Here is a 144179-nt window from a genome sequence, read left to right as displayed (position 1 = left end):
AAAATCATCCTTTAGGAAAATGTCAAAGCTGCTTTCGGTGTTTTCTACACCGGTTACTTCACATGTTTTCTTCTGTTTCTGAAGGACAAAAGAGTTGTTATCCATCCTGGCTTTTGTTTCGTTCTCTTCTACGTCTGTATCTTCATATATCTTGTAGTGGTTATCTTTTTCAATCTTTTTAATCCACTGAAAGTAGGCTAACGTGGAATATATTTCTTTTATTTTGAGAGAAAGAAAAAGGTCGCTGCTAATAACCTCAGGATGGTCATATGCAGTAACAATAATTTTTTCTCCTATTGCGAGGAATGGATTTTATGTATCTTCTTCGATGATCTTTTTGATATATTCCAAAGACATGAACTTCATCCAGGGAATACTAAAATTTGGTTGGCCATTGTATCTAACACATGCCGGGTGAAGATATTTTCCTTGAATGATTCTCACATAATGGTATGGAGAAATATAATCAGTCTCGCCATTTTTCTTTTGAATCCAGTCTGGTGGAGTAGATTTGAACTTTAATCTGAGGATGCAGTCATTTTTTCTAACATTCTTGACTGTGTTGACTATGATGGGCGGTAGTCCCTTAAGATCATCATTGGTTTTAGTCCAGTGGTTATGGAAAAAACCATTTTCAACAAACCAAACCTTGTGTTCTTGAGTATGTTTACTTTGAACATTGACTACATATCTTCCAACATAAGATCTGGGGACAATGAAGAGAGTTGGAGGAAGACATGAGTCAGAATTATGACTTCCAATAGGGTTATGGAAGTCAAACCAATCTATTCTTTTAGTGCTAAAACAAGAACTTTAGCACTTTCAGGATCTTCAAGATACTGAATTTTTTCATTCTGGACAGCACTGTGCTGTGTATTTTCATAAACTTTTTCAAACTGTGGTATGACATTTTCATGGAATTCTTCCGCTAGGACAAACAAAGCTGGGAACATGACACCACTGTTTCTTTCCTGAAAAGCATATAAAAGGTTATCTAAAATAGCTTTCTGGTGATATGCTAATCTTCTGTCAATTCTGAACACAGGTTCATCGAAAAATTTTAATTCATAATTGAAAACATTTATAACTCCAAATGGAATTATTTTCCTTTTTGGCAAAGCAACAGCCTTAAGCGGTCTTGATGAGCCTTTACCGTCTTCCGTTTGAGACGAGCTAGCCAATCCTTTACCCTGGGTTTGATCAGTTGTGGCTAATCCTTTACCGTCCTCAACATTTTCAGGCTCTTTTCCTGTTCTTCTGTTTCTGGTATTGCGACCTTCATCGCCTTCTCTTCGACTGAAAGTCTCCATTTCTCTGGTTAGGGCGTTTGAAAGATAATTCTTGTTTCCTGCAATTAGTTCAACATTATAATCATATTGGTCAAGAAATAATTGCCAATTTGCTAATCTTCCTCTATCAACAGCTTTATCAAGTTTAAAATTTTTAAAATTTTTTATTTTAGCACAATCGGTGCGTACAGTAAAGGGTTTTCCTAGAAAAGCTGGAGAATTTAAAATTGTTTTCTTGACAGCCATGATTTCTTTTTCTCATGTAGGATAATTTTGTTCTGCAAGGCTGAACTTGCCACTACAAAATTTACAAATCTTTTCAATGTTAGTTCCAGGTGTTTTTTCCAGAACAACACCGGACTAGTAATTATCACTAACATCAGTTTGGAGTATGATTTCATCATTCTCTTCTGGTTGTTGTAAAGGAAGGAGATTCTTGCAGAGGCCGTTTATTTGCTTTACGATTTTTTCATCATCTTCTGTGAAGCTCCATTTTCTTTTTGAACTTGTTTTAGGAGATAACATTGTTGTTAGTCCTGAGATTTTGGGAATGGAATCTCTTCCATAGTTGATGACTCCTAAGAATCTTTCTAGACTCTTAGCATCAGGAATTTTATCTGGGTATTTCCAGATTTTTTGAAGGATATGGGGTTGGAGTTTTATCACTCCATTTTTTATATTTATACCAAGAAAATCAACTTCATCTTGGATAAAAAAGACTTTCTTTTCTCCTTGGATGATCCCATGTCGAATTATCAGCTTAACAACCTCGTAAAAATGTTTCATGTGTTCTTCTCTATTTTTGGAGAACACAAGAATGTCATCGATATAGACGACACATAATTCAGCAGCATGTTTGAAGATGTCATCCATTTTTCTTTGGAAGATTGAACGGGCTTGTTTTAGGCCAAAGGGCCGGGCATTACTAACCATTCGTAATGATCTTGTGGTTTTCCAAATGTAGTGAGAGGAACACTATCTGGATGCATCTTGACTTGCCAAAAACCTGACTTTGCATCTAATTTTGAAAAGACTTTATCTCCTTTGAGCTGATTGATCAAGACTCTCGCTTGAGCTATTTGATAATCATCTTTAACGATCTTCTTATTGACATCTCTGTAGTCAATCACCATTCTATCTTTTCCTCTAACATTTTCTGCATGGTTTCTCACGTAGAAAGCTAGAGCATAATGAGGGCTAGTAGAAAGTCGAATTAATCTCTTGTTCAGGAGATCTTCTATATCTTTTCTGAATTCTTTTTTATCTTCCTCCTTATATTGAGGAATAGTTTTGACATGACATGTGACATTCATATCATGTAATCTTAATTCATAGACCTGGGTCTTTTTCCCAAAATTTCTGAGGGTCGACATCTATATTCTGTTGGAACATTTTCTTGATTTTATCAAGTATAGGGATTTTCTGAGATTCAAGCTTATTTTGGAAATGCTTGAGATTATGCTCATGGATGAAACTAGCTCCTTCATCTTCGCTAGTTCCTTCTTCTTCTTCTTCTTCTTCTTCTTCTTTTTCAGAAGAATCTTCGGTAAGCAATTCTTTTTGTTACTTAATTTGAAGCACAGGTTCAAATCTGGGCGTATAGGTCTTATGATCATCACTATTTCGTTGCGATCTTTGATATTGAGTAGTAAAGTTTGGCCTACTACACTTTTTGCTTGGGTCAGTCTATTGGCTCAAAACATTCTGTCTCATTTTCTGAAGCCCATAGCTTCTTCATCTTGAACAAATCTCTGTTGGATAAGAAAATCATTTCCCAACAAGAAATTTGATCCTTGGCCTTCTGATTGCCAGAGTGTGTTGATGATAGATGTTCCTCCACCAATGGTGATGTGAACATCTTTAGCTACCTTTTTCATGTTTAGGTGGCTTCATCAAATTGCACGCCAGTAGCTATTCTTTTATTGTCTTCTTTCTAGAGTTCTTCTGGAATTGAAAATCTATTTGTAACTGTGAATCCTGATCCATTATCTGCAAATGCATGTAGATGATATTTTCTATGATCAGGGAATTTTAATCCAATCTCTATGTAGTTGCTATATTGACTAGTAGAAATGACTTTTAATTGTTGAAGCTCGTTTTGAGCTTGTTCTTGTGGTACAAATGGTTTACATTCTTCTGGAATGTTTTCTGGTTCAACCAGTTCTATATTTTCATCGCTCTTTTCTTTCTTTATTTTTGAGGAAGATTCAGTAATTTCTTGGAACAAAATTTCTATCTTTCATTCTTTGTGATAAGTCTTTTCGATTCTTCACAGAACATAGGAGTCCATTCTTTTCATGACATAGGCAGTAGTCACAAAATAAATGTAGCAGGGTTAACCTGATATGAAGACATTATTGCTTTTGTCTTACTTTCTTCCCAGTTTTTTACTTTAAGAATACTCATCTGTCTAGAATCTAATTCAGATGAGGATGAGGATTCTTCTTCACACCAGGCATAATATATTGTCCTGTCATTGTCTTCATCATCAGAATAAGCTATTTCATAGCATTTCATGTTTGTTGTTTCTACTATAGGCTCATATTCTTCAAATAGAGCTTTTGTAGATCTTTTTTTTTTTGGACATTCATTAACATAATGCCCTTCAGTTTTGCATAACTAGCATCTGCAAGCTTTCTTGCCTGATTGTTTATTCTGATGGTTGGTTTGATGATTCTTCTTTTTCTTGAAGAATTTCTTCTTTGGATCTCCTTCTGGTTTTTTGAAGTTGGAGCTTTTCTTAAACTTCCTATCCTTTTTATTTTCATTCTTTTTGAACCGTTCTGAGTATTTTTCTTTTATTTTCTTGCAAAACTTGGATTCATGATAACCCCAATTGGTAGGCATTTCCAGTATTCCGTAATAGAACTTTTCCACTCCTTTGAGCTGTTTCTTGGCCATTTTGGCTCTAAGATATGCTTTACATTGTTCTTTTAGTAATTGCCTAATTCTGTCGGTAATTCCTCCAACTGAAATCTTTCAATTGGTTTTTCAGCTATGCTTTGTCTCACAGCTGTTCTCCGTGGTTCAAGTAGTTTCCTATGTAACAGGTTTACCAGATTAGTGTTTTCTAGTTCACCTATTGTATAGTAATATTCTTGGAATTCATTTAGATATTCTTCAAAATATCTCATGTCACAAATTTTGAGAGCATATATATTTGATTTGACCGATTCTTTAGTCTTTTCACTCTAATTTGAGAGATCTCCACAAAATTGATCGTATAGGGGTATTGCAAAATCATACGGAGATTTTTAATTTTTTATTTCTTCCAACTACTCTCTTCCTCTGGAAGTCTCTTTGAAAGACAAATAGTATTTTTTTGTCTACTCCAGTAAGAGTAGTTTCATAGTATACCTGAAGATTTGGTGCTTCAAACTTTCCAAGGGTAAGAGCAGAAGCCATCATGAGGCAATCTACCAATTGGTCAATAGCTTTTCTTTTATCTAGAGCTTTGTCTAGATTTAGCCATATACCAGAATTTGTGATTGGCACCCTAGGCATATTGTCCTCTGGGACAAATGTTTGAGAATTTCTTTCTTCTTTTTTGCCTGTAAGGGCTTTCTGTATAGGGAGTTTCAGTTTTCCCTTTTCTTTGATGATGAAAGTTTTGGAATGAGGGCTTTCTCCGTCTTCCATTTCTATATCTTGATAAGGAAGGATTTTTCTCACCTTTCCTATTTTGAAAATTTTCATTTATTCGATTAGTTGTTCTAATCGTTCAGTATTTTTGCAAGATTCTGCTTCGTCATAGAGTTCATAGAGTTTTTTTCTCTAAGGATACTTACTGGTTTATTTAGATAAGCTTCTAGTTCTTATTCAGTAATAGGATCTGTTGGTTCTTCTATAACAAATTTGGTGCCACTAGTACTTGCATCTCTAGTACTTTTGCATCTTCTGAAATTTTTGTTTATTCTGATATTCTCATGACGGACATCACTTTTTCTGTGATCATAAAATTTTAGACTGATATCTCTAGTCTTTCTACTTTCATAGAATGCTGCTTTAGCACTTTCTGGTGGTTTCTTTGGACCATATAATTCCCATTCAATGGGGAAAGTTACTTCATTCCAAGTAACCTTGTGAATTTGTTGTGAATGGATTTTCTGACTGGTGAGAAATCCAATAGTAAGACTTGAGATATTTGATATCTTTGTCTTTGGTTCTACTGTGGTACTCATCAGTTTATAGTATATTCTGTATACCATTGCAAGTTCTTGCATATTTTCTTCATTGATATGCCATCTGTCTTGACTCTCAATCTCAGACAGTGAGCAGCAACTTTCAAGCTTGTTGAGAAGTTTGGAAAACAGTTGGAATATGCTACTTGATTGCACAAAGATGCTTCAAGTGTTCCCAACGGATATAGCTTGAAAATCTGTTAGTCTATTGTCTTGTAAGACACATAGAACTAAACAGTTTATGCTTTCTCGGGCAAGAGGTTTTATGCCTACTTAGACTGCTCCAATGTGCATAAATTGATAATTCTTTGCCTTTGCTCTAGCAACTTCTTGGTGAGTGATCATTAACAGATCAGTTGTAGAAGGAGTTGTGAATTCCAATAATTTCAAATGATGGCTGTCCATCAATTCAAACTTTCCACTTTTATAGATTTGTTTGAAATCAAATTTTGGAATTGTGGAGTTTTTTACCTCCTATTCTATTTCATTGTATTCGAATTCTTCTGCATTTAGGAGTTGTACTCCTTTCTTTTGTCCAAATATGCTCATCATTTTGACATCTCTTGCTACCAAGTGTTTTGGCTTTTCATATTTGATACTAGTCAGACTAGTAGAAGGTTATAGAAAAATCATGTTTGGAACAGGATTCTTCTCAAGTTTTTCTAATGGTTTGAATCCATTATCTTTCTTTGATTTTACTGAAGGCTTTTTCTTATCATTCAGTATATTTTTCAGAGAATCTAGCATTTCTCGTTGTTAATTGATTTTTCTACTAACACTTGTTAGATGTTCTTCTTCCCGGTTAGTAAGTTCTTTGATATAATCTATTTTATTTTCTAATTTTTCTAATTGGTAGATTATATCTGATAGTTTTTCTAGATGATCTTGACATCTAGATACTTCTTGTATTAGATTCTGATGTTTCTCATCAGAAGATTTTAGTAGAGAATTTAACTTCTCTAATATCAATTCAGACATTGTCCCCATTGGGAATTCCCTTTTGAGCTTTTTCAACAAGCTCTGATACCAGTTAATTGCGGATCTAACCAATGCTCAAATAATCAAGAGATTTTTGTTCTTCTCGGAGAGTATATATTTGAGATCTCCGATAGTTTTCTCAAATTTGTAAATTCTTTTTTGGACTATGAAGACAATATCCCAATAATCAGGAGTTTCTCTTTTAAGCATTGACTTGTAATCTTTTAACTTTCTCAACTTTTCTTTTCTTCAGCTAACTCTTTACTAGTTATTTTGCAAATAGCAATTAATTCTAATCTGGAGATGATCAAAATTATGAATAGTGAAAATTAACTGTTTACCTTTGAATATAGAGGATGAATTCTAACTGTAGTTATTATTTAAACAAATAACTTCAAGATGGGCCCACCACATTTCATCAAAAGGGAAGAAAAATATTGTTCATAGTAATAGTAAAATTGCAAAGGTCGGAGAAAGAAAGGGAAAAAGAGTACTAATGGTATAAAAGTAGGTAAGATGGGTAGGTGAGAAGAAAAAGGGAAAAGTTTTGTGTAAAATAGAATAAAAATAAGTTGATAGGGTGTATGAGAAGTATATTGGTGGATTAGGTAGGGCTGGCAAATCCAACCGAGACAAACCAACCAACCGTATCCGTCCCGAACCAAGTTTGTTGGTAGCCGACATTTTCGGTAACCGAAGTATTGGTACGGTAGTACCGAACCGAGAAGTAGTACACGGTACGGTATTGGTATTGATTTTTGGAGAAATACGGTATACCGTACCGTACCATATATTTGATATTATATATATTTATCTAAATTTTTCTTATATTTATCAATCTCAGCCATTGATTATCAATTGTTTTATGTGAGATTAAATCAGAACCGTTAGATTAACAAACCCTACAGGAATCAAAGAGACAATCGAAATCGATTTCATTTCCCTCAGTCTCTCTCAAACCGAGCCCAGCCTCTCTCAAAATCTCTCAGCAATCCATGAGCCATATCCATCTTGTTCCAATTTCCGAACCCTGTTATTTAACTTGTGTAAACCAGAACACTTGGTTGGCACCCAGATCACGCATTTCATCTAAAAGTCGACTGCTTCTTTCATCTGTTCCTTCAAAAAATCAAACCATTCGATCATTTGCTTTCTTCAGCTTCCTTTATTCGAGGGTTTCGATCAGAGTCAAACACTTTCTTACATTCCTATTCTTCTGGCATCTCTATCTTAGGCAATTAACATGCAATCATCAGAATTTCATATAATCATCATTTTATGTAATATATTTTTGCAGATTGCAGAGCTCGGTTGACAGATTCAAATACCCAGATAGCTAAAGATCAACACTTTGATTGAAATTGAAAGACCCAGAAATGAAAAGTACCTGATTTAGTGAGATTGAAAACTTGGGTTGGTGAAAGAGGGACTCGACCGCATAGGGCAGCCATGGGCGTCTCAGTCTCTCTTTTGATTTTTGGGTTGTGGGTTTCAGAGGATCATTAAGGATCTGTGGGCAAAGAAACAAGAAAGGGGAGGAGATCAAACGAATTTGAGCCACTAACAGCAGAGAGGTTGCAGATCTGAGGCTGCTTCTTCCTTCACCACAATCACTCTTCCATCACTCGGTTACAAGCCCAACCGTACCGAACCAACCAATTAAATCGGTATACCGACTTCTTGGTATACCGAATTTTGTGGCCGGTAGTGGTATGATTTTTTGCATACCAATATAAGTTGGTACGGTACATGGTATTGGCCCATAGACTCCGGTACCGAACCGAACCCAGCCCTAGGATTAGGAGTGTATGAGCATTTCCCCTAAATACATATTAATTAGATTGGTTCTAGTTGAACCTTTAAAGTTAATATTTGGACTTTTATGTATTTTTAATTATTAATAGATCAACTCATATAAAAATATAAATAAGTACAAAAAGACAGAGAGGAAAAAAAAAAAGACATATATGATCCCCCACTCACGATCCCCAGTTCCCCACGATATGAATTGCATCTCACTTCAAATAACTCGGTGTTGTGTGCTCACTTAGGTCAAATAAAATCGATTTCTTGTTAAAATTAAGGTTTCTGTCACCGACAGTGTCTAAAGTTTTGGGGGACTCCCTGATTGATACCTGAATTCAAAAAGTTATTAACGTGATACTTGAACTCATAATTTCATATCAACATGATACTTCTATTAGTTTACTGTCACAAAGAAATCAAACAAACAAACTTGTCGACACAAACATGAGGGTATCCCAACTAGGCCAGATTAATCCCCCCTTGCAGGCGCACGCCAATGCCTCTCAAACCTGTTGGTTACAAACTAGTGGGAGCTGAGACTTGAACGCTAGACATAGAGGTTTCATGGCAGACTGCTCGATCAACCTTACCACACCAGGTGGTTATATAATGACGTATGTTAATAATGTTTTGAAGTCTTCGGTTTTAATAAATTGTCATCTTCTCATGAAAAAATACTGTAATATAATTGCATAAACACTTCCCAAGGATACAACCATAATTCATTGCCTTAAAAAATTTTAGGAAAATTTGATTGCGTATATACTTCATTGGCTTCTGATTCTAAAGAGTCGACTGAGCTTTTGAACTCTTGTTCTTGTGTACTCTATTACTACAATGGCAATTCCGGCAAGGGTGTTGGAGGTGGCGGGGTGGGTGATGCTCAGTTTTGGCAGGACGAAGTGGCACGTCGGATGGGTTATGGTGGTCGGATCCGAGGTGGCGCTTTGCTGTCTGGTTGCACGAGGATGGTGGATGCGAGTTTATCCGCTTTGGTTTGGGGATGAGAGTTTCCAGTTCCGATTGGGGCATGGTGGCTGGTAGATCAGCGTCTTGGGACAAATGGTTTGGAGAAGCGGTGGCTGGCGGCGATCTGTTATAGGTTTCTATTCGATTCGGTGGATACTCTAATGCTGGTAGAGGACCATTGCAGGTGGTGGCCGGACGCAAGGGAGGGTCCGATGTAAGCGGGTACAATCCATTTCTGGCGGTAGCGACCTGGTTTAGGTGGCAGCAGCCCAATACTTGTGCTGGAACAGAATTGGGTTGGGCCCTAAACTGTGGCTGTGATATCCTTGCCTCTTGGGTTTGTGCTTGGGTTTGGGCCCACTGTTTGGGTTTGACCCAGGCTATTTTATTTTTTAAAATATTTATTTTTTTAAGTTGTCTAGGTTGGATGCGCTTTATACGAGCAATAAAACCCTACATTTGTTGTATGGGACTACTCGGGCTATGTGTCTGTGTATGCACTCTACGTGCCCTCTGCTCTAGGTCAGAGGCGAGTTATTTGGTTCGTCAAATGGGCGCTGCCGCCTAGTGATAAGGTGAGACTAAATGTCATCGGAGTAGGAAAGCTGTGCTTATGGTAATTATGCTATATTGTAATCGGGTTACATATAGAGTTTTCTTTTCACTATGTCAAACAAATAGAGTAGCTAATTGTGCACTTTTTGTTAGCTGATGCTTGTTAGAATATATGTCTCCTGTAGAGATTTCTGAAATTATTTCAGAAAATACTCTAGATGCTTATTGTAATCAGGGGTTTAGGCTCAATGTCCCCTCCTTGTATTCGACAGTTTCATTAATTAGGGCTTGAGGGCAGCCGCACTAGCCATTTATTCAAAAAATAATATTAAATTTATGTTTTATACGTGAGCGAACCCGCTCTAATAACATGATAACCAAAATTATATGGTGATGATTGAAGAAGCCCAAACTTTTATAAACAAATTGCAAGGTGCCTATTTTTCAATATGGAACAAACACCACATTTTCATACTCTCTTTCCCCCCGTATTCTAGGTAAACCTTGAGGGTGCATTTGGATAAGAAAATTATAAAATCTGTCAGAATTTATAAATGATGGAATCTTTAACTCCATCAATCTAAAATTCCATTAATTGCAATTTCTATTAGGGGTGTAAATGAGCCGAGCTGGAGTGAATACCAAGGTGATCATGTTCGGCTCATTAATTTTTTTATCAAGCTCAAGTCGGGCTAAAGTTTGAATTTTTTTTCCATGCTCAAGCTCGGCTTGGCTTGAATATTTTTCTTAAGCTCGAGCTAGGCTCGGCTCGGCTCAATTTATTGGACGAGCTCAAGTTTGAACAAGCTTGTCTTGGCTCATTTGACTTTAAATTTAAAAAATAAAAATAAAAAAGGAAGAAAATAAATTTAAAATAATAATCCAAATTTGTTGACTAATCATCACACAAATCCCTTTTGACTTTATTGTAATATGTTATGCTTAAATGCTCAGATTCTTTTCCAATTGAAAAGGAAGATAATAAAAAGAAATTAAAGATTGGAGATTAGAAAATTATATTTGTTTAAGTAAATCTCTATTCTATGTCTGACCCAAACTCTAGGTTACTTGACTTAGTGGTAATAGGGTTACATTAGAATGATCTAGATTCCTATTCAATGTATGATTACTTTTCTATACATTGTAATCTTCTATATAAAGAGGTTCCTATTAATCAATGAGAACATATACAGCAATTATCTCTCAAATATCGTTTCTCCAAAACACGTTATCAGCACGAGCCCTAACCCTAACCCTAACCCTAGCCTTAGAAACCAAAACCCCGGAAATTGATCGAGCTTCACCGAATTAGCGTCGCCTGCGTTACTACTGCTCACGCAGCCCCTGCGTCTCAACCCAACGCTAACCCTACCAGGTTAGCCCTGCTTGCCTTCTGCCCTCACGACCGCAACTTCACAGTCCCATGATACCGCAACCCCAGCGACCCTACCACCTTGCTACTCCGCGACCTAGCGGCCTCACGACTCAGACACCCCGCGACCTCACTACTCTGCGATCCTGCAACCTCGCCACTCCGCGATCCTGCGACCTTGCGACTCAGCGACCCAGCGATCCCGCGACCTCGTGCCCTCGGGACTCCGCGATTCCGCGACCCCCTCGTCTCTGCGACCACAATGAAATCCTACAAGTCTGCTTGCTTGCACTAGGACTGAAGCTCGTCTCCAATCCTACGACAAGGACCATATACGTTCTGCAATCTTAAGAGGTAAACTTATCTAAAAGTTTCCGTTTTTGAAGTTTTTATTCTTTTTCTCTTCTTTTCTCAGGAACTTGCAACCTCCCTTCTTCTACCCCCATTTCTTCTTCATAGGGGAGACCAATAGCCGAACTGTGGGGGTTCGTCCTCACTCCAAGCTTGGAGCTTGTTGAGATCTCCAAACTTAGAGTTTTTAGAGAATTTATGATCGACCACTTACATCATTGTTTCGATCTAATCCAATTCCTCTTGGAATCGGATTTCTTGTAACTGACTACGCTCAGAAATCCCTAAATTTTTTTTTTGGAAGTGACTACACTCAGAAATTTCTATTGTTTTCGTGGTAACCTTTTTCATTCCGAAACTAACCATAATCTTGTGTTGTTTTTCAGGATGAGTTACCTAAACAAGTTGAACTTTGTTCCACTGGAGACAATTGGCGCAGGATACCATAGGTGAGTCCGAGATGTGCGCCAACATCTTAAAGCTGATGGACTTCTGGAAACCATCCAAGAGCCTAGTTAGAACGTGCTCTCCATTGAGCAAGCTACTGCTTTTGAAGCAAATCAAGCTAAAGCCATAATCCTCATGACAAGGCACATGAATGACGCGCTCCAAAGTGAATACCTCAATGAGCACTACTACAATAACCACATTTTAGGACACCCTATAAGGACACAGTTTTATGGAGGCGTCCTAATAACCCTAAGAGGACACGCTAAAGAAAACAGGAGCAGCCCCGCCCGTTTTTTTGCCAAAAGTTAAAAATTTCCCACACTTATTTTAGTTGACCGCCCTATCACTCTCGCAATGTCTCTTCCTCTTCGAATAAACCAAACCAAACCAAATTGGAGCTAAGATTTTTCACTCTCTCTCATCTGTCTCTTACTTTTTCTTCTGGCCAGATCTGTGTGCTTTGGTTGATGATTAGAAATGAAATGCCCTATTTCTCTCAAACCCTCGTTTTCTCCCAAAGCCCGGCCCTCTTTTCCTTTCTCACCGATCTCAATGTCACCCACCAAATTGAGTTTCGAAGAACTTGGTGGCCACTGGGTTGACCTGGATTGAGGGATTATTCTCTTTGGGTATCTCAATTTAGTCTTGCCTCTTATCGAACCCAGTGGGTTTCTTGTGTCGGGCTCATCCGAGCGGCGTGTGGAAGCAGCAGTAGCTTTAAATTCTACAGGTACAGATGATGCAACCGTGGCCTCCATTCTCTCGAAGAAGCAAAAGCAGAAGCAGAAAACCACCAGGCTCTTCGACCTCCGAACCTCCAGAACCCACATCAACAACCTTCCTAAGCTCCTCTCTTACGTCACACCAACCTCGCCGCCTCAGTACGTCATCAAATCAAACTACCGATTACACCCATCGTCATCTCACCTACATCTACCCAAAACTCAATCACTTTCTCACCCATCCTTGCTGAGAACAGAGAAGTCAGACATGGCCACGGGAGAGAAGCCATTGATATTCTCATCTCCATTCTAGTATCAAAAATCAAAGGTTTGGGCTTTGGAGTCTAGATTGGGATCAGTTCCCCGCTACGGTAAGCTCTTATGCTATGCAGTTGGTATTTTCGAATTGATCTAAAGGTTGGGGGAAATTTATAAATGTTTTTGAATCAAGGTATGGAATTGAGGAGAGATGAGGAGTGGAGCTGGATTTTGATAGAAAAACTCTGGCAAGTGAAAGGTTGGAGTTGTTCAGTACGTTAGGTGAAGGAGATTGATTTTGGGTGAAGGCTCCTTGACTGGGTATTGATCAAATTCAGGTAATTATGCCTTCTTATTATGAATTCAGTTTCTATTTGGATTCAATTGGAGTTATTAAAGGGAATTGGTGTTGTGGTAGAGTTGTCCGGAACGTTTGAATTCATAATCATGTTTTGAGTTCATCAATTGATTTAATTATAGTTGGTTTGTTGATTGAGAGTTGGAGTTGGAATAAGTTGAGTTCTATGAACATTGGAGAATTGTTACTGAAGGCTTAATTAACTTAGTTGGGATTGTTTTGATACTTGAATGAGATTGCTGTGTGGTGATTGTAGATTACGTTGGAAAGCTTGTATGAAGATGTTGCTAGGTCTTTATTTCTTGTTGAGATGATGACGTTCTGTTTGGACTTCATTGTCATCTGTTTGGACTTCATGAGACAAATGAGCTCAATTGTTCAATTGTTTGTTAATAATTAAAGTGAGACAAGTTGGCTGGTTTTAACAATTAGAGTGTTATGTGCTCTTTGTTGGAGTATGGGTATAAGCTTTATTAAAGGTTGCCTGGAGGTAGGGTCATTCAATTGTAAATTTGCTTTGGTGTTCTTGTAATTCTGGAATGAATAAGGGATACATATATGTATAATTGTCTATGGTTGAATCTGTATGTGAGTTTGAACTCTATGGTTGAATTTCATTATGACTTTATACTCTCTTTTTTTTTCTTTTTTTTTTTCTGTCTTCAATACTAGTTCTTTAATGGTCTTGTTATTAACACTTGTTTTTATTTTTATTTTTCTACCAAAAGCCTTTCTAATGTACGATGCTGCTACACTTTCTCTAGTGTTAGCTTTGGTTCTGCATTTTGAACCTCGCTATGGGCTAACAAACAACTAATCTACTTGGGAATCTGTTCTTTGATGGATTGACTTGCGGTAAACATCCTTCTCTTGTTCCTTTATGTCTCATGTGTTGTGGTTTTAAATGATAAAATCGTGCTTCAGCTTTATCTTTGTTGATTTCATTTACTTGTTTTTAATATACTCTATATATGCAGATTCTTCAAACTCTCGAGTGGGCAATTGGTGTTGAGTCTGAAATTGGTACAAACCCATCCTTTCAAATTCTTCTCTACCAATTTATTCTATTTGATCATACCACTGCTTCATGAATTAATTTTGTTTCCATTTATGTTTGCAGTTTAGCAAACCAGAATTTCCATGCTTCACATTAAATTCTAATTGAGATTAAGAGAGTACCTAAACACAACAGTGCACACGCAGTGTTAGCATATAGTCCTGTACATGGTTGTTTACTTTTATGTATGTTTGAGCATAGATAATCTCTTTTTTCTTTTGTTTTTCCTTCTGATCATCCGTTTTCAATGATAGTCTTTTTTTTTTTTTGTTATTTTGTTTGTCTTAGAACTCACAACTTCATGACCAGCAGCTGGATTTTAGTGTCCTGACTAAATAACATGTTGGTTTTTGAAGCTTGTGGTTTTCTGGTATCTTGTGTTGTTGTCCTTTGCTAACACTATATGCAATATTAGTTGTCGGAGAGAAATATTGAATGCACAAGCCTATTTTCGTCACACCATATGCAACATCCTAATCTGCTGTAGATTACTTAATTCTAATGCTAAATGTTCTATCTTACATTCTCTTCTTATTAATGATTTGCAGATCTATTACCTGGTTTGAAGGAAGGGCGTGAGAAAATGTCAAAGAAGATTCCTGATTCTGCCATATTCATGATGAGGTATATTGCTACTGAAGTGTCAAGCTCTTCATATGAATTTGATCTTTGAGATGACTGAATCTCTCTTAGGCTAAATTAAACAGGAAGATAGAGGAAGCTTTACAATATTGTATGCATCTAGCAATATTGGGGGTGGGTAATGAAGTGTTTTTTTTTTTTTTGGGGGGGTGGGGTAATGCTATTCTTGTGGCTCTGGATGCATAGGGCATCTTGAAACTGATGTGTTGAACTTGCAAAGCAAACATTAGAATAGTAACTGTATGGTTTTAAGTCTATAAAGGTTTGTAGATTAATTTTCATTTGTTTTCATTGTCATGATTCATTTTTCTTTATAGAATGTGTCTAAATGTTACTTATCCTTCTCCTTGTCTATTTTTCTAGATAATGTGAATGATAGAATTCTTCATAGATTCTTTGGATTCATCAAGTAGCTTTTAACATTGGTTCAGTGCAGAAGCACTAGTCAGAGTAGCTGACTATGGCCCTTGCTTTACAATGTTATCCTTCTCAGTTTCAGTCAATTTTTTTTTCTCTTCCCCCTTTCCTTTAAACAAAAGTGGGTCTTATATCTACGTCATTCCCCATATTTCCCTTTTCAAAAGTGTACTTGAAATAGGCAGTTGCTCTTCATGGCTTGGATGTTTTGTCTAGTTAGTTTCAGGTGCGTATATCAGCAATATGTAATTAATTTCCTATTTCTCTTTTAATATAAATGTTCATTGCTTTGTTCCTCTTCTGCCTGTAGAGAACAAAAGTTTCTGGTGATTGTGAGCAATATCTTGGACTGGAGCATGACCAAGACTCTCGTTACAGAACTGACTGTAATGATGTAAGATGCACCTTTTATTTACCGAGTTCCAGACAATTTCTTTATGAATTTAGGTTTCAATAGTGCAATAGAGCAGCATTAATTAGTGCATTAGCTATCAGATTATATAAGACGTGCAAGGTATTTTTGGATGTGCTTAATTGTTGATATCACATGCAACACTTCTCACTGTTGATCCAATCAATTATATGTTTTGGCTATCAGAATTCTTGAATGCAGCATTTGAGGTGCCTTGCACAATACTGTACAATGAAGCATTACCTGCAAGAGAGGATAGTATAGCTACAGCCAATCTAAGCAGCACAACATGGTTTTTCTATCTGAACCCTTCACTTTCAAGAAATCAAATATACTATAAACAATTAGAATGCTATTGTAGTCTATCCCAAATACTCAATATCTTGAATTACCCTCATTTGTAATTGAGTATAGCTGGAAGATTTGAGATTGTATTGAACTGAATATTGCTAGTTTGAAGATCGTTTTGGTTGGCAAAGTCATATGTATTGTGATATGAACTTGAATTGGAGTATAGATCATACTTTTAGTATATTTTTTTTGGACAATTTTTTAGTTTTAAGGACACAGTTTATGCGTCCTCTATTGTATTTAAGGACACCTATTTTCAGATGTAAGGACACAACTCAAGTGTCCTCTTATACATATAAGGACACTGTTTTTGATAATATAAGGACACAAATCAAGTGTCCTCTTATAGTTACAAGGACACTGTTTTTGATGATATAAGGACACAATTCAAGTGTCCTCTTATAGATACAAGGACACTGATTTTTTGCTTTTAAGGACACATTTTCGGTGTCCTAGTAGGGAAAAGAGGACTCTTTTCCAGTGTCCTTGTATATGACTTACAATGACTGCTGGATAGAGGACTCTTTTTTAGAGTGTCCTTAAATGTATTAGAGGACTCTGTTCCAGTGTCCTTATAAGCAGTTTTTGTAGTAGTGGAGGAAGACCCAAGAAAGCTATGGGAAGAACTTGAGCAGCGATTTGGCAACGTTCGTGACTCCCTGCTTCCTGATTTAGAAGTGCGATGGCATTGCCTCCGCTTTTGTGATTTCAAGTCTGTGCTTGATTATAACTCAGAAGCTCTTCGTATCAAGTCTCTGATGGAGTTTTGTGGCCAAGCCATAACTAATACGATGTTGATCGAGAAGACTCTATCTACCTTCCCCATCTCTGCCCTAATGATCGATTTCATAGAATTATCAGATTGATGTTACTGCAAGACGGATCACAAGGTTTCATGAGATCATTGGAGCTATGAATGTCGCTGAAAGGCATGACAACATCCTTGTGAAGAACTATAATTCAAGATCCGTGGAAAAAGAGCATAATCTGGAATCCAATTATAGTCGCGCCCCTAAGAAAGGGAGCCAAGAGCGAAACCCTAATCTTAGGGGTACTTCTGGACGCGCTGGTCCATATAATCACTCTACTTGGGAAGGTAACCCTCAAGATAGGCGAATACGGAACCGAAGAGGTCAACGTGGAAAGAGAGAGGGAGGCAATGCCTCTGGCCATGTTGGTGGTGCCACCAACACTAAGAGCCATCTAAATGACGCTTTCAAAGCGCCTCAATCAATGGAGTCTGAGCAAAGAGATGTATGTTCTCGATGTGGAGTATCCAGTCATTGGGCACACATTTGTAAAGCTCGTGAAGAAATTATCACCGCCTACAAAGCATATTGTGAAGTAAGAAAAGCTCACTATGTGGAACAAGAAGACCAAGGAGATAATCTAGAGTGAAGGGTTGAAGACTACAAATCTGGCTGGGATCTATAGATCGCCAATTATGTTTAAGTCTTTATTTTCCAAGAGATATAATAGGCAATTGTCATATATATTTTTGTAATAAATGCCAATGGTTTAGTCTTTCTTCAAAGTAGGCTCACCCAAAGTAAGTGTGAAGTCTAGGAAGGTTCTGAGATTAGTGGCACTTAAGTGAGGTTTGCTCCACCAACATCTCTCTACTCACCTGGTCACATTTATTTTGGACTTACTGAAAGAAGCTAGACGACTACCATTGTTTTGCATTAACTAGTATTTTGGATTAGATTTTCTCTTGTCAAAGAGACAATGATGTAACTCCGTTGGCTTATGAATAAAATTTTGAGTTTTTTTTTCATTATGACTCCATTTTGATTCTGAGCATTGACTTTGTGACTACTATGGCTAGGCCACCAGTATTAATTCAGGGACATGGAATAGCCCAAGTTCCCCTTGCCAAATGGCACCTTGATTACTATCACAGTAACTCTCTACGCTCCTTAGGTAAATCACACCTATGAATAGCCAACGGATTCCATGCGAAACGCATTTAGAGAACAAAAATAAGTTCCTTTGCAATGCCTCTAACGATTGCGAACAAAGGCGTATCTTAGAGAAGTTTATGTGTCTCTCTAGTGGACTCTATGTCACTATTCGAGCTATTAAATCCAATAAAGTTATGAGAGAAGATCTCTTGGATTTAGACACATATTGGCTTTGTCACAACATAATAGATCATCCTAGTCATGATATGATGATCCGCCTACTAAAGACTTCACACGGACATCCATTCTTTTGAGCGAAACGAAGCAAGAATCGAAAATTGATTCCCGGACTTAGTGTGACCGCCGCATTTGGCGCTGCCACTGTCCTTAGCCGCCATAGGACCGCGAAAGTCCTTTGTGACAACGCCATAAATGGCGCCAACCATGGCCATGCCGCCATGGAATGCCACTTTCCATGGTTCCAACACCATGATGAGTGATATAGTCACACATTTTGCTTCTAATAGCGCAACAGACGCTCATGCCCAACCAAACTCCTCATTGGTTGCTTCTAAGGCACCACGCTCATTTTGCAAAGCCCATTCCTTAAGGGAAGTTAGGACTGAGACCGTCTTATGCAAAGAATATGACAATACTCATTCTGTTCTTACATAGAATCTGTGGGAATGCTGTGGACTGATTCAACCGACTTGCGGACGTTTAAATATCTCATGATGTTGGTTGACATGCAAACACGTTGGTCACGTGTTGTGCCATTGTCCACTTGTAATGCTTCTTATGCTACACTCCTAGCACATATCATATGACAACGAGCTCACTCCCTGAATCATCCTATTCAGTCAATTGGATTTGACTATGCTAGAGAGTTTACATCGAAGACTTTCGATGGTTATTGCAATGGGACAGATGTTGGATATCACATTCCCATGTACACACCCAAATGATCTCGCGGAAACGACTACGATGGTAGTCCGAACATTGGTAATGCGCACCAATTTCCTTATATTCGCTTGGGATGATGCAATATTGCATGCAGATATGCTAATTCATCTCCGATCCACCACCACTCAATGTATCTCTGTGTTACAGCTAGTGACTGGGTACAAGTATTTTGTACTTACGCACATTTGAGTGAGCCATTTATGTATTGTGCCGCCACAGCGCACTATGATAGGTCCTTACAGACGAACGGGCAACTCAGTTGGATTTTAGACTCCAACAATCGTTCGCCACTTAATGCCTTTTCAAGGCGATCTCCTTATCGCCAGATTTGCGGATGTCATTCTTCCATTCGATAGGGAGAGATAAGAAAACGAATGTTCAGCAGGAACGACAGGAATTGTCGTGCTCTGTGCCCACTATGTCTCATCTCGATCCTTATTAAAGTGATGAGATCACACATCTACTGCAAATATGCCTGCAAGGAAGGATGTCCCTACGAGAGGACGTAGCGCCACCCTATATGGTGGTAGGCATGGCGCCAACGCCAAAGAGAGTGGCACTCTGGCATTATAGGCCATGGCCCCAGCTAAGATACATGGGAAGCCTGTGGGTTCGAATGATACGTTGGCACAACCTAATCCTTTGATCATCAAGACTCAAAATCCGTCTCATGAGAATCTTCCCAGTTATGGTTATCGTTAGGGGACGCCTCGACGTCAGAACCTATTCCTGAGAATATAGAGCTCTTTGAAAATTACACTAGTGTACATGAGACGTGGGATAGAAACTCCATCATAATTGATGATGTAGTCACGCATTTCGTTGCGCATGAGTTTGTTGAGTCTGATGATATCGAACCATGCTCCATTGATGAATGAATGCCAACGTAGAGAAATTTGGCCTAAATGGAAAGATGCGATCCAGGTTAAGATGAATTCTCTAACGAAGAGGAAGGTTTGTTGAGTCAGTGATGCCAAAACCTCCTATCATAAAACATGTTGACTAATGGGTATTCGTTAGAAAGCGTAATGAAAGAAATAAGATTGTAAGGTACAAAGCTAGCCTTGTGGCGTAAGACTTCTCACAACGCCCTGGAATCGATTACGAGGAGACTTATTCTCCCGTAATGGACGTCATTAAGTTCCGCTACCTTGTCAGTTTGGTAGTTTATGAAAAACTAAACTTGCAGCTTATGGATGTGGTTACTGCGTATCTATATGGGGATCTAGATACAGAGATATACATGAAGATTTCATATGGAATTCAGTTACCCAAGTCAAGTGGCTCTAAACCATGGAGCGCATTTGCGATTAGATTGAAACGCTCACTATATGGATTGAAACAATCTGGATGGATGTGGTATAACCGTCTAAGTGATTACTTGATTGGAAAAAGATATGTCAACAATGAACTATGCCCATGTGTGTTCATAAAAAGGACAAGTTCCGGATTTGCAATAGTAGTGGTTTATGTCGATGACATGAATATAATTGGTACCCTTAAAGAGTTAAGGGAAACCGCTGAACACTTGAAATCCGAGTTTGAGATGAAAGATCTTGGGAAAACACGGTTTTGCCTCAGTTTGGAACTTGAGCACCGAGAGATGGTATCATGATTCATCAATCAACTTATACCCAAAAAATGCTTAGGCATTTCAACACTGACAAGATTAAGCCTTGAAGCACCCCAATGGTCGTCCGTAGTCTTGATCTAAAGAAGGATCCATTTCGTCCAAAGGATGACAATGAAGAAGTGCTAGAGGCAGAAGTGCCCTACCTAAGTGCAATAGACGCATTATTGTACTTAGCACAATGCACAAGACCAGATATCTCATTCGCTGTGAACTTGCTAGCTAGATATAGCTATGCGCCAACATGACGCCATTGGACTGGTGGTAAATATATCTTTCGATACCTAAGTGGTACGATTGATATGAGCTAGTTCTATCCCTACAGAGAGACGATGGATTCGGACCCATCAAGTGCCTGGGACGCCACACATGGTGGATTGCGTTCCCTCTCCCCATCCCAAAATGATATAAGTGTTTTGGAAGGTTTTGCTAATACTGGGTATCTCTCTGACCCACACAAAAGTCGTTCCCAAACTGGTTTTTCAGTATGGGAAAGACCGCGATATCTTAGAGGTCTACAAAGCAGACCTTAGTCGCTACCTCTTCGAATCATGTAGAGATTATTGCTCTTCATGAAGCAGTTCGTGAATGTATATGGCTTCGATCCATAGTTACGCATGTTCGAAGTAATTGTGGTCTGAAGTCTACCACAGATGAGCTAACAAGCATTTATGAGGATAATGCTGCTTGCATTGAACAAATGAAGCAAGGCTACATCAAAGGCGACAACACCAATCACATATCGCCCAAATTCTTCTACTATCAGCAATAACAGAATCTCCTCAAGATCAAGGTGAACTAGGTTCGATCTGAGGACAGTATGACAGACTTGCTCACTAAGTCATTGCCTAAATTCCATTTTCGAGAAACATGTTGGTAGCATCGTTTGTGGAAGTTATCCGAACTCCCATGACCGTAGTCATCGGGGGGAGATGCAGACATCAGGGGGAGATGTCTACATGTATGGTCTCGAAACGTGAAGGGTGTGTTATGCTCTTTTTCCCCTTCGACTGAGATTATTTTTATCCCACTGCCCACTGGGTTTTTGTTACTCGGCAAGGTTTTTAGCGAGGTAACGAGAGAAGCACCGCGTTTAGGCGACACGAGGGGGAGTGTTTAAGTAAATCTCTATTCTGTGTCTGGCCCAAACTCTAGGTTACTTGACCTAGTGGTAATAGGGTTACATTAGAAGGATCTAGATTCCTATTCAATGTATGATTACTTTCCTTGTATGATTTGGATTTTATGCATTGTAATCCTCTATATAAAGAGGCCCCTATTATCAATGAGAACATATACAACAATTCTCTCTCAAATATGGTTTCTCTAAAACAATATTTTTATTTATATTATAAATTTTCATGAGTCGAGTTTTAATACACGTTGAGTTTTAACAAACTTGAGCTACTCACGAGTTAGACAAGTTGAATATATTATTGTTCAAGCTCGGCTCATTATTTTGTCAAGATTTTGAGCTCAATAAGCTTAGCTCATTTATGTTACGAACACGAGCCGAACAAGCTACAATCGAGCCGAATACGAGTCAAACACGAGCTGTATCGAGCTTATTTACAGCCCTAATTTCTATTGTTTGGTTGTATCAATTTAGGATTTGAAATGTGTAATAAATTAAGAAAGTTTAAAATAAATAAAAAATAAAATAGAAAAAAGACTTGTTTTGAAAATAAAAATTGAATACTGCAAATAAATTCGTAAATGACACATATTTTGGTGGAAATTGAAGTGGAGAATTTAAATAATGAATTCCTTCGTTGTTTTTCAAATAGAAATTTAAAATTTTCAATTTGATAATACCAAACGAGGGAATTGACTTTTAGGAATTATGAAATCCTTATTTTCAATTAAATTCCATCATTTTTTCTCTCATCTAAACACACTTTGAGAGAAATGAATACTTGTTTGAAGGTATCAAAAAGCAAAAGCCATTTTTAGCAACTCGATCAAATACTCTAATATATACTCCATGCATAAAAAAAAAGTGAAATTTTCATTTACTACTAAATCACGATCCGTTATCGGTGATGCCATGACAGAATCTAAATGAGGAAAGCTCCCATCGGTATTCAAAAGCTAATCAAAAATCAAGATATTTGTTCAAATGAAATTTTACAATGGGCAATTGCAGCCTGAATTGAGGTTTCTCTTGCAAATACTTTACTCTGATCACCTGCAAATTCTTTATGAATTGGAGAGGACTTGATAGAACTTGGGCAGCTCCTCGTTCTTCTTTCTTTGCGGTTAACGCCTGTGCTCATACTACTTCCTATAGCTTCTAAAACCCCTCTAACTGAGTTCAAGTTTTTCTCCAACACTCTTGATTTCTCACCGCCTCCTACCTCTCGTGAAGAGTCCATCTTGACACCCTTTCCCTGCTGCTTCTTTTGTACAAAGAATTTGTCTAAGGGCTTCTGATTCTGAAGAGTCGACTGAGCTTTTGATTTCTTGTTCTTGCGTACTCCGTTACTAAAATGGCAGTACTCTTGATCAGGAGGACAAACAACTTTTCGGGGTTTCACAAATGAAGCTACCAGAGTTCCAAGATTCATAGCTCGAAACTTGAAAAGCAACTTCATGATGCCGCCATTGACTGTGGTTTTTATGTTTGATACTTTCCTAATCATATGCAACCAAACAAATGATTCAATCTCCATTTGAAGCTAAATGCTTTATTCAGTGTATCACACTGTACTTTATCGTTTGTACAACATACATTTTTAGTGATAGATAATATAATTGTTTTTTTTTTAGATAATATAATAGTTAATTGAGATTCTCAAAATTTATGTATTAAAAATGAAATTCTGATATTTATAATTTTACATGCTAGTAAAGTAGTGATCTTAAACCGCCGATGAAAATTCTTATAAAAATAATGAAGCTAATGTACATTTCATCAAAAACCTCATTGGAAACATGATAACATAATATACCTAAAGGTATGGGTATACCAATAAATGCAGTAGTATAGTTAAATTGGTAGTAGTAAGTGTCTTTATTAGGTTATTATTTGAAATTTTTACTATACATACATATGTATAACTTACACACCGTCAAATTATGTGCACTCATAAAACTTTCCTATGATTTAACCTAAAAATAATCAAGAAATTTGTTTTGGCATACCTGTTCTGTACGAAGTCATCGTTGTCCACGTGCAATTGGGGATGACTAATATTATAATGGTCCTGAGCACCACTAACTTTCTTGGCGGTGGCGTCCGACGATGACCAAAGACTAAAGAACAACGTATTGACTAGGCGGTTGACTGCCGGCAATTTCGACCTTTTGGATCTAACATCATGATCAGAGCCTCTAAAGTCTTCCATTGAGGTGGACAACGCTGATATTGACGTCATTGATGAAGATGATGCTGCCTGCTTTACTGCTCCAGCTGGGTCAGTAGTCGTCGTCTCGGAGACGATGTTCCTGTCGTCTTGAGTATTAGGGTTGGTGGTGTGGTTGGAGAAGTCTGGGAAGGGAAAGCTTGACGAAAACGATATGCGCAAGTAATTGACATGGTCTAACCGGTCTCCATCACCATCATCATGGCTTGCTTTAGGATGGTGTTGATCCAGTGCTATTTCGATGTATGATTCTTCATCGTCGACGTCACTATCATCATCCTCTTCAACAACATCATCACCGACATCGTCGGTGAAATGGGAGAGGGCAGAGGAGAAGTTTAAGTCGGAGTCGGAGCAGCTGAAGGAGAAGCTTCCTCCACAGCCCAGATCTCGCAGAGTACTACAACTCATTCTTTCCATCTCTCTATTGTAGCTATGATATAAGATTTATATAATTATAATTATTATATGTATTGGCAACAGATCATATGGAGAAGAATAAGATCAGAAAGAGATAGAGATCGAATAGCTAGAGATATAGATGGAGATGCTTGCATGTGCATGGAGTAGGGCTAAGCCATTGTTAATTAGACGAAGGAGGTTGGAGAGTCCTAGTCCCAAACTACAAGTAAAGGGGGGTTGGTCCAAGCAAGCTAGCCGGTCACATTTTATATATATAGGTCATCAATTTGGACCTTCTATGTTAATTAGTACTTTAATAAATAATAACATTGTTTTCAAACTTGAATCCACAAATTAGCTCCAAGTGGTCCAAAGTTGGGAGCTTAATTGAGGGCTAAGTGATCAAAATTAAGATAATTATTGAACGAATCGAATCCCACGAGCTCATATATATTGAAAGATATGATTTGGTTTAGTTTATTTTTGCTGGCCCTTGAATTCCTCCAGAAAACTTTAATGTTGTTGCTCAAGAGTGAGCATGGAAACAAATGACCTCAGGTAGTGGTTAGTCAAACAAGTGACACAACAAGAAGCTAATTGGCAATATGAGGACACCCCTCATAGTTTTCAGATGTTATATCAATTCTGAGAGATTAATTGGTTAACATCACCCAAGCATTTTTGCCCATCTTTGGTTTGTGTAATCCGTAATTTGAGCCAACCCATTGGCCTCAACCCTAACCCCAAAACGATAACATCGTATTTTACTGTAAAAATATAAACCTTGCTTACGTACCTGGCCTATATATGTTCCAATTAATCTGAGAACTCAGGGGTCTTGTCCCTTAGTTTTGAACAGCATCAATAAGTGAACAACGTAAGGTAAGTGAACAAATAGATGGGACATTCTGTCTCCGATTCAAGTATGCAAAATCTTTGGGGCTTATGCGTAAAAGGTGCACTGAACCTGGGATTTTTGATGGATAACTGAGCAGATATTACCTGGCAAATGCGTATTGTGACTAAGTAATGATGTAACGTTCTTTTGAAATTGATATGGCATGGACCCAACAATTTTCAATCTTAAGCTAAATTTCACCTAATCCAACAACTTGATAATATGAATCGAACGATCAACTCCTTAATTATGAGGATTTCTAATACTAAAATCGATGATACTTAAATTTTAGAAAATGATCAACTAGGTACGTACCTAGACATAAAACAATGTATCAGTTAAATAGTTCTGTCACATTTCCTAACTTCCATCCAACTTCTGTTAAAAAGGGGGAATGATTTAGGCCCTTCATTTTTCTACTTGTACCTCACTTTTAAATAGTGATAAAATATATAGCGGTGATCCAAGCTGCTAGCCGCATTGCTACGGGCTGCATGGATAATTCAATTTAAGATCTCAGAATTTTAAAATATTTTATGTGACATGTCGGTTGTGTTGTGCTCTACGAATTATAGAAGTAAATTGGCATCATTCTTCTTTAGGGTGGATCAAGATTAATTCTGATGGAGCTTGAAAGCATGAATCGGGTCATGTTGGTTATGGTGCTATTTTTTGGGATTATATTGGTCTTAATCTTGGTGTTTTTGCCTGTAATTTGGACATACCTAACTTAGTTGCGGTAGAGGTAATGGCGGTGATCAAAGATATTAAACTAGCTTGGGTTAGAGAGTGGAAGCATGTTTGGCTAGAAGTTGACTCTTCTATTATACTTTACTTGCTTCATACTCTTTCTTTAGTGTCTTGGTAACTTTGGTTTCAAACTTTCAATGGAATAATACTCAAATGCATTTTCGCTCTTCTCATGATATGTTTTATGAATGGAATCATGTTGCTGAAGTTAAATATTGAGATGGAAAAGAGATAATATTTGTGAGTGAGAATGCTTAGATAATATTCACAGTTGTGTAAGGGGTATATATATATATAGTCCTACTGTACTACACTACTAGTTGCAATACATGTGTAGTACGTTAGTACAATCCAATATAGGAAACTAATCCTATAAGGTAACTGCTGAATACAAATATTCTCATAATGACTCACACGTCAACACTCCCCTTTATTAGTTGGGGCATAAACATCTTGAAGACCCAACTTGCCTAGTGAGTCATATAACAACTTGCTAGATACAGCTTTGGTAAGTATATCTGCTAATTGTTCCTTAGTGGGAAGAAAGAAAATGTAATCAACCTTGCATCCAGCTTCTCCTTAATGATGTGTCTATCAACTTCCACATGCTTTGTTCGATCATGTTGCATTGGATTATGAGAGATTTCAATCGCAGCTTTGTTGTCACAATATAGCTACATAGCGAACTTTAGCTTAAAGCCCAAATCTCGGAGAAGATTATGTATCTATAGAAGTTCACACACTCCATGTGCCATACCTTGATATTCAGCTTTAGCACTTGACCTTACAACAACCTTATGTTTTTTGCTCCTTCAAATAACAAGATTTCCTCTCACAAAGGTAAAGTAGCTAGATATAGACTTTCTATATGTGATGCAACTAGCCCAATCTACATTTGTATACCCACTAGCCATTTACCTAGCGTAGACTTCAAATACCTCAAGATCCTTACTACAGCCTCCATGTGTCTTTCACTTGAGTTGTGCATAAACTAGCTTACAACACTAACTGCCCAGGCTATATCAGGTCTAGTGTGTGATAAGTAAATTAGAGGTCCCATTAACCTTTGGTACCTAGGTTTATCAGTTGAAACTTGATCACGGTATTCTACCTGTTTATGGCTTTGCTCAATTGGGCAATAATCCAACAAGCATGTTTCTGCCAAGAGGTCCAGCATATACTTTCTCTGACATAGGAAGATACCATCTCTCCCCCTGACCATCTCAATCCCCAAGAAGTACTTTAAGTCACCCAGATTCTTCATCTCAAATTCGGATGACAACTTCTCCTCAAGGCGCTCAATTTCTGATAGATCATTCCCTGTAATCACCATATCACTCACATATATGATGAGCACACACTACTAAAAAAAAAATTGCATTCGCTTCGGAAACTTACGACGGAAAACTTTTCGGTCACAAAAAGTCAACTTTGCGACGGCATGTACTACGGTTATTTTTCCGTAGTATATTTGCTAGTTTCTACGAAGGATACGATGTTGTCGTTGTATAATTTTAAACCAATTGCAACGGTTTGGCCATGCCGTCGCATAAATTGTTAAGGAAAAAAAAAACTTTTCTAGATCTAGACGTGTGGCCACACTCTTCTCCTCCTCCTCCTCCTCCTCTCTCTCTCTCTAGCTCTCTGCTCTTTTCGATCTTCTCTTCGATTGCCACCCCGAGTCCCTGACCTCAACCACCTCTCTTATTTCCTCTGTTAATCACTTTATAACGATATGGTGGTGGTGGAATCACTGGGATGGCTGACGGAGTCGACCATCGACCATAATGCCAAGAAGCACCGCGTCGGAGCCTCTTTGATCATGGAGCTCAAAGCCTAGCTTTACCAGTCTCAAGAAGATTCTAAGAAGTCCAAAGACCTCGCAGACCCAGATGCCGAGTTCCACCTCGCTAAGTAGAAGATCACCGCACACGATGTCTTCTCCGCCAAGAACTCCGGCGTCAACGCCCGGGCCCACAAGTACTCAACTATCTATCTTATTGTCCAAATTTTGATATGGGTTTTACTCTAATTTCCTTTATGCCCTGTTTAGGTGAAATTTGGATCGTTCTAGGTTAGGGTTTTGGGATCAGATTAGGATTAAATTTTGAATTGAGTTTTTAGGGTACTGCTCAGTAATAAAGATGAAGTTTTTGAGCTCTCTATGTTGGGAACCATGACTCATATCACAGTTAATCAATTTTTGGTCTTAGGGCTTTGAACATATAACAGTGGGTTAGCAATGGCATCCCCACACTCATTCACCAGTCTCAAGGAATTGAGACTTGGTCCGTTTTGGAATGAGATGGATTCATTCCCTGCTTTTTCAGGTTCTACCACAACTTAAATCTTGTGGGAATACCAAAGTTGATAGGCGCCACTAAATCTGGTGGAAATCATGTTGAGTTTGTAAGCGTTGATAGGTGTAAGGTACATGCTTGCATACTTAATATGTGCTCTGAAGTCATTTCTTTGGTTTTAAGATGTTTTTCGGTAGATAAAGAGTACAGTTTCTTAGCAAGAAGAAATCGTGTTTTCATTCTAATAGTTAGAGCAATGATTACATCTTATAGGAGGAGAACGGAGGCCTTTACAAGGCATCAATTCCATTGATTCAGGCCACAAGCCCAGAAGCAGATGTTTTACTTGCTTATGAGATGAATGGAGAGGTAAGTTGAATCCTACAATTATGCATAAGTATTTGGTTGTGTACTTGGTACATGTTGGTCGGACTTGTAATTTTTTACTTTGTCTCCTTTTCATTTCTGCCCAGTAGATCCTCTAGTGATCAATTTTTTGGCACATGGCATCAGGATATCAGTCTCACATTGGTTTTGTTTTATATTTTCTTATCAGGTGAAGACCCTAAATAGGGATCATGGGTATCCATTGCGTGTGGTTGTACCTGGTGTTATTGGCACCCATTCTGTTAAATGGCTTGATTCTATTAATGTCATTGCAGAGGAATGTAAGGTTGGATTCTTCAGTCTATTATTCATAGCAATCCTTTTATTATGAATAATAGACTGAAGAATCCACAAGCCCATAATGAAAATAGAAGTTCAACATTAGAAGTTCTATTGAGATCCGCTAGAGAGATTAAATGCTTTCACTAGTGGAGTTATCATAATCGACTAAGGGTTTAGAAAATTAGTCAGTCTAGGTAATTGAATTTTGTCAACAATATTCTTGCTGTGAGTTAAGTCACTTCTTCTTGTTGTTTATCGTTGATCGAATTATAGCTTCACTTAGTGTGATTTTACTTTGTGATCTTTGGACTAATGCACAATTATTCCAAACAAACATTAACATGAGTCATTGTATTTTAACATGAGTCATTTACATGCACGCCATTTTCTGTTTTCTTTCCTTTTCTTTTTAGGGATGGGAGATCAAACTAGAACATGGGTATGGCCAGTGCCCTTGCAATGGGCCATTCTTTGATTGGATATACCTAATTAAGTGAAATTGCATCCTTCCTGCCAGGTTGATTGAATACCTAAATAGTACTGACCAAGACGTATGGAACAACATACCTAAAAACCTTGCAGGGCTTCTTTATGCAAAAAGACTACAAAATGTTTCCACCTTTAGTAAACTGGGATAACATTAATTGGTCCACCAAGAGGCTACAAATGGATTTTCCTGTCCAGGTATGGAAAGCCGATCTTACCTTTTGCGGAATTGCCATGAGTTTTCTCAATTACAGTCTATTCTATTTGGCTGACATAGGATATTGCTGTTTGACAGTGTGGAATTTGTTCTTCAGATGATGTGAATGCTGTAAAGCCTGGAAAGGTTAGTTCTATTTGCAAACTGCAATATTTTCCTTCTCTTTATGCAATTGAATATATCTATTGTTTACTTCACATTATGGCATGCACAAAGACCTGAATTGCTGCTGTTTTAGCTCTAAATTCCAATTCTATAAGTCTCTTTCAGCATGCATGGTGAAGGTCAAAGCTCTCTAGTGTTTTTACCTTCTCATAGCATACAACTCTTATTTCATGTGCGTGATTTGGCTGGTGCAAATCCCATAATATTAGTCATTACTAAGGTATTAAGCAGCTCATTGGTACTTATGTAACGTCACATTGGGTTGTGGAGGCCACTATAAAGAAGCTTAAACAAGATTTGTTTCCTTATCTATGATTTTACTTATGCATATAGTACCAATTTCCTTGGTAGTGTTATGAGTGTTCATTTGATGAGTTCAAAGTCTTTGGTTGGAGTAGCTGGAGTTGCATAAGAGATTCAAAAGAAGAAGGTATTTACTTCTCAGTTTTATGAATGTGTGCATGTGTGAAATTTGTTAACCTGACTAAAGTCATTGATATCAGTTAGTTAATTATAGCCAACAGAATAAATAGGATTACATATTGTCATTTTGTACTTTTTGTTCAATGAAATGGAATATGAATTTCTGTCATTTATATGCTTCAAACTGAGTTCTTTAGCTGTTTTTTGGTGAAGGGGCGGGACATGTATGTTATGGTGAGCTACTTGATGGGAATTCTAGAAGTTTACTTAGTACTGACTATGTAGTTTTGTCAAGTAAATTTAACACTTTTCAGAACCTGAAGAATTTTTACTTAATGCCCCTGCTTTTGATAGTGTTGATAGTTTGCCCATTTTCTTCGACTTCTGATGAAGGTGCTGTAGTGTTCGCATTGATTGCTTTTGCTAATCTTTGTTTTTAAACAACTCTTGGCTGGTCTTAGGATTGTGATTATTGGTTGGTTATAGATGATAGGTTTCATAATATTTTTCAATTTATGATATTTACTGCAGATGGTATTAGCTTTGGTGTGCAATTAACACCATTTTTTTATTTTTTTATTTTTTTATAAATGAAATATTCTTTTGCGATGGCAAAGTATCCGTCACAACCAATTGACCCCCATTTTTAAAAAAAAATGAAATATCTTTTTACGATAGCAAAGTACTCGTCGCAAATAGTTTAGTCATTACGACAGCAAGAGTTTTCCATCAAAAATACTTTTTGCAACGTCGCAAATAGATCTTGTGACGCCACCTATTGCAACGCTAACTTTTCCGTCGCAAAAGGCTCAATTTGCTGTCGCAAAAAGTTTTTGCCGTCGCAAAAGCAATTGTTTTTAGTAGTGACAGCTAGCTTCTCCGTTTGGTGTTTCAGGAACAACGTGTGATCAGAGTTGCTTTATTTATATCCAAAAAATCTCATGGATTGAGTAAACCTACCAAACCATGCTCGAGGTGAATGTTTCAGTCCATAAAGAGACTTCTTCAATCTGCACACAATATCACTTAGTGCATCGATCAAGTACATAATCAAGAGGTAAGTTTATGTCTACTTCTTCAATTAGCTCTCTATGAAGGAAAGCATTTTAACATTAAACTGATGGAGTGGCGAGCTCAGGTTTGCTGCTCGTAAGAGTAACATTCGAACAATATTCATCCTGGCTATTGAAGCGAAAGTCTCATCATAGTCAATCTCGTACGTCTGGGTAAACCTCTTAGCCACCAACCTTGCCTTATATTTGCTTATTGTGCCATATGCATTAAGTTTCACAGTGAAGATCCACCTACATCCAACTGGCTTTTTACCTTGTGGTAGTGGTACAAGTTTTCAAGTGTGATTCTTCTCTAATGCCTCCATTTCCTTGGCCCACTTCGGGTCTCTTATAGCCTCCTGCACTTTTTTAGGTACAGATATAGAGGATATTTGATTTACAAATGATGCATAAGGTTTAGACAACCTACTGTGTAACACAAAATTAGCAACTAGATATTTTGTTGTAGTAGTTACGAAAGGTTCATACCTTTTTGCTTGCTGACCATATCGAGCTCTTCTCTTTTGGGAATTGATTGGTCAACTCCCCATGTCAACTGGTCGGATCTAGAATTTCAACAATGCAATATGGAGTTCACATCTAAAACCATTAAGCAATGGATGGAGTGACCTAAATCCTTATAAACTCATATGCAAGGTTCCTATTTTCCTATATGGGATCTATATTCTCAACACGCCATTGCACGTGTGGCGAATTTTCAAGCCATATACATGGACAAATTATATTGGGTGACGTGAAACGCGTGTGTCTGCTAGACATTTACACATGGGATAACCTGTCTCTTATACCATGATAAAGAAACCTGATGTTCATATCCAAAATCAATTAGTAATGGATGGAGTGGCCCAAATTCTTATAAACTCATATGCAAGGTCCCGATTTTCCCAGGCCATGTGGGATATATATTCTTAACAACTGATGCATTGGATAACTATGGTATGTCAACTACTGATTTTGTGTGGTGGAATATAACTCATCCTTTCATTGTTTCGCTTTGTAATGAGGATTGTATAGGTCTTTTGAATTTTTTTTTATAGTTGGTTTCTATTTAGTTTCTTTGGTTTTAGGGAGTCCCTTGTAATTTTTCTTCTTCATTAATAAATTTTGGGTGCTAAGGAATTCTTCCCTCATCCCGATTCAGCCAAAAAAAAAAGTGATAAAATATATGGCAAAGTGGAGTGTCAAAATTATCATCCTAAAAAAAAAAAAACTAGACATAACCTTATATGTTACAAGAGAAATGTACTCAATATATGTATAAGTTATGCTTTCGAGTTCCAAGTTTTGACCCTTACCCTTCCATGCAATATAGTATTATAAAGTATATAGAAAAAATGTGAAAATGAAGGAAATCTTTTTCTTTTTTTTAAGAGGACTTCACGCCTTTAATATGACCAAATATAGGTAGTTGCGCAACATGACTTACCCGAGGTGGCCATGTCAATATCAAGTCATGCAAGGCTACCCTGAAGCAACATAAATTAGTAATTAGTAATAACACCCAGAACCAAGACAATGTTAGGGAAAAAGAAAACAAAACAAAACGCCATAACTTATTCTACGAGCCTGGGACCACTCTACGCAAAGGAGGCATCCCCGGGTTCAAGTAAAACTAGAGCATACTAATAATAGGAAGGGCCTGAGACTTAAAGACAAGCCCAAGATCCAAAAGAACCAGCCACCACTCTAAGCCACTAGCCTTCATACTCAGTAAGGCCCACACATTAGACCCAAAGCTCAAGATCGCCTCAGTCTTGATGAAAACCGATGCTGACTCCATAGTCAGGCCCAGACCCAAGCCCCAATACCTCCAAAGTCTAAACACTGTGCCAGACTTCTATTCGAAAGCACAGAGGCATTAGCCCAACAAACCGCCACCAGCATCTCTCCTCCTCAGCTACCACCACCACCACACCAGGCTAGCAATCCCGACCACCAACCACTATCGGCAGCTCCCAAAGAACCAAAATTAAGAATAAGGACGCCCAAGTCTCCCAAAGCCAAAGGATTCCAACGCTTACCGCTAGTACCACTGCCATCCAGATCCATAGAGGAAGAAAAACTTCCTTCATGATTGGCAAAACCAAACCGCCGCCAAAAAAACACTAAGGAAGAGGCCGAGAGAGAAAGCATTTTTTACTATTGAAGAGATTGTTTGAAAATGGAGGAAATGTTATTGATATTCTAAACTTTTTTTAGTTTTTATTTTCAGAATGTTTTAGCTAAAATTATATTTTTCTTATTTTCTCTCCCTTTTTTTTTCTTTTTTCATTTTTGGAAATATTTTTCTTCTTCTTTCTAACTATAACTAACTATAACATATGGAGACCATATTTGTAATTCAACTCAAGCCTTTAAAATTTCAGGTTCGAGCCTGATTACCTCTAAGCGGGATTGCTAGATTGAATTACCCTCGCATAGTGCATATACATCATTTTTCTTTATCGACTTTGCTAAATTAATTACGTTGTTTATGTAGAAATTTGATCAGGGAATAGGTCCCGGGAGAATCCTGCCACGAGACTCGGTACTCCCTAAGTGAGTGAATGATTGCGGTTTCCTGCAAGAACCAACGGGCGTCAGTGGGTAGACCGGGTGGACCGGTCTATAACCCTCCGGTGCCTAAATCAGTATATAGTAAGATGTTGACAATTAGGGGAATGAGATAGTGGTGACTTACTAGTTATGGAAGTGGGGGTGTCTTATGTAGCCTGTTTTGGGATTGGAGTCATGTTCACTATCGGTGTGGGAGAATGTGCGCCTTTGAAAGTGGCGAATGTGTTTTGCGCATTTTAGGATATTGGAACAAGAGTGTAGGAGTGGGCCTGTGCCCTGTGCGTTTGGCCTTTGGCGACATCCCGAGGTGGCTTGGCATCCCATTTTGGGTGTTCAGATCCTCCCCTTTTGGGGGTTAATGAGCCTTATCTCCTGGTATTTACAGTTGGGAGGAAGGTGGTATGAACATACGTTAATGTAACATAATTGTCTGTTGCCATTCTAGTGATGGATCCTTTTTTTCCGGTCATTTTAAGGTATCGCTTATTAAACCAACTTTTTAGTCACATATCGGCATCTCAACCGTTCAGTTTTTAGGTATCCATAAGTAAATCACTTATGTAAGTTTTCAACTAAATTGATAATCTTTAAGGTACCGAACTGTATCAAATCAATAGACGAACCGAATTTGTCCAACTTGAACTATTTATGTTCATAATGGTAAATCACGATTTTGCTTACCTTAATAATCATCAATTTGGTTGAAAATTTGCAGATTTGATTTATATAGAGACTTAAAAACTGAATAGTTAAGATGTTAATATGTAATCGAAAAGGGGGTCTCACAAGAGATCTCGTAAAATAGGCAAAAAAAAGGGAACTGTCAATAAAAGGGCCCTACACACACGCACATAGACACGTGGTGGTCTGGGTTGATGTTATTGGCTTATATGACTTGCAGTTATTTCTGATTGGTCGGTTAATTTAATTTTTTTTCACCCTCTTGCGTAGTCAATCCCCACCAAATTTAAGTGATATTATTAGCTTGGAGCCTTGGACCACCACATGGCAGCGCCACGCGATAGAACCATAGAATAATTTCTCATCCACACTATGTTTCATTTTTTAGTAATTTCAATTTTATCTTTTATAAGAATTACAACAAAAAAAGAAAACAAGGAGTGTAGATTTCACTCCTATATATATCTGTGTGTGTGTGTGTGAAATCTACACTGATTATGGCCACACACTTTGATCCGGGTTGAAGGAAGGGCAGAACGTACTGCAGAAGAACACTCCCACTGATTATTGATCACCAGGAAGTGTATATGTAAATGTTTTGGGCGTCTATTAAAATCCCCTTCACTAGAAAAGTAAAAGGCATGCAAGGGAGTCAATATATCAAGGCAAATTTACCTGGAAATTTCCCTGGCCAGTTTAATATTCAAAGACAAAATCACGAATTGAAATGCCAACTAATTAATGTGTTGGCCAATTCCTCAAAAAAAAAAAAAAAAAAAAACTATGACTTGTTGGCCAGAAACAAGGAGAGGCCATACGAAAATACAAGTTTATTAAATAACCACCAATAATTCACTGTAATAAACCCTAAGTTAGTTTAAAGATTCATCAACGGCCTGTAGGGATTTTGCAAACATGCATGCTTGTTGAGGACACATGAATGTATTTCTTAACTTGAAATATAACAAAACGTATTTTCGGTCATATAAAGAAATGTATTTCTTAACTTGAAATATAACAAAACGTATTTTCAGTCACATAACGAAATGTATTTGACTTGAAATATAAACTCATACCCAAATTCCAATTAGTGCTATAGGAATGTGGAGCTAGCTAGGTTTAGCTGTCATGCATATATGAATATACAATTATCTCCATACTAGCTTGTATGTTTGAGACCCTAGCTAGCCAAAGATCAATGGAGAAACAAATGTTCACATTACTTATTTCCATTACAAATTGACAATTAAATACACACTGTCACTAACAAAAAGATCGAAAAATGACATGCATATATAATATATAGATCGATCAATCAGTATGGATCGGAATGGATGTGATTAAGAAGTTAGCAGCTAGAATCAAGAGGAAGGAACAAGAAGGGTACTGCGCATCATGTGCTTAAATTCGAACAAGTCAACGAGGCCGTCGTGGTTCCGGTCAACGGAAGTAATCATCTTCTCCACTCTATCAATCTCATTCCCTTCCGGAAACCCTAGCTTCCCAAGCACCGTCTGCAGCTCCTTTGCCGATATGTACCCATCTCCATCTTCATCAAACACCTTGAACGCCTCCCTTAGATCCGATTCCTCCTGCAACTTCTTTGCCTCCTCCTCATCCCGCGCTGCCACCACCGCGGCCGCCGCCTCTTCCACAGCATTTCCAATGTCATCACCGTCGAAGAAGAATGTATCGTAAAGGGACTGGTGGAGCCCTACGAAATCCTCGAACTTGAGGCCTTCGTTTCCGGGCTGGATGAAGGTCCGGATGGTGCGCTCCAGCTCGGAAACTTCGACGTCCAGGCCGAGGAGTCCTAGGGCCTGGCTGATCTCTTCGACGCTGACCATGCCGTCGCGGTTCTTGTCGAAAACATCAAAGATGCGGAGGAGGCGGAGAGAATTAAGACTCGGGCTGCGGAGGCGAAAGGAGGAAGAGACTGAGGGCCTTCGGGTAAGGGTGCGTTCACTGGTTCCGGCTGAAGAAGGTGCTGCTGCTTCCATGGTGATTAGGCTAGGGTTAAGGGATGCAGCAGCGGGTTTCAGAGAGAAGAAAACAAATCATGAATCTATCAGAGAACGAATATGGCTGCTATAATATAAGGGATTGGGCGCGTTTGGCGGGCGATGGGAGTCTTAATTAATTTTACTGTTAAAGTTTGTTTCGACTGTTTCCTGTTTTTTCTTTTTCGATTGAGACTGTTTCTTGTTATTCCAGATGCCTATAACAACTTGACATATAATTAACATGCGTGTTAAAATATACAACAAATATGTCGTTAGTCGTTAAAAAAAAAAATTGGAATAACTACTAGTCGTTGGTTGTTGACTTTAGAAAAATATGAGATCTAGAATAGCCAGACTAAGTTGAATCGATCGTGGAGTGCTACACACTTTCTTTATGATATGTGTGGTCTGAGTTTCTTGTATTGGCCCATGTGATCAGTTGTCCCTAAATCGATTCAAAGTACCATTGGCTGCATTTCACGCGTTCTTTCTTCCCATTTAATTCCGGCAAGTATATCATATGTGGTGCGATATTGAATTCGTCTCGGAGCCAAAAAAAAAATGAAAAGCATTGTTAGTGACTTTTGGTATCTGCTTTATTCATTTTATTTTGCAAAGACAGTTGTGAAGGCATAATGCCTCATTTTTAATTAGACTATTATTTGGTCTTAAAGTTTATTTTCAATCATGGATTGATGAATAAGATTTCTGAACAAGACCTTGATTTGATTATCGTTGGCTTATTAATAAATTTCAAATTTTATTCTGAAGCACTGAATTTATTCAAATTTATTTTCTATACACATATTTACATGGTTCGACATAGCACTATAAAGATGTAAAGCAATACATCTAGAGAAAAATTATTAGAATGAAAAGAATATCATTCTACGCAAATAGAAATACTCTAAAGAATATGAGTTATATTTTCTAAATACCTCCCATTTATTTGTAGGAATGAATGGAGGAGAACTTGAGTGCTTAGATGATAGTGAGACTACCCACACAATATTAAGAAATAGGCAATTATTCATTGAACCAATAGCCTATAATTCCTCTGTGACTACAGTGATTGAATTATCAAAACTAATAAAATGGCGAGGAACTGCCAAATTTTTGTTGCCTAATGGCGCAACATTTCAAGTCACAGACGCTCTATATGCACAAAGAGCTAATCGAACCTTGTTAATGTTTCAAAGCTATTTGTGCCAACGATTATCCAGTAAAAACACACCGTGAGAATGGAACTGAATACCTTGATATTACATCTAATGACTGTGGAAGGAAACACATCTTAGAGAAACTTATGAGTCAATCTAGTGGACTGTACCTCACTACGATTCGGATCATTGAATCCTATATTGTCACCAACAATGAAATGTGAGACACTAACTCATACAGGCTTTTGCATGACCGCCTATGGCACCGAGGTCGTGACATGATGATCCATATTTTTCAAGAACTCACACGGACTTCCCTTCTTTCGAGTGAAAAATGGGAGAAAAATCCGCCACACTGTAAGGTGTCGGTTCTAGTATTGCCCAAATGCAGTCATTGCCTTCTGAAGTATCAGATGCACTACCTCCCTCACATTATGCCTCATTGACTATTTCAAAGGCACATCACTCATTTTGCAAAGCCTGCTCTTTAGCAAAAACAGGTTCGAGACCTTCCTATATATGCTAAAGATACAAAACAAAACATTCCATTCTTACAAAAGATACAAAGAGATGTCTGTGGACCTATCCATCCAGAATGCGGACCATTTAAGTACTTTATGGTTCTGGTGGATACTTTGACAATCTAGTCACATGTCGTTTTATTGTCCACAAGAAATGCTGCAATACTCCTAGCACAGATTATACGTTTACGGGCTCACCACCCTGATCACCATATCAAGTCTATAAGGCTTGATAATGCTGGAGAGTTTACATCAGAAACATTTGATGATTATTGCATATCTATTTGGATCGATGTAGAGCATCCTGTACCCCATGTGCATACACAAAATGGTCTCGCAGAAGCCACCATCAAAAGGCTACAGATGGTGGCTAGGGCATTGGTTATGCGCACCAACCTGCCTATATCTGCATGGGGTTATGCAATATTGCACGCAGCTTTACTTATTCGTTTAAGACCCACAGCTAGCCAACCAATTTCTGCGCACCAGTTGGTAACTGGATATGAGCCTGACACTTCACACTCACGCATATTTGGTTGAGCAGTATATGTGTCTATTGCGCCCCCACAGCGCACCAAAATGGGTCCTCAAAGACGATTAAGTATTTATGTTGGATACGAATCCCCAACAATTATACGCTATTTGGAAACCTTGACAGGCAATCTCTCTACCGCTAAATTTGCTGATTGTCACTTTGATGAGACAGTCTTCCCGTCGTTAGGGGAAGATAGGAAAAAGGATTTTCCAAGGGAACGAGAGGAATTGTCGTGGTTTGTCCCCACTCTGTCTCATCTTAATCCCCGCACTTCATAAAGTGAAAGCGAAGTGAAAAGAATAATCGATCTTCAGAACGTAGCAAATTCGATGCCTGATGCGTTTACTGATATCGTAAAAGTGACGAGATCACATATACCAGCTGTAAATGTGCCTGCAAGGTTAGAAGTCCCCAACAAGGGGCACGATGCCGCAGATAGAGGCACTGCAACCGCACTTAGTGGAGGTGTGGTTGAGGCCGTAGCTCCCCAAGGAAGAGGGGGAGGTCACTTGGTTCGATTGACACTCACCCAAGGAATTAGAAGAGGGTGAGTAAGGCACAAACCAATCATCAATGTATAGAATCCCTCTCATGAGATTGTCTCTGATTATAGTTATGTCCATGAATCAATACTGGAGGACGCTCCGATGTTTGAAATGATTACAGAGAACAAAGAAATCTCAAAGGATTACGAGAGTACGTATGAGTTGATAGAAAGATCTTCCATACACATTGATGATATATACTGTTGCTCAAGGAATCATAGAGCACGATGATATCGAACCACGCTCTGTTGAAAAATGTCAACAAAGAGCGGATTGGCCTAAATGGAATGAATCAATCCAGGTAGAATTAGATTCTCTAACAAAGAGACAGGTATTTGGTCTGGTAGTGCTAACCCCACCAAGTGTAAAGCCTGTAGGACATAAATGAGTCTTTGTCAGAAAGCGTAATGAGAAGAATGAAGTCCTAAGGTACAAGGCTCGCCTTGTGGCGCAAGGTTTCTCACAACGTCCTGGAATTGACTACGAGGAGACATTCTCTCCCAAAATGGACGTTATAACGTTCCGCTACTTAGTTAGCTTAGTAGTTTCCAAAGGACTGGAAATGCAGCTCATAGATGTGGTTACTGCATATCTCTATGGGGATCTAGATTCAGAGATATATAAGAAAGTGCTTGATGGCCTTACATTACCCAAGTCAAGTGACTCTAAACCACAGAGTGCGTTTGCAATTAAGTTGAAACTCTCACTTTACGGATTGAAACAATCCAGACGGATGTGGTATACCCGTCTAAGTGACTACTTGATTGGGAAGGGATATAAGAATGATGAATTATGCCCCTGCGTATTCATAAAGAAAACAAGTTCCGGATTTGCAAATTGTAGTAGTATATGTCATAACTGGTACTCTTGATGAAATAAGAGAAACCGCGAGCTACTTGAAATCCGAATTTGAGATGAAGGATCTTGGGAAAACTCGATTCTATCTAGGTCTTGAACTAGAACACCGAGTTTGTGGAATGTTAATCCACCAGTCTGCATATGTCCAAAAGTCAGGCGATATAACATGGACAAAGCACATCCTGCTAGCACTCCCATGATCGGTCGAAGTTTGGATGCAAGGAAAGATCCATTTCGTCCAAAAGAAAATGACGAACAAGTATTGGGAGCTGAAATTCCCTATCTAAGTGCAATAGGCGCATTATTGTACTTAGTCCAATTTACTCGACCAGACATTGCATTCTCAATGAACTTGTTAGCTAGATTTAGCTCAGCGCCAACGCAACGTCACTGGAATGGTATCAAGAACATTTTCGATACCTAAAAGGAACCATTGGCTTGGGACTGTTCTTTCCCTGCAGAGAGACAAGAGGGACCGCAGATGGAACTGCAATCCCTAAAGGAAATGTTGATGGTGAAAACGCCACTCACTACACTAAAACTCCAAATGACGTTTTGGTCGGTTTTTGCTGATGCTGGATACATATCTGATCCACATATCGTTCCCAAACTGGTTATGTATTTACCAATGGGAACACAGCGATATCTTGGAGATCAACCAAGCAAACCTTTGTGGCTACCTCCTCGAACCACTTAGAGATCATTGTTCTACATGAGGCGGTTCTTGAGTGTGTATGGTTAAGAACTATCATTGCACATATTTGAGGGACTAGTGGTTTGAGTTCTACCACTGAAGAGCCTACTTGCATTTACGAACACAATGCAGCTTGCATCGAACAGATGAAACTAGGTTATATTAAGGGTGATAACACAAAACACATATCACCAAAGTTGTCCTACAATCAGCAACAACAGACTCTCCTCAAGATTCAAATGAATCAAGTAAGGTCTGAGGAGAATGTGGCAGATTTGTTCACCAAATCATTGCCTAAGGACACATTTGAGAAACATGTGAAAAGCATAGGAATGTGAAGACTTTCCAAGCTCCCTAGATTAATGTAAGTATCAGGGGGAGGTGTAGACGTCAGGGGGAGTCTAACACACACATGTCATACTCAAATGTAAAAGGTGCGTTGTGCTCTTTTCCTTCGACCAAGGTGTATTTTTGTCCCACAGGGTTTTTATTGTTACTTGGCAAGGTTTTTAGTGAGGCAACAACTCATGCACCATTTCGTCTTTGACTTGGCACAAGGGGGAGTGTTAAAGGAAAAACATATTGTGTGCCTTCGTCAAAGTGATTGACGGAGAGTGAATCAAGAAATTACCGATTAACATCAATCAGCATGGATTACGAACCAATTAATCAGTAGTTAATGTCATCATTGTAATTGTTCTTTCCATTGTAATTCTCTCCCTATATAAAGGGGTTATGAAATGAAATGAGTAGATATTTCCAATCTCCATTTTACTTTTACATTAATAGAAATATTTTAAATTAATAAAAATAATAGAGAACCTCATCTCGCATTGAATTGAGAGGGGGGAGTGGTTTAATTAATTAAATTGAAACAGTTGGGTGGGGTTGCTATGCTATGGGCTTTAGCATAAAGATAGACCCAGAGCTAGGAAGGTGCAGAAGAACAGATGGTAAAAATGGAGGTGTTCAAAGGAAGTACATTCAAATTCTAAGTACTGTGAAAGACATATGCACAGAGGCATAAACCGTTCAAGAAAGTATCCCCAATCAAAACTACATATCCATCGAAACTACAAGATTAAATCTCAGTACCCATCAAAACTTAGTAAACTTTAAAGGCTCTACAAATAAAACTACAAATCCATAAAAAACTAGAAGAATAAATCTCATTACCCATCAAAACTCTGTAATTGCTTTACTAAATATCATATCCCTAATCTTCATTAAGCTCACCTAGTCAATCAAGAAACACCTAGTCTGATCTAATCCCTGATTTTCATTGCAATCTGAATCTCCGATCAAATCCCAGACTTTTCGATGCAACTTTAGTCTCTGATGACACTAGGCAACCTCACTCTCCGATCTAATTTCCAACAGGGTAAGAATAAATAGAGGGATAAGAAAGATTGAAGGCATGGCATGGATGGCTCTGGTCTAGGTAGAACGAAACTACGAAAGTGAGAAAAGAAGGAAAGAGGGAGAGAGAAACAATAAAAAAAGAAAATGACAATGACTTGAGGCTATTAAATTTAACAGATGAAACAAGAACTGTCTTCCACTGTAGAATTGAAGGATGGGTTGGAGAGGCATTGAACTGTCATTTATATATGTTGGAGCTCCACGATAGATTTTGACACCACAGTTGGAGATGCTATTAGAATACCACATGTTTAAGCTTGCACCAATAAGGTGCATACGGTCAACAACAATAAAAAAAGGCAAATTGGATTAATGATCAACAACAAAGTAAAGCCACGTTGCTCAATCATTTGTTCATATCACTTGTTACGTGGTACTATAGAACTATCTAATAACCAGTCACATATCCGTGTGATGCACGTGTGAGATTTGAAATATAAAAAAACTGATCATTTCCTTTTCACCCACTATTCCAATTTTTTTTTTTAATCGGGACTATTCCAATTTTTTCATATCTATATTTTTCCGCTTTCTGTTATTTTATTATAATAACATTTAGATAATTTATCATGACTTTTTATGGTTTTTGTCTGAAGGGTACTAAAGACATACCATTTGATGAAGTTTTTTACACCAAATTTCAAGCCTTTATTTTTTTTTAAGAAAGGGCTGGTGCAGCGGCTCTCATGCTAATAGTGGTGGAGAAAAACAAAAGGCGACAGCAAAATCCTTAATTTTAATACTCATATTAGTTTTAAATGTGCAAAAGTCAAGATTTTAACCGCTAAAGTTTAATCTTGAGGACCAACTATTTTCATATGCAAAATTACAAATTGAAGCATTGAAGATTGGTATGATCGAGATTGTCTGCAATGTTTTGGTGCAAAACTTTTAGTCAACTAAATTAGATTTATCACCTAAAATATATATTTTTGATGTTCTAAACAATAAATATCTCTTTTTCTAAACAGATTTGGATAGATGAGTCTCCTGTGATTATCAGGAATGTACTCTACGAGGATTTATGTACTAAGGCTAAAGGTCAAGGTTTTATGTCCCCCTCTATGCACTCTTATAATCTTAATATAATAAGTCAGGTGTGGGGATGAGCCTTCCAGCTTGGTTGGGTTCCAAAACTTTTTCTTTTCTTTTTTGATAAAAAAAAAAAAAACAAATTTGGATTCCAAAATTTTGGCATTTAATTTTAGGGGAAATGATAATTTACCCAATTTCAGCTTAAAATTTGCCCACTTGCTCCACTAACAGTTTTTTAACCCCATTTACCCAAAACACTCTAAGAGATTATTTCTCCTTTACCCAATTAATTCTTTTTTTTTTTTTATTTTTTTTTATTTTTGGGACTTTTTTGCTCTCTCCTTCTTTCTCACTTAGAGAGAGAAGTCATCCTCCACCTTACTGTGCTCCGGTGACCAGTGGCCTGCCGCTGACTTCAGCGACCGGTGACAGGAATCCGGCCACCGGACTGTTAACCGGATTCTGGCGTCCGAATTTATTGCCCCCTAATAATACCCAGTAACCATATTATTACCCCCCCAGTAATCATATTATTGCCCCCCAGTAACCATATTACTGCCCTCCAATACTCATATTATTGCCTCCCAATCATCATATTATTGCCTCAAATAATCATATTATTGCTCTCCAGTGAATTGCATAAACTCCCAAAACCAAAATGAATACACTACAGACACAATTGATCAATTTATATGCATATTATTGCCCCCCAATACTCATATTATTGCCTCCCAATAATCTTATTATTGCCCCGCAATAGACATGTATAACTACTCAATAAAACCTTTTTTTTTTCATTCTTCTGCCAAATTTATCAAAAAAAAAAAAAAAAAAAAGAACGACTTCGTCCTCCTCAATCAACAAATTGCTCGGCTTCAAATCCAGATGCACGATCATATTCCAATGACACGCGTCAATCCCAGACAGCATCTGTAGCATCCACCTTTTGACCTCGCCGTAGCCAATCTAGCCCTCCTTCTTCTTCGCCGCTTTGATCAGTCTCCAGGTCACTGGCGAGAAACTCGAGCACGAGCACGGCGTCCTCGTCGTCGAACCGGAAGTACTAGTACAAAACGACGACGTTTGGGCAGCCGTGGAGCGTCTGGAGGGCCTCGATTTCGCGGAAGGCCGACTAGTAGTCGTGGACCTCCTTGAGACCGACGCTAAGGTTGTCGGCGAGACGGCGGGCACGGTAGATGTCGGATCTGACCCACTCGAGGATCTGGTACTTGGCGATTATCTCGGGTCGGGTGTGGATGCTCCAGCTCTTCGCCGGTGGAGATCGATCAGTTTCAGTTGAGAGAGAGAGAGAGAGAGAGAGAGAGAGAGGAGAGATTGAGCAGTTTCAATTTAATTAATATGGGTAAAATTGTCAGTAGATGTTAGATTGGGTAAATGAGGTTAAAAAACTCTTAATGGAGTAAGTGGACAATTTTTAAGTTGAAATTGAGTAAGTGGTCACGGCCCCTTAATTTTACTTTTGATGTTGATGGGCTAGGCAATAAGAAGCCGTAATTTTACTTTTCATGTTGAGGCCATTGACAAAGGGGAGGGGGAGATTTAAAACAACAGCCCAGAGAGAAGGTTGAGGTTGATTAAGCAGGCAGAAGCAGCATGTTATTTAGTGTACACATATCTGAAGCCCAAGCCCCAGAACTTCAATTGTATAATAATCTAGATAAGAACAAACTAAATGGTATCCAAGATAAGGTCTAATAATCTAATTTTGGTAAAGATTAATCGCCTGCAAGAACTACAAATCATGGCCTTGTACATATATTTCACATTTAATCTAGAAACAATCCTCATATGGAAAATGCTTAAAATTTTTTCCATACAGGAATAATATTCGATATTGGCGGGTAATATAAGGAGGGAAACAAGTTTTGGAGGGAATTAATTCTTCCGCCATATTTTCCCACCAAAATCAATAATGTTCATATATGGTAAATTCTTATATGTTCCAACTCAAATTCTCATGTTACATCTTTGCACGTACATAATGAGTTATGAGCAGGATAGCATAGAGAACAGAATCTTAATCAATACATGACATATTATAAGAAAGAAATTAAACGAAAAATAGCAAATCATGAATTTTGCTCGAAATTTGGCTAATGTTCTATTATTTATTATTCATTTATTTTAGGTTTATTAAAATTAGGGGAGTGACTCGAGTGAGTTGCCTAGGTAGTGGGCCCGGAATCCGGATCTTGATTGGTCGAGGTGGTATAAATAAGTTATTTGTTTTTGTCTTCTGGTTCAATGGAGGTGTGAAAGTTGCAGAGAGCACACGAGGGCCGGAGCAAACTGGAAAGCAAGTACACAGTGAGTTCTGCGTTGTTTGGTTTTCTAGTTCAACAAGAACCCAGCTTTCACTTTCAGATTTCACAGTTAACAAACGCGTTTTTTTGTACCTTTTTGCAGTTTTAAGTCTTCAGCTTTGGCTGCTTCGATTGCTTGGACTGTTCTTGTTCTTCTGCCACTCTGCTTTCTCACTCGGGTAATTCGTTTTTCTCTGTTTCAGCTTTGTTTCATTCATATATGTTCAGAAATGGAGATGCGTGGTGGGCTAAGAATCGGGCTTTGTGGTTGTGGGAATTTTCTTTCTCATTTATATTTCAGATTGATTTTTCCTTATTTATTGTTCCATTTCTAGGTTTATTTTTTCTTTCTATGCCATTTGGCTAAGAAAAATCTTAAATATTTATGTGGGTTTAATTCAAAGGTTGAATCTTTTATTGTAATTTTGGATTCAATATATGGATTTTATCTTCAGGGCTATGGCTTCTCTGTTTGGGTTTCTTTCATTCATTACTTCTATGTTTACCTTTATCCCCAAATTTTAATGTAAGTTGAACTAATTAACATGGGTGTTATCTGGATTGTATTTCTGTTTTGAATTTAGATAAGAGAATGATTTTGCTGCCAAATTTCAATGTTACTGATAAAAAGTTTCAATTTTTAGCTGCTGTGATAACCCTTTATTGAATTGATGGGTTCTGGAGGTTGTACCAATGATATTTTGGAATTCCAAGAACAATCTCCAAAATCTTGTGAAGATTTGGACAAGGCTAAGGTTGGGGAGCCACAAAAGGATGGTGAGCCACAAGCTGAATTAGGGCCTATTACTCCTGAAGCTGACCGAGAGAATGGGGAATCCCAACCAACATTTTTGAAGAAACCGCCAGTTTTAACTGTCAAGTCCAATAGAGATGGGGATGACCCTTTTGGTCTTTCTGATGATAGCAGCGGCAGCCCCAGGACACCTGAGGATGGAGTTTTTGATCCCTTTGCCCCTGGTCCGGAGAAGCTGGCAATGGCGCCTATGTGTAAGAAGTTTGTCAGCAAGTCGAGGAGTGTGGTTGCTCGTCAGCTGAGTTTTGATTCTCCGGTACAAATTTCAGAAGATGAGATTTCTACCAATGGTGTGGAGTCCCTTTCGGATGAAGAAATATTTGAAGCTGTGTATGAAAATTTATTGGAAGCTATTGTATCTGATCTGACTCTCAGTGTTCTTGGTGAACGTGCAAGGAAGGATTGGGACTGTGGTGATGACTGTACAACACCTCCTGGAACTCGGCTAAGTGGAATTGCTGAAACCTGTCCCGGTGCTCCCTCGAGGCCCTCTGGGAAATCAAGGAAGATTGATTTGGGCTTAATCAGAAAGCTCGAATTTTAATTGACTCATGTGGTTACATCTGAAGTACTGGTACTTCCTTCCTACAGCTGCATCTTTTGCTAATCTCTCTCTGTCTCTCTCTGCCCCTCTCTCTGACCAAGATCATACAGTAGTGCTAGCATTGTATAGTAGTTGATGAAATTATTGTGCTTCAGCTAAGAAAAGTAGGCATTATTTAAATTTCAGCATTGGCAGCTACTCTAGCGCTTGTATCTCTTCTTATGAATAATATTTATAATTGGTTGCTGCCAGTATTGATGTTGTTGGTTTCTCCATGTTTTTCTTAGAGTTTGACATCCTGGAGCAACTAGCAAGTTTTTTCAGATGAAATGGAAACCGATTAGTTAATTTCAAGAGTAGTGGATGATATCAAATTGATTTGCGAATTTATTTTCCTTCTGCTTTTCTGATTTCAATAGTGAAAATGACTGTAGTTTATGTTCAGCACCGGCAATTCCTTTGACTCTGTGCTCGTTTTGTTTTGATGCATGGTTTGAATATGTTTGTATCTAAACCTCAGAATTATGTGGATTATGGTAGTGAAACTGAAATGTAGAAGCTGATTACTTTCAATCCCTTCATCACGCTGCCTTTCTGGTTTATAAGGCTATAAGCAAATACACAGCTCTTGCATAAACTTCTCGGGTTGTGAGTAAAAATGTTTGTGGGTGTTGATGCATGTTGTCATGTACCTTGTGATATAAACGAAAGGAAAAATACTCTGGAGAAGAAGAAATGAAAGTAAAGATTTTGTGTGCCACCCAAAAAACTTCCCTCACCATCATACCCTAGTGGTAGCCAACTGCTAGATAGTAAAATGAAGAAGAGGAATGGTTCACTAGGTAAGAAGAAAGATAGGTCTGATCTGATCTTGAGTACCAAATGGTAGTCGTGAAAACAATCTGGGTGGTTGATGGATGGATAGATCAAGACTTATGATTGGCAAACAATTGATCAACTACTTAGTCTCCCATGCAATCCTCTCCAAAAGATTTTCCTCAGAAAAGCATATTTTTTGTCAAGATTTTGTGAGGCTTGCTTACGTGGAGTTACATTGCTAGATTACTGGTATACTTGAAAGGAAACGGAAACCAATTAGTTAACTTTTCCTTGAGCTTTTGCACTATGTTAAGGAATGAAATAGATGTTGATATGTTTCCCGATTTCAATCTTCATCCTGACAGTTTGAATGTGTATATTCGTGAAGATTTGGCAACATGGTTTGATTTAGTACCGAACATCAAACCAGAATGCAGGAGCTGATTGATATTCCACCTCAGTTTCTGGTTTATAAGTCAGTACACAACTCATGCATAAGGTTCTCAGGTTGTGAGCAAAAACTTCACGGGTGTTTAATGAGTTTGTTGGATAGTGAGGTCTGTCACACGTTGTTTATGCCTAGTGATATCACATATGTGCTTAGGTACTTGAAGACAAATCAAGACGACATATAATAAGAACAATAACTTCTTCTTGTTGGACTTTGTATTCCAACTTCCATCTATTTTCTATTCTTTCCATGGATCAAACTCTGTTTTGCTATACTTTCATCTACAGAAAACAAAGAACAATAAACAGAAAGGCTTCAAAAAATGGTCAAAAACCCATCACTGAAAATCCAAAGCCATGGTGAAAGTTTGCTCCTTTCCCTTGAAATTTTTTTCCTTTGTAGCTCAAGTAAACAAATTTCATCTTCTTCTTGAAGCCCATGTGCAAACCCAGGAAGCAAATTACTATGCACATTATCATTCAATTCCCCGAGAACCAAGCAATGTTTAGCTTCCAATGAAACTCAATCTCTTCTCATAATTTGGTCTTGCTTTTGCAGACTTGACTCTTGACCTTCAAGTTGGGAAACCCAATAGTCAATTGGCATTCAGATTCAGCAACAGCATGCTTCTTGATAAACCCCAAGAACGTAATCCTCCCTGGAATGCTTGACTTTGTTTCAATAACAAATTCGCCACTCAATGCATCAGTGACCAAATTGCTCATCTTTGACGCCAGCCGATGCGCCTGCATAGTCAGCCTCGCCGGCAGCGTACTATTAGCCCTCGCCGGAATATCACCGGGATAAAGATCAGCATCTCCAACCTGAGCTCCTCGATACAGCAGTAAACTCTTGCCTGTCCCATGCTTGAAACTAGCATGGTTCCGATTCTCTATTAGGATTACAAGATCAACGGTGATGTTGAGCTCGATCTTGACCGCCGGGAATGAGAGACGTTGAGCCACGCCGTCGACGCTGGCGGAGACGACCGAGGTTCTCGGCTGTTTGGCTTTGAAAACGGTTAAGGCAAGTATGAGGCAGATAATGAAGACTAGAAGAATCAAAAACAGGAAAACTCCGATTGCGATGAGACACGGGCGCTTTCGCTTGTTGGGTTTGTTGTCTGTGCCAGTTTCTGTCATGGTTGATCGATCAACGTTTGAAACCTGAGAAAGCAGTTAAAGAAAGTGAGGGAGGAAGAGTGAGTTTTCTAAGGTCTAGAATAGAAGATGGACAACAACGTTCAATACTTCAAATAGAAACAAGGTTTTCTAGGTGGTTGGGGGATTCAAATGGGGCATATGGTGATTTATTGCGCAATTAAATGGTCAGCTAACCTGATTTCTAAACTGACAACTACGTTAGGTTTGCTATTTTTTCCAGCCAGAAAACCGATTTCTTATTATGGGGGTTTTGTCACACACTCACACGGTCACATCCACAAGAAAAAGTTCTACAGAAGCAGGAACAGATATTTTTTTATGTTTTGAGCAAATTTCTGAAACGAATACTCAACTCCAACGCATCCTTCATAACGGAGACTAATTTAGTTCAATGATATTTCTCTCTAAAAAAGTAAATTAGAATTATTATTAATGGGGTGATTATATAAAGAATTTTAGGTCGAGCATAAAGGGAAAGGAGTAAAGGGTCGTTGTGCCCCATGTCGAAGGGAGCAGCAAATGCATGGCATGCATGTTGCAGTATGGGGTTGGCACAAAGTAAAGTAGAAGAGTATTGTGGGGTTTTAGTATTTTGTTCTATTGGGACTTGGGAGGAGGAAAGCATGTGAGGCCAGATTCACGGTTCACACTTCACGGTCTTTGATAGAAAGTGACTTCCCAACACGGCTTTGACTCTGAGAGAGACAAAAGAGGTGATTCTGCACGACACGGTTCTGCATTTTTGCCTCTTATCTCTTTAAAGTAATTTTTCGAATACTTTGTAATAAAATTATTTTATGAGTAAAACATCAATTCATCAACACTTTAGTTTTCCTTGAAGAAATTCTTCTTACATTCAAGTGTTTAAGAAGCATATATTATGCATCAATACCCATGCACAATAGAACATACATAGAGATGTTGAACATCTCAATGATTTTGCAAAAATTTAAGTGGAAGTGAGAACCTTCATTGGAAAAGATGAAGATTACAACAGTACGGGCAAATCATCGAAGCTTGTGGACATTACCGGATTAGTGTTAACTAAGAGCAAGTTCACTCATTGAGGTCAATATTATTCACTGATTTTTCTCTTTTATTTCCACAATTTAGGTTACTGAATCAGATAATGTTCATAAAATGTTATTTTCATAAAGAGGAACTGACGAAGGGAAAAGTGAGGCTATCAGAAACTATTTATATCGCGTTACTCGTTAGGGTTCCTGACTTATAGCCAAAACGACGTCGTTTTGGTATCTTTGGTTTTTTTTCGGTTCGATTCAGTTCGGTTTTTTCATTTCAGTTGGTGTTTTTCGGCTCGGTTTTTTTTGGTTTTCGATTTCCCGAACCCACCCCTACTTGAATCGGGTGACTTCTCCATCTAACTCTGTTTGTATCCACACTGAGATGCCATGATTTCTCTTCTTGAGCTCATGTGCATAGCTCTCCAATAGGTGGTACTGATCCTCGATCTGACTCCCTTGTTAACAAGACCCAACCCAAGCTTCACCCGGAAACCCGGATAAGAGCCTGTGGGGCCCACTTTAAGTGAAATCCTATTGAAAAATCGGCAGAACCTCCCCTAAAATAGGCTACCCAGAATTTCACAAAACCTTGACATGAATAGTAATAAGTTCCTACTCAGATACACATTCCAATATTTACATTCCACGTGTATAAGTTACATTCAGGAAGTACGAAATCCACCCTAACTTCAATTATGGTTATAGATTCTCAAGCATTAACATTCTCCAAGTTAAAAGGTTATCAGAGCAGTGCTACATAACTAAGCCGATATCAAACAAGGTAGGTTAAGTATTAACCTACGGTCAAAACGGAAGCATTGATTCATATGCCTCGAGTTCCTGGACGCGATCTCGACAAATATGAAATCTGGGCATTTGAAACCAAAGGGCTTAGGGGAAAAGCATTTAAAAACCGTTAGAGTGAGTGGATGAAACTAAAATAAATTATGAAATCAATGCTTGAATGCTTTCCCATTTTCTCGTTAATAAATTCTCGTTAATAAATTGGCAGGATATAATTAACCTCAATAAGAAATTAATCTAAAAGACAAAGCTTAATCCTTCGGAAATTAATACTCGTTACTCAAAATAAATTTCCTCTAACAACCAATTCTTCAATTTAGGATTCAATTCTCGAATTTCGGAATTCCTTACAATGTCAATGCCCTCAAAACTCTTTAACAACTCAACCGATTTTTATTTCGATTCCTCAACCATAATTTAACCACCAAATTATAAAATAATTCCTTCCCAAAATTTCCAAGTTCTCTCTTAATTTTCTTTTTCAATCCACAATCACTTCTCCAACTTTCCAACACATTAATTCAATGCGAAACTATAACCAAGAACATTTAACCAAGAGTTTTGGACCATAAAAAAATTTAGAAATCAAAACCAACACCAAATTATTTCACCAATAGATTTAACCTATAAAATTATAATCCACAATACTCAAAACAACCACCTCCAACATCAAAATTCCAAGGAATCTCACTATCCAAACAACTTCAAGTCTAACACAAAACTCAAAGATTAAATCCAATTCCGGTCGACCCATTTAGCTCAAAATCATCTCCACAACACACCCAACAATTTCTATACCTGCAACAACAACCAAATTCAAGCAGAAATAGCCGGAAAAATCAAACCCCAAATCAAGAACTCGTCTGCTACTATTCACGATCTCCTTCACCGTCAATTCTCCCTCCACAGGGCAACACAAGCTGCAAGAAGTTAGGGATGAGGATTAGTGTTGCCCCAGCAACCAAAACCCCAAAGGAATCCGGCCGGAAACCGCTGGAAAACAGAGGATCGGAACCAAACTCCAGTTTTCCCCATTTCTGCAATTCTCTTCGAAACTCAAAAACCCATGATACCCAAGGTGAAAAACTTACATATCTAGGAAAAGGAGGGAGAGAGGATCATGCCATGGTGAGCGGTGAGCGCTGGGGTGGCCGGACGGCGTCGAATTAGCTGGAAGAAGCTCAACGGCGAAAAGAAGAAGAAAAGGGGGGGTCGGGCCTGTCCCGATTTGGGGCTGCTTGACTTTCTCTCTCCTCCTTCCCAACAATAGAAACTTATTTAAAACAACAACTAGGAATAGTAACTTTCCTTTTTTGTCAAAACTTTCCGGTAAAAACTCCAATTAACACAAACTACGTATCCACGAACTAGATTTTTCGTATACTACGGCATTCTTAAGAAAATTCCCAACTTAACAGACAAAATAGAAAGTCAACTCCTCGATCAAAACCGGTAAATGTAACTAGTAGAAATTTTAAGGTACGGGGCATTACACTTGTGCCATCTTCTTTGCTTTCAACGTTGCTCTGTAGCACATTTGGTAGTCCACCTCCATGCCAAAATCCTTGTTTATGGCATTTTTGAATTCCTTCTCTTGTCCAGTCAGGATCACTCATCAAGAAGTTCTGGTATTCAGCAGCTATAAATGGTGCATGCATGTGGTACACCTTCTTCCCAATTGTACAACAATTGTGCTGTAGATTGATGCTCCTAATGTAGATTGTTGGGTTGCCTAAGTCGGTTATGGAGTCATATATCCTCCATGGACAATTTGGTGAGGTATAACACTTAGCACACACCTGCATTGATATTTTTATAAACCAAGTCAGTAAAGCCCTAATTCATTGTTCATAAACCATTAAGCAACCAAATTAGGGAAAACAACATACCTTGTGTCTTGTGTTGGTGGGAAACCTAAGTTCCTTCTTTGTCAAGACAGAGTGCTTCCTAATGGCCTATTTCAAAACGTTGGAGTTTGCAAACTCCATCCCCAATTCAAAGGTTGGCTTCTTCATATCTTCCTTATCCTTGAACTCCCTTCACTCATTGTACCTTCTTCTACACTGAACTGGAAACCTCCCTCTATCCTCTCCTTCATCATCTAAAGATCCATGCAAGCTCCTTAACCCATCAAATTCATTCCCATCATTAGATGAAATTATACCATCAAATCCCATATCATCCCATTCGTTCACCCTACTGGGATCACCATCCATATTGTGCTCAAAGTCAACATCATCATCTTCTTCATTTAGATCATAGTCTGAATCCACAATGTCGTCGAAGTTAGGGTCATTTGAGTCTGTAGAGCTATCAGATTACAAATCAAATTGAGCTGGCCTCCTTGAACTTTCCCCTCCACTCCTGGTTGAGTATCTCTTTTCCACAGCTTTCTTAACTCTCTTCTTTTTCTTTTGTGGCTCTACAGCTTCTTCTACAATAACTAGTCTATTTCCTTTGTCTACATTTCTCCCTTGTCTACTTGCTTCTTCACCATCTAGCCCAGTCTCATTCTATCCATCCATATCAGCTTCATGTCCTCCATTGCCATCTAGAACTGGCCCATCCCCATGACCTTTCATACTTGGCCAATCACCATGACCCTTCATACTTGGCCCATTCCCATGACCTTCCATATCAGGCCCATGCCCATGACCTTCCGTACTTGGCCCATCCTCATTACCTTCCACTTCAGGCCTATCCAAATCAATTACAACCTCAGGCACAAATTAAGGAATCCAGTCTTCTTCACCAGAGTCATCTCCTTCATCAGGCCCAACTTCCCCTTCTTCAATATCATCAATCCACCAATCCATAAACTTAGTATGATCCAGCCCTTCCTCAAAAACCCCTATATCCTATTCTGTAAACACCCTTCTTGCAGATTCACACACTATGAAAAGCTCCAGCTCTTTGGTCTTTAGGGGGACAAATTTACACATGTCTAATGCCTCCTTATCATTTGATATAGACAGAAACCCACTCCCATCTTCACTACCTGGTATCCTGAACAAGAATTACAGAGGATGGTGTTGATATCTAATGTCATAGGCCTAGTACACTAACCCTATAAATGAGACCTTGTCTGGGTCTACTCCAACAACATATAAGACATCCCCTCCTCTATACTGTTTATTTAACCCCTTTTCACTATGAAATCTACCTCCATGATAGATTTTCATTGTGAAGAGACTTGGATCTGCAGCAATCAAATTAGGGGAAAAAAATTAATCGATCAATATCATATACTTTCAAACAACCATTAAGCACAACCATTGAACCACACTTTACAGTTATGATGCCACCAACCCCGTCAACTAAACCCTGAACCTAAACGACCCCATTCATTTAAGTCCAAACGCCCATCCCAAACCTGCATGGATTTTTAATTTTTCACCAACCCAGTTGAAATGTTAAGTTCCAATTCATTTATTCATCATCAACCACTAATACCCGACAACAAACAAATCAATACAAAAATGCAGTTGATGCCAAAAACCCCAAACTCACATTAGACAAAACCCTAGAAACCCCCAAATTCCTCTGTAGATAATACCCTAGAAACCTTAACTTTTTCGGCCAATTTTGACACCATTCTATTCCACCCTAGTAAAAGGGAAGGGTTAATAGCACCTTTTACCTGGATACTATTGTGCTTCCCCATCCACACAAAAATATCTCTACACTTCACCCATGCTTAGATTCTTGTAGAGAATCAAATCCCCTATCTCTAATGTTTCAAAAATCAGAGAATCTGTAAGAGAATATTGCTACCCCTTTAGAGAGAGAGAGAGAGAGGGAAAGTTTTCAGTTTTTCCAAATTGGGGATAACGGGTAATAGGATAGGACTAAGGGTTTAGTTTAGGTGAATGGACCAGACTACCCTTCAAAATTTGAATTCTGACAAGCTCTGTAACAGAGCTAACGGCACCAGGTACCGATCTTCGGTTGGGATCAAAACCTCAGGTACCGTTTTGATATTTTTTGAACGTGAGGTACTGAAAGTTAGAATGGGGAAAAGATTAGGTACTATACAGACGATTTTCCCAAACAAAAGAAAAAAAGAAACTACCTTCCCCTCTGTCGCCCCAAAAACCTAATATCCCGAACGCATTAAAAGTTTGAAACCCTCTCTTGCCCCCAAAACCTAATATCCCATTTCTATCATAATCAAATTCCACAATCCCCTTCATTATTCGATTCTCTGCTTTTATGGATTTCGGTCGATTCAATTTCAATCGAATCTGGAAGAAGGGGTTTGAAGCTCTCGATGGTGAGACTAGAGACGTTGTATTCGTCAGGAGAGTCTTGAGATCAAGATTGAGCCAAGGAGCACAAGAAGAAGAAGTAGAAGTAGAAGCACCTTTGACCCATGCTGAGGCCTCCCGTGGTGCCACCATACTCAGAGCCTTGCCGGAGCACGACAACGTGATATCCTATATCACAAGCGGCGAGGTAGGGCCCGATTTTTACTGGGTGGTGGAATTATTTGATAAGAATATGTTCGATTTCATCTACGGACATCCTCACGAAGTGAACATGTCGATTATTCACATCATCATGCGTGCTTTGCTGCTGGAGGTGGAACATCTCCACGCGCATGGAGTAGTCCACCGCGATTTGAAGCCTACAAACGTGCTTATCAATCAAGTCACGGCTGATGTGAAGATAGGAGGCTTTGAGCAGGCCAGACGTACCGCTGGTTTTCCGGCTCCCCACCCGGAAGATGCTTACTCGCCGGTGCGTTGCACTAGCACATGGTACACGGCACCTGCAATGGTGGATCCAGGATTCAATTGTTGTCTAGGCTAATTAGAAGTGCACAATTTAAATTTTTTTGAGGTTTGGAACCCAGTGAGAGGCTCATCCTCACGGCTTTATTATTTTCAATCAAAACATACAACGGAGGGGACATAAAACCAAACCCCGTAAATTAAAAACTACAAGCATACATTTGTTGTAAAACAACAATAAATTAACTAAATCGTACCCTCCGAGGCCCACTCACTTCAAACTCAGCAATCACAGAATCATTATCAATGCTATCGGCAAATTGTTTTTCGATGTGGAGAACCATCAAATCATCAAAAAACTCATCTTCCATCTTATTTCAAAGTTTGTTTTCTATGATGGTCATAGATGAAAATGCTCTCTCTGTTGTTGCTGTAGAAACTGGCAGAGTCAGCACAAGACAAATCAATCTATATATCATAGGAAATAATGCTGACTTTCTTGATTCAACTAACCATCGACACAAATCAGACAGAGTAGATGTGTTGGAAAATCTTAGATCCTTCTGAATATTTGCTAGAAAAAAACCACACTTCATATCTAGAGCAAGCATATCATATGATGTAAAATCATGACGATAAAACCTCAAAGCAAGATTGCAAACATCTTCACATTTAAATGATCGAAAATTATCCCATGGATCAAATGTAGCACTAAGAATAAGGAGCTCCAACGAATTATCTATAAATCTACTATCCAACTCTGCCAACTGAAAGTCTATCACAGCATTAAGTGTATTGACTCGATAATAATGCTCGATCATTTGTAATATTTTGTTCACAAGCCCTTGTACTTTTCTTGTAAGGAGCAAACATCTAGCATAATAATATCATACTGACAACAAAATGATTCAACCCTCATAATCAAATCATCCCAACCATCTTCTCTCATATCTTGAAGTTTTGATTTTGTTATTGAAAGAAAATTAAGAGCATTGAAGATGTCTATGGCTTTTTTTTGCAATGACTGAAAAAGAAAATCAGTAATCTTCATGATATCATGCATCAAAAGCAAGCAAAACACAAAATCAAAACACTTCATTGCATTACCTACGCTCTTTGCTTCTCCTTGTACTTTATTTGGTCCATTTGCAACCAAATCTGCAAGAGTTGTTTGGGTAGCTGCAAATAACTTAATCAAACTTGAAATAGAAACTTGAAATAGAGCGAAGATGTGAACCCCAACGAGTAGCCCCTGCTCGTTGCAAAGTGCAAGTCTGATTAGCATCTCTACTAGTCTCAAGTGCTCCAGCAGCCACTAAATCTGCAATTTCTTCTTCTCTGATAACTCTCAAAGCTGAATGTATTTTTGCAGAAGAATCAACAAAATTTACAATCAAACTTAGAGTTGAAAAGAATTCCCAAATATCATGCATCCCTTTAGCTGCAGCATTTAAAGTCAATTGTAAGCGATGAGCAAAACAATGAACATAATATACATATGGACACTCTTCTATGGCCCGACCATGGATATTTGGGCTTGTGGCTGCATTTTAGGTAAATCCTAATTCTAAATTTAGTTAAAGTTTTTTGATGACATGTTTAGGGCGGTGAAATGGTGCTTAATTATTTAATAAACATGCAGCTGAAATGGTTTTGGGTGGACCCATCTTTAGTGGCAATTCAGAGGCTAACCAGCTCTTCATTATCTTCAGGTATTAAGGGTGTGGTAACCTAGGGTATTTTAGAATGAGTATCTAGTCTATAAGAGGGATCTATAAGAAGGTTAATGTACTCGAAGTGATCTCTGCCTTATCTCTTCTGTTTTTTATATTCCTACTCTGTTAACTGATAGGGTCTTAGTCCTACTAGTTGCTTAATGTTATCTGTTAATAGTGAGCTAGGAGCTCCCCCCAAGGAAGAGTTGGCTGGCCTGCCTGTGTTACCTGAATGGCATCGACCATACCCTGCACGGAACTTGGGGAATCTCGTCCCACCAGAAGTTTTGCCACTGCTCTTGGTGATTATACTCAACCCTAGAGCTTTTTCATAATGGATCTTTGTGAATTTTGTGGTCTAATGTTTCAATATCTGACAGAGAATGCTCAGCATCAATCCAGCTAACAGGATTTCTGCTCAAGAGTGCCTGGATGATCTGTTCTTTTTCCCACAAGAATAGGAGCATCAACCTTGATAGGTAGTGGTTTCGATTGTTCTGTTTTTGGCTTAGACAATATTGAAAGAGATTGTTTAACCTATACAATGCATTATAATTACCAAGTGATGGAATACTTGTTTCTGCTGTATGTTATTGTTGCATTTGAATCATAACATGTTAATCCGGTTTTCTCAACAGTGTACTTATATAGTAGAGTAACTCTTATATTCATATACCGGCCATATATTAATTTTTAGTGCGAGAACCATTGTCTTAGAAATATGAATAAATGTCTGGAGTGTGTCTATCTAATCTGCTCGTGTGAGATGAATGAGTCAGTGTGTGTATAACATTTCCCTTAGATGCTGAAACAAGTAGGCTGTTTTCACTGAAATTAGATTGTCACGGGTACTCTAGATTTTTGTCATTTTACTCCGATGTCATAGCGATAGTAACTTGTACAATGAAAGGCAATTCCTGGAAAGTATCCAGATTACCAGTGATAGTCTAGATTGTTGTCGTTTTACTCCATGCCAAGCTACAGTAACTTGTATTACAAAATCAATGGCAATTCCTGGGTGTTGTCAGAATCTTCTTGCGATACAGATTATTTATATTTTACAGTTTTTACTTGTAAACCAGATACGTTACTGTTGTTTTGGTAGGTGAAGAATTCAGAATGTTGTATATTGTATTTTTATGTGTGTTTTTTATTGACATTTGAAGGTTATGAAGTGTTTGATCTGCTAATCTAGTATTATTGTCATATTATATAATACCTTTTCGTAGTAGAACTTTTACTAATGTGGTTTTCATTTTATTTAATTCAGGAGGAAGCTATATATGATCTCCGAGTTACACAGAGTTCAGTGTCTTTCAAAAGTGGCTTGTTGTCTCCCAGTAAATTTAGTTCTCTGCTATAAAAATCTAAGACATTTGTCATGTTAGACTATTTTGTTGCGGTACTAATTATCTGTGTAGTTCTGTTAGTTTTAGTCATGGATGAGAGTTCGAGTTATGGATGATGCATTTTTCCCACTGCTATTCGTCTAGTTGAGATTAGTTATAAACACCTCTGGAATGAGATTAGTTACGTAGTTTGTCCGTTTACTTTGATGACAAGGCTAGCAACTTTGGTTTGCAATGCAGGCACAGTTTCGGGATTTCTTTAAATATATATTTCCATTTATGGTTTTGTCTGTTTTTCTATTTGATAAGTCTTACTCATTTGTGTGGTTTTTTGGGTATTTACCAATAACCATTGCAATCGAACCTCCAAGTATTGTTATTCGACTACAATATCTAACAATTTCACATATATCAAGTTGTGAAGTTGGGTTTCGAACTGGAACTCTTGTTGACAATATTGTCTTCTGCACATTATGATGGATGAATGTGTTTCGTTCTTCTAGAACCAATGTATTGTGTTTGACAGTGTTTAGCCTTTAACGAGAGGTCTAATCCTCCTAGAGAAGTACGGGTTGAGATTGGGAGAGGTCCGTCAGCTGATTGTCTGATAGATCAAGCAAGTAGAGGTTGGCGAGTTGACCCAAAGCAGCAGGTATATATTATTCCAGATAAGTTGTTTGAATTCAGAGCCCTGAGAAGAACCAAATCAAAGTTTGTTTAAAATTGGAAAACGAAACACTTACAAATAATGATCATTATTAGTAATCCAACTTTCTTTCAAGAAGGTTAGCTGTTCAATATCTCCCAACGGATCTGGAATACTACCACTGAAGCTGCAGCCAGCTAGGTTCCTAAAATAAGACGGTCATATACTAATTCAACAATAAAAGCTGTATATTGGCACTGCGTACACAAAGTTCGAAAGGGCTTGTTTATGTGTTCTTACAGGGTATTTAACTTTACGAGAAATGATATTTGTAGAGAGATTTGACATGTGATGCCAGGGTTAAATGACACGTCGCTGCACAATGTTTAAGTTTCAGCATAACGGTCCCAAGCTAGATTGAGTGATATTATCCATTAAAATGCTTACGAGCGGTAACATGTTACATATTGTTCTTTAATTTGTAGGCATAATGCTGGTAAAAGGGACTACTTTTATCATACTCACAAAGACGTTAGTTCATCGAGTTGCCCAGTACAGCCAGTGGAAAGTTGCCCTATGAGCCCCATGGCTGATAAACTCCTGCACACAAAACCAGATAAGCAGCAATAAGTAAAACAGTTGCTTAAAAAGAAAGCGATCGATTAGTGCCTTCATGACGGGGATCAATCGTATCAAATTCCAAAGGTAGAAAAGTAACTACTCGCAATTCAGTCACCCTTGCATCAGTGCAGTTGACTCCTTCCCATGGCACACCGCAGGGATCATCGGAATGTTCCCAGCTAGATGGTGTGTGTTTTCCATGAATCTCTCAAGATCTTCATCACCTTAGCTGGATCAACACTAATAAATCATCATCTTTTAGTCATATATACTAGAAAATGTCCACACACCCGATGGGTGTGAGAGTAGTGGGGAGTTATAATTCTGAGAGTGGAGAGTTTAAAATAGTTATTTTCTTTTATGTTGTTTTTTTATTGTTTTATTTTGCTTTTTACATTTTTATCCCTAATGTTAAAATGTAATCCATGATATTTTAATATTTGAGGGTTATAAAGGTAAAAAAAAATCAGTTTTGGCTAACAACACCTCTTCTTTTAATAATAGTATAGATGTGTAAGATATTTCATTTTACAATCTGCCAAAGCTATGATAAATTTGAATCAGACTCATTCACATGATATGGCAAAATCATTGCCTACTTGACATAAGAATAGTAACACAAACTATGCCTAAATTTCCCATTGATTAGGATATGAATATATGAATAATAAGCATCGACATTTGTAGATTTTACCGTCGTTTTGGTCCTTAAGAGAGGAGATCACATAAATCCCTGCAGAGTATAAAGCAAGAAAGAGCAGCAATCTCATAGTTGCCATGGTAGTAGCTGAATATAACTCGATCAAAAGCACGCAGCAAGTGCAGCCCTTGATTTTAAATGAGGACTTGAGTAAATGCATGATGTACATTACTATATATCACAGGCAACTTATTAGTAAAGAATGATTATTTTCTGAACAAGGAATGCGGATAGTCAGTTTGGTATGAACAAAGTAAACTGTGTAATTCTAAGGTTTCCATCGCCCCCCGCGCAATCAAAATGGCTAAGCAAATAGTACGAACATGTATTTAGATTGAGTACAAGTACAAACTATAAACAACAGCTAGCTCTCACAAAACCTTGAGTTTAACAAAATTAATATAGGGAGGGCAATCCCAAGTAAACATGTTCAGAATATGTCATCTCTACAAGACTTCCTCTTGCAAGTTTGGTAAAGCCTCTATATAGGCTGATACTCGACACTCAGTAAGTGAACTTGCTTCAAATGAGGAGTAAAATTGAAGGAAAAAGTTTTATCGCAGGCGCAAACGGGGGAGTTATGAAGATGGTAAACTTGTGTGGAGAGCAAAAATTGTATTTCATGGATTTGCATATGGGGTGAATAATTATGACTTGTGTTGCATCCAGTCTAAATCACCCAAATTTGTAATCGGCAAAGTTATTAATTGTGAAGAGTATACCATGCTATTTGAAGGAGAGTCTATTGATGTAGGTTCGAGCCACAGTGTTAGGAAGCAAGTGGAGCTTGTTCAAGTTTCAGAGTGATATTGAAGAGAAGCAACTTCAGTTCTACAAGGTTGCTTTGTATGGAGAATTTCAGTCACTTCGTCAGAATCATCTAATTTTGATTAAGTCGTTCCTGTTTGTAAGTTCAAGCTTGGCTTGGGCTTGATTGATATTCCCAATTAGTACCCTAGGAGACATTCGGAGGAAATTTGTACCTTAGAAATTTTGGTTAATTTAAGCCAAGGTGAAGATTGTTGGTTTGTGGTTTAAATTAATAAGCTCATCAATTATCTTTTGGATTAAGCCCATAATTACCTCCGAATGTCTCCTAGAGTACTAATTGACTCATGTATATATAACTATATGATTTTTGTCACCAATTAAGGTGTGAGAGAAAAGAAGTAGCCACAGTTTGAGTTCTACAGAAACGTTACCTTTTGTTGCTTTTGTTCTTGTGAGCAACAATATATATTTGAGATAATGGTTTTTCTATTTGATGTTTCTCTTTCTGTGAATGTATTCAGGTGTAATTGGGATTTGGGTTTAAGTATTAAACACCTTATAATCTCCTTTTAATATTAGTGAAATCTTCTTACCGTTTCCGCCCATGGATGTAACTCTTTAACTTTGGGGAGATGAACCACGTAAATCCTTGGTCTTCTTGATTTTTCTATTAATTTATCTTTTTCATAATAAATCATAACTTGAATGCTGCAGGATGCTTTTAGAGAATATCAGTGTGATGACAGAGTTTAAGCCGAGCTTGAAGGAAAGCATAAAAATTCTGCCCAATTAGGCAGTGCAGAGTCAAGGAGTATGATCTTGTTTTCTAAGAGAGGCGAGAAATGCATGTCGTGCACATATAGCTAATAATTCGCGTAACGAAGTATAGTGGGGAGCATACTTATCTTATGTATTATGATCTTAATTTTATAGCTTTTTTGTTGTTACAAAGTACTGAAACAGAGAGGAGACTCTTGCTCTTTGGGAAGTAATATTTGTAGTCAATCATTAGAATTGGTTTTCGTGTTTAAGTAGCAAAGAAGCAATTATGTACAAGTGTATCTACAAACAATTTTAAATCTTACTAAAAGATAAAAGAAATAGAAAATAAGAAGCAGTGCTAAATTCTAAGTCGGTCAATTAGTAGCTGCCATAATCATCTGCACTTGTGCTTCCAACAGTTTTTTCGCTTGAATTTGATAGCAATTGCAAGAGCTGATGGAGTAGGCTAGATTAGTGAAGAGTTTCAATTGAAACCGTCTCAAACTCTAAACTAACAGACTATATATTGATATAACATCAACCGTCTCATAGTATCAACATTATTACTAAATACAAGGATATAAGATTATAGAAACAGCTCAGTACTAATATTAACCAGCAAGGAATCTACTTAGCCGATCTGGCCCTATGCCAATGTCTACAAATAAATCAAAACCAAAAAGGATTTCAACCCAGAAGAAGAACATGAGGGCTTAGATGACTGGTGATGAGCATTTCAGTCAATTACCTAGCGCAAGAAGACGAGCATATCCCATATAAAACCCAGAAAAGAAGAAAAAAGGTTTATAATTTAGTCTTGTACGTACACACTTTTCCGATGGTGTTGTTTCTGACATAGACATTGATATCGCATGAGGTGGTCGAGACCACATGAACCTTAAAGATACCCAAGATAGAGACTTTGCCGGAGATTTTGGCTACAGTGTCGAGCGGGATCGTACCGGCGACCACATCAGGTAAAAGCTCTTGTGTTTTTCCGAGGAACCGGTCGCCCATAACGGTGAGGGTAATATCCAAGGGCTTGGTCTGATCCGCGGAAATCTTTCCGGCTCCGATTGGGACCTGGCCCACCAGCTCACCCCTGTAGTTCAACGACGCGGTGCTGTTGGTGTACTTGACTCCCACCTTGTTCGGGTTCTTCAACGTCAAGTGCACGTCGAGAGTGATATTCACGTCGACGCTGAATTTGTTGACGTTAAAGTCCGCTTGCAAGTTCCTCAAAACGACTGAGTTCACCGTTATTTCCGGGTCCTTTGCTTTGAACACCGTCAAACAGAGTACGACCAGAATGAGAACGATCACGACAGTGCCGGCGGTCACCGCAAGGCAGATGTTTCTGCACTTCCGAGAGCGAGGAGGCTCAGAACCGTCAACAGTCTCATAGGCTTTCATGGCTCTTTCTGGCTAACCAGTACTCCAAGTATAAAGATTTTGGATGTCTACATATAAAGGGCATAAGGTTTGGTGTTGGAGGATGCTTCAGAGCAAATGCACCGATAATTTAAGGGCAATTTATTGCTGATTTACCAACTAAATTGGTACTATCAATGTAGACTTTGCCGACTTGTTTGAGCCCACACTAATGTTAGGGATTTGGAAGGCACTAGCCTACTTAGGTTTGATGGCTTTTCCTTTGTTTTTTTAATTGAGATGAATATCTAAGGATAAAATAGGAAGTATCTAGAAAAGAAAATGAGGTGAGAGTGACAATGTGGAAGTTAGAGTATTTAATTATATATCATCGGGGTTGTGACCACTTACCCAATTTTAGCCCAAAAATTGCTCACTTACTCCACCAAGAGTTTGTTAACCTTATTTACCCAATCTAACCTATAGTGACAGACCTTTCAAAAAAAAAAACCTATAGTGACAGTTTTGCCCCCTATTAAACTCTATCCTCTCATTCTCTCTCTCTCTCTCTCTCTCTCTCTCTCTCTCTCTCTCTCTCTCTCTCTCTCTCTCTGTGCCATGGTTGCTCCAGCAGCTTCGGGCCACCACCTCCATCAAGTCTCCACCGCCATCAGAGAAGATAGGAGCACTGCATCCGGATTCGACCTTAACCTCCGAGCGCCGCCGTCACCTCTCTCTATTCTCTCTCTCCCCCAGACTCCCATCTCTCTCTCTCTCTCTCTCTCTCTCTCTCTCTCTGCCATGGCTGCTACGGCACTCCACCTTCTGATTCGGGCCAACAACTCAATCGATCTGGCAGATTCTGGGCCATCTCGTCTCTGTTTCTCGATCCGGATATTGGCCGGGTCTTAATTGGGGAACCCACGGCGACGAAGACATAAGGTGGTTGAGGTTGAGGTCGGTGGTCCGGTCCCATCAACCTTGTTTCGCCAACTCTTCCCATCTCGACGAAGACGATGACGATCCAACTCCGCTCCCCGACCAATCCTGCACCCGCCTCACACTCCGGTGGGTGCCCAGAGCAATTTCTGGGTGCCCATATCACTTTTTTTTTTCGTATACTGTGAGCTCCGAGAATGGGAAAGGGAAAAAAAAGTGAACATGTACAATTGAACATATAAATTGATCAATTGTGTCTTTAGTGTATTCATTTTGGTTCACTTGAGGGCAATAATATGATTATTGGAGGGCAATAATATGATTATTAGGAGGCAATAATATGATTATTGGGGGGGGGCAATAATATGATTATAAATTGATCAATTGTGTCTGAAGTGTATTCATTTTGATTTTGGGAGTTTATACCATTCACTGGACGGCAATCATATGATTATTGGAGGCAATAATATGATTTTTGGGAGGCAATACTGGGGGGCAATAATATGATTACTGAGGGCAATAATAGCCGGATTTCGGTCATCGGTTGCAGGATTCCGGTCACCGGAGGCGGCTGCCGACCACTGGTCACCGGAGTCCGACAAGGTGGAGGATGACTTCTCCCTCTAAGTGAGAAAGAAGGAAAGGGCAAAAAAGTCCCCAAAATAAATAAAAAAGAATTAATTGGGTAATAGGGAAATAATCCCTTAGAGTGTTTTGGGTAAATGGGGTTAAACAACTCTTAATGGAGCAAGTGGGCAATTTTTAAGCTGAAATTGAGTGAATGATCATTTTCCCTATATCCATTTGATTGCTTTTAATTATTTTTTTCTTAGAATAAAAAATAAATTTATTCAATAGATGATCTCACTTGGTCGTGGCTCTACGGTTGGGGATCCGGCTGTTTGTCGTGTTCCCATGGGAGGTCACGAACAATAGTCTCTCAGCAGGGTTGATGGCTCTTTTGCTTGGTTGTGTGGTGTGCGAGCTCCCCTATCAGGAATTCATACTCATCGATCGGCCATCATGAACGGTGGTCTTGTTTAGATGCATGTTGTGGTGGTTTTGTGCTAACCACGATTGCAATGTGGATGATGCAGTTTTGGTGCGGTGCTCGGTGTACGATCAAGATCCGGGATTCATAGTGGTTTTGGATCTAGAGTGATTCGAATTCGGATGTGGGATCAGGACTAGTTGGTGGTGGCTTGGTTAAGCCATGCCAATGAGGTTGAGTTTGTAATCTCTCAATCTTTTTTAGCGGTGTTTGGGCTCGTGGTTTGTAGTCCGTTTTTTTTTTAGCAATTACATGCTGACCATTAGTGGATGTCACATAACGACTTTAAAATCTAAATTTTTTATATATTGAGTTTGTATTTGTTTTTCCGGAGCCAATAGATCATGTGATCAGTTTGAGGGATGGATTTTAATGTGTTTTATTGCTTCATTTGATTGAATATTCAAATTTTTTATTTTAGCTTACACATGTTATACATTTGATAATAGAAAGGTTGCAGAAAAATAAATAGGACTAATTTAAATAGGAACTTCTCTGAATCGCTTACTACAGAGAAAAAATAGTTATAATTTTATTTTACAAGTAGCTAAACATAACTTTGAACGCAATCACTATCTGAAACGCATAGTATAAACTGTTATGAACTTCCCACTGCTAATTAGTCATGTGCTTTATTCTTTTATAATACTTTACGGTAAATTACTGTCTGATGAAAATAGAATTAAAGAAATTAAGAAATTATTAAACAAAATTCATATTGCTTTTCATGATGTTCAAAGTATAAGGAATTTTTTTTCATAGAAAAAGTGCGATTGAGAATTTCTTTATCACGATTTAGGAGATTGTGTATAAGATTTTTTATTTGGAATTGATCTTTTTCATGTTTACCACACCCTATCATGGAGAGCGACCATAATCTTTTTGTTAAGTTATGTGGTTAGGCCATCGGGATCACTTGTTCAAGCTTTGAAAATGGTTTTGGCAATTAACTTTGTGTTTTGTTTTTTGTGGACCTGTGGTTACGTTATGAACAAGTAAACGATAATAGATTAAGCTATTAGAGACTAGATACCGTTTGCATTCAATTCGTTAATGGTAATATATATAGCACTAGGGTTAGCTTAGCTTAATTTCACATAAAAGGTTGAATAACTTAGCCCAATCTAATAAGATTCTCTCGCAGTCAAGATGGCAAAAGAAAGACATCCGCAAAGTCGAAGTGCTCTATATATTTAGTTAAATCAAGTTTGAGCTAGCTGTGTACGTAAAGGTTGAAAACTTTAGTAATCTTCGAAGTGATCAAGTATAAACTTCATTGCATTTGATGTGTCAACATCTGTTTTGCAGGACATGGCTCTTCTTTCGTTCATTCAAATTCTAGACAATGAGATTTAGATTTGTAATTAGGGTGACGATACTTTTTTTTTTCCCTACGCCGATTTGGGCAAGGTTCTGCCGCTTAGCCTTTTGATGTAAGACTAAGATCATAAGAGTTCAGTAATTGACCACTTTAGATAATTTTTTTAGAATCTATCAAACTACCTAAATTTTTTGAGTTGTAAATACCAGTTACCAAACAAAGTAAAAGATTTAACACTAATTCGATAGAAAGTGACACCCCAAGGCCCAAGGAATGACAAATGGAAATGCGACCATGGGCAATACCTAACTCCCGAACCGTTTCGGGATTAAAGTCTTTCTTATTTCTGGCTCCAACGGCAAATTTTAACCCTTTAATTACCAGCCTACATATTTAGCACAATTCATAGCATACAGATTTTTATAAAAAAAATTACCATCCCTAATTCCCTACCATAGTATAAAAGCAAATTACAGACGCAGAATACATCATTTAATCAAGCTCTTCCAGCATCCATGATGAAGCTTTTGCTTAATTATTAACAACAACTGAGTAGTAGTTGAGTCCAATCTACACACTTAGGGTTAGTATCGTTGTTAAGTCCGACGCCTAAAACACTATTAATAGGGTGCAGCGCAAAATGGGCCAAATTTTATTGTACGCATCAATGGCGATATTGACCGGTAAAGACTATCTGACACAGGCGTACACATCTTTCGTACCAAACTGGAACATAGCCTAGGTGCTCCACATATATACTAGAGTAACAAGAGATACTTTGTGCATGCACGTCTTTAATTTGAAGTTTTTCATGTAGTATATGAATATATGGATCAAAACGGAAAAAATAACTACTTTTAGACATAAGGAATATAACTTCTGGCATACTTGTAGGTGGCTCTGAAACGAAGCATAGAGGATGCAAAGAAAGGCTTTCAATCAACTTTCTACTGAAAAGGGGCAAATTTGATGAAGAGATACTTGTCAATATAAATAGCATACGAAAGCGGAGCTCAACAAGCCAGAGATCTAATGAATTCCGCAATGAAAACATAGTGGAAAGGTCAACTGAGATAAACCTGTCTTTTAGTACATGACCCGTTTTTGATGTAAGGCCTAGTTTGGGATTGATTTTGAAACCTTCTTTCGGTCCCAAAAGCGCTTCTGATGGGATTGAGGGTGTTTGGTGAACTCCAAAATTTGTGCTTCTGGGAGAAGCGCTGCTGCCAACAGGAAAACAAAAGCAGCTTTGAGGAGCTTCTTGTTTCAGCTTTTGCGGAAACCAAATGGAGGATGCGGAGGATTTAATGAAACTTTACAGACTACCAAAACTACCCCCTTGATGCTCTCTCAAATTTACATCAAATGTCCTAATTTTCTTTGCTTCAGTTCTAGCGTCTTCCCTCTTCTCTCACTGGGTCTGACCCAAATCACTTCCCTCTTCTTTCACTGGATCTGATCCAAATCTCTTCTCCTAAACAATGTTTGAGTCTTAGATCTATGGTACTTTATTTATATGTTCGAGATATCGTTTATCTCCTTCTCTTTCTCCAATTTTAGAGTTCATATATTTTCCTTCAGTTTCATCGTCTTCAAAAAATTTAGAGAAGAATCACTCCTCTCTAAGAGGTAATTTTTACATGTTTGGGTTGGGTTCTGATTATTTGTTTGCCTCATGGTTAATATAATATTTGTATTTGATGGACATTCATTATTTCATGTTGGATGTCCGTGGTTAATTAGTTGCTAGGTTCTAAAGAATCGATGGTAAAGAAATTGATTTCCATAGTGGACATCATCTTCTTGGACTCAGCCGGCTGGTTTGAACCGTTGGATGGATTGACCCACAGCTCGGCCTCGTCGAACTCGAAGACTCTATCGGAGTTGCGAATCGGGTTGTGGGTTGGGAACATGTAGTTGGGTTTGGATTGGAAGCTGGTCATCCTTGACGCCATTGATGGATTGAAGAGAGGAAATGGGTTAGTTTGGCTTGAACTGATTTATAGCTAAGAAGCTAATTTGTGACTTTAATGGCTGAGATTTTGGCTATGAAAGAAGGTTTGCTTTTGGCTCATCGATTCTCCTCTTCTTTGATTTTTGAATTGGATAATCTTCAAATTGGATAGCTGCAACTTTGTTAGAGAGCATTAGAGAAGTTACAGTTGCTTTTCCGGCATTGGATCAATAGAGATGTTAATTAAGCACAGATCATTTTGCTTGTTTAACTCGCAAGAGGATGCGTCCTCTGGATTGGATTCACAATCCACTATCCTCCTTCCTATTAGTTAGTTGTTTTGCTGTTCGTGTGACCCTTTTCGTAATTACGCCAATCAAAAATATTTTATTTATAACTTATCAAATACTCAGAATTTGTTTTTCATTCTCACAGCACTTCTAAAAATAGTTTACCAAACACTCAGCTGCTTCCCCTCACAACAGATTCAGAAGTGTTTCCCCTCACAGCAGATTCAAAAGTGTTTCTCCTCACAGCACAGCAATCCCAAACTAAGCCTAAATAGTTATTGTTCGATCTAAGCATATTATAATAAGTCATCTTTTTTTTCTTTTTCTTTTTAGAACGCGTCCCACGCCCGAAGCCAAAATAGAAGAACTTGAGGGAGAGTGAGCTCTCTCTGGGCGGACCCTGTCGGCGCTCCCGGCCGCCGTTGTAGATCGGTCTGGGAGAGGATTGCTTTCATGATTTGCACAGCTGTTGTTGGGTTCCAATCTCCACTATTTTCTAAAGGTTGATAGTTGGTAAGGAGAAATGGAGAGTATTTGATTAAAGTTGCAGATCGAACTTGGTGATGTCGAAGGGGTTCAAACTATTCTTGGCAAAGGAGCTACTGTTTGTTTTGGCAATTTTGAATCTTCGACCCCAAAAGAAACTTGGGCGGGTTTGAGTCAAACGACAACCTATGTTTACAAAAAAAATGATAATAATAAATAAACAAAAATGTATAAGATACATAGGTTTTTCATTTCTCAAATTTTGGATTGGGCCGAGCCCACCTATTGGGCCACTGTTATATTTGGATCCGCTCCTGATTGTGCTTGATAATATATTTTGTTCTTTTATTTGCGAGCATAAACTACTTGAACATTACCCACTTTTTTGGGAGGGGGATTGGTTTTTCAATAGTCTTTCAGCCCACCTTAATAGCTAAAAATGTCTTTTTCAATGAGGATTTTATAATAAAAGCTTTCAAATTAACAATTGAGTGTGTTAAAGTCAACTAATTGTTGGTTTAAAAGTCATTATTTAATTAATTAGTACTTATTCTAAGGTCCTTAGTAAAGAGATGTCTTATGTAGTTCAATATTGAATCATCAATTGATAAGGATTGTCAAACTTACGAGTTTGTCATTGTAAACTAGGTAACCCTTTATAATCCATTGTAAACTAAGTAACTTTTTATAGTTTTATTAGGATAAAGTTTGTTGAGTCCAATTAGGAGTTGTAGTCTATAAATACGTCGCAAGAGACTTTTGAATTTATATATACATTTTAGTTTTGGATTTGTGACGAATCAGGGAACGTTGGTAGACTCTACACAACGTTCGAAATAACTTCCTCATTGGGTCGTTGCAAATACTTGGCTCACAAAACTCCAAAATTCAAAATTTTTAGGTGCGAAACCGGAAACGAATCTCCCAATTTTCTTCTTTTTCTAAAACTTACACGTTTACTTACTTGGAAGGAAAGGGAATGATTACGGGGTAAAAACATTCATGCGGTTACTAACACATAAAGCAATCGGAATGATTCCGGGTAAAAGAATTCATGCGTTTACTAACACATGAAGGAATCGGAATATATGTAGGTCCCACCTCCTTATCAGGAATTGATTCCTGAATACTCAAGAATTCGATTACGAAGGGGGGAGATGAGTTTAGGAATCATTCCTCCAGAATCAATACCGATTCCTTTCTTCTCCCATTCTACTTGTCTCCGATTCATGATTATTTTCCATTCCAAGTAAGTAAACGTTAAAAGTCTAAAATTATAATAATTGTCTTTGGCAATTTTTGACAAGTGAGAATTTTCTAGCTTCGTTTTCACGCGCGCCAAAGGGTCAGCGTTTAAATTTCTAGGGTTATTGCAAAAAGCCTAAAACCAATTAACACCACTAAACCCCAAATTCTCCATTGTCGTTCTCACTCTCTCAAACCCAACAATGAGCAAAGGAGCCAAGAGAAAGGCTCGGCCGGCGGCGACGGAGGAGGCCAAAGCCACCACCACACGCGTCAAGGCCTCTCAGCAGCATCAGGAGGCGGAGCCTCAGTACGTGTCGGAGAAGCGCAACCTTCAAGACCTTTGGAAGGCAGCATTCCCGGTTGGGACCGAGTGGGATCAGTTGGACTCGGTCTACAAATACAACTGGGATTTCTCGAATCTCGAGAAGGAATTTAAAGAGTGTAAGTACAAGATTTTGTACATGTTAGTTGTTGGCATTCCCATACAAACCTAGTGAAGTATATCATGACAATTCATCTCTGAAGAAGCTGGAAAAGGGCCTAATACTGATCTCAAATACGTTACAGGTAAATGCATCTCATGAGTCAGCATATGCATTGGGATTGCAATCTGTGTTGCAATCCTTGAGTCAGTCCTAGGTTTTAGGAAGTTTGTTTTTGGGAAGTATCTTTCTATTCTTAAATTTTATTGTGCAAAGATTTTTTTCACCAGTTAAAATCGTCCCATTGAAGACCTAATTGATTTAGGTCTGTTTATTTTAATTGGCAATCTTTTGTTAAAAAGATCTTTCCTAATAGGAATCAATTAGGGTTAGACGCATTGATTGTACACGATTCTTTCTCCATATAATTCTGAAAATATGGTCTAGGTTTAGAGAGCTTTTAATTTGCATATCGTATCAATTTGCATGTGATTGATGCATATATTGTGGGTCTAAACTATCCAATTTAAATAGTGTTTAAGGAAAGGAGTTTAGGAAATCTTATCTGCATTTAGAATTGTTTTGAATACATATCAGATAAAAGATTGTGATTGCATATTGTTTTGAAAAACCTTTCCATGTTTATCTCAATCGGTGTTTAATGTGATTGGATTGAGGGGGAGTCTTTATCTTCTATAAAAGGTTTTGAAACTGCATTATGAGATGTAGAGTTTTCTGATTGAGAATTTTAATTGTGCTGCATAGTCTGCACTCTGCACTAACTGTTTTACAAAACTCTCATTGTTTGTTTGATTGATTGATCATACTGCTTGTTCACTGCATTCATCACTTGCATATGTGATTGAGATCAGTGAGGCTTCAAGGCAAGATTGAATCTGAAGGCGTGTCCAGATTTCTTCATCTATACAGATTGCTTCATAGTTGTTTAGAATAGGTCTTTTACAGTTGTGAGCAAGTTAGCATTGTTGCTAGTCAATGTGGTTGTGTTGAATACCACTACTTGTGATCTGTAACGATTTGATTCATATTGGATTTGATTCTCGTGTTGGCTACGTTAAAAGCCACGCAGTGAAGTTTCCTCAGTGGAGAGGTTTACACTGCGTCAGCAATTCTTGTGTTCTTTTATTTGTGTTGTTGCTTGTTTGAATAACTGTCATTACTCAAACTCTATCAATTTTGTTCCATCCGATAATTACAATTGGCATCAGAGCGGGTTCTAAAGCTTTTTAGTAGATCCGAGGACATGATGGAACATGAATGTGACAGAGCTGCTAGTTCGATAAATTGTCCCCCATATTTTGATGGTGAAGATTACTCGCAATGGAAGATCATGATGAGGTTCAAGCCTAAGAAAAAGGTACAAAATTTTGCTATCTCTTCTGTTAAAATGAAAGATGTGGATGATAGTGATTCTGTGGATTTAGCTTTACTAACCAAAGAGTTTAAAAAATTTCTGAAAAATAAAAACTCTTATGGTAGTACTTCAAAAAGTATATCTGAAGCAAAAAGAGGGTAATTATCTGAAAAACGAATTGACAAAAACCCAAAAGTCAATAATTTTGATAAAGAGAAAAGCGTTGTTGAAAAACCTATACGTTATGAATGTGGTGGTATTGGTCATATCTCTTCTGATTGTGGAAATAGAAAATATAGCTCACGAAATAACAAGGCTCTTAAGTCAACTTGGAGCGACAGTGAGGAAAATTCTCAAACTGAGAATGAAGAAGAGAATATTGCTTTCATCTCCTCACCTTATCATGAGGCATCTGACGATTCCAACAGTAAAGGTAAGATTTTTGATATATCAAATGATGTGACTAATGATAAGTGCAGGGAACTGTATAAAGCTTCAAGAGTGATGTTCAAAAGAAATCTTAAACTTGAGAATGAGATTGAGCAAATCAGAAAAGCAAAGATCAAGGCCGAGTTAAATCTTGAATCATGCAAGGAAAAATGGGAAGGTGAACGCTTTGCTTACACTGACAAAATTGATATTTTGCCGGATAAGATGAATTCCCAAAATTGGGAGGTGGAGCGTATTGAGTTGATTGACAGGATTAAAACCCTTCAGGTTGAAGTTAAAGCCCAATCAAATCTGAATATCTCACTAACCTCTAAAATTGAGAGTTTGCAGGTCAAGCTTGAAGAGTCTCAAGAAAAGTTCAACAAATTCTCAATAGGGTCAGATTTGGTTTCCAAAATGATTGGAATTGGAAAACCACACACCAACAAGAAAAGGTTGCGGCATAAAGGTGCAAAAATCAATCGTTCTAACTTTGTGAAAGGTGTGAGCTCAAGTGTGCACTCAAGCTCATCAAATGACCAAGAAACTCATCCCCCAACTCTTCCTCAAAAGCCTAAATTTGATTCAGCACCTCCACCTCATCAAAGGAGAACTCAGGTAAGTTCTGACAGTCACATCTTTGTGCGTCAGCCTAGGTATGTTCATAACTCAAAAAGTTTCACTCCCACTTGTCATTTCTGCGGAAAATTGGGACACATACGTCCTAGATGTAATATGCTACGCAGGTTCACTCAAAATCAGAGGAAAGCATCAAAAATAGGCTCAACTGCATCGCTGCAAGCAGAGCTGAAAGAGCATCTGAAGTTGATTAGCAGGATTGCAATCCCCAAAGAGCAGAATTTGAAGCAGAAGCAAATCTGGATTAAAAAAGGTTCAAATAATTATTTTTCTGCTCATATGAATAATCTTGATAATATGCTTGAGCTTGCTTTCGTTCCTACGTACTGAACACAAATTGTCTAATTCGTTTACTAGGCCTTTAGACAGAACTCAATTTGAATCACTTAGAAGCACCGTTGGTGGATGCTCTAAGTATTGATACTCTCACTTCACTTGATCCATTTTGCATGCATTCATGTTGTATGTCTTCATGGTAGTATAGGTGCATTATTATTTCCGTTTCTGTATTGTTAGGATCAGTTTCTGGAAATTCAAGATTGTGATTTGTATCCCTAAGTGTCTGACAGATTAATTTGAACTTAGATTGACGAGGGCTCTACTCCTTTTCTTAAATCTGTGTGCAATGAGCTGCTTAGCATGTTTTGAATTTGTTCCTGCATCACTCTGTAATTGTGAGCTTGAACAACATATTCTCTATCACCTGAATCCTCACATGCACACATACTCTAAGTGGTGGTAAGTCATATTTGTTGGTTGGCCTGTTCTCAATACTCTTGTACGGAATATTTCCTTATTTTTGCTGCTCCTTGAAAAAAAAAAAAAAAAAAAAAAAAAAGAATGTTTTATGGAGCATGGCCAGGCTATTGCCAAAGTAAACAGCCCTCGGTCGTGACGAACGATATGAGGATTGGGAAGAAACGGGAATGGTTTGGTCACCCCGGTGGATTATGAGACTATTGACTCGAGTAGATGTGCTCTTTGGGATGTCCTTGTTACATCTAGTACCCTAAAGTCATCTGACTTGGGAGCTGCTAGCTTAATACTCGTTACATGGGTCGTAGTCTTCTTGAGCAAAAATGTTACTTTGTGTGAAAGGCCAAAAGAAAAATTTTAAATCATGCCCTCACGGTGTTATAAGGGGGAATATAATTTACGTGCTTAAATTTGTTTCGTATGTGAGGCTTGGTTTTCAGGTTTCCACAAATATTACACACCCCATCTTGAGATATGTTCACTCTTCACAACAAGAGGTATAGAATACTCGATCACCCTCTATCTTACCTTGTGATTGTCGGAATCAATTCACTCGTGTGAACTTATTTTGTTGCACTCTTGTTTATGATTAAGTGGTATTGCTCTTGTTGGAAAAGCTATGCAAATTAAATCTGTTCTTAGCATTTGGATACAACCCACTCATTGTGTGTTTGCATTTCATCCTTGCATCTCTCACCACATGATCACACTTAGGGGGAGTATTGGTACTTGGGCTATCTTTCTCTGATTGATTCTTCTTGGGCTGGTGTCTATTGCGAAACATCTACTGGTGATCCTCCTTCTACATAGCTTCCGCTACATAAGTTGCATTTGTCATAAAAATGTCAATGTTACATCGCTTTTTTTTTTTTTTGTTCCGTGATGATATCATATATACATATACCAGAGATGGGTCTATCCCGTGGACAAAAACTGTGTAAATGATTTTGGTTTCAGTGGTGAAGCCGATCAGGTCACCGATCAGTCATTGAATAGGTCACTGATTACTGAACATGAGAAGTTCAATGAATTTGGAAATGAAAGTGCGCTTGTATGACATGAAACCAAGCACTAATTGGGAGGCAATCCAATGAATGGATGAGGAAATGGCAATGGCATAGGAAACTTTTATGTTAAAAGGGTGTTATAGTTTACCTGAATCTTCTTTTCAATTTCTTTGCTTCTTTTCTGGTTCCTTTTTATGTTTTTAGTGTGTGTGCAGGTCATATAGTTGAGGAAAGATAGAAGAAGATCACTGTTGACCGAAACAGTTTTTCTGGCTCGCGGATCGGTTCATTTTGAACGGCTAGGGTTCACAGCTCACTTGGAATCAGAAGACGTGCCATACATGGATCAAAAGCCCCAGGAGTCTATTTTTCAATGGAGTTGACAGATAGAAATTCTGAGTTCTAATGAGTCTGCAGTCTCCAGTTGAGTACAGAAAGGTCAGGGCAGAAAACCAGAAAACTGGGCAGCTGAGCCACATAAAGCGCAAAACAGGAGATAATTCCCGGGGTCCAAATGAGACAAGCCTTATATGTATTTGAAGCCCCAGATGTCTACTTCATTCATACCAAAGGGTTTCTGAATGTGACCCCTGTAGCTTCCGGTATTTAGGTTTGAATGGACAAATGACATTCTGTCAGCATTCTGACAGTTTTCTGTATTTTTTTGCTAACTTTGCAGGTCTCTAGTTTTCACATCCCTTGGACTTAGAATTCGCGCCACATATGTACGGAAAGCCCTGAATATGAACTTTCATCTCCAAGTAGGATCTTTGGATTCCGATTCTGAATGGATGATTCTTGCAAGCTCTGGAGTTGGCTGCTGCATTAAATTTTGGAAAATTGGGAAGGCCATGCACATAGAGATTGATAGAAGTGGGAAGATACCAATGTTGAGGTTCTGAGTCCCATGCAGGGAATAAGACAAAGGAATATGATGATATCGGAATGAAATATTTGAAGTATGTACTTTTGTTCCTTGTTGCATGCTCCTCTATTTATTCACTCAAGTACGAGCAGCACAAGAGCTGGTATTCTTGGGTTCATTCACAAGCTGTGTCTACATGTTCGGTTTTATTATGTTGTGCTCTCACTTGTTCATTAACTACAAGCTGAAGGTTGCCTTTGTCATTCCTAGACAAAAAGGGGGAGAATATTGGTGAATTTGATCAACTTGTGCTTTGATTGTTTAAATTTTTTGATATTGATCTTGAAATTGCGTTGACATTCCTATGCCTTATCTTTAACTTGCTTTTTACAAGGTGTGTGTGATAAGTGTTACAGGAATTGCAGGCTTCTTCCCAAGTGAGGATCCTCAAGTACTTGTTGAGGGGGAGTTTGCATTAATTAGATGTGTTTTGTATAGGAATGCCAAAGGGGGAGATTGTAAGTACAAGATTTTGTACATGTTAGTTGTTGGCATTCCCATACAAACCTAGTGAAGTATATCATGACAATTCATCTCTGAAGAAGCTGGAAAAGGGCCTAATACTGATCTCAAATACGTTACAGGTAAATGCATCTCATGAGTCAGCATATGCATTGGGATTGCAATCTGTGTTGCAATCCTTGAGTCAGTCCTAGGTTTTAGGAAGTTTGTTTTTGGGAAGTATCTTTCTATTCTTAAATTTTATTGTGCAAAGATTTTTTTCACCAGTTAAAATCGTCCCATTGAAGACCTAATTGATTTAGGTCTGTTTATTTTAATTGGCAATCTTTTGTTAAAAAGATCTTTCCTAATAGGAATCAATTAGGGTTAGACGCATTGATTGTACACGATTCTTTCTCCATATAATTCTGAAAATATGGTCTAGGTTTAGAGAGCTTTTAATTTGCATATCGTATCAATTTGCATGTGATTGATGCATATATTGTGGGTCTAAACTATCCAATTTAAATAGTGTTTAAGGAAAGGAGTTTAGGAAATCTTATCTGCATTTAGAATTGTTTTGAATACATATCAGATAAAAGATTGTGATTGCATATTGTTTTGAAAAACCTTTCCATGTTTATCTCAATCGGTGTTTAATGTGATTGGATTGAGGGGGAGTCTTTATCTTCTATAAAAGGTTTTGAAACTGCATTATGAGATGTAGAGTTTTCTGATTGAGAATTTTAATTGTGCTGCATAGTCTGCACTCTGCACTAACTGTTTTACAAAACTCTCATTGTTTGTTTGATTGATTGATCATACTGCTTGTTCACTGCATTCATCACTTGCATATGTGATTGAGATCAGTGAGGCTTCAAGGCAAGATTGAATCTGAAGGCGTGTCCAGATTTCTTCATCTATACAGATTGCTTCATAGTTGTTTAGAATAGGTCTTTTACAGTTGTGAGCAAGTTAGCATTGTTGCTAGTCAATGTGGTTGTGTTGAATACCACTACTTGTGATCTGTAACGATTTGATTCATATTGGATTTGATTCTCGTGTTGGCTACGTTAAAAGCCACGCAGTGAAGTTTCCTCAGTGGAGAGGTTTACACTGCGTCAGCAATTCTTGTGTTCTTTTATTTGTGTTGTTGCTTGTTTGAATAACTGTCATTACTCAAACTCTATCAATTTTGTTCCATCCGATAATTACAAAGAGGGTGGAAAGTTGTACGGAATTGGAACGACCAACAAAGTCTACATCCTCGCCGCTACGGAGGCTCCGTCACCGTCGCTACCTGTGCTGATTCCTACGCTGGCGGCGGTCGTGGCGCCTCGGCCGCCTTCGATGGAGATTGGGATTCGATCGGTGCAGAGAGAAGAGGAGATAGTTCCTATGAAGCATCTTCATGATCCCATACATTCCTCTGGAGCTCAGAGAAGGCTGGAATTCGGAAAGAGCGACCAAGTCTGGTTCGAATTTGCCTCAGATTTTCGTGCTGGGATGTACTCAGAGGAAGGCAAGCTTGAAGCAGATGAAGGAGGACCGCTGGATGAAGTTCCAGTACTGTGTGCCTTATATATTGAATCCGAAATACGAAGAAGAGAAGGAGCAGAATACTGTGGTGGAATTTTTCTTCCCACGGGAGCCTCAACTGCCCCTGGGGTGTGAACTCAATTGGGACATGGATGAAGTTGAGGATTTCACTGATAAACTTATAGAGGATGAGGAGTTGAGTGAGGATAAGAAGGAGGCATTCATGGAGTTTTTGAATGAGGAAGTAAAGAATGCTAAGAAGAATAAGAGGGAAGCGAGGAAGAAGAGAATGGAGGACCCCAAGTATCAGGAAGCTAAAACCTATCATGAGAATATGAGGCTTTACAAGATTTACCCAGTACAAATACCAAACACTCCTGTGATAGAGATGAAGTCTCATTATGTCAACTTCTACTACAGGTTTGCCCATGAGATTATTTGAGCTCAGCTCAACTAGAGAAGAAGTGTCATTAACTCATTATATCAAGTTATCAACTACTGCTTGGTGATTGATGAGTTCCAAGTGTGAAAAGATAGACACATTGTCTTATGTAGATCGTTACAGTATGGATGCAACTCAAGGAAATAAACCTGGGAAGACGATGCTACACATGCTTTTCTATTAAAGTCAATTCGCAGGAATTCATTGCCTTTTAAACAGTTCTTTTGTGTTCTATGCTTGAAGCATGAGAGGAGTAGTACCTAATCTGATTTATGGACATAAAATCAGTTGTGTCTCTGTTCATCTGCATAGAATGAGAGATTTGGTCTGATATTTGTCTATTGATATACTGATCACCGCAAAAATTGAAAAACGTCTTCTTTACTACGAATCCTGAGCAAATTCCCTAAATCATTATCCCACTATTTAGTCTCCCTAAAGTTCATTCGGATGATGAATATCGACTTCTCTGGCCTTAAAATGACGTGATTTATTACCATCCAAGGCCACAGAATAGTGGAATCGACTTCTCAGCTAAATATTCTGGTTAAATCAAACATCATTGATCTGGTCATGTATTTCTAGCTTACCATAGAAGCATGTATCTATATATAATTTGTTTAGTCTTATTTGCAGTAATCTCTCTGTTGGAGAGGAAAGATCTCACATTGGAAAAGTGACAAATAAAATAGGGTGTTTCTAAATGTACCCAGCAAACTTCTTAGTATACCCAGCAAATTTATTTGTTTTTAAATATATCTAATTAAACCAATTACTTTCCCAAACTGCCCTTATCTTGTACCCAACAAAAAAACACAACACAACAATGAAACTTCAAAGCGGAGGTACTGTGGCTGTGTCTGGTACAAGTACAACAGATTGGATTTGATTACAAATCTAATTCTGATCAAACCAGAGTAGATAAGAGTGCGAGAGGAAGTTTAGACTTTTTTTTATTTTTTATAAAAAGGTAATCAACTCAGATAGATAGTGTACAAGAAATTAAACATACTTCGATTTCATTTTGGCTTAACAGTAAAAGGCTGCTCCTGCATTCTAATGTGAACCTCATGTCTAACACCTTTTTCGCTGAGTTTTCACCAAGCTATTCAAATCTAAGTAATCCTCATCCATTTCAGGAAATTAGAGAAACTGTTTCAAAAGCTTACTGCTCTCCAAAGAAAACATCGAGGTGTTTTTTCCTCAAAACAAGTGGCAATCTCTTGTCAGCTGGGTGCGCGTCAGCGACAAGGATGTACTAAAAATGTTTTCCACTAAAGAGTGCATCTCCCATCCTTGTTCCTCGAAATCAAGCATCATATATCAACACTGGGCACTCCCAATAAAAAGGAAGTTGGATCCTCGGAGTCAAGTAGAGGCATATACTCTGATTCCCTAACATGAACATTGAAGCAAGCATTCTCTATCTTCATTACACTTTGAAGCATTGTATCCATTTTCGTCTTCATGTCATTACTATCATCCATAAAGGGGACAACTAGGGTCAGTTCATTGTAAATTTTCACGCATAAACTTGCATATGTCCTCAGCAAATTCAACTTCACCATCTGAAATTCGACCAATTGCCAACCGCATCAGCTTTCTAGTCAAATCTGCAAGCCCTAGGAGATAGTCAAAGACATTGATCTGCAAAGGCTCAAGAGACGGATCACTGAGTGGTAGCAAAGTAGCATTCATCTCATCAAGATTCAAAAGAGTCCCGGTCTTGCAGAATTTACAGAAGGTTGCAGCTTCAACGTACTCTTGTATCCCAAGAGAGTATGTCGTAGCTTCCAAAAATCAGTCCCTTGCAGCTCTTTAATCAGCTGGGCCACGAACTGATCCGTCACGGCGGTTTCCTGTGCTTTGGCAAAGCTTACCGCTGCTAGTTCTTCGAAGACAACTAGCCTATTCCAATTGCAGGAATTCTCCCCTTCTCTGTAAATTAGCATATATCCCACAAATTCAATCCATGAGGACATGAAATGAGAGGTTCAAGAGTCATGATTGAAGGACAATACCTAACTCTGGGAAGTTTTCATCGCTGTGTTTCTTTTGCTGGGTGCTAGATAAGGTTAGTTTAGGAAATTTGGTGGTTTAGTTAGATATATTTTTAAATAAAAAATTTGCTGGGTGTACTAAGAACTTTGCTGGGTACATTTAGAAACACCCATAAAATATAACTTATAAGTGGGTGGATCTCACCCAATTGTACCGAGGCATTTTGTGATTAAAACTCAATACCTAACAGGTGGTTAAGTTGTGACAGTATCAGTACAATGGTGGGCCACGGGCCACGCTTGTCACTGTTTAACATGGTATCAGAGCGGGTCCTTCTTCAATTGCATCTCCACGTAGGCTCGTATCATGAGCCCAAATTAGGGTTCCTTGTATTGCCATCGAAATTACCAAGTGTCCAATGGTGAATGGTGGGTAAACTGCTGAAAGAAATTATCAAACAAAATTCATAATGCTTTTATGGTGCTCAAAGTATAAGGGATCTTTTTCAAAATAGAAAAAACATGAATGAGAATTTCTTTATCACGATCGAAGGGATCATGTATAAGACTTTTACTTGGAATTAATCGATCTTTTTCATGTTTACCGCACCCTATTGTGGAGAGTGACCATAATTTCTTTTTCTAAGTAATGTGGTTTTTTTTTTGTTTTTTCCCCGCCTCTCTTCACCATTGATGAGGCTTGAACACGTGACTTCTCAAACACATGCACACACTCATAAAGCAATTTTTGTCATAGCACTCCACCAAACACATGCACCCGTAAAAAAAAAAAAATAATCCAAAATCCTACTTGTTCAAGCTTCAAAAATGGCTGATTCTAACAAAAAATTAAAAATTAAAAATTAAAAAAAAAATTCTTCAAAATGGTTTTGCCAATTAACTTTGTGTTTTGATTTCTTGCTTGTAGACCTGTGGTTGCGTTACGAACAAGTAAACGATACTTGTTGGAAACTAGTGTACCATTTGTATTCAGTTCATTACTGATAATATATATAGCACTAGGGTTAGCTTAAATACTTTAATTTCACATAAAAGGTTGAATAAATAGTAGTGACAAGGTACGAGGTTTTGCTGCTTAGTCCATTGATGTAAGAGTGATTTGACTATCATAACAATCCAGTACGTAACCGATTTAGATAATAGTCATAATACCAATCACGTTTTTATGGATTGTATATATCAGTTACCAACAGGGGCGGAACTAGAAAGTTACATGTGGGGGGCCTAAAAATGATGAAGTATTTTTGACAAAAAAATCTGTTATAAAAATTAATTTAAAGTGAGATATATTTATCAGTTGTAAATCAAGTTTTAATATTTTAAGTTACGTATTAATGTTTTCTTTTACAGTATTCATTTAGGTCTTCTTTTTATTTTTTCACAAGCATTTATTAATAGATTAGATAAATAAATTAAACTATACAAGTGTGAAATATATTATTATTTCTTATTGCTTTCATCAGTTCATGTTCATGCATAGCTGAGTAATTGAGGGGGCCAATCATGATGATTATGGTCTCAATCTCATTAAATCCACAACCAATTACAGATGCACACGTCATGCCCCCCCCCTCCCAGAGACTAATCCGTGCAAAGGGATCATGTCAGAACGCTTCCACCCTCATGGTCACCAAGAATATATTGAAATTTAACACCAATAAACATCAGCAGGATTCGAACCCGGATGTGGGGGTTCCACACTTAGAGACTGTTACCACCTCGACCACCTGTGGTGGTTACCAAGTGTGAAACCCTATTCACGAACTATTTTGGAGATTAAAGTCTTTCCCATTTTTGCCTCTAATCCTGGATTTCACCCCTAAACCTGCCTACAACGTAATTTTGAACACACAAATTTCTTGAAAGATTGCCATCCCTACCATAACATAAAAGCAAATTACAGCCGCAGAACACCATCTAATCAAGCTCTTCCGTCATCCATGATGAAGCTTTTGCTCAATTATTAACAACTATTTGAGTAGTAGTTGAGCCATATCTAGTTATCTACACACACCGGGTAGTATCGTTGTTAGGTCCGAGGCCCAAAACACAATAGGGTGCAGTGCAGCGCAGAGTGGGCCAAATTTTATAGAACGCATCAATGGCGATGTTGACCGGTAAAAACTACGTGACACAGGCGTACACATCTTTCGCACCAAAATCTAACCGTTTGAATTGAATGGAGTGAGTGAGAGAGTTCCAGAGTAGGCGTGGTAGGTGCCCTCCCCACTTCCTTGTGTACAAAAATTAGAGTCACACATATCACAACCACCACCACCACCACCACCACCTTCACATTGAAAGTGTGTTTATAGAGTAGAACTAGGACTGTGGGCCCCAAAAAAATGGGTAGTGTCGAATTGCAGCGGCGGTTGGTGGAGCTTGTGACGGAGGCGGCGAAGGGGAAGGAGGAGAGTGTGGTGATTTGGGCCATGGAATTGGGCCAATGTGTGGAGGCAGCGCCCAGCATTGAGTTGGGGGAGGTTGTGGTGACCCAACTCTGTTTTCGGCACAGCAAACCTTGTCTCTGGAAATTTCTCGACTTTTGTCTCTCGTCTGGTCTCCTCTCTCCTCTTCATGTCCTCTCTCTCCTCTCTGCCAGGTTCAGACCTCTCTCTTTTCTCTCTCTCTCTCTCTCTCTCTATAAATTTTAGTGTTCCATTTCTTTCTTGTCCAATTTGTGCTTATACATTGTCTATGTTTTACAGGGTGATTCCTCAACGGCGGTCTCAACCAGAAGCTTATAGGCTGTTTCTTGAGCTTTTGCGGCGGTATGCATTTTCATTTGATCCAATTGCTCCAGATGGGCACAAAGAAAAGTGAGTTAGCTAATTTCATTTAAAAAGTTAGAGTCTTTAGTTGTGATTATTGAATTTGGTGTAGTCTTTATTGGAAGTTTTCATCTTTAATGTATATATACGTTTAGTGGTGGTAGCATTGGCTGAAATGCTTGCAGAAAGAATGCAGGCGTTGCTAGTATGGGTTGCATTGAATCAATTGAATGAATTGCTGAAGTACCCAGTGGAAAAGTTTTTATCTTTGATGTATATGGTTTAGTTTTGGCTTATAACATTAGCTGAGATGCTTGCCAAAGGAATGTAGGCAATGCTAGCATGGGTTTTGCACTCCAATAATTGAATGATTTGCTGGAGTACTTTTGCTTCTCACTATTAGATTTTAAGTTAAAAACCTAGTGGAAGAGATTTGATGTTTGGTGTATATGGTTTAGTTCTGGTCATAATATTGGCTGAAATGCTTGCAAAAGGAATGTGGAAATTGCTGGCATGGGGTTCATATTTGAATCAATTGAATGATTAGCTGTAGTACTTTTGGTTTTCCCTATTAGATTTCAAGTTACTAACTTAGTGGACGAGATTCCATGATAAGTGTAAATGGTTTATTCTTGTTTCATAACAATTGCCAAAATACAGTGCGAAAGGAATGTAGGCATTGCTCGCATGTGTTTTGCACTAATTCTATACAATGAATTGCTGAAGTGCTTTGCTTTTCTACGTTGCAGGATAGCAGAATCGGTCGATCTTGCTCTTCAGCTTTCTGAGACATACAAGGTTCGTGTTGTGGAGTTTGGACATGCACTGGTCTTGTTCTTTTTCAGTATCATCATCAGCTTAATTGATAGCACATTGGATGATTGGGGGTTGAAGACATCTCGAAAGAGACCAAGATTAGCTTTTGGAGGTTCAAGTGACCATGATGGTGGGATAGATTCTATAGGAAATGAGAAGTTTATAAGTAACGAACATCAGGAAAGGATTAGGACAATGAATTCTTTTTTGGCCATAGAGGTGCTGGGAAAGCTGACAGAAAGCAGAAAAGCTTTGGTTCTGCTTCGCCTTGTTCACTTGAATATGTATGTTTTCCATTCTTAATAACTTCATCATCTTCAATATTTTGGCTGTTATATGATTAACTGCATTTTGGCGTTAATAGTATTATAATCTGTTGCATTTCTGTACTGTAGTAAGTGCTTCACACTGAGACTGATAGCATGTTGTTTTGTAATTGAATTGTACTCATAGGCCTGAAAAATTCAATGGCCTCCTGCAGAGGCTACGGTTTCTTGAAGCTCGTCAATTTGCATCCTCAGATTTGAATTCTGCAGTGCAACTATTGGCAAGATTGTCAGTGCAACTACAGAGAGTCTTGGGCTTTGAATACCAGTTGAATAAGCGCCAGCTCATTGGAGTGCTTCTTGATATTGGATCTCAGAAGCCACCATTTCACTTTAACTCTGGATTTGGTCCTTCTACTTGTTGGGTTCCTTTAGATATATACATGGAGAATACAATGGATGGAAAACAGCTTTCTATTAAATCAGCTATTAATATACATGCAGGTAAATCCTTTTGAAAAATCTTATATGAATATCTGATATAATTTCTGTATGTATGTTTGTAAATGTATGCAAAACAAATATTTAAGAAATCTCTCACATTAAATTAATTCCTAACTTCACTGACCTAACTGCAGAAGGAATTATGAAGCTCCAAGTAATTAACCAGGCTAGCTGGCAAGAAACCTTCCTAGCACTCTGGCTCTCAGCCCTTCGGCTAGTGCAACGAGTTGAGACTAATCCATGTTAAAATATCTTTAACAGGGAAGAGAAAACTAATAAATATTTACTTTCTTCTTCGATATTTGTTTTCAGGAACGTGATCCTCTTGAAGGCCCTGTACCACATCTCGAGTCACGTCTTTGTGTCCTTTTGTCTATTGTCCCCTTGGCAATTGCTAAGGTTTTGGAGGATGAGGCCAACTTGAATTCCTCATCTCTTAAAGATACAGCTTCCGGGAATGCGGAGAACGGAGATGGACATGAAATGAATAGCAAAGCAAATACTTCAAGGAAACATGGACTGATTTCTTCTCTCAAAGTCCTTGGGAACTTCTCTGGCCTCCTATGCCCTCCTTCATCAGTCTCTGATTCAGCAAATAGTGCAGCAACAAAAGCAGCTCGCTTTATACATAATTCTAACAATGAAAAGGATGCATCAGGTGGAGGCAGCTGTGGTGATACTTGTATAAAAGCAGGTATATTTTGGAAATTTGCTGTGCACTTGTAATCTGACCACACATTATGATTTGATCAATTTATTTGATTTCGGTAAGTATCGTTAGTTAAAAAGAAGAAGAAGCATATAAACATGGATCTATTTACCATCTAGTCAATTTGGTTGGGTGCTTTCTGTCATATGTTTGCAATTAATTAATTTCTGCTTCAGGTGGTGACATGAGGCACCTGATTGTGGAAGCTTGCATTGCAAGAAATTTAATCGACATATCAGCATATTTTTGGCCTGGATATGTGTCTGCATCCATGATCTCACCATTGAATACATCATCGGTTCAAAAGTCACCATGGTCAACATTCATGGAAGGAGCACCATTGAGGGATTCCCTTATAAACTCTCTTATCATGACCCCAGCTTCAAGGTATCATGCATAATATCTAAATTTAATTGTAACTTTGTAAGACCAGCTAATCTTAGCTGATGAGTTTTCTTTCTTTCTTTTATCTCCTGCTCAAGTTTAGAAGAGATAGAGAAGTTATATCATATTGCACTAAATGGGTCACAAGAGGAGAAGTCGGCAGCTGCAAAGATCCTGTGTGGTGCATCCCTCAGAAGTGGATGGAACATTCAGGTTGAACAACTATGCAGTACTACTGGATATTCTTATATTTGATGTTCTCTTACATCTACAATGGCCTTATTTCTATATTTATTATTGTTATTGTTATTGTTACTTTTATCCTCTTTTCTCTCTTCAGTTTACTAATATACCTCAAATCTCCTGGGCTTGAAGTACTAAACTTTAAGCGTGTTATGGTTTTAAGAAAACTTAAATTAAAAGAAATATATTTTTCTTCCTGATTGTTATTTCAGGAACATGTGGTGCAGTTTGTGGTTAAGCTTCTTTGTCCTCCTGTACCTCCCAACCATACTGGACCAAGTCACTTAATTGATCATATGTCAATGCTGAGTGCTATCCTTTTTGAAGCTTCCACTGTTGATACAGTTCATATACTTTCATTGCATGGTATGGTGAGTGGATTCATTCCTGGCTGTATCTATGGTATCGCCTTTAAGTTTCTGTTAAGTAATATATAATTGAGGTTGAGGCATTCTTATGCATTCAAAAACTTTTGTCTATTACAGGTCCCCGAAGTGGCAGCTTCTTTAATTCCAATATGTGAGGACCTTGGATCCCTAAAGCCTACATCAAATAACAAGTCAAGCATGGGTGATGAGTCCTCCGTTTACATGGTTTTTTCACTAGCATTTCTTTTTCTTCTTCGTCTATGGAAATTCTATAGACCACCTCTTGAGCAATTCATTGCAGAGAGAGGAGGAGCAGTAGTAGGTGAGCTGACTTTGGAGTATCTTTTGATATTGCACAATAACCATGTTGCCTCTGCCTGGAATGAAACAAACAGTAGTGCGCATCAAAATGAATCAGCATCTGAAAAACCGATGTACATTGATTCATATCCAAAACTACAAGCCTGGTATAGTCAAAACAAATCTTGTGTAGCTTCAACACTTTCTGCTCTCTCCAGTGGAAATCCTGTTCATGAAGTTGCTAATAAAATTTTGAGTATGATTTACTGGAAAATGACTAGAAGTAGAACCCCATCAAGTAATTCTCCTGCACCATCAAGTGGCTCCCCTGTAGATGTTGGGGAGGATGTGAATCAGAGACTGATGCTTCCTGCTTGGGACGTGTTGGAAGCCATTCCTTTTGTTCTCGAGGCTATTTTAACTGCTTGTTCCCATGGCAGGCTTTCATCTCGGGACTTAACCACTGGTTAGTTGGATGCCATCATGCTACTGCAGTTAGTCAAGGCTTATTATTTGTTCTTTTTCTCCCTCATTTATTATTCATCCGTCCTAATGGTACTTGGAATACCTGTGGTTCTGTATCATTTTGGACTTAACTTCTTTTAGGTTTTATTCATCAAAATTCCTTCTCATGAGCCTTTAAATGCTTGCAGGCTTGAGAGACCTAGTTGAATTTCTACCTGCTTCTCTTGCTACTATTATCAGTTACTTCTCTGCAGAAGTCACTCGTGGTATATGGAAACCAGTTCCTATGAATGGAACAGATTGGCCTAGTCCAGCAGCGATTCTTAAATCAGTCGAGTCTGAAATAAAAGAAATACTTGAAGCTGTTGGTGTCAGTGTTCCAAGCTGTTTCACTGGTAGTACCTGCCATTTCTTTTCATCCTATTCTATTTGTCTGCATATTGTAGCTAGGATTCACTCTGACTATTCTATTCTAGGGCTCTAGCTGCAGACATGCATGCCATGAATATGTTCAAGTCATACATTTAGAGAAGAAAATGAAAAGAAAAAAAGTATCTTTGAAGCTCTTAGGTGTCTAAAACTTAACAGCTGATTAAATTTTTAGATAATCTATACAATCTTAAAGCTTTGTGTTGGATCTAGTAAGTCCTTAACAATTTATGTGTATACATAATGTGACTACATATGAATTTATAAACCTTTCTTAGTATCTTAGCACTGATGCATGAAAAATATAATGAACTTGTTAAGTTCTTTTACGCGTCATTTTGAGTTAAATTCCTTAAATATATGTATAAAAGATACTCTGCCTCAAACATTACTTCATATTTAAGGGAGGAAGGGAAAGCAAATTCAGAATTAATATATTCTCTTTTGGGGGGGGTGGGGAAGAAGATGCTTCAACTTTCAACTGTCAACTTCTTGTTAGTATAGATGTTAATACGCATTGATAGATATCTGTTCTGTGACTTCTGTCACTTACCAATTATCATTACGATTGATTGAATGTTCATTATGTCATTCTAACCTAAGAATGTCTTAAAACCTTTTTGCTGCCTTGCAGATATTTCAACAGTAATACTACCGCTTCCGCTAGCTGCTCTTGTGAGTTTGACCATTACTTTTAAACTTGAGAAAAGTGTTGAATACATTCATGCTGTTGCTGGGCTAGCCTTGGAGAACTGTGCATCGGGTTGCCCCTGGCCTAGCATGCCAATTGTAGGCTGTTTGTGGGCTCAAAAGGTTCGCCGCTGGCATCATTTCATTGTGGTATCATGTTCTCGCTCTGTATTTACACAAAACAAAGATGCTGTTGCCCAGCTCCTAAGAAGTTGCTTCTCCTCCTTTTTTGGATCCCACCACACTTCAACCTCTTTGTTGTCCAGCCAAAGCAGCGTGAGTGGTCTTTTGGGTTATACTATAGCAGGCTGTAGTGCCCATCCTTCTGTAGCACCCGGATTTCTATACCTTCGCTCCTGCAGGACAATACCGGTTGTCCAATATGTCAATAATGTGATTGTAGAGCTTGTATCAGAGTATGCTTGCAAATTAGCCTCTAAATGGGCAAGCACTGACTCCACTCGCTTGAATTCTACCCAAGCATCATTGTCTCTGGCTGTTTCTAAGGCAAAGGAGGCGGCAACACTTGGTGCATGTCTCTTATGTGTTGCAGGGGGTGTCCGACTGGTCCAAGAATTGTACCGTGAAACCATTCCAACCTGGTTACTCTCATCAAAGGAAGAGAAGCTTGGGAAGGCAAGTTCCGTATCGCGTGTAATGGAGGGCTATGCAATGGCATATCTGGTGATTCTGGCAGGTTCAATTGAATGGGGCTTTGGAGACAAGCTGCCAGCATGTGCACTCTCTAGAAGAGCCAGCATTGTTGGGATTCATATGGACTTTCTGGCAGGCGTTTTAGAGGGAAACATATCACTTGGTTGTGATCCTGCTACATGGAAATCTTATGTTTCTTGTCTGGTGGGATTAATGGTAAACTTTGCTCCGACGTGGATTAAAGATGTGAAGGTGGAGACACTGAGGAAATTGGCCGGTGGATTGAGGGGGTGGCACGAATGTGAGTTGGCCCTTTCTCTTCTTGAAAGAGGTGGGGCTTCTGCCATAGGGTCTGCTGCAGAACTAGTGAATGTATTGAGCTGAGTTTTGAGTTCAAACTTATAACCCCAAAATGTAGATTTTGGTGGTTTTAATATAAAGAGGGATAGGGTTAAGTTGTGTCGTTATTTGTGGATGGTTTGTCTACCTACTATCTTGATGTTACAAGCAGTATAGCTTGGACACACAGGAATGGTAGAACCGTTGTACAAAGGAATTTGGATTCCAGTAAGCTGACTCTGATGTAGCTTAGAGTTCTATTTACAATCTTATTTTCCTTTTGTTTGCTTCATGAGTTCATAGAATGTGGCAATTTTTTGACCCTCACTTCATGGGCAATTTTTCATGATATGATCTGTCGATTAGAAAATGGATTACAGGCAAAACTTTTTTTTATGTGAAAAATCTGTATAAGGTGAAAGGATCAGATTAGTGGCAGGACACATGTAGTTCCCATGCTTGTTTCCTCTCGACAATCATGTCAGTCTCTTGTTAGAGATGTTAATTGAGCAGCCAAACATGTATATATGAACCTCTCATATATAACTTAAGTAGCTCTCTCTCTCATCCTGATCTTTTCAAGAGCTTGTTAACTTGCTCCTTAAGATCTTCAGTTGTCTGAGTGACAATCTCTCTCTATCATAGTAATTGGGGAGCTGCATTGTTTGGGATGAGAGGAGTTGGAAATTTAAGTTTAGAGATCAGCACACAAGTTTGCTGAATTGAACTAGTATTTTTTGGGATAGCTGTTATTGTAAGGACAATTAAATCAAGTGTAAGATTCTATTAAATAAGGAAATGAAAAACCGGCTAATTTTTACATGAGTAACTAGTAAATCCCAAGCAAACAATTGATGCAAACAGTATGTATATGTAATTGTCTAATTTAAACAAGCAGCAATATTTACTAACCAATTGTGAAATTCTAAATATATAATGAGTTTATTAATTACTTGATTCATTTATCACTTGTTCTGTAGTTGAGCTGAGCTCAAATAATCTCATCGGCATTTCCGTAGTAGAAGTTGATACGACGAGCCTTCTTCTCTATCAAAGGAGTGTTTGGTGTTTGTACTGGGTAGATCTTATAAATTAGCCTTATATTCTCATAATAGGTTTTAGCTTCCTGATACTTTGGGTCCTCCATTCTCTTCTTCCTCGCTTCCCTCTTCTTCTTCTTAGCGTTCTTTACTTCCTCCTTCAAAAACTCCACGAATGCCTCCTTCTTATCCTCGCTCAACTCCTCAGCGTCTATAAGTTCATCAGTGAAGTCCTCAACTTCATCCATGTCCCAATCGAATTGTAGAAACAGTGGTGCTTGACTGCTTGCGGCTCCTGTGGGAAGAGGATATCCACCACATTACACCGCTCTTTCTCCTCTACGTTTTTCGGATTACACAAATATGGCACAAGAATTTTTTATTATTAGTATTATTATTATTATTTATAAACATAGGTTGTCGTTTGACTCAAGCCCATCCAAGTTTCTTAGCACGCAACCACCACAGGTGGTCGAGTTGGTAAGAGCCTCCAGGTGTGGAACCCCCACACCCGGGTTCGAATCCCGCCGACGCTTATTGGAGTTAAATCCCAATATGTTCTCGATGGCCGGGGGAGAAAGCGTTCTGACAAGATCTCCCGAGCACGGATTATTCTCTGGACCTAGGAAACTTTTGAAAACACCGTGTGATTGACAAATAAAAAAATTGAAAAAAGTTTCTTAGCACGGTTACAACAGCCCTCGTAAAACAAATCATCACAAACCTTACAAACTACGTCACAGCCCCTGCCAACAGTAGCGTTCTTGGGGACTTGAGCCTTGTACAGGCATTCAAATGAAGTGTGTTCATCTAAGGAACAAATCAAACATCGATGGTGGAGATCGACACTGAGGAAAATTGAGAGGGTGACATGAATTTGAGTGAGAAATGAGACTTCCGCCATAGGATCTGCTGCTGATCTAGAAAATGCTTGCATGTATTGTCTGAACTCTGAACTCAAAAGTCAAAACTTATTAATTATTTGATGTTGTGCCGAGCTGCTACCTGATGTTAAAAGCTGTATAGTTAAGTCGTGGTAGAACCATTGCATGCACGTATTACAAATTGTAATTTGACCTGTGCAAAATCTTAGAGAAAACGTAAGGGATAGATCAGATCAGTTGCTGGACAAATGCATTTACCATGCTTAATTCCTCAATCACGCCAATTAACTGGGCTCTTGTTAGAGAGAATAGTTTGCTCATGTGAAATTAGCAACCAAACATGCATGAAGCTCTAATATAAAACACAGTTTGGTTCTCAGCTGGCTTTCATCTTGATCGTTTCATTTCGAAGTTCTTAACTTGCTTAAGTTCCATTTTGATCGATATCCTCCATGGTGTACCTTTGTGTGTTCGAGAGAGATAAAAAGAAAGATTTGTCATATGGCTACGGGTGGATTAAGCTCACTCATTGTACTTGGGGCTTCATTGTTTGGGATGGGAGGAGTTGGAATTTCAAGTTTAGAGCAGCGAAGTAAAGGATTAGGCTTGCTTCTTAAGGTCTTCAATCTCCATGTTGTGTACCTTTCTCTCTCCGATTAATGTCAAACCATAAGGGAACGGCCCATATTGCTGATATCATTACCGAAGGAGTTGAAATTCTAAGATTAGAGCTGAGGACGAAACTTTGATGTTTTTATGGGCTATGATCTAGTAATGGTGGGAAGGACCGGTGCCATTAAAGCCCCAAGTCGTCATGTGTGATGAGTCAATTTTTTTTAGGATGAGAGCAAACTAAGTGTTAGTTGCTAACTTCATCGTGATTCATGAGTAATAAGTGTGTCATGTAAATAACTCGTAAAAAATTAAGAAAATCTGCACGATATCGAAATGGTGCATGTATGGAGTAAGAAGTCAATATCATTGATAAGCAACCATGATGATTTTCAAATAATCTAAATTAGATTCAATTCTGCTAGGTTTAAAGATCAACATATTTAATTGTCAACGATTTATAAAATTTTTAAAACTAAAATGAGTTTTATGTATGATGCAGTGAGTAACATAAAAATATCAGGCAAAAATAACTTGGTAAAAAATGGAGTAAGGCTGTAAAGGAATGATGATCCGAGTTGAAAGATAATGTCATTCTGATCGTCATCAAAGACACCATCAAACCGACACACCGTCACACCGATAATTACAAACATCACATGTGCGATCTCACATTATGATTCAAAGTCTTCTGTGCGCCTATATGACGTGAATGTCACTAATAAATGATCATGATCTGGAAAAACAACTATACGTATTAACTTAGTATAATTTCTTATAAGTTACCATACCAACACAATATAACCGTTTCGCAAAAACTTTTCCATTACAAATCGAACTCTTTCTAATATTGTTAACATGCATGATACTTGAACTTGGTGTCTGCTTTACCCAAAACCCTCATCGATCTGAACTTCATCAACACAAATCTCCCACACTCTACTCTTTCAATTTTTATTTATTTATTGGTGAACACTCTTTCAATTCTTGTGGTCAAAGCACTTCCCTATTTCTTCTTGTTCAAAATGATAAAAGTAAGTACCAACGGAAATATGAGTGGACATTTCGGGTTGGCCATTGCGGATTGGCGGGCCATGTTCAAAAATTTCATGAAATTACAAACAGGAAATTTATTTATTACATAAATCTGCATTCTGAACCTGATAGTGATCAGTGAGAGAGAGAGGCAGGGACACTCATAGGTAGCTTTCCACCGTTCTTTATATATTTTCTTCATCATTATCATTTTCTATTCCTAATAAGTAATTTCTCTCTCTCTCCTTTACTGGCTCCCAAGCAAAATAGTGTCTCCTCTTCTCCTACAATTTCAATCCCAAAATCAGAGTTGGGTCATCTCACAATCTGGGTTTTGGGGGCCTTGTTCTGATCTGAAAAGGGTTTGCTTTTTTTTTTTTTTCTTTCATTTGTATGAAATCTTGAGAGTTGAGAATGGAAGTGGGGAGGAGGATATCGGCGAGTCCTCGGCCGTGCTCCGGCCGGCGAGTGGTGGCGAGGAAGAAGAGGGCCGCCGGAGATGGGTTCGTCAACAGCGTCAAGAAGCTTCAGAGGCGTGAGATTTGTTCAAAGCGTGATCGAGCCTTTGGGATGAGCAATGCCCAAGAGAGATTCCGCAACATGCACTTGATGGTTTGTTTGTTTTTTTTTTCATCTCAATTTCGATTCTTTACATTCAATTGGCTCTAGGGTTTCTGAGCATGTGGTTCTCATTGTGCTGATTATGCTTAAATTGATTTTATTGGAGTCCAAAATGTAAGCCCTGATTGGTTCTGTGTTTTAGTTTTATCTAAATTTCACAACTTGGGCACTGAATCCTTGTAAGAAAAAGCAGACGCTTGAAATTTGAATTCGGTTTTAGGGACAATGTTTGCTTTGGCTGAATGCCCTGCAGCTAGGAAGCTGTTTTTAATTGAGAGATGTTTTGGTTTGCCGTTTCCGACACGGCTCTTATTGTGATCACCCAGATATTTATATACTGTTTAATGTCCTAGGGTTTGTGTTCTTTAGGGTTCTGCTGAAGCTGGACTTGATGAAGACCCTGTGATTATATTAACTAGTTAACAACCTACTAAAGTTGCTCTTTCCTATGGGAAAAACATTTTATTAAATGTCTATTCCAGTATACCGTGTATCACGGAACATTAGAAGCTCTCAAATTATGACCCTGCCCTTTTCAGTTTTTCTATAATGATCAAACAGTAAATTTGATATTCATGAAAATCCTTGGCTTTTCCTGTCAAATATAAGATTTTATCTTGGAAGATAAATTTTTACTTTCGCATGACCTGTATCTTGAAAGTTTCTTTAATAAGGAGATGTTTCGATTTTCTGTTTCCGACCCAGCAGTTATGGTTATCACCCTGATTTATATACTGTTACGTTACCTGGGGGCTCTTTTAGATTATGCTTAAGTTGGCACTGAAGAAGATCTTGTGATTATACATCCTACTAAAAGTTTTTTTTACCATGGGAAAACATTTCATTCATTGTTCCGTGTTTTATGGAGCATTAAAAGATCAAATCATGACACGACATTTTTCTATTTGCGGTCAAAACAGTAAAGTTGGTATTCGTGATAGTCTTTAGCTTGCTTTTTCAAATGTAATTAATGGGATGCTATCAATGTCATGCTGATTTCTTTTTTCTAATATCTATTAATTTTATTCTGCTTCAGGAGGAATATGATACTCATGATCCCAAGGGTCATTTGTCTTCCAAATTGCCTTTTCTGATGAAGAGGACAAAGGTAATTGAGATAGTTGCGGCACGTGACATAGTCTTCGCTCTTGCTCATTCTGGTGTATGTGCAGCTTTTAGTAGAGGTAATATGCCTAACTATCCTGTGATAAATGTTATAACAAATTCCACTGTACTATATGTGTATATGATGAAGTGATACACGATCCAGGGCCATATTTGAATAGGCTGGTAGACAACAGGTTTAGTTGCCTGGCATGTGCCCTTTTTAATCAGAGTTACACCACTGAGAATATCTGTATACCTGTGTGTGTGTGTGCGCACGCATCTTCTGAAGTAAAAATTATTACAGTGAGATCAGTCAATCTTTTTGGAGTCATTCATTGAATGATTAATCACTACATTTGGAGGACAAGATACATAACTTAAGTGGCAGAAGATCGAATATTATCTAAATTGACTAGAAAAGTAGAGACAGGATCAGAGACAAATTGATATCAATGAAACAATCTTTTTAGGGAAAAGCAACTGCAATTTCCAGTCGTGGTGCGAAAGTGGAATTGTAAACATACATTAGTTAATGAAAGAATAGAATAAATTTTATCAGGCCTGCATTGTGTGTCATTACTTATTAGATAGTCTTTTGTTGGCTATACTTACTGCAGAGACAAATGAGAGGATCTGTTTCTTGAATGTTAGTCCTGATGAAGTCATCCGAAGCTTGTTCTATAACAAGAACAATGATTCACTCATCACAGTTTCTGTCTATGCTTCGGACAACTTCAGCTCTTTGAAATGCAGATCTACAAGGATTGAGTGGGTAGTCTTATCTAATATATCTGCTTGTTTTTTCAATTCCTTCCCATTTTATCTATTTTTTATTTGGGTATTGTCTAATATTATAGGTATATAAGGAGGGGCAAGCCAGATGCTGGTTTTGCTCTTTTTGAGTCCGAGTCCTTGAAGTGGCCTGGATTTGTAGAGTTTGATGATGTTAATGGCAAGGTCTTAACATACTCTGCACAAGATAGGTATATTTTCATTCTGTCATGTTCTAATAAATGATCTTCAACTCCATTTGGACACTAACATATTTTGCTTTTGGTTTTTGGGTCTTGGGCCAGTATATATAAGGTGTTTGACCTTAAAAACTATTCCATGCTTTACTCTATATCAGACAAAAATGTACAAGAAATCAAGATCAGGTATCTCTCCCCCCTCCAAATGTCTTTCTGAATTACTTATTCTTTGCTTTCTTAGTTAGCTTCTAATGGTTGCATACAAATGTGTGTTGCCTATGTTCTTATGAAACTCTTCTGTATTCACTTTACCCATAAATATTGTTTGTAACAGTCCAGGTATCATGCTGCTGATTTTTAATAGAGCTAGTAGCCATGTTCCGCTGAAGATTCTGTCAATAGAAGATGGCACAGTTCTCAAAGCGTTTAATCATCTGCTTCATCGAAATAAGAAGGTGGATTTCATAGAACAATTCAACGAAAAGCTTCTCGTTAAGCAAGAAAATGAGAATCTTCAGATTCTTGATGTAAGTGAACCATAGCAATTAATGGAAGTTCTCTTGCAACCTGATCATTCATGCATGTGAAAATAACTTATAATTATTGAGTAGGTTCGAAATGCGGAGCTGATGGAAGTTAACAGAGCTGAGTTCATGACTCCATCAGCATTTATCTTTCTGTATGAGAACCAGCTATTCCTGACATTCAGAAATAGGACTGTGGCCGTCTGGAACTTTCGTGGAGAACTTGTAACTTCATTTGAGGATCACTTGTTGTGGCATCCTGACTGCAATACCAATAACATTTATATAACAAGTGATCAGGATTTGATCATATCCTACTGCAAAGCTGATTCTGATGATCATTGGATGGAACCAACTGGTAATACTTTTCACTTCCTTTTAGATTATATGCACTTTTTAGTGGTTGCATAGTTTATTGCTGGACTCAGAACAAGTGCCTTGCCACAGTCAGTTATCATCTTAGTTTCTGTAGTTCTGGCAAGCATAATGGAAATAAAGATGTGAACTTTAACATCCTTTCACATCAAATTTGTTGAGGTTAGGACGTAGTGTTAGTTTTGTTCTCTTTGGTCTTATTCTTACTTTGACATATACACATTATAAGGTGAAACCTGAAAACTGAAAACTGAAAGCACATTTAGTGTATTCTCAAATGGGCATGTAAGTGCCATGTGTCATTGTTAAAAGTGCCTCTTTACCCTACACTTACTGCTTGAGTGCATCTTTTGGTACACACACACACAATAATAAATCATAAGATGATCATGGCCATTCTCGGACATCACAAGTACTAGAGGGTATTTATCTTTGCATGTTCCAACCTCTTCTAAAAGGCAAGACATTTGTAGTTATTCTATTGGCTTGTGATGAATAAGCTTGATGTTATAAGAACGTATCTAACATATGGTCTTTGATGCAGCTGGTTCTATTCATGTCAGCAATATCTTAACTGGGAAATGCCTGGCCAAAATAAATGCTAGCAATGCCGGTCCCAAGGTTGATGAGTGTAGCAGCAGTTCTAGCACCTCAAGGAAGCGGATCAACTCATCTCTAGTGAGAAGCACTGTAGCTGAGGCATTGGAAGACATCACTGCCCTTTTTTATGATGAAGAACGTAATGAGATATATACTGGAAATAGGCATGGTCTAGTTCATGTGTGGTCAAACTGAAGGTCAGATCATTACTTGGCCTTTTGGGGGAATGAAGCTGCTGTTTAGGGAAATAGTTTATTATAGAAGTCTAATTCCTGATGTGGGAAAGTCCCCTTGCCTTGTAAGATTATATGATTCTGAATTGTTAATCTAGGGTTCTGGTCTTGTGGATGTGTGCCTCTCTCTCTTTTGTAAATTGTAATACAGGCTGCTTGGTCGAGATGCCTCGATCAGGTATTTTTGTTGCGAGTATCCAAGTATCTTGCAATAACTCGTGGTCATTATTCTCGTGATATTTAGCTAGACAAGAAGTGAAAAAAGGATTTATTTGGACAAGCAGGGGCAGATTGATTGAATTTTTAGTAAATCATGAAAACGATCTTCGTCTTTTGTGTTTTGCAATGTAACCCGGCTATTAAAAAATTGCTTCAAACAAGCGGCATGACGAGTTTTAAACAAGAAAAATGTTTTTTACTAATAAACATTTTGTGGGTAAAGCTGTAAAGGTCATCATGTCCCTGGTGTATTTCTAAAACAGGATTCAGGACAGTGGAGGGTGTTAAAGCATTATGATACGAAAAGAGTAGACCCGAGATTATACCATAGAAGTGGCAAAAATCTTGTAAGTGCATTGGAGAATGCATCAAAGAACGTTAGTTTGTGGTGAATGGAAGCATGGCACATTTTTCGAACGTTTTGGAGCTCAAACACTAGTAAATTGACTCGCGCAATGCTGTGAGTTTGTTTGTTTTTTTTCAAGATTCATATGGAATAGATAAATATTCGCAATCTAAAAAATATAGGCGTTACTTAGAATATAATTTGTTTTGTTGTTAATATTAAATTAACAATTTTACAACAACAAACTTTTTCCATGATTTATAGAATTTTACAAATACAAAACTGTTGTAGAGAAACTGAAATTGAGAGGAAATCGTTGTCTTCTCATTGATAATAGGGGTCTCTTTATATAGATGATTACAATGTATAGAATCTCAATCATACAAGGAAAGTAATCGTAAATTGAATAGGAATCTAGATCTTTCTAATCTAACCCTATTACCACTAGGTCAAGTAACCTAGAGTTTGGGCCAAACACAAATTAGGGTTTACTTGAACACTCCCCCTTGTGTTGCCCAAACGCGGTGCTACTCTCGTTGTCTCGTTAAAAACCTTCCCGAGTAACAAAAACCCAGTGGGACAAAAATAACCTCGGTCGAAGGGGAAAAAGAGCACAACACACCCTTCACGTTTCGAAATGAACATGTAGACATCTCCCCCTGATGTCTGCGTCTCCCCATGATGACTACGATCATGGGAGTTCAGATAATTTCCGCAAGCCAATTCTTGCCACATGTTTCTCGAACGTGGATTTGGGCAATGACTTAGTAAACAAGTCTGCCACATTATCCTCAGATCGAACCTAGTTCACTTTGGTATTTGAGGAGAGTCTGTTGTTGCTAATTATGCTTGATGTTATCGCTTTTGATGTAGCTTTGCTTCATTTGTTCAAAACGAACAGCATTATCCTAAATGCTCGTAGGCTCATCTTGTGGTAGACTTCAAACCACAATTGTTCGAATATGCGTGATTATGGATCTAATCCATAAACATTCACTAACCACTTCGTGAAGAGCGATAATCTCTGCATGGTTCGAAGATATAGCGACGGTCTGTTCTGTAGACCTCCAAGATATCACGGTCTTTTCCCATGGTGAACACTTAACCAGTTTGGGAGCGACCTTTGTGTGGGTCAGAGAGGTACCCAGCAACAGCAAAACCTTCCAAAACACTTATATCGTTTTGGGATAGGGATAGAGAACACAGGCCAGCGTTGGTGACTTTTCTGGTGTGTGATGGGTCCGAATCCATCTTCTCTATGTAGGGATAGAACAAGCCCATATCAATCGTACATCTCAAGTAATGAAAGATATCTTTTACACCAATCAAAATGTCGTCGCGTTGGCGCAGAGCTACACCTTAGCTAACAAGTTCACTGCAAATGAGATGTCCGGTCCTGTGCATTGAGCTAAGTACAATAATACCCCTATTGTACTCAAGTAAGGCACTTCTGCCTCTAGCACATCTTCGTCATCATCCTTCAGACGAAGAGGGACATTTTCAGGATCAAGACTACAGACGATCATGGGGGTGCTTGAAGGTTTGACCTTGTCAAAATGCTTAAGCATCTATCGACACGATGCTCAAGTTCCAAATTGAGACACAATCGTGTTCTCCCATAATCCTTCATCTCAAAATCAGATTTCAAGTGTTCAGCGGTTTCCCTTAACTCTTTAAGGGCTTCTAATGAAGATCATGTCTAACATGAACCGCGATGGAATCCGAAACTTGTTATGGAAACGCGTGGGCATATCCCTTCCCAATCAAGTAGTCACTTTAGTGAGCGTTTCAACCTCTTTGTAAACGCGCTATGTGGTCTAGAGCAATTTGATTTGGGTAAATGAAGTTCACCATGAACCTTCATGTATATTCCGTATCTAGATCCCTATACAGATACGTAGTGACCACATTTGTAAGCTGCATGTTCAGTTATTCCGAAACTACCAAACTGACAGGGTAGTGGAGTGCAATGACATCCATTACGAAAGAATATGTCTCATCGTAGTCGATTCCAGGGCGTTTTGTGAGAAGCCTTGGCCCATAAGGCGAGATTACCATCTCTTTTTCTCACTACGCTTTCTAACGAAGACCCATTAGTCAATAGGTTTTATGTTAAGAGGTGTTGGCATCACTGGCTCAAAAACCTTCCTTTTCATTAGAGAATCCATCTTAACCTGGATCACATCTTTCCATTTAGGCCAAATTTCTCTACGTTGGCATTCATTCATCAACGGAGCATGGTTCGATATCATCTGACTCAACAAACTCATGCGCAATGAAATGCGCAACTATATCATCAATTATGATGGAGTTTCTATCCCACGTCTCAAGTACACTAGTGTAATTTTCATAGAGCTCTATATTTTCAGGAATATGTTCTGACGTTGAGGCGTCCCCCAATGATAACGCTAACCCGTAAGATTCTCATGAGACGGATTTTGAGTCTTGATGATCAAAGGATTGGAATGTGCTAAAGTGTCATTCGAACCTACGGGCCTCCCACGCATCCTAGCTAGGGCAATGGCCTGTAACACCAGAGTGCCACTCTCTTTGGTATTGGCGCCATGCCTACCTCCGTGTAGGGTGGCACTACGTCCTCTCATAGGGACGTCCTTCCTTGCAGGCTTGTTTGCAGCATATTTGTGTGATCTCGTCACTTTAACAGGGATCGAGATGAGACATAATGGGGACAAGCCATGACAATTCCTGTTGTTCCTACTGAACATCCGTGTTCTTATCTCCCCCTAACGACGGGAAGACTGTCTCATCAAAGTGACAACCCGCAAAGCTAGCGGTAATGAGATCGCCTTGCAAGGGCATTAAGTGGAGAACGATTGTTGGAGTCTCAAATCCAACGTAGTTACCCATTCGTCTGTAAGGACCCATCATATAGCGCTGTGGAGGCACAATTGGCACATAAATGGCTCACTCAAATATGCATAAGTACGATACTTGTACCCAGTCACTAGCTGTAACGCAGAGGTACATTTATTGGCTGTGGGTCGTAGACGAATTAGCATAGCTGCATGCGATATTGCATCACCCCAAGCGGATAGAAGGAGATTGGTGCGCATTACCAATGTCCGGACTACCATCGTAGTCGTTTCCGCAAGACCATTTGGGTGTGTACATGGGGTACATGGGAATGTGATGTCCAACATCAGTCCTATTGCAATATCCATCGAAAGTCTTTCGATGTAAACTCTCTAGCATAGTCAAATCCAATTGACTGAATAGGATGATCCGGGGAGTGAGCCCGTTGTCATATGATATGTGCTAGGAGTGCAGCATAAGTAGCATTTATAGGTGGACAATGGCACAACACGTGACCAGCATGTTTGCGTGTCAACCATCATCATGAAATATTTAAGCGTCCGCAAGTTGGTTGAATCAATCCACAGAATCCACATGGATTCTATGTAAGAACAGAATGAGTATGTTCATTTTCTTTGCATAGGACTGTCTTAGTCCTAATTTTCCTAAGGGACGGGCTTTGTAAAACCAGCGAGAGGCTTTAGAAGCAACCAATGAGAATTTTGGTTAGGCCCGAGAGTCTGAAACGCTATTTGAAGCAAGTTGGTGATTGCAGCATCACCTGGGGCGCCATAACCATGATGCACGCTATCCATGGTGTCATGAATAGGGACTGTGCCAGCCGGCCCAGCACCAGGCTGGTGGTGGACCGAGGCGGTGCCCTAGGCAGCAGCGTCGGTCACACTTAGTCTAGAAATTAACTTTTGATTCATGCTTCGTTTCGCTCGAAAGGAATGATCTATCCTGTCGTGACAAAGCCAATATGTGTCTAAATCCTAGAAATCTTCTCTCATAACTTCATTGGATTAATAGCTCGAATAGTGACATAGAATCCACTAGAGAGACACATAAACTTCTCTAAGATGCGCATTTGTTTGCAATCATTAGAGGTATTGCAAAGGAACTCATTTCCGTTCCCTACATGCATTTTCGCATGGAATCCATTGGCTATTCATAGGTGTGATTCGCCCTAGAAGCGTAGAGATTTTCTGTGACAGTAATTAAGGTGCCATTTGGCAAGTGGAACTTGGGCTATTCCATGTCCTTGAATTAATACTGATGGTCCAGTCATCGTAGTCACAAAAGTCATATGCTCATAATCAAAATGGAGTCATAAAGAACTCGAAATTTTATTCATAAGCCAACAGAGTTACATATTTGTCTTTTTGACTAAACAAAATCTAATCCAAAATGATAGCTAATGCAAAATAATGGTAGTCGTCTAACTTCTTTCGGTAATTCCAAAACAAATGTGACCAGGTGAGTAGAGAGATGTCGGTGGAGTAATGCTCTCTTAAGTACCACTAATCTCATAACTTTCCTAGACATCACACTTATTTTGGGTAAGCCTACTTTGAAGAAAACCTAAACCATTGACATTTACTACAAAAATATATGGCAATTGCTTATTACATCTCTTGGAAAAATAAAGACTTAAACAAAATTGGCGATCTATTGATCCCAGCCAGATTTGTAGTCTTCAACCCTTCACTCTAGATCATCTTCTTGATCTTCTTGTTCCACATAGTGAGCTTCTATTGCTTCACAATATGCTTTGTAGGCGGTGACAATTTATTCACGAGCTCTACAAATGTGTGCCCAATGATCAGACACTCCACATCGAGAACATACATCTCTTTGCTCAAACTCCATTGATTGAGGCGCTTTGAAAGCGTCATTTAGATGGCTCTTAGTGTTGGTGGCGCCACCAACATGGCCAGAGGCGTTGCCTCCCTCTCTCTATCCACGTTGACCTCTTCGGTTCCGTGTTCACCTATTTTGGCGGTTACCTTCCCAAGTAGAGCGATTATATGGACCCGAACGTCCAGAAGTATCCCTAAGATTAGGGTTTCGCTCTTGGCGCCTTCTCTTAGGGGCACGACTATAATTGGATTCCGGAAAATGCCCTGTTCCCACGGATCTCGAATTATAGTTCTTCATAAGGATGTTGTCATGCTTTTCAGCGACATTCATAGCTCCCATGAGCTCATGAAACCTTGTGATTCGTCTTGCAGTAACATAGATTCGATAGTTCTTAGCAACCATCAATGCAGAGACGGGAAAAGTAGAGAGAGTCTTCTCAATCAACATCGCATTTGTGATATCTTTACCACAGAATTCCATTAAGGATTTAATGCGAAGTGCTTTCGAGTTGTAGTCAAGAACTAACTTGAAATCACATAAGCGGAGGCTATGCCATCTCACTTCTAGGTCAGGAAGCAGGGAGTCACGGAAGTTTCCAAATCTATCTTCGAGTGAGACCCACAACCTTCTGGGGTCTTCTTCATTCATACACTCGTACTGGAGCGAATCATCCATATGACGAGTCATTAGGATGATGGCTTTGGCCTTATTTGCCTCTAAGGCTGCTCTATTTACTTCCAAAGCTTGAGCTTGCTCAACAGTTAGCACGTCCTGGCTAGGCTCGAGAATCGTATCCAATATTCCATCGGCCTTGAGATGCTGGCCGATATCACGAACCCACATGTGATATTCAGAGCCAGTTGTTCCCAATGGAGCAAAGTCCAATTTGTTCAGGTTACTCATCCTGAAAAAGAATAAGAAATTAGGGTTAGTTTCGGAGCAAAAAAGGCTACCACGAAAACAAATAAAATTTCTGAGCGCAGTCGCTTTCAAGAAATTAGTAATTTCCGAGCGTAGTCGCTTCCAAGAAATTCGATTCCAAGAGGGGTTGGATTAGATCGAAACAATGATGTTTGCGGTCGATCGTTTTATCTCAACAAACTCTAAGTTTGGAGAACTCTACAAGCTCCAAGCTTGGAGTGAGCACGAACCCCCACAGTCCGGCTTAATTTGGTCTCTCCTATGACAAAGAAAGGGGGGTAGAAAAAGGGATGTTGGAAGTCCCCAATAAAAAGAAGAGAAAAGTAATAAAAACTTTAAAAACGGGAACTTTTAGAAAGGTTTACCTTGAAAAATTGCCCGAAATCTTGATTAGAAAAAATCGCCGGAAAGTCTACTGAAAAGGATTGACCGCAGGTGCTGACGTGGTTGCCGGGTGCTAACGTGGCGTCTGATGCTGACGTGGCTGAGATGACGTCAGCGGCTTGGGCTTCTGGGCTCGGCTTGGGCATCTGGGCTGCAGCTTCTCCTTCCTCCCTTTTTTTTTTTTCCTTTTTTTCTTCTTTTCCTTCTGCTGGTTTTTCTGCCGAACTTTCAGTCGGCCGGTTCAGCAAGGTTTTGGCCTGTTTTTGTGATATGTCTTCCGGTTCCTAAATCTTCAGGTTGAGGAGCTTCTTGTGACACAATTTGGTGGAAATTGGAGGTCCGGAAGTTGGTGAACCAGTGTAATATTTGCTGCGAGATGTATGAAGCTTCCGGTGGCCGGTTCGGTAGGTTTCCGGCCGGTTCTTGGGGTGGGGCCACCGGTTCTGAACTCCTGGGATCGAGTTCTTCAAGGTGTGAGGTGGAGGCAGAAAAGGCTTCAAGGGTTTTGTATTCAGATTCAAGGTTTTTAGCTTCTTGAATAAGGGTTTGGCTATTTGTTTCAGGGTTAGGGCTTCGTTCTGATAACTTGTTGTAGAGAAACTAAAATTGAGAGGAAATTGCTATGTCTTCTCATTGATAATAGGGGCCTCTTTATATAGAGGATTACAATGTATAGAATCTCAATCATACAAGGAAAGTAATCGTACATTGAATAGGAATCTAGATCCTTCTAATTTAACCCTATTACCACTAGGTCAAGTAACCTAGAGTTTGGGCCAAACATATATATATATGTATATATATATATATATATAGGCGGGTTCTGAAGCGGACGTCCGCACTTCGCTAAAGTGCGGACGTCGATGCAGCAGGAGGGTTCCAGGCGACGACGGCGGCGCGGGGCTGGCCGGAGGGAGGCAGGAGGAGTCCCAGACCTCTTCTGGGCGGCGTTAGAGGTCGGAGGAGGTCGGGCTTGCCGGTTTCTGGGCAGCCACCTCACCTGCAACTGCAGGTTCTGTGCAGCATCGCAGAACCGTCGCCGGCGACTCCACTGCACCGCATACCCCTCCACACGACCCCCGGCGTCCCTCCGGCAAGCCGCGCCGCGCCGTCGCAGTTCGATCGAGGCCGGAGGAGCGACATCCGCACTTTTTCTGGGTTGCGGACGTCCTCTTCAGAACATTTTCGTATATATATATATATATTAAAAGTTATGGCAGAATTGTAATTTGATTCAAAAGACGGGGTAAAACCAGCACTTCATGTAACGAACAGTGATGAACAGTGTTAGGAGCTTTAGTATATTTAGAATTTGCTGGGACTATATGCTAGGCGAGAACCTTATAATTTCGGTTATCAAATATACAAAGAAAAGAAAAAAATCGATGTTACTTTCGTGTTCCGAGTTGATTGACGTTGGCTGCACCCTAGCTAATGATACCACATTCAGAAAAGCGAGCTTAGATATATACTTGTATCTTGTGACAGGTGAGAACACGAGGTATTCATGTTCTTGCAAATGAGGGTTAACAACTTTATATACACGCAGCTTTTCTAACGAAAATTTGCTGCTTAAAAGGTCGGATCATATGCAACCGGAGAAAACATAACGCTGCTGACTTTACACAGAAGAAATTTGCACTCCTTCGATGCTGGTTTTCTCCTTTCTTAATTGTCTTTTTCTTCATCGCCCCGGCAAATCCGATAACATGAGAGTCAATTATCTACTGTACCTTTCCCTCTCCAAGGTTTCACTAGCTGAAATGAGCAAAGCAAACTCTTATCCACTCTCATTAAGGCACCTGCATTGTTGAACTCTCCGCAATAGTTTGGTGCAGAGAATATGGTGACCAGCTGCCTTTCTGCAAAGAATTCGTAACCATCTTCAACAACCTGTCAAACAAGGCCAGAAAAGTACTATTTAGCCACCTCAAGGATGAAGATCAATGACGTGCCGAGAATCATTTAAAATCAAACTTAGCAGAAAAAAGGAACTAAAACTCTTCCGTGCAGCATTCCCATATGCAAAACTACTGCCATATAGATCAATTGTAATTCAAAAAGACTTGGAACATATTTGTACCGAGTTGAAGATTGTATTGCTAACTATTTCCAGTGGAAAATTCAGGCATAGGTAATTTCCTTTAGTTGAATTTTTGGTGTGCAATGAAAGAGATTGACATTCTATGTGTTCTGCAAGGTTATGGGGGCAAAGTGTTCATAGAAATGTCCCTAAAGAGGCTGTACTAGGGACAAGAATAACGGGAAAATGTGAATACAGAACAAATAGGATTATACATCAACAAAGAAGGTAATAAGAAGAGGAAACTGAAAGACAAAGACCTGGTGTGCCCGGCATATGAGATCCATATCATGTTTCATCAAGAATTCAGCCACCCTATCAGGTCCAAAAGTATACGAAACACCCCTATCATTCTCACCCCACCCTTTAATGTCTCTATCTGGATCTGACCAAAGAATGTCACATAATAGTCCCTGGTCCGGTACATCAACCGGCCTCTGTATAGCTCTGAGCTTATCCAAGGTTTCCAACTCAGGAGATAGGCCACCATGCATGCAGAAGATCTTGTCATCAATGATTGCGGCGACAGGCAAACAATTAAAGCAGTCTGTGAAGATCTTCCATAGCCGGACGCTGAACCGACGCTTACACTCGTCGTAGAATCCATATATTCTGTTGATGGAAGCGCATTCGTGGTTCCCTCGGAGGAGGAAAAAGTTGTCTGGATATTTTATTTTGTAAGCAAGGAGAAGGCATATTGTCTCTACGCTCTGTTTTCCTCTGTCTACATAGTCTCCGAGAAACACGTAATTCGCATCAGGTGGAAAGCCACCTAACTCAAAAAGTCGCAAGAGATCATGATATTGACCATGTATATCACCTGCACACCCCAAATCCAGATATTATGGACAGAAATGTATCTAATTCTCAACAACAACAAGATAGTGAATAATATGTGATCTCTGCTTCCAACATAGAAGAAATGGGCATAGTTGTTTCTCATTTAACTTCACAGCCTAATTGGACAAAGGCTCTTGTGTTTATGCATCAGCTGAGACTCAAATCTAGTGATGGGATATTTCAATCTTTAGCAATGCTGACATCAAGAAATTATGGTACCTTGAGGAACAAGCAAAAGATCCGATGTAAAATGTAACTGAAATTGTAGACGCCTATAACAATTTTACATGCATGAAGAATATACAGATTGGGAATTAACAGAAATTGGACAAATGAGTATGAGAAACAAGGACGTCTTATCCCTGTGTTTGTACAACTAATTCCATGCAACGATGCTTGCAGAAATCATAATAGGATACATAGAAGGAAGGATTAATAGACCTTGATGAGAAATATAAGAATAGAGCTGATAAATGCATACCACAAACATTAATGGGAGCTGCCAATTCAAGAAGATTAGGCTGCCTGAGAAAGACTTCTTTAGCAGTGACGCAAAGTTGGCGGACTTCGGTCTCTACTAGAGGAATCCTTTTGCCTCTGTTGACCTTTCCCTCCAGTAATCTCTGAATCAGGGCATCCAATCCTTCCATCCCCCAATTCCAATTCCAACTCCAATTCCAACCTGCTTTCTACGTCTAAACCAAAATATTTCAGAGAAAACAAAAAGAACAGAATGTGATCAAGATCATGAAAGAAACAATGGATTACCAACTAACAAAGGATAGATAAAGTGAGGGATAAATTGCAAGAGAATAGCAGGAGAGAGTTATAGTTGGTGGCATTGGTTTATTTGTTAAATCAAAGTTGGTCATAGGGTGGTGATGAGATTGTTCTTTTTTGGGTTTGTGAGTTGTGACATAAACCTTAATTTTATGGTTGCGATGGTTAGGTACTTCAACCTCTGCCAACTAATTAGAACAAAGGAATAAGCACCTCACCCTCTTTCCGATTTACATGGGCTGTTCCACCCCAAAAGGGATGATTATGCTATAAATGATAGATGTTGATATTAAGAATGAGATACAGTTTATCATAAATAACAACATTGACTACTCAGTCTACCCCCTTCAGTTAAACAGGTAAGTTACTTCTATCATATAAACTACCTTCTTGCTTAGGTTAAAAGTAATTTCTTCTGAAAATATATTTGAGGAGGATTTTCAAATTAACTACAGCATTTTTATGAATAGAATAAGTATGCTTTTTCATACATTAGATTGACAAGTTTAATACCTTGACTTGAAACGAATCGAACATGACGCGGTCCATTGACAACCCTAATCCCCAGTTCCCCACTACTGTATTTCCATCCATCACTAATTTATCAGAAATTGTCAGCAAAACCATTATAATAGACAACAAAGCTTTGTGCTTCTCCACTTTAAGACATTGTCCTAATATACAGATAATATAATGTCAGCTCATTACCTAGCTACTAACTACATCAGTTGGTTTGCTTATACTGTTATACATGATTCGACAGGTATATATAGTATCCCTATATGTATAGGCTCATAACATGATGGAATTGAAACCCTAGAGGTTGCAGATGAAGCAAAATGAAGAAGAAGATAATCGAAACCTTGAGAGAGAAATTTGACAGCATAACACTGTAACTTTCTATTTAATCCACCCTGAGAAAACAAATACAAGAAGATAGGTATTTATAGTTCAAGCTACAGCAGCAACGTATGCACTACACAACTATTCCTTACACGTGTCACTGCCAGCTATGCATATGACAACTGTCAAGAAGCTGCTGGAACACTCTAGAGACTTATTGGGATAAAGAGCCACGTCAACATAGGCAAGAGAAAAAGATAAAAAGAAAAAAAAGGCACCGTCTGAGGGCCAGCCAGTACGTATGCCACTAGACTATATGGTATTGCGCAAACTTCATCTGCACCAAAAATTTCAGAACTCAACTTCTTGCTACCAAAGCAATCTTAGTCGGATCACCACCCCATTCTTCAAACACAACCAATAAATTCCCACTTGGCTTCAACCACGAGCGGGGAACATGGTAATCTCTGGGAAGGCTGGCCACAATTTGTTCGGCATTTGTTTTCAGTATAAGTTCCAGCATAATAACAAGTACCACAGGTGCCTTTTGCTGTATATGCTGGCCAATGGCATCCGATGCTCCGACCATTAATCCACATTTGACCCTTTCCCATGCTACCCATATCTAAAGCTAATGGTGCATTTCCTGGTGGTGCATCTAAAATAGCCTTGTACCATGTAAGGGGTTGATGTTGAGCCAATAGTGATCCTTGTACCCATTCAATAGAAGAACTTCCACCCACGGTATGGAGGCTCATATCGTCACCTTTCATACCAGTCTTATAGGTCCATTGCCATCGTAACATATCCCATGTTCCCGAATTCACACCCTTCAATGTGACTGGCCCTAGAACTCCGGCATTCCATGTCTCAAAGTGCACACCAACATTCGGTAGACCAACAGAAACACTTAGTAAAGCAAGCTTGTTAATGCCAGCTCTCAGCTTCACACCCTGCTTGAATTCTAACTTGGGGAACTCCAATGTTCCATAAGCAGATCCTGATAGTTGACCATTGATGAAAACAAGCAAGGCATGCCCAGCTGAATCGACAGTGAGAATAGGGTACTGTCCGGTTCTTAGAAATTGTTCATTAGGACCTATTGTGATATTGGTCGTGTACCACAAGTAGTCTGTAGCATCCCTAGTTTGACTTATTTGCTCACGAAGTCCGACCAATGTAATTGAATTGTCATCATTAGCAGTGGCAATTTCTTCCATGTACGCCTGCCAAGAAAGGGATGCTACTGGCGTCATCTTCGTCGGCGGGCTCTGGCCAATCCTTGCAGTGTTGAAAACTTCAGTTTTGCAGTCAGGGAGAATGCTTATGGACCAAGGTGGCAGGTTATATTGCTTATTCCAAAACATCACTCTCACGGAGTATTTTGTGTCGTAATTTGCAAGGAATGCAGCACAACCAGATATCGACTGGTATACATGAGCCTCTTGATTATTTCTGAGTTTTGACACTGCAGCATCAGTAGCCACTAAAGCTGACTCAGCTAATTTGATGGCTCTGTGCAGATATTTCAAATGGCTATATTTTGGTTCCCTTGGTAGTCCATATTCATCTAGAGGGGCATCATAGTCATAGCTAGTTGCGATGAAGGGACCGCCAGCAGTTCTGCCAAAATTTGTTCCTCCATGGTACATGTAGTAATTGGCAAAAGAACCACCGTTTTGTATAAACCTTGCAACTGAAAATGCCAAGTCCTGTGCAGGTCTAGTAGGAACCGCCCCACCAAATTCTGTATACCAGCCAGTCCAGATTTCTGTCCACATTTTGGCCTTATAGTTCTTGTTTGGAGTGAAGTTTTCATAGCAGAAGCCATTGCAAGTATCGATGATTGGATTAGGGGAATCTTCTTGCTTGCACATAACCCATGGAACACAAGTGTTGAGAGCCACAGCCATTTTCGCTGCCCATTGAGTATAAGATTTACCAGGTTCACCAATTTCCCACTCTACCAGTCCAAATTCATTTTCAATCTGAGCAGAATTATAGGACCTCCCTGAGTTTGGAACAACCTTTCTGCCTTCATCATATACACAATCTTCTGTGTAAATTTTTCCATTTCTGCCATGAAAGGACGATTGTCTGTTCTGAAAGCAATTCCGGGAACATATTTCAGCCAAACAGGGAATCTTTCAAAGTTCCATTCAGCACAAATATAAGGACCAATGCGGAGATGAACATATAGGCCATGTAGTTGAGCCAGCTTGATGAACTTGACCAAATCATATAAGTCTGGATCACAAAATAATATTTTCCTGGGCTTGGTTCATGCCCATTCCAGAACATATAAGTCTGTATCACATCCAAGCCTCCATCTTTGGCCTTCTGAATCAAATCCGGCCACATCTCATGTGTGCTTCTGGGGTAGTGAATAGACCCTGAAATGAGAATCACTCTCTTTCCATTGACTATAATAGCTCTGTGATCATAACCCACAGAGGCTAAAGCAGAAGAGAGCCATGAAACCAGAAACAGTAGCAGGAACACGTTGGCCTTGGCTCTAATGTGTCAGTTCCACATTGTTTGAAAAAATCTAATGACAGCAATGAACTTTGAATTTGTTTGTTCCCACTTTGAGACTTGAATATTGTATATACGGGGATTTGGTTTTGGTTTTTGCACACACACGCTTTCCTTTGGTTTTTGGACTTGAATATTGTAATGAAAATCACTATTCATGCAAATAATATGAACTATAATTTTGACCATCTCCAACCCTTAGGGAAAAATTCACCAACGGTATCTGGACACTTAGGGGATTTTAGAATGATATGTGACCTTACAAAGTTATCAATGATACCTGGACTCATTATTTCGTATCAACATCGTACCTACGACCAATTTCTGTCACGGGGTAGTTAAATTTTGCATATGCAATGCACGTGAGTCACTTAATGAAGACAAAAGGACCAATTTAGCCTCAATTTTTTTTTCTTCTCTCTCTTTTGTTCTTTCTTTTTGTTTTTTGGTTTCTTCTTCCCCTGATTTGAATCAACAAGATTCAAATCATCTCAATAGCGGGCCATTCCGGCTATGTCATGGCCTTGAAGAACACTGGTGCCGCCTTAAGCGATTACAGCCACAGAGAATCACAGCAGACACAAGAAGAGCTAATCCTCCATCACGACTAGTGACCACTGGACTCCACCGCTACTGAGCAACCGCCTCCTCCTCCTCCGCAGCTCAAACACCTCCCTTCCGTCTCTGCCGATGGAGATCCGGAAAACGAGGATGCAAGGGGTTAAGTTGCCCATTGCTGAAGAGGACGAGAATGAAGAAGAAGAGGACCATGAGGAAGAAAAAAGGTTTAGCAGGAGATCGAGAAAGGTAATGAGCTTGATGGGCGCGGCGCCGGCCGTCATCTTTTCCCAAAGAGAAGCCAAAGCTTTGGAGAGCGACATGGTGTGACTCAATTTTCTTGAACTGGGTTTCTGAGTGGGAGTTTCTCGGTTTCTTGAAATGATCGACTGGTGTGGTCTGGTGTTGGTTGAGGTGGTGCTAGCGACGAGAAGAGAGAATAAAAGATAGGGTTGAGATAAGAGAGAGAAGAAATAAGAAATTTCTTCGGTTGTTTTTTAATAAGAAAAGTGTAATAAGACAATTTTACCCTAGGAAATCAAGTCACATGCGTGGCATGTGTTTCATTTTAATGGCTCCGTGACTGAAATTGGTCGTAGGTATGACGTTGATACGAAATAATGAGTCCAGGTATCACATTGATAATTTTGTAAGTTAAGGTATCATTCTGAAAGTCCCCTAAGTGTCCAGACACTGTTGGTGAATTTATCCCGTTTTTCAAATATATAGTATTTTATAATTATACTATTATTTCTACTCTTATAATTATGTCTGATCAAATCTTATTAATTTTTTGGATATGATTTTGTGAATATTTTGTTTTTATTATTATTTTTTTTAAAGGGCCTTTACATTTTGAAAATGAAAAAAATGAAAAAAAGAAAACCCAACAAATACATTTTGAAACAGATAGCTGACATCAGCCAGCTGCAAATTGTAATCAATCTTAGTCGTTTATCTCTATTTTATCTCATCTGATTTATTTAGAGCAGCAATGTGGAGCCCACGAAAATATAGCCTGAGGGCTATACAAAGGGCCATCTTTAGCCTAACCCTTGGCCCTATAGCCCCTCAAATGACTTTTTTGGTTTAGCTTAGGCCCCATTAGAGATGAAAATCTTCATTTTTTGGGCTATATCCACCCATAGCCCACAACTGGAGATGGCCTTAAAAGAGAGGGGAATGGCAGAGTTGAAGTGTGGATTTGATGGGGTGGAGAATTTGAGAGAGAGAGTTTGGTTTGGTTTAGTTGAGTTGGTACTGCGGGCGTTACCTTGTTCTTTCAGATATAGGAGGAAGATAATGCAACCGTTTTTCTTTCTTTCTTTCTTTCTTTTTCCCCCTCATTGCAATGGGCAACCTGAAAGCTAAAGGACTAGGAAGCTCGAGAAATCTGTTTGGAACTGGGTTACCCTGTTGGACCAGGCAAAATATAACTAGAACTGGATTGCAATAGACTGATTTAGATTGCATTCTCAAGGAATATTCTTCTATGCATCAATGTGTGAGTGTCCCCAGCACCTATTAACTTATCTCAGCCCTTGATATTTATAGTTTTTTTTTTCTTTTTGAAAAACTAAAAAGTGCACTTGATTTTATCAAACCGTCCATTCCTTGTGCAAGTGCACATTGGTGCTATGAATTCTCTCCTCAATCTCAAAAGGATGTCGACCAGTGGGTCTTCTAACATTAGATTTGGCCTTATTCTCTAGTTCTCATAGAAAAGAGCCCCAAAAAAAGGGCCTTGAGCCATAGCATAATTTTTAGAGAAAACACTCCCATTACCCTATCAACAAATTGTTAGAGCCCAGTGTTTTAGTAATAGGGCCACCAACTATTTTTTCCCCCTTCATAAGGCACTAGATTAAAAATTGTGTTAAATTTTGGATATAATAATCAACATATTTTACGTAAATGCCACTAGAGTACAAATTCAACAATCATTCTCTCTCTCCTCTCCAGCGAGGTCTCCGACCAACTCCAGCCAACTTTTCAGCGAATTCTGGTGAACTCCGGTAACCAGTGTTCTAAAAAACGGCCTAGGCGCCGGCATACCGTTCTGATTTTGGCTTGGGCGAAGTCATTAGGCATCGGGCCTCCAGGCGGCCGCATGTTGGATCATAATTCAGATACATATTTGTGCCCTAAAACATGGATATTACTTGTTCTAAAGTCCAATTTAATGTTGACTAATCCAATTCCATTATTCCCCTAATCTTGTACTTTGGCTTAAATTTATTTATTTATTTATATATATTTATTATATTTATTATGTTTTCCTTATCATGATAGGAAATGATGGAGAAGCTTGAGGGTGACTATTTGGCTAACACCGCCTAGGCGGATGTTCCTAGGATCTGATTTTTTATTTTTTATTTTATTTTATTCTAGTGTTATGTCCCGAACTTAAACTTACCAGTTTACTAGTCATTTGGACAGTAAACGACAATTACTTTCACTTTTGACTTTGTTTCGATACATTTAGTGGCCCTAAAAGTTGACTTTTTGTTCGGTTCAGTTTTTGAGAAAATTTTCTTCACGGAAGTCGTAGAGGACATTAAACCGAGCACGTGCATATGTGGCACGTAAAAATCAAATTCGTATGCGAAAGTTATAAGCGAAAAATGAAAGTTACTGTTCATGGTAATTTAGTATATATTTGAATTTTTACTGTGGTAGGTCAGTATCTCTCTCTCTCTCTCTCCCTCTCCCTCTCTCCTCCTCCCCGCTTCTTTTCTCTCTCTCCCCTTCGGGTCTCTTCATTTTTGCCGTTAAACCTCACTGTCTGGCCACCAAACGGCGAGCTTCGGGCCTTGGAAGACGTGCCTCCTCCTCCTTGACACTCTGACGGTGGTGGTTCACGATGATTTGGCCAGGATTTATAAATCGAGTCTTTAAAGTTCACTGTAGCAGTTTGATAAATTCCGAGATTCCACCTGATTCCGGCCACCATCTTCGACAATTCCGATCATTTTGGAAAGCCCATTCCTTGCTGAAGAATCCCTCCAAGTCTCTTGAAGCAATTTGAAGCATGGAGGAAGAATTGAAGGTTTGGAATTTTCATTGTTCAAATCGGGTATTTACTGTTTGCATTGATTTCCGGCAATTCTAGGTGTTTTCCTGCTTGGTGGTGGTTGAGAAAAGTGTTTAGAATGTTGAGAAGATGTTGTAGCTAGATTTTGGTGCCCCGGTTTGAGGGTGGCCGGTGGCACGTAAGGCCCATGCGCGTAGGGTAGAGCTTTGCTTCCTGTTTTTAGCCAATTAAATCGCATATGCGTTGTAGAATCTGTAATTGAGAGTTTGATTGAAAATTAGAGAAGTTTTTTATCGATTATTAATTCTGAATTTTGGAGTTTCAAGTGTCGATTTATGGGAATCCGATCTTCGGATTTCCCTTGTTTCTGCTATGGAATACTTAAATTGACGGATTGATATTTGTAGCGAAGTTTGGGTTGATTTCGAGAAGAGATGAAGATGTCAATTTACAAGGGTTTCGTTTTAGAATCGTAATTAGTTTTTTAATCGTCATTTACGAATTGTAATCTTGTACAGGATGAGGTATCGACCCATCGCTCGACAAGGATCCTTAAGCTTGGGTACCATGTTAGCCGTATATTGTGAGTGGACTTTTGATTTTAAGGGATGCATGCGGTTATTTTTCGCGAATTATTGATTCAAATATTTACCATTCTATTATAACTTGAGCATATATTGAGTTTGGAAATTGATTTCGGGTTATCTCGTGATTTCACTTTTAATGATGATTTTCGGAGATTGAGTATGATTTATTTCGGTTACATTTTCGGAAGTGGATTTTGTATTACTACTTTGTGTGATTTTGAGTTCCGATGATTTATCTCTGATTTATGATTTCGACTTATGTTTTGTTGATGGATTTGTGAGTATTCTTTTGGCGTGTGGGACACGTCGTGATTTATTTGTTATCTTGAAATTTTTCGAGTACGGTTGGGAATCATACTCGTGTTTTCATTTGCGAGATTTTGGGGAAGTTTTACTTGTTTTCGGTTTTCTATTGTTTTCTTCACCGTGGATTGATTTATTTAGTTCTTCTCCTCACGTGGGTGTAGTCGAGCATTATTAGTACTCCTCCCTGCTTACTATGTGTTTGTGGGTGAGTTCAACATAGAGCCTGGGAGGCTCCCTTCATTGCATGGTGATATGTTCTTCCCTATATCCTTCTGTTACTTGACTAGTGAGACTAATCTGGTGTCTTTTAACAGGCGAGGCTGGTCTTGTCTTCTTAAGTATCGGAGTTTCAATATTTTTACTCAGTTGTTTGTGACTAGCAGGGCTAGTCGGTTTTTTAGCTGAATATCATTCGGATTATTTTCTTTAATTGTTGCATGCATCGGGTTTTTAAAGGAATAAATGTGGGAAAGTATAAAACACATTTTTCTTTACAATTACTTATTTTTGTCCACTCACACTAACGTTTTTATGTACTTTCCCCCTGGACCATTCGGTTTCATTTGCCCAGTCTGTAGAGTAGCTAGTTCGGCATAGTAGGATTCGGGGCATAGCATCTGCTGCTGTTGTTTTCCTTATTGTAGGTTATTTATTGAACCTACTTGTATCTTGATTTATTTTTTTGTCTTGTAGATTGCTCTGATAACCTGTCGGACAAATGTTGTAAAGTTTGGGAGTTATACTTGTGTATTTGGATTATGTTGTATTGTTCGGATTTCAGTTGTTAATTGTAGAGTTGTTGTGATTTGGGGGAGCAGGGTGGCTCCAGAAGAATAATAATGGTTTATTAGAGTGTGCATGTGTTTCTACAGGTTTTGGGTAGTTCATTTTAGGGGTGACTCTGCCGAATTTTTGGTAGAGTTATTCCTAAGGTGGGCCTCACGAGGCCATCTAAGATTTCAGGGTGGAATTCAGGGTGGGTCCTGTCATCTAGTCAGATATCAAAACACTCAAAACTCAAAAGCCTTCAGAAACTTCTCTCTGAACTGAAACCGAGTCCTCGACGGAGTCTTTCATTCAAAACTAACAACCTAGCACTCGAGGATGAGTCGGTGGTGGTGGATCTGAATGGAGAGTCATTTGGGCCAGATCGCTGGTGACTTGATTAGACGGTGGTGCTTCCAGTGATAAACTAGATGAGAGAGAAAGCCAGGGTTCAAAATTTGAATCTTAAGTATGATCAACAAAACTATCAAGGGTTAATTACATATAAGTGCATGTTAAGTTATTGTAGCCTAAAGGCCACCAAATATTTTCATCCTTCATAGGCCACCAGATATAAATAGAGTTAAATTTCAAACATTAAACATAAAAGAAATTACAGCTATGCCACTGGTCTCTAAACATACCCAATTCTATTGTCTACGTCTAGGTCATTTTGAATCAGAAATCGCCTCTCTTTCTCTCTCTTTGGATCTCAACCTCAACCTCGTCATTGCCGTGCTCCTCTCTCATCTCGGAGACGACGACCTTCCGCCATGGTCCGGTGTCACTTGCTCCACTCAAGGCGATTACCGAGTCGTCACTAAGTTATAAGCCAGTTCTTTACCACTCCATTTGATTTAATTTTGATTACCAGAGAGTGTCTGGTTTTGATTTTGTTCAAATTTGCAGGGAGGTTTATGGAGTCTCAACTGTTGGGCGTTGTCCTACTATCGTCACTAATCTATTAGATCTCACTAGGTTATAAGACCATCTGATCCTGGTTAATTTTCTTTGGAGTAGCTTTCTCTTTCGATTTTGAGAATGATTGTTTTGTTAATGAATGTAGGTCTTGATTTGTATTACTATTGTTACAGTATTTGTTTTGAAGGTTGGGAGTAGATGTATTGGTTGATAGTGGCTTTCTCTTTGGTTGGGAGTATGTTTTTGGTTGATTGGCGGTTTCTTCCTCTCTGGTTGACAGTAGGTGTTTATTTGGTTGGCAATAGTTTTTGTGTTATTTGTCAGTAGATTACGTATTCCTTCGCAGTAGCTTTTAAACACATTACATTTGTTTTGTTTGACAATAACTTTTGTGTTTCTTGGCAATAACATTCATAATTTATGGTAGTAGATTTTGTGTTGGTTGCTAGTAGCTTTTCCTAGTCTTTCGCAGTAGCTATTGTTTTGCATGCAGTAACTTTTAAGGTGTTTGGTAGTATGTTTCATGATGCTTGACAGTAGCTTATCTTTAACAACAACTTGACTTACCAGCTTGCATGTTTAGCAATCAGCTTCTATTTGCAATATGTATTAATTTAGAAAAGCTACTGGAATTAGATTGAAAAAATACTAGTAGAGGAGAAGAAAACTATTATCACAGTAAGGTAAAGTCACTATAATAGTTATATAAAGCTACTAAATGTAATCAAAAGGGAAAAAATAACATAAAAACAAAGACATAACAAAGATTGGTATTATAATGAGGAATGAAGACAGCAGCATGCCGCTACACCACGAACTTATCACTCCATCAATCAGCTTCTAGTTTTAATATGAATTAAAAGGCAAGAAGACAAATATATATATATATATATATATATATAATAGTACACACAGAATTCTTTCATCGTGTTAGTTGCTTTCCTAAGCTGTACCAGTAACATTTCTAAACTGCATTAGTAACTTTCACTATACAATCAGCTAAAACCTGCATTAGTAATAGAGATAGCTATGAACAATCAACTTGAAGAATAGCTTCACTATACAATCAACTTTGATCAAAAGAACAATCAGCCAATTTAACTATAAGTTACCCATGACTTAGGTTTAGCAAAACAAAAATGAAATCACATTGATGAAATCTGAACTACAAATCAAGCGAAATAGAGTGCAGAGAGAGAAGGCTGAGATCAAATCAAAACAAAAATGAATTCATAGTGATGAAAATCGAAGTATAATCCAAGCTAAACAGAGTGCAAAGAGATGGAATCAAACCACAATGATCGATTAAAGACTGTGAATTCAAGGACTACAGGGTGTAGAAAGAGAAAGCGATGAGATCAATTCGACGAGAGAGAGAGAGAGAGAGAGAGAGAGAGAGAGAGAGAGAGAGAGAGATAGAGAGAGAGAGAGAAAGAGCTTTATTGTGGTAGAGATAGAGAGATTAACTTAAAGTGAAACAGAAAATTGAATGGTAAAGAAAGAACGAGACAGCAGAGGGTAAAATAGGGGAGGGTTTAGGGTTTATGGTTTTGGACCCTAAAGTGGCCTTATGTATACAAAACAATTTAGATAGCCTTATGACTAATGTAAGTCTCAAAATGACACTTATATGTAATTTTCTAAACTATCAATTGTTTAGAACATTGCCGGCGACCACAAAAGCTACTGTTATTAACACCAAAAGCTACTGTCACGAGCAACAAAAGCTACTCTAGTGAGATTTTCGGCAACCTCTGGCGAGCTCACAAAAACTATCGTCTGTAGCAACAAAAGCTATGCTCCCTAAAACCAAAAGTTACTATCCCCATAAAAAAAAGCTATTATCACCAACACCAAAAGCTATTTTCACCTGCAACAAACACTATTGTCACCAACACCAGAGCTACTCTCATAATCTACTCTCATCAATGCCAAAAGTAATAACCAAGCAAAACAAAAACTACTACTAAGAAGAACAAAAACTACTCCCAGAGACTGAGAAAATTATTCACAAAGACTAACAAAGCTATGGCAATGTAAAGGATGCAACCAAAATATAAATGCTACTGCAACTTAGAAAAGAGAACATATTCAATAATAAAAAGCTACTTCCATAGTTGTAAAAAGCCAGCACCATAGTTGTGGAAATCTATTACAATAGTTGTATAAAGATACTATAAATGTTGTAATGCTACTGTCATTTTTCAATGGTGACACTCTAAAGCCATAGGCATAATTTTGCCACCTTTAGCACGACTCTTCATTTCAACATTTCTTGGTTAGCCGAATCATCTCTTGGTCAATGGAGGCTTCAATATCCAAATTCACATGATTTTCGAAATCCACTACTGCAAATGCAAAGGGCACTACTACACAAAGTGAATCAGACAACAGTCAAAAACCTGTTGTCTGAATGAAAATGGAGATGTTGTAAACTGGCCTGCCGTCTGATCTCCCCCATCAGACAACATTCTTTTTTAATTGTCTCTCTGGTCATTCACACAACATGTGTATCTAAATATGTGTTGTCTAAATTTACCAAATTTCGATTCATGACAGTAGTCTGTTGTCGGGTATGAACTCAGACAACAGCTTACTGCAGGGGTGTTGAGTGAAATTCACCAAGCACAACAATCTTTCCAATCCGGTGTTGTCTCCTAAATATCTTCAACGACAATATTGTACGAGACTTGATGTGTGAATTAAACATCAAACAAGCATTTTTTAATACCAGATATTGTGTCAAATGCATTACAAATATCAATTTGCTTGAAATGGTGTTGTCTTGCATGAACCTCATACTACACTTCCGATTACCTTATGTTGTCTCCATCTTATCTAAGATAACAATTATTTGGATTACAGTGTTGTCTGAAATTCAATTCGTATGACAATCTCTTGGATGCATGTGTTGTATCTGATGAATTTCAGACCACAAATTTTATTTTTCTTGTTGTCTGAATTAACGTTATATAACAAGTTTGAGGATGCTAATGTTGTTTGAATGTTATTTAAGATAACAGTGACGTTGATGAATTTGTTGTCTTGAATGAACCTCAAACCACACTTTGTTGGACGCCGATGTTGTTTGAATAGCTTTAAGATGACAAGTTGCTAGATAAAAATGTTGTCTAAATTTTCCTTAGACAATATGTGTTATGTCTTTTTGGACTTGTGTTGTGTGATATTTTGCATTACAATAGTTACATACTAATCCTATATATGTTGTTGGAATCGAATTTGTCCAATTGATATGGAAATAGACTGATATGAAATTCGAAGTTCCAATTTCATTTACCACATTCTCATACATCATTCTCACAAATCTTACATTATCAATTCAAAGTACTAGCATCAACTCATGTCCAACCAAATCTAAAGAACAAAGTCGTCTCAACTAAACTAAAAAAAGATATGTGTACCCAAGTACCAAGTACAATGCTTACATATATGTCTTGACCACAAACTTTATCCACTCATTTCTAACCACATCCATATCTTCTTGGGATATGCTTCTTTGCCTCTTCTTTCCCACTGAAACAAAAGGGTTTGCACTTAGTAATGGACAAAATTACAAAAAAGAATCTATAATTGTCATTGAGCATTATGTATTTTGGCCAACCTTGAATTTTTTTTTGTAATTTGAGCATTACTAAAATACATAATGCTCAATGACAATTATAGTAAATGACCTAATGGCTCTTGAGAAAAACAACCATAGAAACAAGTCAAAAAAGAAAACCCAAATCAGATCAACCAAGAAAAGAGATGCCCATTTCACAAAGAGAGCCCGTTGTTGCCGGAATACTTGGATTTTCTGCTTGGAATTGAAGGGTTCACTAAAGCTTTAACAGTTGCAAGTTTTCAAAAACACATCAAGAACTTGGGAATTTTATCTCAGTTAGATGCTTGAGCTTAGTGGGAGTCACCTCTCATTTTTAGAATTTATTCTTCTGTAATAAACTTTCAATTCATAGCTACTTCTCCAATTATCAATTTTATTGTAATTTTGTTTTGTAAGTTATCAATAAAAGTAAGATTTCCAGTTATGGCTTATATTCTGGTACAAAAATTCTGTCTTCTGGAATTATTGAGTTCTTGATTATGTGTATTATAAAGTGAATCGATTTCAGGTGAAGTAGCTAGTAAGACATTCACCACTTCCAATACTTGCTGATGAGATTTTGAAACTCTTCAAAATCATGTTGTTGGACTCTGAGCAATGAAACTTGCAGGTAGACATATTAAATTTTTAATTGCTCTTTGGTTTATCATTTTGAGCTTATGTGATGAATAGAAATTTGTGTGAGTGATCTTCAACTGTTTTGATTGTTATGATCAAAATCAGTTTTTGATTCTACATTAATTCTATGCATTGACCAAGCTGCATAAGACATGAGTTTTGTTCTTGTATTTCAGTGCACACTTCATTGTTGTTTAATTTTCTCATTATGGTTCAAATGCTGTGCATAACAATCCAAGTGGGAGAATGTTGGAAAACATTTTGGACTTGTCATTATCTAAAATGCATTAAGTTAATAAGCTTTGATTTAATCTGGAAATTGAACAATAGAAATACATATCTAGGACTCTATCCTATTATCAAACTGAGGTATATGTCTCTCGATTGAAGTAGGAATCTTATCTGTCAAATAACCTGATTGACATCGAATGTATGTGATATACATTAAGCTTTTGCTGATAAACTCTTATGCAAACCTTGGACTCTTTATGGGATGAGCACAAGGTCAGTTTGGGCCTCTATATATATCAGGAAAAGTCCCTATGTTAACTACGACTTGCATTAAGATCAGTCCCATTCTGAAAGCTCTAGTAGTATAACATAGAAGATCTTCTTCCTTATTGTTCTTGTTTTGTGTTGCTCGAGTTTTCTGGTGTTTCTGTGGTGTCAAGCTGCTACTGTCTTTATCTTGCTGTGAAGAAGGATCCTAGTTGCTAAAGCTATAGGTGAGATGGCAGGACAAAGCATTGATCTTCATAACAATGGTAATCTCCTAAGACAAGGCTGGAGACTCAAGTTCTTTGATTGTGCAGATGGTTCTCGTGGATTAGTTCATGACTTGGTATTGATATGATTATGATTCATTGCATCATTTGGTTTTACATCGGCGACATTATCGAACGGATGTGTCTCTGTGTTTCACTTGTTGAGTCTTTCTCTCTGTTGTTTTCAATTTCCTCTCCTGCGCATCATCTCATATGAATTTGTCTCTGTTGAGTCTTTCTCTCAGTTGACATCTGCCTTATCTTATGTCGGCAATAGATAAGAATAGAAAGAAAGTAAGGATAGAATCGTAAATCAGATCACCGCCTCAGCTCGGCTCCACTCAATACACCAACGGCTTGATCACAACAAAAAGAAAGCAAGGCAGAATCATCGGCTGGGCTGAAGCTGTACATACATGTACATTTGCAAGCATAATTAGCTATAATGGGCCATGCTCATTGTATCGCTAAAGGTACTAATTCCAACCAAAGGAATGACATGCAGACACACCGCCAGACGGGCTACAACCTCAGCATCGGACCACCTCTAGATCGCCACCGACGCGCCGTCACGCGTCGCGCCAAGATGGCATCAGAAGCTTCTGAAACTGAGAACTGAAGCATATCAGTCCCACATCGAAAACAAAGACAAGATCAGTCTCTTCCTCACCTATAAAAGGTTCTCTCCTCTCTCCTCATTAATTACGCATTCAATACTTACCTACTGTTACTTTGTCAACATAAATACATTGACTAACTTAGGCATCGGAGAGTTGAAGACCGCCCAGCGCGGTCTCCCTCTGACGCCCATTGTATTTTATTTGACAGGTAACGGGAACTACAATAACAACACAAGTATCGATCCGCCCACCGGATCAGCGTTAACTAAAGTCCAGCTACCGCTAGACTTTCAGACATTAACATTGGCGCCGTCTGTGGGAACTCTTGAACTAAAGATCATCCCACTACAATCACCATGACTAACGGTAGCGGGGGAAACGCTGAAGAGCAGGCGGAGCTCCCCGTCATTCCCCAACCCTCCGACCCCGCGATCGGCGTTAACCGCGCACTATTCACAACCCCGGCCAATCCCGGCGGTGAGGCAAATCCAGGCAGCAGCCGCTCGTCAGGCCAGGATCTCGTCACCATGTACGAGATAGCATTGGCAGATCTTCATAAGGCAAACATGGAGCGTGAGGAGGAGCGCAAGGAGAAGGCTGAAGCCCAAGGACAGATGGCTGCGCTCATGGCACGTTTCGAGGAACTAAAAAACACCTTGGCGGCCACCAACCGCCCGGCACAAAGCGAGCAGTCACGCAGCACCAGGCGTAGTTGACCCAGCGCCGGCACAGCGGCGCCAGGGCCGGTCATACAAATGCACGTACCGCTGAACCCACCTGGGTTGTCGGGAATGGGACCACCGCCCATACCCCAACTAATGTTAGAACAGGTGGCGGAATCCCTTCCGCACACCAACCGCTTGAATGTCAGGGCAAGGACTGAGGGTGATCCGCCCATACCTAGGCGCAAGCCAACTCGGCAGGTCAGTCAGGCCGATTCCGCCGGCGATACAACCGCCCAGTTATTGGAAAGGATGCACCAACTGGAGCAGAGGTTGATCCGGGCGGAGACGGGCGTCCCGACGTCAACTCGGAACCCACTATTCACTTCCAGACCCGGCCCATTTTCCGCCGCAATCCTGCAGGCTGTCAGACCGACATATGCAAAAACCCCAAAGATGTCACAGTATGGCGGAATGACCGATCCCTTTGTCCACATGGACACCTTCAAGAAGATCACCAACAACAAGGGGTTCGACGACGCCACCTTATGCCATCTGTTCAGCGAAACGCTGGACGGCGAGGCAATGAACTGGTTTTTTGAATGTCCGCCAGGATCTGTCGGCTCATTCCATGCACTGTCGCATGCTTTCCTCTCCCGCTTCATCTTACTGTCCGCCGGACATCACAATACAAGTCAGCTTTTCGGCGTTAAACAGGGGGAGGACGAATCACTGAAGGCCTTTGTCACAAGGTGGCGGGCGGCAGCATCTCAATGCCGCGACGTAGACAAGACTATGGCATCGGCGGCCTTCAGGAAGGGACTCCTCAAGGGACCATTCCTCTATCACCTCAATTACAACCATCCCAATGCAACGTACGACCACGTCATGAGTAAGGCGGTCATTCACGCCCAGGCGGAATTCATTACATATGGAGAGACCCCGCCGCCAGCAACGGCAGCAAGGTCAGCACAACCATCTGCCAGTCACCAGGAAACCGCTGACAAGCCCCCCTCAGCACCGCCAACTGACAAGAAAAGGGAATGGCAGCAGGGCCACCACCAAACCAAGCGGCAGAAGGGGCAGCATTATTACAAGGGAAACCGCCCAACTCATGAGGATAACCACAGCAAGCAGACGGAATCCTCGCAGCGGTACGCAGTTTTCACGGTCCTAACGGCCTCATATGAAGATATCTATAATCAGTGCAAGGATCAGATCCCACCGCCACCCCCTCCAAAGTACCCAAAAACAGGTAAACCCAGGAACACTGGCAAGTGGTGCAAATACCACGCGGACAGCGGCCACAATACAAACAGCTGCAATGCTCTCAAAACGGCCATTGAGACTTTGTACCGTGACGGCAAGTTGGAGCAGTTCAAGGTGCGCCAACCACCACCAGTGATTGCCAACGTTGAGACCTTGGGCCGCATCAACACCATCGATGGCGGTGCTCCAATCACCAACATGTCTCACAGGGCAAGAAAGCGCTATGAACGCGCCAACCACCCGAAGGAAGTTTGCAACATCCGCTACGAAAGATCCGCCAAACTACCGAGATCAGGTTGGGAGCCTATTACCTTTTCAGAGGAGGAGGAGCGCGGAGTACATTTACCCCATGACGACCCATTCTTGGTCGATGCCATTCTTGGCAAATTCTCGGTGGGGAGAATCTTGGTGGATAGCGGGTCCGCTGTCAACGTCATCTTCAGCGGTTGCTACGACCATCTCAAGCGGAACAGGAAACTACTCCAGGATCACGAGCCACTGCTCAGCTTCTCCGGTGACATCACACAACCACTAGGGTCGGATTACATGCGACTAGTTATTGGCATGGCGGAGGTGCACACGGAGTTCATCATTGTCGACTGTTTCAGTTCGTACAACGCCATCATTGGTCGACCAGCGCTTAATAAGCTCAAGTGCATCATTGCCGGATACATGCTTCTCATGAAGTTCCCCACGCCCAACGGCACAGGCTGTGTGAGGGGAAGCCAACAGCTGGCACGAGAATGCTATTCAACAACTGTAGCGCGGTCAACGCGCCGCCATGAAATCCTGAAAGTGGGTAATGACCCACCACCACCGAATATCTTTAAGGATCCTAGAGATGAGGAGAAGAAATATGTAATGAAGGAGCCGGTCAACCCGGACACGTCGCTGAAGGTCGTCTGCATCTCAGACGAGCATCCTGAGAGGACAGTCCTCATAGGCGCCCAACTAGACCCAGAAGTGGAGGCAGAACTCACTCAGTTCCTACGTGACAATGCCACCATCTTTGCATGGTCCTATGCGGACATGCCTGGCATCTCCACTGAAATAATCACCCATAAGCTGACCATCAAACCTTCCTTCTATCCCATCAAGCAGAAGCGGAGGGCTTTTGATGAGGAAAAATACCGGGCAATCGGACAGGAGGTCGCCAAACTACGGGACATTGGATTCATCCGCCAAGTCATCTACCCTCAGTGGATCTCAAATCTGGTAATGGTGAAAAAGCCCAGCGGCAAGTGGCGGATGTGCGTCGACTTCAAAAATCTAAACAAGGCATGCCCAAAGGATAGTTTCCCGCTACCTCGTATCGATCAGCTGGTCGATGCAACCGCCGGACACGAACTCCTCAGCATGATGGATGCCTTCTCCGGATACAATCAGATCAAAATGCACCCCAGCGACCAAGAATGCACCACCTTCACCACCGACAAAGGCCTCTATTGCTACAATGTCATGCCTTTTGGTCTGAAAAACGCCGGTGCAACTTATCAGCGGTTGATGAACGCCATGTTCGCTGAGCATCTGGGAAAAATTATCGAGGTCTATGTGGATGACATGCTAGTTAAGAGCATAAAGGCCAGTGGACATGTGGCAAACCTCAGGATCATAGTAACCATCCTCCTGGCCTATGGTATGCGCCTCAACCCAGAAAAATGTTTCTTTGCAGTCACCGCTAGCAAATTTCTGGGTTACATCGTCAGCGAGCGAGGTATCGAGGCTAACCCAGACAAGGTACAGGCCATCCTTAACCTGTCGGACCCGAAGTATAAGGTAGACGTCCAGTGTCTCCAAGGCAAGTTAACCGCCCTTTCTCGATTCATCTCTCGACTTACTGACAAGTGCGCCCCATTCTTCAAACTCCTCAAAACAACTCACAAGAAGGTCATCGACTGGAACCCAGAGTGTCAGGCGGCGTTCCAGAGCCTAAAAGAATATCTAGCGGCGGTCCCTCTCCTTTCTGTCCCTGTGCAAGGAGAGACACTATTCATATACCTGGCGGTCTCGACAACGGCAATAAGTTGCGCCATTGTTCGGCGGGAAGGCCAGGATGAACTCCCAGTATTCTACGCCGGCAGAGGCATGAACGGAGCAGAAACAAGATATTCACAGTTGGAACAGCTGGCCCTCGCACTTATCGTTGCCGCCAGACGCCTTAGGCAATATTTCCAGGCTCACACGATCCATGTGTTAACCAATCAACCGCTGAGGCAGGTGATGCAGAACCCTGAACACTCAGGGCGCGTCAGTAAGTGGGCGATTGAACTCAGCGAATTTGACATAGAGTACAAGCCAAGAACCGCCATGAAGGGCCAGGCAGTAGCGGACTTCATCGCTGAACTTACTGAGCGTCAGCCGGAACCCGATACTCAAACAAAGCCCGGAACAGAAATAGTAACCAGTACAGAGGCAACTCCCCCACAGTCAGATTGGGACCTACATGTGGACGGCTCCGCCTGTGCCAAGGCCAGCGGCGCCGGAGTCATCTTAACCGGACCCAGGGGACTGAACGCAGAGTACGCATTGAAATTCAACTTCAAAGCTTCAAACAATATGGCGGAGTACGAGGCGCTCATCGCCGGCCTACTCCTCGCCATTGACTCAGGAGCTGACAGCGTCAACATATTCAGCGACTCCCAACTAGTCGTCAACCAGGTCAACGACAGCTTCCAAGCCAAGGACAAGCAGTTAGCAGCATATTTGGGGTACGTCAAAACGTTGCTAAAAAAGTTCAAATTCCATACAATCACACAGATCCCCAGGGAAAAGAACACTAAGGCTGATTCACTGGCGAGACTGGCAACCGCCCAACCACATCAGAGTCCAGCGGACACAAGGGTGGAGTGCCTGGACAAGCCAAGTATCACAAAGACCCTGGCAGAAATCTTCAACGTTCAAGTCAACCCCAGCTGGATGGACGAGATCATTACATATAAGCGCAACGGAACGTTGCCAGAAGATAAGGTCCAGGCAAGACAGCTCCAGCGAAGAGCAACCCGCTACAACATCCATCACGGCAAGCTCTACCGCCAGGGATTCACCCATCCTAACCTCCGCTGTCTAACCCCAGAGGAAGGAAGGGTTGTCCTAACTGAAATCCATGGCGGGGAATGCGGAAACCACTCGGGCGCCAGATCCCTGACCAACCGCACAATGCGACAAGGCTACTTCTGGCCCACACTTGGCGATGACGCCCGGCGGATTTCGAGGTCTTGCCACAAATGCCAACAGTTTGCAGATCTCCCACACGCACCAGCGGAACCACTATCAATCATCGTGGGCCCATGGATTCATTCCACGTGGGGCCTTGACCTGATGGGAAAGTTCCAAACTGCCAAGGGTCAGTTCAAATACATCATTGTTGCCATTGATTACAACAGCAAGTGGATAGAGGCGGAGCCACTGACGGCAATAACTACCGCCAAGGTAATTCGCTTCCTTTGGAAGAATATCTATTGCCGCTACGGTGTCCCACACACAATCATCACAGACAACGGCACACAGTTCAACAATGACGAGCTCATCTCCTTCACCACCAACTTAGGCACCAAGTTGAGGTTTGCATCTGTCGCCCACCCCCAGACCAACGGCCAGGTCGAAGCGGCAAACAAGATAATCAAAAAGTTGTTAAAAAAGAAGCTCGACGACGCCAAGGGTTTATGGGCGGAAAGGCTCCCAGAAGTCCTGTGGGCCATCCGAACAACTCCAACCTCCGCCACCGGAGAAACTCCTTTTTGTATGATGTTCGGCACAGAGGCTGTCTTACCCATTGAAGTTACTCAACCTACCGCTAGAGTCGAAGGCTACTGCCCAGAGACCAACAGCGCCGGCGTCAACTTGGACAGGGACCTCATAGAAGAGAAGAGACTCAAGACCCATTTACACAATCTACAAAACAAGCAACGGGTATCACGTTTTTACAACGCCAGAGTCAGGGCCTGGAACCTCCAACTGGGGGACTCGGTCATGAAGGAAGTCATTCCGCCACCGACAAAACTCCGTCCAACTTGGGAGGGCCTGTACAAAATTGTGGAAGTCGTTAGCCCAGGCACCTTCTACTTAATGGACAAGGACGGCGTCACATCGGCCCGCCCTTGGAATACTGAACACCTTCGGTATTATTACAAATAGTCAGACCGCTACCCATGCGCATCTTGACTTAGCTAAATTTTTGTTCAAATGTTTAGCTAAGGGAAGCTACCCAACGGGTACTACCCCACTTTTGTACGCTGATCAGTCAACCATCAATGAAACAAGGAATTATTCAAACCATTGTTACCAAGTCTAGCACTGAGGGCAACTGGCAACGCCAGCAATCGTCGGCGGACCCCGTCCGCTACGTGGTGCACTTGGACCAATCTTAATTCCTTTAATGTTCCATTGATCGACAAAAGAAAAACAAAACTCAAAAATACTACACACACATCATGGCAAACCAAGTCAGAAATTTACTTTATTCCACAAAATTCTTTACAAACTAATGTGCCTCAGCGGCTACAAAAAAAAAAAAAAAAAACTTTGGAGGTCTCAGATAGGTTCAGCGGTTGGCTTCGGCCTCTGCTGCTTCAACAGCTGGCGGCGCGACCGATCGGCTCGCTTGATCGGACCCTCGGGCTGTCGGACTGGGGGTCTCTATGGTGCCGTCGGCCCGGGTGTGTGCCTCCAGAAATCCGGCACGTGACACCTCCGACGGGGTCTGCTGGGGAGTTTGCTGGGACCCTTCCGTCGGATGTGGGCCACTTTCCCCGCTGCCCGAATGAGTACCTACAACTGGGGCAGGCACGACTTCTGTCTCCGCCGGGACACTCTCGACCGGCGGCACGTCAGGCTGTGACGCCTTTACAAAGTCAATGGCACCCTTCCGCTTCAACATGTCTATATTGGCCCGGGCCCCAGACTTCGCCGCTTCGGTCAGTGTCTTCTTAAACTCCGCCGACTGCTTGAATGATTCAACAGCAGCGGCCGCAGCGGTGCTCCCCTCAGCTCTCAGGCGGGTAACCTCACCCCCCAGCCGCTTCATTTCGGCCATCCTGTCGGCGGACTCCCGCTGCACTATAATGAGCTTCTTGTCTTTAGAGGCTATCCGCTCCTGCAGCAGCGCGATCTCCTGCTCCAACTTGGAGACGTGTTCATTCCTCTCCAGATCCCGCCGGATGGCCGCATTAAGCTTGCCGCGGGCGTCCGCATAATCACACTCCGCCTTGACCAGTCCCCGCTCGACCTCCGCCAGTCTCTCCTTGGCCTCCGCCAACTCCCTCTGGAGACCTCCGATTTCTCCCCTGAGCTCTTCCTCAATCCGGGGCTGCTTAGACGCCGCCACGAACATATCGTGTAACCCCGCCGATATTTGACCAAACGCCGAGCTGAAGGGCGATTGGTCAATTGCCGTCGGGCGCGATATGCCCGCCAGACCCCCGAACCCCAGCCGCTCGCACAGATGGAAAAGGAACTCCCGCTCCCCTTCTGTCATGAATGGCGCATACTCGGCGAAGGAGTCCAGATCACTGCCGGCGGGCGCCTCTCCCTCCACCGCCGCAGTTTTCGCAGGAGCTTGGCGGGCCTTCTTCTGTCGGCGGGCCCCGACCACCTCCACCTCATCTCCCTCTTCCTCGTCAGGAGACTCAGCCGTCCGGCGCTTTTTCTCCAGCGGCAACGTCTCAGGGTTCACTACAGTCTGCTGGGCCGCTAGCCCCTCGGCGTACATGGCCTCCAAAAAATTTTCTATCTCCGCCCGATCCATCGCCTTCTCAAATGCGTCGCGACTCGATTTGTTGCCCAGCGGAGTTTCTAAAAAAAAAAGAACGACAGCCACCAGTCAGACACAATTCAAAAGTATAATACGAAACGACAGGGTAGACTCCTCACCAACGGAGCGTGTTAGTCGCAGGTCGACCAGCAACTCCCAACCAGTCAGCAGGCGGAAATCAAGCAAGTTTCGGTTCCGCCAGCAACCCCTGATCCTCGCCACGCGGCACTCTTCTTCGCTCGTTAGCGTGTACCGAAGTCCCGCTGCACACAAAAAAAAAAAGCAAACACGTCGTTAGTCGGAATACAAGTGCAAGCACGTAGCCACGCCAAGTACTTTCAGCGGAAACCGGACACCAACCTCGAATAGGTTGGAACTCAGACTTAATCCTAAATGTCGGCCCTTTCGCATTCGATCTAACGTGGTACTCCCAACCGTCGGTAGCCACGCAGAAGGTCCCCCGCCAGTAGGACATTGAGTCCCTTAGATTCTCGATCAGCTTGGGCGCTCCCTGCCGGCGACTCAAGTTCACTTGCCCTTGGCAGCCTCGGCGCTTCACGTACACCAACTCGTAGAAGTGAAGCACTTCCGCCACGGTAGGCCCCTCACACCCGGATAACCGCCAAAGGGAGTTCACGGCGAGCAACAACCGCCACATGTTGGGGAAAATCTGACCCAACGCAAGGCCAAATTCGCACACCAGGATCTGGAGGTTGGGCACCAGCGGGAGTGTCACTCCTTGGCGGAATATCGCTTCATGAACGGCAGCAGATCCCGCCGGGAGAATCGACGCCTTCTCATCCGCTGTCGGCGGACGCAGCTTCACCGACCCCGGCAACCGGAACGTCTGTTTCAGTCGGTTAACCGCAGCGGCTGTCATCCGCCCACCTGCCTCGTCAACGGCGGTGCCATCTGAGAGGAACCACGCCGATTCCGCATGCTGCCCCGCTACGTCTTCTTCCCCAGTGGAGCCGCTAGCAGCACTATTGCTCGCCAAACGCTCATCGCGCCTAGCTTTGGCAGCAGCGGCCTCACCCGCCTTAGAACTCTCCGGACGCGAACCACGACCCATAACTACTTCCCAGGGGATGGTCTGTAGCGGCTCAACGTCTAACGCTTCTGGCAGTGAGGTTCCTACAGGGGCAGACGGACGCAACGAATCAATAAAAATCCTATCCGCCGCGCTGAACGACATGTCAGACCTGGAATCCTCACTGCTCGAAATCTCTATAACGCTAGCCATCCCAAACCCTAAAACCCACATCAGTTAGCACAAACACAGATCTAACCTATTCTCGCATCAGATATAGCCAAAATAATCAAAAACAAAACCCAGAAAACTCCAAACTACAAAACAGACTACTCAACCCAGATTCGGCTATCTAAATCCTTAACCACCAACGCGTAGCCAACCATAATCCAACCATCCCACCCAAGGAAATCCCATTCAAACCTCAGAACACACCCATTAAAACCAGCAATTATCCCAGAAAATAGCAGAAACAAAAGGCAGAGGAGGGAAATCCAGATACCAACCTCAGTGGTGCAATCTCCGGCACGGTGGTGCACAGTTACGATCGACGTCTCTCTGGGAATGGTATACCCAAACTTCGGTAGGCTCCTTCTCCGGTCTCGGACAAACAGTGACTAAGTTTTCAAAATTTTCACAAAGTGTCAAATCCCCCAGAGTTTCCCCCCTTTTATATCGGCCCCAACGCGTCCTCAGCCGTCCGCTCCATATCGACATCACTTGTTAGCCGTACACGTGTCATCAGTCTCCACTCACTCTCCGGATTGCCCGAGGCGTTATCTCGGTTACGAAACCCACAGTTACTGTCATTAAAGGCTAGAAGACAGACATGCTTAGCAGACAAACCTACGCACGCTAACCCTCTATAGGCTCGACACGTGTTAACCACCGAAGGGGCAACTTCGGAAACCTCGCCAGCGGAACTTCTCCCTTGTCATTTTCTCAAGCGACGAAGTCTCCGCTGAGCGAAACCCCGCCAGCGGAACTTCTCCCTTGTCATTTTCTCAAGAGACGAAGTCTCCGCTGAGCGAAACCCCGCCAGCGGAACTTCTCCCTTGTCATTTTCTCAAGCGACGAAGTCTCCGCTGAGCGAAACCCCGCCAGCGGAACTTCTCCCTTGTCATTTTCCAAGAGACGAAGTCTTCGCTAAGCGAAACCTCGCCAGTGGAACTTCCCCCTTGTCATTTTCCAAGAGACGAAGTCTCCGCTGAGCGAAACCCCGCCAGCGGAACTTCTCCCTTGTCATTTTCCAAGAGACGAAGTCTCCTCTAAGCGAAACCTCGCCAGCGGAACTTCTCCCTTGTCATTTTCCAAGAGACGAAGTCTCCGCTGAGCGAAACCCCGCCAGCGGAACTCCTCCCTTGTCATTTTCCAAGAGACGAAGTCTCCGCCGAGCGAAACCCCGCCAGCGGAACTTCTCCCTTGTCATTTTCCAAGAGACGGAGTCTCCGCTGAGCAAAGCCCTGCCAGCGGGACTTCTCCCTTGCTATCCTGCAAGCGGGGTGTCTTTCGCTACACACCGCTGGCGGAACCCTTTTTTTTTTTTTTTTTTTTTCATCTTGCAAAATACCGCCAGGCACGTCTATCGGACGCTGCTTCCTGCTGCATCCAGCGGGGGGATGTCCGCCAAACGGAAAATCCCGAGGCTACGCCTCACTCTGACAACGACCGCTACGTGGCGTTACCGTCAGACAGTCCCTACGGGACACGGGGACTAGTCAAACAGTCTACGACGGCCCTGATCAGGCACGTTGACCCCCGTCATTTGGGTGCTAAACATTGGGCTCGCTACCCAACACCCACTGCTCCGTGCAGCTCCCCCTCATCAAACAATTTACCAACCATCCGGAGGTCTATCTTCGACGGGGAGTGGGGGACTCCCTGGAAAGGGTACAAAGCGTTTGCTCAGTAAAACCAACGGTTGACAACGCATTGACGCTAATTATGCTCTTGCAAGTCTAGCGGAGGTAAACGCTTCAAACCGCCGAACAACTCCCCAACCAAGATTGCCCTCCTTGACTGGGGACTTGGGGGACTTGTACATACATGTACATTTGCAAGCATAATTAGCTATAATGGGCCATGCTCATTGTACCGCTAAAGGTACTAATTCCAACCAAAGGAATGACATGCAGACACACCGCCAGATGGGCTACAACCTCAGCATCGGACCACCTCCAGATCGCCACCGACGCGCCGCCACGCGCCGCGCCAAGATGGCATCAGAAGCTTCTGAAACTGAGAACTGAAGCATATCAGTCCCACATCGAAAACAAAGACAAGATCAGTCTCTTCCTCACCTATAAAAGGTTCTCTCCTCTCTCCTCATTAATTACGCATTCAATACTTACCTACTGTTACTTTGTCAACATAAATACATTGACTAACTTAGGCATCGGAGAGTTGAAGACCGCCCAGCGCGGTCTCCCTCTGACGCCCATTGTATTTTATTTGACAGGTAACGGGAACTACAATAACAACGCAAGTATCGATCCGCCCACCGGATCAGCGTTAACTAAAGTCCAGCTACCGCTAGACTTTCAGACATTAACAGAAGCCGATACAAAATAGACGGCTTATGAACAGTAGGAACAGTAAACCTAACTTTAGTATATTTAGAATTTGGTCATTTCCCTTTCCAAATAATCAAATCAATCACACTACGTCCACTTGATTATTATTTCACTTAATAATCAAACTTACATCTCACATGCTCATGAAACTCAAACGTTTCATGTCAATTAGTACCATTCATATATGTGAAGCAACATGATTCAAACATGCTAATTATTTCCTTTATCTTATGTTATGGAGACAAAATCATCAATCACCTCTCCAATTAGCGAAATCATCACCTTTCGACTAAGGTACTTTGCCGGAGCAATGGAGTGTCATGCTTGGACAACTCCAACATGATTTGGGTACTTATATTAATGCTAACTCCAACTCGCTCCAAATCGGCATAAGATAAGTAACTATATCTGACCTTTTACGCTCTTGCAATTAGAGCCATTGTCATGCCTTTACATGCTTTTACTATTTCTAAGCATGCTTATAATATATCACAATTGATATGCATGCATTTACATGCTACTATGAATTTAAGCATGCTTACACCTTGTACCAATTTTACTAGTACATCTACTATGCTCAAGGCCATGCTTAAAATATCTCAATCATCCTTAAGTATGTCGACACAAAATGTTATTAGCAACTTTACTACAAGTACATGCTATACATATATGTCATGCTTCTATTTAATTCCAAATCAATTAAATAAACACGTAACACTTAAACAAACTATGCCATGCTTATTTGTTGTTCATACAATTAGCAAAATTAACATGTACACTATATGTAAATATTTTGTCTAGCCTCTTGGCCACCATATTTTATCAAACCCTCCCCACGGGAAATAGACCTAAACGGGTCTAGACTCCACGAGTCTATGGTCTACGACCAATCACCAAGCGGCAAGGCAATGCCTCATAATGACGATAACCACTACGCGGCATTACAGTAAAACTTTTCTCTTCCGGGAAAGAGTAAAGGGACCAGTTAACGCAACCCACGACAGTCATTGATCCGACGGTTAACCCCGACGCTTGGGTATCAAAGATTAGGTTCGCTACCTAACGCCCACGAGCTTCACAGCACTAGAGCTCCTCATTCATGAGCTCTAATGCTCACAACCTCCGCGCTCACTAGCTTCCCGCTTATGCCTTCACGGCACCCCGAGCTTCCGCTCACACCTTCGCGGCACCCCCGAGCTTCTGCTTACTCCTTCCAAGCAACCCCGAGCTTCCGCTCATGCCTTCCCGGCAACCCCGAGCTTCCCGCTCATGCCTTCCCGGCAACCCGGAGCTTCCCGCTCATGCCTTCCCGGCAACCCGGAGCTTCCCGCTCAAGCCTTCGCGGCACCCCCGAGCTTTCGCTCAAGCCTTTGCGGCGCCCCCGAGCTTCCGCTGATGACTTTGCGACACCCCAGAGATTCCGCTCACGCCTTCGCGGCACCTCCGAGCTTCCGCTCAAGCCTTCGCCGCACCCCCGAGCTTCCGCTCACTCCTTCGCGGCAACCTCGAGCTTCCCGCTCACACCTTCCCGGCAACCTCGAGCTTCCCGCTCACGCCTTCCCGGCAACCTCGAGCTTCCCGCTCACGCCTTCCCGGTAACCTCGAGCTTCCCGCTCATGCCTTCCCGGCAACTCTCGAGCTTCCTGCTCATGCCTTCCCGGCAACCCCAAGCTTCCCTCTCACGCCTTCCAGGCAACCCCGAGCTTCCCGCTCAAGCCTTCCCGGCAACCCCGAACTTCCTGCTCACGCTTTCCAGGCAACCCTCGAGCTTCCCGCTCATGCCTTCCCTGCAACCCCGAGCTTTCCGCTCAAGCCATCCCGACACTCCTGAGCTTCCCGCTCATGCCTTCCAGGCACTCCCGAGCTTTCATGCTCTTGCCTTCCGGCATTCCCAAGTTTTACATTCACATCCCCTCGACATAATACACATTAATGGAACACTGAACTCTTCTACCATTTGTCCTTTGCAACAAATTGAATTCTTTTCTCGTTCCATTAATACGAGCGAAAACCAAACAAACACAAGCGTTCACGAATTACAAATTCTTGCCTTCATGGCACTTATGCAACTTACACCAAGCATAACCTCCTCAACTCGACTCGTTCTTTTTCTTGCGACCACCATGCACATCATATGAAATTCATATGTTCAAACAACCAATTGTGTGCTTGAGTTTATACGTCATACTCGATCATACTTGGCGCCATTCCCATGTATACATCAATATGTATCATGCACCTCGTACATTCGTATATGCCAACGCATATCAATGCAACTCACATTTGTTGCCCCATACAATAAGCATTCTACATATGCGTGTTTTTTGTCTCATTGTGCAGGTTAGACGAGTCCCTTCTTGCTTAAGGAGTTAGGTGAACTTGTAGGGGCTAGGCGCCTCTCGAACATTACTTATGTTTGATGACTTCATGATTATAATTCCCCAACCAAGAAGCTCCTCTTACTTGGGGACTTCGGAGACTTGTAGATACCTCTCACCATGCATGGAGGATTTACTACATCACCAAGCATAAATAACACGCTCTTTGGGACACCCACAAGCCGTGGTGAGGCCCAACTGAGACATGCATCCCGTAGCCCTATATTCAAACTACGCTACGATATCCAGAAGTGGCAAATACGTCGCCGGGAAGCCACCTTTCCGGCCTGGCCAAGTTGCCCTAACAACATAGCTTTTCTATACTAGAATAGTGGTATTTGAGTCCCACATCGAAAACCATGTAAAGGAGATGGCTTCCTTCACCTATAAAAGGAATGTCTCCTCCCACAACTCAAGACATCCCATTACATCTCATGTAATCCTCTTGGGCCGCAAGGCCTAACACATATAGTTAAACTTTCAAGTGGACGTAGACTCCCGCTAAGGCGGGAGACGAACCACTATACTTTTTGTGTCTTTTCTCTCTCTCTCTCTCACGTTAATTAGACCCCTCGGTCAACAACATTAACAGTAGCCGTGTGAAATTTGGAGCAGAAGAGGTCGATCAAGGAGTATGAGGTGCAGGTTCTGAGGTTGGCTACCGGAGCTAGGGAGTCGCCGAAGTGGAGCGATGAGGTGGAAGATTGGGGAATTTGGGTTTTCACGATCAATTTCCATTGTAAGTCTATAGCTCAAGTCTGAAGATTTTTCTCAATGGAGGGACAAGCTGCTTGGCATTTTCTGATTTGGTTCCAAACTAAATTATTTTTTTTTTGGCAAGATTCAAACTAAATTAATTTACCCGTTGATATAATGACCCAAAAAAATGTAAGTCTTTCGAAAGTCGTGCTTCAATTGCTTTATAGTTTACACCGCCCTTCATCTTTTAAAAACCAATTTACTAATGAAGATAGGGTAAACTTTTATTGGCTTTTATTGGGGTCTATTAGGGGGCAATGGTATGATTATTGAAGGCAATAATATGATTATTGGAGGGCAATAATATGATTATTGGGAGGCAATAATATGATTATTAAGAGGCAATAATATGAGCATTGGGGGGGGGGGGTAATAATATGCATATAAATTGATCAATTGTGCCTGTAATGTATTCATTTTGGTTTTGGGAGTTTATGCAATTCACTAGACGACAATAATATGATTATTGGGAGGCAATAATATGATTATTGGAGGGCAATAATATGATTACTGGGGGGCAATAATATGGTTATTGGGTATTATTAGGGGGCAATAAATTCAGACGCCAGAATCCGATTACCAGTCCGGTAGTCGGATTCCGGATTTTGGTGACCGGTCGCATGATTCAGGTAATCGGTTGCCGGATTCCGGTCACCGGTCGCCGAAGTCCACCACGGAGTCAAGCAAGGTCTCCAATGACTTCTTTCTCAAAGTGACAAAGAAGGAGAGGGCAAAATTATCCCAAAAATAAATAAAAATGAATTAAAAAAATACTTAATTGGGTATTAGGGAAATAATCTCTTAGAGTGTTTGGGTAAGTGAGTAATCTCTTTAAGTGTTTGGGTAAGTGGGCAATTTTTAAGCTAAAATTAGGTAAATGATCATTTCCCCTAAAAAATATGCTTGAAATATTCTACACTATATCCATGTATAAAGCATGAGATGTAATGACATAAACATCCCCATAAATTATCAGTTAAAAAAATCGCACACACAATATCAAGATTTGAATGGCAAGAAATATGTTGGGTGGGTCAGGTACACATCAACTCAAAGTACATAATTAAATTTCTTCAACAATTTTAACTAACAATTGCAATCAAGCAAAAGATCAGATTTGGCATACAAATAGTCCTGTGAAATGTAACTAATTTTAGGATTAATTTCAGTTTACCTACCTGAACTTTCACTCATTCTTCATGTTAGTCCATGAACTTCTAATTTCATCAAGATTACCCCTATACTCCTAATTTTCATCAACCGTGTCCAATTTTTAAAGCTCCGTCCAATTTGGACGTTAAGTGATGAAGTGGCAGGGGATGGAATTGCTAAATTCCTATACTGCCCCTTGTCAAACCTAAATGAGAAGAAAACAGGGAAAAAAAAATTCTTCAATTTTCTTTGTTTCACCAACCATGTCCAAGCCGCACATCTCATCTGCAAATACAATTGCACAACCTTCAATTTGGAGTCCACTCCCTCATGATCCGCCGCCTTATGTAGACTCAATCCTGTTAACGTTAGGATCCGTGGGGATCACTAGTTAGCTTTAGAGAGAGAGAGAGAGAGAGTGACACAAGATGTATAGTGGTTCACCTCCGCATGAGCGGGAGACTACGTCCACTTGAAAGATATACTAGTATGTCGAGCCTTGCGGCCTAACAAGATTACAAGAGATGTAATGAATGTGTTGAGTTGTGGGAGGAGAGTTCCTTTTATAGGTGAAGGAAGCCATCTCCTTCACATTGTCTTAGATGTGGGACAAGCAAAGATAACTATTCTAGTGTAGAAAGCCTAGTTATGAGGGCATGTTGGCAAGGGCGGGAACGTGGCTTCCCGGCGACGGATTTGCCATTTCCGGATACCGTGGCGTAGCTTGAACATAGGGCTACAAGATGCAAGTAGCGGTTGGGCCTCACCATGTCTCGTGGATGTCCCAAAGTGGGTGTTACTTATGCTTGGTGATGTAGAGAACTAGCTTGCTAGTGTAGGTATAAACAAGTCCCCGAAGTCCCCGAGTAAGAGTAGCTTCTTGGTTGGGGAGTTCAAATCATGAAGTCATCAAGCATAAGTAATATCCGAGAGGCGCACGGCCCCTACAAGTACCCGAGCTCCGCAAGCAAGAAGGGACTCGCTATCCTGTATCATAAAAGACAAAAATTCGTATATGTAGTTACATCGGAGGTGCACTAAGGTATGAAGTGCATGAGATAATGGGGTGTCGCCCTGCCGCATGGTGGTAGGTCGTAGACCATAGACTAGTGGAGCCCGGAGGCTAGACCATATGTATGAAGCATTGTGAACCGAGAGCGTAACTAAAGCATGTTGGATAAGTGGAGCGAGTTAGGTGTTCGAGCGAGTTGGGTATAGGCGCTGTGCGGGGCGTAGCCCAAGCGAGTCACGGCCATGCTTTGATACCCAAGCGAGTCGTAACCGTTTCGCAAGCGTTTATCCGAGCATGTTTAATTGAGCTATAAGTGTCACAAGGTTCACAATGAATGTCACATGAAAGTGAATTTAAGCATGTATGTGTGTAGCATGTACTTGTAGGAAAGTTGCTAATAACATGTTGTAGGCATGCTTAAGGGTTATAGAGACATGTATAGACATGGCAATAGCTCTAATCGCAAGAGCGGAAAAGATAAGATATAGTGACTTATCTTGTGTCGATTTGGAGCGAGTTGGTGTTGGCCGAGCGTGACGGTCCATTACTCAAGCGAAGTTCCTTAGTAGAAGCCGCGTTAATTGATGCGGTACTAAGTGACGGCGTCCCCTTAACATAAGGTAAATGATTAGAATTTTATCCATATTTATAAACCGACCAAGTATGAGAAAAGGTTGGGCGGGGAAAAGCATGAGAAAATGTTGTACTTCATGAGTGTGAATAATTTGATCACATGTGCATGTGTGCTAGTAATATATGCATGGCCAAGTAGCGGCCGACATGCAAATAGATATGGATGATTACGTGCTATATATATGAAGTGGCACAGCTAGATATGGTATTGAATATATATATAGCATGTTAGGATAGAAAGATATTGAATTTGAGCCATGTTGACGTTGACTTCCACAGGTGATTCATGTGGGCATGCTCTATTTAATTAGGTTGGAGCACACATATATGCATAATTTATGTGTTGCCGCCATATGCATGTTTTGGTATAAACGTGCCGACAGACAACTATTCACTTGATGTGTGTATCCATAGCTGATGGAAATGGCACGTGTGCAATCATAGAAACATAAATATATGTGAGGTGTATGTGTGGACAGGTGTCCCATGTGGTAAGTGTATGTGCGCACAAATAGGGATATAACAGAAGCACGTGGTGCTTGTGGGTGCATGAAACAGAAAAACTCAGCTTTTTCATTTATCATGAGCTACTGTCGTCTGTGGGCAGTTGACGAAATGAGAAGGCCGGTGCTGAGAGATGGCCCTGGGGTTGACCGGGGGAGTAGAGCTTTGCTCAACTGTGGCGGAGGAATTGGTGCTCAGCGGTGACCCGTCCAGCAGAGGCAGCGGAGGTGGAAGTCCGGCGGAGGAAGAAGTCCGGCGGAACTCGGAGCTCAGCGGAGCGGAGGATGGTGGAGACGTGACCGGACTGGAATTTGCGATGGCTGTTTGGGGGTCAGCGGTGTACAGTCCGGCGGAGCTAGTGTTCAGCGGAGAGTTGGTGTCCGGCCGTAGCTGAAGTTCAGCGGAGCATGAGTTCGGCGGAACTCGGGTTGCCGGCGGAGCTGAGAAGGAGTGAGCTGCAAGCCATGGGTGTGAAGAAAAAATGTCTGGGGAGCGGACGAGCTGTGCAAGCTGTCGGAGCTGTCCAGTTGGGCGGAGCTGCTGGCGGAGCAGAGCCGGCATCGAGCCGAGCTCCGGAGTTGCAGTGAGCGGTTTGGCGGAGCGGAGATGCCTCGAGTTCGTCCCTAGCGGAGGTGCACCTTGCAGCAGGGATTGCCCACCGGAGCTCGCAGCGGGGATGCACACTGGTGCTGCCAGAAGAGGTTGGCGGAACTGCAGAAGTCCGGTGGAGACGCAAGATGGCTAGCGGAGATGGTCTTGGTGTCCGGCGGAAGCTGGAGCTTGGTGGCGAACTTTCTGGGTCAGCGGAGCCGCTGCTAGTGTTGGTCGGTGCTGGTAGGTAAGCTCGGCGGATAACACCTGGCGGTTGAAAGTCAGCGGAGGCATGGTCAGCGGCGGGAGAAGTTGGGCGGAGCGGGGCTCGCTGGGTCTTGAGAGAGCTGCTGTCGCCATATGCAACGAAGAAGAAAGAGGGTGGCCAAAGCAGATCTCTGGGTGTCCAGAGAGAATTGGCGCAAATTTTTTTTTTTTTTTGATGTCAGCGTTGACTTTGTGAATAGTTCATTGTTGACCAAAAGTTGATCAAGCCTTGTTCGGCGTTGACTTTTGTGAGTTGGGCGTTGACCAGCCCCAATTTGATGTTGAATGAGCGTTGACTCGACATTTTTAGGTCAAAGTTCGTGGTAGGTGACGAAGCCCTTGTGTGTCGGCTTCCCACAGACGGCGCCAATGTTAACGTTAGGATCCGTGGGGATCACTAGTTAGCTTTAGAGAGAGAGAGAGAGAGAGTGACACAAGATGTATAGTGGTTCGCCTCCACATGAGCGGGAGACTACGTCCACTTGAAAGCTATACTAGTATGTCGAGCCTTGCGTCCTAACAAGATTACAAGAGATGTAATGAATGTGTTGAGTTGTGGGAGGAGAGTTCCTTTTATAGGTGAAGGAAGCCATCTCCTTCACATTGTCTTAGATGTGGGACAAGCAAAGATAACTATTCTAGTGTAGAAAGCCTAGTTATGAGGGCATGTTGGCAAGGGCGGGAACGTGGCTTCCCGGCGACGGATTTGCCATTTCTGGATACCGTGGCGTAGCTTGAACATAGGGCTACAAGATGCAAGTAGCGGTTGGGCCTCACCATGTCTCGTGGATGTCCCAAAGTGGGTGTTACTTATGCTTGGTGATGTAGAGAACTAGCTTGCTAGTGTAGGTATAAACAAATCCAAACAACCATAGTTTCATAACACAAATTCTCGATGGCCAGGTTATGGATTCCCAATTCTTTTTTTCACCACAAATTCTCCATTTAAACAATAGTAGAGATAATTGCTCGAAAATTGGCAACAGAACTTCAAAATCACCACACATAAAAAAATACTTTCTGCAAATCTAGTGTCTAAGAGCCAAAATCATGTTCTGTGATCCATAAATCATCGGAAATTAACCAAGCAAAGTCAGATAATCACCATGAACAGTGAAACCTGAAAGAACAGAATATCCCAAAATTGCAATTCCTTGAATCCTAAACAAAACTGTAAATTGATTATACCATTTTGTAGAGCTCAACAAGGGGATGAAGTTTGATACCAAGTCTGAAGCCTAGCGTCACCGGAAAACATGGCAAATCGCCTGGAAACTCAGAAAAGTTATCTTTTTCGATTCTCCCTCAAAACTTGTTATTTGGAAAACGAACGCCACAGATAAGTCATCAAGGACGAGAGGAAGCTTCTGACACTGGTAAGCCTCCACGATTTGACCGGAATAGGAAAACCCATCGGCGAACCCAGAAATATTTTGGGCTTCGATTCTCTCTTACCGGAACTTGTATGAAGAAAAATAGAACACAGGGAGGACGGCAACGTCAAGACAAAGCTAACGCCACCAGTCCACCGTCGTTTAGTGGCCGGAGGACAGAGAAATGGCCCTGTCACCATCACGGAATCTGGCTCAATTGAGACTCAGTCTGGGCTTCGACCTAATGTGGGCATGTGAGCCACCTCGCCATTTTGGGTATGGAGTTTTTCGGTGAGGGAGTGGAGAGAGGTGAAATGGAGAGGTTAGATCAAGTCAGAGATGAGAGAGAAGACGTCAGAGTGGGATTGAAGTTTGAAGGAAGAAGAAGATATATTTTTTTGTTCTAATTTTTTTTGGTCTTGAAATGACCATTTTAACCCTTACAGTGGGCCCCGAACATCAAATTTAACATCCAAATTGGATGGAGCTTTAAAAATTGGACACGGCTGATGAAAATTAGGAGTTCAGGGGTAATCTTGAT

General features: G+C 40.1%; 11 protein-coding genes, 1 long non-coding RNA gene and 2 pseudogenes across 13 annotated transcripts; 7 read left to right on the top strand and 7 right to left on the bottom strand.

Annotated features, from left to right (window-relative positions):
• Positions 1–22631: 22631 nt before the first annotated feature.
• LOC112193214 lies at positions 22632–24650 on the bottom strand. The gene is made up of 2 exons (XM_024333289.2): positions 23810–24650; positions 22632–23299 (listed from the first exon to the last, which is right to left on the bottom strand). The coding sequence occupies exons 1-2, from the start codon at positions 24448–24450 to the stop codon at positions 22768–22770; spliced, it is 1173 nt and encodes a 390-aa protein (XP_024189057.1). The 5' UTR covers positions 24451–24650; the 3' UTR covers positions 22632–22767.
• A 1428-nt stretch (positions 24651–26078) lies between these two features.
• On the top strand, positions 26079–30034 carry LOC112194049 (sulfite oxidase). The gene is made up of 7 exons (XM_024334310.1): positions 26079–26194; positions 28411–28510; positions 28654–28749; positions 28943–29053; positions 29632–29733; positions 29831–29878; positions 30023–30034. Exons 1-7 carry the CDS (start codon positions 26079–26081, stop codon positions 30032–30034), a joined length of 585 nt encoding a protein of 194 aa, XP_024190078.1.
• Positions 30035–35849: 5815 nt separating this feature from the next.
• LOC112193041 (calcium-binding protein CML42) lies at positions 35850–36796 on the bottom strand. The gene has a single exon (XM_024333052.2). It carries the CDS (start codon positions 36648–36650, stop codon positions 36012–36014), a length of 639 nt encoding a protein of 212 aa, XP_024188820.1. The 5' UTR covers positions 36651–36796; the 3' UTR covers positions 35850–36011.
• An 8873-nt stretch (positions 36797–45669) lies between these two features.
• Positions 45670–47359, top strand: LOC112192688 (unknown protein 1). Its single transcript, XM_024332540.2, has 3 exons — positions 45670–45751; positions 45851–45926; positions 46392–47359. The coding sequence occupies exon 3, from the start codon at positions 46419–46421 to the stop codon at positions 47103–47105; it is 687 nt and encodes a 228-aa protein (XP_024188308.1). The 5' UTR covers positions 45670–45751; positions 45851–45926; positions 46392–46418; the 3' UTR covers positions 47106–47359.
• A 1549-nt stretch (positions 47360–48908) lies between these two features.
• On the bottom strand, positions 48909–49517 carry LOC112192689. Its single transcript, XM_024332541.2, has one exon. It carries the CDS (start codon positions 49515–49517, stop codon positions 48909–48911), a length of 609 nt encoding a protein of 202 aa, XP_024188309.1.
• A 6062-nt stretch (positions 49518–55579) lies between these two features.
• LOC112194048 (MAPK/MAK/MRK overlapping kinase) lies at positions 55580–56179 on the top strand. The gene has a single exon (XM_024334309.1). The coding sequence runs from the start codon at positions 55580–55582 to the stop codon at positions 56177–56179; it is 600 nt and encodes a 199-aa protein (XP_024190077.1).
• Positions 56180–57985: 1806 nt separating this feature from the next.
• Positions 57986–59404, top strand: LOC112191567. The gene is made up of 3 exons (XR_002933002.2): positions 57986–58117; positions 58196–58294; positions 59086–59404. It is a non-coding gene; the product is annotated as an uncharacterized LOC112191567 (long non-coding RNA).
• Positions 59405–62819: 3415 nt separating this feature from the next.
• Positions 62820–64157, bottom strand: LOC112193502. The gene has a single exon (XM_024333676.2). It carries the CDS (start codon positions 64075–64077, stop codon positions 63469–63471), a length of 609 nt encoding a protein of 202 aa, XP_024189444.1. The 5' UTR covers positions 64078–64157; the 3' UTR covers positions 62820–63468.
• A 14572-nt stretch (positions 64158–78729) lies between these two features.
• On the top strand, positions 78730–79299 carry LOC112194047 (protein HEAT INTOLERANT 4). Its single transcript, XM_024334308.1, has one exon. The coding sequence runs from the start codon at positions 78730–78732 to the stop codon at positions 79297–79299; it is 570 nt and encodes a 189-aa protein (XP_024190076.1).
• A 1314-nt stretch (positions 79300–80613) lies between these two features.
• On the bottom strand, positions 80614–81281 carry LOC112194046 (annotated as a pseudogene).
• Positions 81282–83508: 2227 nt separating this feature from the next.
• Positions 83509–90550, top strand: LOC112191401 (mediator of RNA polymerase II transcription subunit 33A). 2 transcript variants are annotated; one of them, XM_024330747.2, is made up of 12 exons: positions 83509–83922; positions 84029–84139; positions 84841–85191; positions 85361–85677; positions 85812–85903; positions 85990–86371; positions 86563–86773; positions 86869–86983; positions 87226–87384; positions 87499–88147; positions 88335–88541; positions 89210–90550. In XM_024330747.2, exons 1-12 carry the CDS (start codon positions 83666–83668, stop codon positions 90301–90303), a joined length of 3945 nt encoding a protein of 1314 aa, XP_024186515.1. In that variant the 5' UTR covers positions 83509–83665; the 3' UTR covers positions 90304–90550. The 2 variants fall into 2 exon arrangements, with proteins under 2 accessions (XP_024186515.1, XP_040372606.1); XM_040516672.1 differs by lacking the exon at positions 85812–85903 and having other exon boundaries at positions 85361–85673.
• A 3416-nt stretch (positions 90551–93966) lies between these two features.
• Positions 93967–98475, top strand: LOC112193433. Its single transcript, XM_024333582.2, has 8 exons — positions 93967–94441; positions 95487–95634; positions 96175–96325; positions 96415–96540; positions 96634–96714; positions 96863–97055; positions 97140–97410; positions 97972–98475. Exons 1-8 carry the CDS (start codon positions 94244–94246, stop codon positions 98220–98222), a joined length of 1419 nt encoding a protein of 472 aa, XP_024189350.1. The 5' UTR covers positions 93967–94243; the 3' UTR covers positions 98223–98475.
• A 7777-nt stretch (positions 98476–106252) lies between these two features.
• LOC112191340 (serine/threonine-protein phosphatase PP1) lies at positions 106253–108642 on the bottom strand. The gene is made up of 4 exons (XM_024330652.2): positions 108499–108642; positions 108212–108425; positions 107151–107710; positions 106253–106700 (listed from the first exon to the last, which is right to left on the bottom strand). Exons 2-4 carry the CDS (start codon positions 108378–108380, stop codon positions 106524–106526), a joined length of 906 nt encoding a protein of 301 aa, XP_024186420.1. The 5' UTR covers positions 108381–108425; positions 108499–108642; the 3' UTR covers positions 106253–106523.
• A 1069-nt stretch (positions 108643–109711) lies between these two features.
• Positions 109712–111888, bottom strand: LOC112191339 (annotated as a pseudogene).
• Between the last annotated feature and the right edge of the window lie 32291 nt (positions 111889–144179).

Source organism: Rosa chinensis, chromosome 3, assembly GCF_002994745.2.
Source record: "Rosa chinensis cultivar Old Blush chromosome 3, RchiOBHm-V2, whole genome shotgun sequence".
Taxonomy (NCBI): domain Eukaryota; kingdom Viridiplantae; phylum Streptophyta; class Magnoliopsida; order Rosales; family Rosaceae; genus Rosa; species Rosa chinensis.
The sequence above is the reverse complement of the archived record's forward strand: the minus strand, read 5'-3'. Positions and strand labels throughout refer to the sequence as shown.

Bases quoted from the DNA above. Each gene is read 5' to 3' on its own strand.
- LOC112192689 (XM_024332541.2), bottom strand. From the start codon at position 49,517: ATGACAGAAACTGGCACAGACAACAAACCCAACAAGCGAAAGCGCCCG.
- LOC112193433 (XM_024333582.2), top strand. From the start codon at position 94,244: ATGGAAGTGGGGAGGAGGATATCGGCGAGTCCTCGGCCGTGCTCCGGC. The intron at 97,056-97,139 runs GTAAGTGAACCA...ATTATTGAGTAG, and splicing joins AGAATCTTCAGATTCTTGAT to GTTCGAAATGCGGAGCTGAT. The intron at 97,411-97,971 runs GTAATACTTTTC...TCTTTGATGCAG, and splicing joins TCATTGGATGGAACCAACTG to CTGGTTCTATTCATGTCAGC.
- LOC112193041 (XM_024333052.2), bottom strand. From the start codon at position 36,650: ATGGAAGCAGCAGCACCTTCTTCAGCCGGAACCAGTGAACGCACCCTT.
- LOC112191401 (XM_024330747.2), top strand. From the start codon at position 83,666: ATGGGTAGTGTCGAATTGCAGCGGCGGTTGGTGGAGCTTGTGACGGAG. The intron at 84,140-84,840 runs GTGAGTTAGCTA...TCTACGTTGCAG, and splicing joins CCAGATGGGCACAAAGAAAA to GATAGCAGAATCGGTCGATC. The intron at 85,678-85,811 runs GTAAATCCTTTT...ACCTAACTGCAG, and splicing joins AGCTATTAATATACATGCAG to AAGGAATTATGAAGCTCCAA.
- LOC112193502 (XM_024333676.2), bottom strand. From the start codon at position 64,077: ATGAAAGCCTATGAGACTGTTGACGGTTCTGAGCCTCCTCGCTCTCGG.
- LOC112191340 (XM_024330652.2), bottom strand. From the start codon at position 108,380: ATGGAAGGATTGGATGCCCTGATTCAGAGATTACTGGAGGGAAAGGTC. The intron at 107,711-108,211 runs GTATGCATTTAT...TGGGGTGTGCAG, and splicing joins AGCTCCCATTAATGTTTGTG to GTGATATACATGGTCAATAT. The intron at 106,701-107,150 runs GTCTTTGTCTTT...CTTGTTTGACAG, and splicing joins TCATATGCCGGGCACACCAG to GTTGTTGAAGATGGTTACGA.
- LOC112193214 (XM_024333289.2), bottom strand. From the start codon at position 24,450: ATGGAAAGAATGAGTTGTAGTACTCTGCGAGATCTGGGCTGTGGAGGA. The intron at 23,300-23,809 runs GTATGCCAAAAC...GCATATGATTAG, and splicing joins GATGACTTCGTACAGAACAG to GAAAGTATCAAACATAAAAA.
- LOC112194048 (XM_024334309.1), top strand. From the start codon at position 55,580: ATGGATTTCGGTCGATTCAATTTCAATCGAATCTGGAAGAAGGGGTTT.
- LOC112192688 (XM_024332540.2), top strand. From the start codon at position 46,419: ATGGGTTCTGGAGGTTGTACCAATGATATTTTGGAATTCCAAGAACAA.
- LOC112194049 (XM_024334310.1), top strand. From the start codon at position 26,079: ATGGCGGTGATCAAAGATATTAAACTAGCTTGGGTTAGAGAGTGGAAG. The intron at 28,750-28,942 runs GTAAGTTGAATC...TATCAGGTGAAG, and splicing joins CTTATGAGATGAATGGAGAG to ACCCTAAATAGGGATCATGG. The intron at 29,734-29,830 runs GTATGGAAAGCC...GCTGTTTGACAG, and splicing joins AAATGGATTTTCCTGTCCAG to TGTGGAATTTGTTCTTCAGA.
- LOC112194047 (XM_024334308.1), top strand. From the start codon at position 78,730: ATGATCCCATACATTCCTCTGGAGCTCAGAGAAGGCTGGAATTCGGAA.